Source organism: Mya arenaria, chromosome 16 (genome assembly GCF_026914265.1).
Source record: "Mya arenaria isolate MELC-2E11 chromosome 16, ASM2691426v1".
NCBI lineage: Eukaryota > Metazoa > Mollusca > Bivalvia > Myida > Myidae > Mya > Mya arenaria.
Genome location: NC_069137.1, coordinates 47618393 through 47740950, shown reverse-complemented (window position 1 = coordinate 47740950; position 122558 = coordinate 47618393). Strand labels below are relative to the sequence as shown.

General features: G+C 34.4%; 1 protein-coding gene across 1 annotated transcript; it reads right to left on the bottom strand.

Annotated features, from left to right (window-relative positions):
* Positions 1-15898: 15898 nt before the first annotated feature.
* On the bottom strand, positions 15899-65105 carry LOC128221735 (mucin-5AC-like). The gene is made up of 11 exons (XM_052930336.1): positions 64226-65105; positions 58342-58371; positions 57672-57794; positions 55819-55989; positions 54133-54303; positions 41262-41432; positions 19404-20381; positions 18819-18882; positions 17641-17746; positions 16416-16583; positions 15899-16150 (listed from the first exon to the last, which is right to left on the bottom strand). Exons 1-11 carry the CDS (start codon positions 65103-65105, stop codon positions 15899-15901), a joined length of 3114 nt encoding a protein of 1037 aa, XP_052786296.1.
* Positions 65106-122558: the final 57453 nt, after the last annotated feature.

Genomic DNA, 122558 nt, shown 5'->3' with positions numbered 1-122558 from the left:
AATTTCTGACATTGTAATCCGTCCATATTTACCGAGATTGTATTCGATGTAAAATGGGCGAGGTGTTCCGAATGGCATTATGTTTACATTGCTGCCAGTGATTGCTTACGGGCTTTACAAGAATTATACGCATATACACACTTCTTTCTCATTTGTTTTTAACTCCGGAGTTACATTACTCTTTATATTGATATATATTTTTGGAGCAAGAAGCCGCTTTTTCTTATTACCATGTAGGTAAACATTCTGTTGGTTTTGTTCTTAAAGCGAAGTTCATGCACAGTCAATCATGGATCTATTTAAACTGATAGGATAGGTTGTCCGGTTAGCGCAGTGATTAGCGCACTCGCTTCTCACCTAGGCCGGGTTCGATTCCCGGCTTGGGCGCATGTGAGTTTGGTTTGTGGTCACCAAGCCGGACAAGTGGGTTTTCTCCGGGTTCTCCGGTTTTCCCCACAACACAAGACCACACTCTCGCGTAAAATCGTGCCAAACGAGAGTGATTAATATAATGTTGTAATAACTTGTTTCACAATCGTTGTAAAATAAATATGTTTAAACTAAACTAAAATTTAAACTGATGTTTTTCTTTAGAAACGAGGCGTTTAGATAATAAAGTTACATATTGACGTCATATTATATGAACCGTTGACGTCATAAGTCTGATGAGTGCAGCTTGCGATTTTCAGATCTACGAAAAATTGTCGCAAATAAACATGTTTTGATTTGGATCAATAAAACACATCTTTAGCACTTTAAAAATAGTAAATGACTTACATTCTCCCGCTGAATTGACGTTTGCTCTAACAATGCGTTCGGAATCCATTTCAGCGTCCCTTGTTACACAGTGGGCGGAGAAAGTTATTGAATTTTCTTCACAATGGGGCGACTCGGAGTAAGTTTTTTCATTTTCATTTTTGTTTGACCACTTTCCTCTAGACACACTCGAAGACTACAAGTCGTAGTTAGCATCTTTGCTAATGGGCTTATCCCTGAAGTTTCCATTGTACATTGTACATGACTGTACTATTGATGCCATATTGTATTCGCCTGATGATACATTTTCAACATTCAGTCGAAACCCCGTTGGCTCGAACTTGCTTGGCTCGATTTTTTAAATGGCTCAAACTGGATGTACAGGACCTTTTTTTTATTTGATAAATGTAACCATTTCCGCTTGTCTCGAATTTCCCGTGGCTCGGGAAAATCTTGCCGTTCCCTGGGAGTTCGAGCCAACGTTGTTCGACTTAAATTCAAGGAAGAAAAAGTAGTGTGTAGTTTGTTTCTCATTTAATGTGTGTTAGGTCTCAGAATTCTTACTTTAAACAATGTCTTCTTATGATGCACACTCATAGATTGACCGTTTACACAAAGTTCTTTTCTGTCTTGGAACGAGCCAATTTATGCAAAAATGCATGAACACCAGTCATATAAGACTGCTCATAAAAAAAAGATCGCAGAATTTAATATTTAAGTTCAAAATATGATGTTTTAAGCATTTTTCTTAAACCTTTAGTAACGCTTTAAGCCATTAAACTTTATTTTTCGAACGGAAAATCTGCTATGTGATCTTTTGTCAGCAGTCTTTTATCACTGTTTTGCAGATATTAACGCAAGAATTTGCTCATTTCAAGATAAAATAAGAAAAAGTTGTAAAAACGGTAAATCTGTGAGAGTGCATCTTTAACGTACAGTTTCTGGTGTTTCATTTCATAACCAAATGTTTATCTCTCACCCGCTCTGTACCGTTATGATTTCATAAATCACATAACGTTATGAAGTCATTTTTTTTGTTAAGTTTCGGACTGTGATTTGTCAAATTCGACGTTATAAGTATCGCTATTTCTTTTACACGAACGTTAATATCCGAACAAGCATGTTTTATCAGTTAACCCATAATAATTCTTAACTCAAATTCAAAACAGTTGCAATAAACAGAGAAACAGGATATATTACCATTTCTTACCATTCATACTGCATATATGATGAATAAGGAAGTCGCATGCTCAATTACCAATTGTCGTACGTCTGAATGATTCATAAAAATGCATACAGTTTAAGTTGGCTTAACCTCAGTTGGCTCAAATTCCTCGTTGGCTCAAACTGGATCGATTCCTTTAAACTGAAGGTAAACATTCCCGCTTGGCTCGAATCTTCAGAGGCTCGAGGTATTTTCGCAGGTCCCTGGGAGTTCGCGCCAACGGTATATTGTAGGGCAATATGTTTTCATTATTTTTAAACCCTTTAGTTACGCACTTGTGCGGTCCAGATGAGTATTCGACGTCAACGTAATTCCAGTTGAAAGAATATGTTTTTGGTAAACAAAAAACCCAATTTCACATATGCTTCAACAAAAAGCATGTGTGCAAAATCCACTGTCAAGTTTGAAATAGAATAGCTGAAATGAATATAAATACAGATATTTGGTTACAATTCTTATTTTCAGTTTTTCTGCAACCATGATACTGGGTGAACCAGACGTCTTCCCCTCGTCAACTACCGATTGGTATGCATGGCAACCTTCATCGAGAAACAAGGACGAATTTATTGAGGTTTACATGTATTTTATGTGATTATTACCTGTACCTGTTGTTTATTAAGTTTATACTGGCTTTATTTAGCTCGAAATATGTAGACTGATATTAACACTCTCTAGTCCCTTTGCTTGCCCTTCATAAGAACTGGTGCCCATTTATAAGGTGCACCCTTACAGACTGAACGTTTTGACAACTTTTTTATTGTTTATCTTGAAATGAAAACCAGTCATATAAGACTGCTGACATAACTTTAGAATGCAAATATTTTATATTTCAGCTCAAAAATTTATGTTTTATGCATTTTTCTTTATCCGTTAGTAACGGTTTTGGCCATAAAACATTAATTTTGGAACGGAAATATGCGGTTTGATCTTTTGCCACTGGTTTAAGGATAATCACGCAAGACAAAAAAAACACAATGTATAAGAAGAGATGTAAAAACGGTTAATCTGTGAAAGTGCAGTTTTAAAAGCCCAATAACAGTTTGGGTTAAGAGGCAGCTATTTCATTCATCCATTGTACACTAGTACATTCGAAACTTAGGTACACTGAAATTGGTGTCTTTACGGCCCTTAGGCACATTGGAATTGGTGTCTTTACGCTCCTTAGGCACACGGAAATTGATGTCTTTACGCCCCTTAGGCACACTGAAATTGGTGTCTTTACGCCCCTAAGGCACACTGAAATTGGTGTCTTTACGCCCCTTAGGTACACTGAAATTGGTGTCTTTACGCCCCTTAGGCAGCACATTGATATTGGTGTCTTTACGGCCCTTAGGTACACTGAAATTGGTGTCTTTACGCCCCTTAGGCACATTGAAATTGGTGTCTTTAAGGCCCTTAGGCACACTGAAATTGGTGTCTTTACGGCCATAAGGTACACTGAAATTGGTGTCTTTACGGCCCTTAGGTACACTGAAATTGGTGTCTTTACGGCCATTAGGCACATTGAAATTGGTGTCTTTACGCCCCTTAGGTACACTGAAATTGGTGTCTTTACGGCCCTTAGGTACACTGAAATTGGTGTCTTTGGTGTCTTTACGGCCCGTAGGTACACTGAAATTGGTGCCTTTACGGCCCTTAGGCACATTGAAATAGGTGTCTTTACGGCCCTTAGGTACACTGAAATTGGTGTCTTTACGGCCCTTAGGTACACTGAAATTGGTGTCGTTACGGCCCTTAGGCACATTGGAATTGGTGTCTTTACGGCCCTTAGGTACACTGAAATTGGTGTCTTTACGGCCCTTAGGTACATTGGAATTGGTGTCTTTACGGCCCTTAGGCACATTGAAATTTGTGTCTTTACGGCCCTTAGGCACACTGAAATTGGTGTCTTTACGGCCCTTAGGTACACTGAAATTGGTGTCTTTGGTGTCTTTACGGCCCTTAGGTACACTGAAATTGGTGCCTTTACGGCCCTTAGGCACATTGAAATTGGTGTCTTTACGCCCCTTAGGTACATTGAAATTGGTGTCTTTACGGCCCTTAGGCACACTGAAATTGGTGTCTTTACGGCCCTTAGGTACACTGAAATTGGTGTCTTTGGTGTCTTTACGGCCCTTAGGTACACTGAAATTGGTGCCTTTACGGCCCTTAGGCACATTGAAATTGGTGTCTTTACGCCCCTTAGGTACACTGAAATTTGTGTCTTTACGGCCCTTAGGTACACTGAAATTGGTGTCTTTGGTGTCTTTACGGCCATAAGGTACACTGAAATTGGTGCCTTTACGGCCCTTAGGCACATTGAAATTGGTGTCTTTACGCCCCTTAGGTACATTGAAATTGGTGTCTTTACGGCCCTTAGGCACAATGAAATTGGTGTCTTTACGGCCCTTAGGTACACTGAAATTGGTGTCTTTGGTGTCTTTACGGCCCTTAGGTACACTGAAATTGGTGCCTTTACGGCCCTTAGGCACATTGAAATTGGTGTCTTTACGCCCTTAGGTACACTGAAATTTGTGTCTTTATGGCCCTTAGGTACACTGAAATTGGTGTCTTTACGCTCCTTAGGTACACTGAAATTGGTGTCTTTACGGCCCTTTGGAACACTGAAATTGGTGTCTTTACGGCCCTTAGGTACACTGAAATTGGTGTCTTTACGGCCTTTAGGTACACTGAAATTGGTGTCTTTACGCCCCTTAGGTACACTAAAATTGGTGTCTTTACGCCCCTTAGGTACACTGAAATTGGTGTCTTTACGCCCCTTTGGTACACGGAAATTGGTGTCTTTACGCCCCTTTAGGTACTTTGGACTTGGTGCTTTTACGCCCCTTAGGCACATTGGACTTGGTGCTTCTACGCCCCTTTAGGTACATTGGAATCGGTGCTTTTACGCCCCATTCGGTACATTAAAATTGATGCTTCTTCGCCCTTTAGGCACATTGGACTTGGTGCTTCTACGCCCCTTTAGGTTAATTGGAATCGGTGCTTTTACGCCCCTAAGGCACATTAAAATTGGTGCTTCTACGCCCTTTAGGCACATTGGACTTGGTGCTTCTACGCCCTTTAGGCATATTGGAATTGGTGTCTTTACGGCCCTTAGGCACATTTGAATTAGAACCTTTACGCCCCTTGGGCACATTGGAATTGGAATCTTTACGCCCCTTAGGCACGTTTGAATTGGAATCTTTACCCCCCTAGGGCACGGCACGTTGAATCTGAACCTTTACGCCCCTTAGGTACGTTTGAATTCGAACATTTACGCCCCTTAGGCACGTTGAATTTGAACCTTTGCGCACCTTAGGCGCGTTGAATTCGAACCTTTACGCAACTTAGGCACATTTTAATTCGAACCTTTACGCACCTGAGGCACGTTGAAATTGGTGTCTTTAAGGCCCTTAGGCACACTGAAATTGGTGTCTTTACGGCCATAAGGTACACTGAAATTGGTGTCTTTACGCCCCTTAGGCACATTGAAATTGGTGTCTTTAAGGCCCTTAGGCACACTGAAATTGGTGTCTTTACGGCCATAAGGTACACTGAAATTGGTGTCTTTACGGCCCTTAGGTACACTGAAATTGGTGTCTTTACGGCCATTAGGCACATTGAAATTGGTGTCTTTACGCCCCTTAGGTACACTGAAATTGGTGTCTTTACGGCCCTTAGGTACACTGAAATTGGTGTCTTTGGTGTCTTTACGGCCCGTAGGTACACTGAAATTGGTGCCTTTACGGCCCTTAGGCACATTGAAATAGGTGTCTTTACGGCCCTTAGGTACACTGAAATTGGTGTCTTTACGGCCCTTAGGTACACTGAAATTGGTGTCGTTACGGCCCTTAGGCACATTGGAATTGGTGTCTTTACGGCCCTTAGGTACACTGAAATTGGTGTCTTTACGGCCCTTAGGTACATTGGAATTGGTGTCTTTACGGCCCTTAGGCACATTGAAATTTGTGTCTTTACGGCCCTTAGGCACACTGAAATTGGTGTCTTTACGGCCCTTAGGTACACTGAAATTGGTGTCTTTGGTGTCTTTACGGCCCTTAGGTACACTGAAATTGGTGCCTTTACGGCCCTTAGGCACATTGAAATTGGTGTCTTTACGCCCCTTAGGTACATTGAAATTGGTGTCTTTACGGCCCTTAGGCACACTGAAATTGGTGTCTTTACGGCCCTTAGGTACACTGAAATTGGTGTCTTTGGTGTCTTTACGGCCCTTAGGTACACTGAAATTGGTGCCTTTACGGCCCTTAGGCACATTGAAATTGGTGTCTTTACGCCCCTTAGGTACACTGAAATTTGTGTCTTTACGGCCCTTAGGTACACTGAAATTGGTGTCTTTGGTGTCTTTACGGCCATAAGGTACACTGAAATTGGTGCCTTTACGGCCCTTAGGCACATTGAAATTGGTGTCTTTACGCCCCTTAGGTACATTGAAATTGGTGTCTTTACGGCCCTTAGGCACAATGAAATTGGTGTCTTTACGGCCCTTAGGTACACTGAAATTGGTGTCTTTGGTGTCTTTACGGCCCTTAGGTACACTGAAATTGGTGCCTTTACGGCCCTTAGGCACATTGAAATTGGTGTCTTTACGCCCTTAGGTACACTGAAATTTGTGTCTTTATGGCCCTTAGGTACACTGAAATTGGTGTCTTTACGCTCCTTAGGTACACTGAAATTGGTGTCTTTACGGCCCTTTGGAACACTGAAATTGGTGTCTTTACGGCCCTTAGGTACACTGAAATTGGTGTCTTTACGGCCTTTAGGTACACTGAAATTGGTGTCTTTACGCCCCTTAGGTACACTAAAATTGGTGTCTTTACGCCCCTTAGGTACACTGAAATTGGTGTCTTTACGCCCCTTTGGTACACGGAAATTGGTGTCTTTACGCCCCTTTAGGTACTTTGGACTTGGTGCTTTTACGCCCCTTAGGCACATTGGACTTGGTGCTTCTACGCCCCTTTAGGTACATTGGAATCGGTGCTTTTACGCCCCATTCGGTACATTAAAATTGATGCTTCTTCGCCCTTTAGGCACATTGGACTTGGTGCTTCTACGCCCCTTTAGGTTAATTGGAATCGGTGCTTTTACGCCCCTAAGGCACATTAAAATTGGTGCTTCTACGCCCTTTAGGCACATTGGACTTGGTGCTTCTACGCCCTTTAGGCATATTGGAATTGGTGTCTTTACGGCCCTTAGGCACATTTGAATTAGAACCTTTACGCCCCTTGGGCACATTGGAATTGGAATCTTTACGCCCCTTAGGCACGTTTGAATTGGAATCTTTACCCCCCTAGGGCACGGCACGTTGAATCTGAACCTTTACGCCCCTTAGGTACGTTTGAATTCGAACATTTACGCCCCTTAGGCACGTTGAATTTGAACCTTTGCGCACCTTAGGCGCGTTGAATTCGAACCTTTACGCAACTTAGGCACATTTTAATTCGAACCTTTACGCACCTGAGGCACGTTTGAATTGGATCCTAACGCGCCTTAGGCACGTTGAATTTGAACCTTTACGCAACTTAGACACATTGGAATCGGAACCCTGACGCACCTTAGGCACATTGAAATCGGAACCCTTACGAACCTTAGGCACGTTTAAATCGGAACCCTTACGCACCTTTGGCATATTGGAATCGGAACCCTTACGCACCTTAGGCACATTGGAATCGGAACCTTTACGCAACTTAGGCACATTTTAATTCGAACCTTTACGCACCTGAGGCACGTTTGAATTGGATCCTAACGCGCCTTAGGCACGTTGAATTTGAACCTTTACGCAACTTAGACACATTGGAATCGGAACCCTGACGCACCTTAGGCACATTGAAATCGGAACCCTTACGAACCTTAGGCACGTTTAAATCGGAACCCTTACGCACCTTTGGCATATTGGAATCGGAACCCTTACGCACCTTAGGCACATTGGAATCGGAACCCTTACGCACCTTAGGTACATTGGAATCGGAACCCTTACGCTCCTTAGGCACATTGGAATCGGAACCCTTACGCACCTTAGGCACATTGGAATCGGAACCCTTACGCACCTTAGGCACATTGGAATCGGAACCCTTACGCACCTTAGGCACATTGGAATTGGACCTTTTCGCCACTTTGGCTCATTGGAATGGGAAACGTTACGGACTGATAAGCCTTATTTTGGAATGGCTTAACCATTTTCTCCAGAAATGAGGTCTTCATTATTACAAGTTGGTAGTAGCTCTCGGTGATCCTATGCAATATTTGAGCAGTAGATATTGTTTTTGTAAGTTGACTTGTCATTAAACATTCCCTAACAGGAGCAGAGTTCCTCTAACCCAATATAACGAAAATACTCAAAATCTCAATCTTACTATTTACTCGTTTTACCACATAGCACCAAAACTTATTGAAAATAATGTAACTTTTTACACCTTTTAAAACAGAATTCTGTCATTGGGTATGTTTATTAAAAACCTCTCGTGTAGATTCCAAGAGAAATCTTTTCTGCCATATTTACACCTCCTTCAGACTCCACACACTTTGAACAGCCCAACTGCGTTCATACCCCGATAATGACATCAAAACTCGCAGTTCATTCCTTAACTAAAAATGTTTATGGGCACAATTCATTGTTTTTTTTAGCAATTACTCATCTATACTTTTTACTCTTGAATTAGTTTTCTTTGAATTATTGACAAAACCTTTATATGAACACATTCTTTGAGAATAAAAACGGACACGATTTGTATTATACTTTGTTTTATGTGAAAAAGTGAGGGTGTGGAGGCATTTGGCGAGGATTTTACTTCCAGTTCGTCCCCGCAGGACGGGGATTTTACCCGGGCTTGGCTGGACCGAAAGTCAAAGTCCCCGCTTTTCGACGGACCTGGGGGGGGGGGGCGTGTTTATTGACTGGTGCATTAGCATTGAGATTTGATTTGTTTTTGTGATAGTGGGGTCTGATCATTTCCTTGAAGACATGTTTTAATTGTATTATTGTTCAAATTACAGTTGGAGTTCAGCACGACAGTCCATATAACGGCAGTGTTCATCTATGAAACGGTAAACCCAGGATCTGTCTCAAGTATATCTTGCAGGGATAGTGGGTCATACATCGTCCTATGGGAAGCTGCGTCGTTTTCAACGTCAGAAACGTCTCGGATATTTAGCCCGACATTGGTAATGTAAAACAACACAAATTTATATGGCGGTAATAAAGTCGGTAAACTAAAACAATTGTTTTAATTGTGCTACATCTTATTTTGGAGTTAGAGTGCATATTTTAAAGTGACACTCTTATTCAAAATCAATACCTACACATGTATAACAAACATAAATTTTGACTGATTAACCTTTAACTACTGACTAAATAATGCATTAATGGAGAATATTATTTACTGATAACAAGATTGTAACCGTGTATTTAATAGCAGAAAGCGCAAAAATATTAAATGATTGGTGAATGCTAAAAGATTTACTGTGGTCTACTATGGTCTCATAAGGTAGAAATACAATATTTAATGCTCATTTCTTTCAAAATTAAACTCAGTATCCTTCGTAAGAACCATTGTTTTTGACATTTATTCATCCTTTTTTTTAATATTAAAACAATATTATTAATTGTGGTAAATCTTATCTGGGAGAAGAATGCATCTTTAATAGAGATGTGTTCAATTTGAAAGTTAACTCGATTTTTGGTCATTTTGGAATCTTCGCACCAATAGCCATAACTGCTAATTTCAAAATACTAGTATAAACCACTATATAGACGTACACCAAGAAAAAACATTTCTTTAAAGCGTAATTGTTTATCATTTAGTAGTGTATATACAGTAAGGGTCGAGCATACCTGGTCGATAGATCCATATTGTATGATTGAAAGCTTCAGTTTTTAACAACTCAACTAGTCATTGTTCAAAGCAGTTCCGATTCTTCTAAAACAACCTCGTCGGTTCCATTATTTTTTCAAATAATTTTTGCCTATACCACCATGTTGTCAATATATATTTATCATAACCCTAACCCTAATCCTTACCCTAACGCTGACCCTAACCACAAAAGGATGGATACTAATTTAAAAAATTAATTGTACGATACAATTGTTGATACTATGGTCCTTCTATATCGTCCAAAACAAGTAATATTAATGTTTTGCATTGAAGAAATACGCAAGATCGTTCTGTTGGTTTCAGACGACCAGCTGTGAGTCTAATAGGATCCGTATCGATATTACCGGAAGTACGAATGTGTGGAAGGAATACGATGCTGTAAAACTCCAAGGATACGCCGACTAACCCCAAGTTTACTTCAACGAATCTCTATCTGAAGTCGACGAACCCCCAGTTTACTTCAACGAGTCACTAGCTGAAGTCGACGAACCCCCAGTTTACTTCAACGAGTCACTAGCTTAAGTCGGCGAACCCCCAGTTTACTTCAACAAGTCACTAGCTTAAGTCTACGAACCCCCAGTTTACTTTAACGAGTTACTAGCTTAAGTCGGCGAACCCCCAGTTTACTTCAACGAATCACTAGCTTAAATCTACGAACCCCCAGTTAACTTCAACGAATCACTAGCTTAAGTCGGCGAACCCCCAGTTTACTTCAACGAATCACTAGCTTAAGATGACGAACCCCCAGTTTACTTCAACGAATCACTAGCTTAAGTCGGCGAACCCCCAGTTTACTTCAACGAATCACTAGCTTAAGATGACGAACCCCCAGTTTACTTCAACGAATCACTAGCTTAAGTCGACAAATCCCCAGTTAATTTCAACGAATTACTAACTCAAGACGACGAACCCCAAGATTACTTCAACGAAACACTAGCTTAAGTCAACGAACCCCCAGTCTACTTTAACGAATCACTAGCTTTAGTCAACGAACCCCCATTTAACTTCAACGAATCACTAGCTTAAGACGACGAACCCCTAGTTTACGTCAACGAAACACCATATTTAGCCGACGGACTGCCTGTTTAAGGTGCACCAATTTGTATGATAGCATTAGAAAATACACATATGCTAGTATTTTAAAGTGCTTTATGTTGGTTAATAGAGATTTGCGATATTTTTCTGCTTCAAACATTGAAATAACATTTTGATATTTATCACCGTTTTGAAATTTTAGCCAGCTCTCAATTGCAAATTAAACTTAAGCGCACAAAAGGCTTGGACACAATTTCAACGACTTTATTTCGAAATGACGTTACATTCGCATACAGTTTGGCGCGTTTTCCTGGAAAAAAAACACAATAATTAACTGTCATTAAATATTCATTTTATGCATGTAATATAAAGTATAATTGTTCGTTTCAGTGTAAGATCCCAATATATTTCACCTCGTGAGAACATTTTCACTCGTGGTTAGGCCACTCATAAAATAAAGCTTTTGGAGCTCAGTCGGTGAAATAAATTACAATCTTACACTTAAACGAACAATTATCCCCCATATATCCATACAAATACATTATCCCCCATATATCCATACAAATACATATGGGCACTGAAATGTGCAATGTGAGTGTTTACATTTTAATTACACATTCTAATCAATTAACAAATACATCAGCGTTAAATGTCATGTACATGTTTGTAAGTTGTTGTTTTTTTCACTGTGTTTTTTTTTTTTATTTTGCGTTATAACTTAGGTAATCTTCATCTGGATAATATTCTTTGAGATGTGCTCTTTATATAAAATAGGTGATATCGATCAAAGAGAAACTTCATAAATATTGAGTTTGAATGCAATATCTCGTATGGAAAAAAAATGAGGCAATCCAAATGTTCACATAATGCGTTGAAAGTCGATTTCTTTATACAGCCTAACAATGGTAAGCCTCAAAATACAATGAAAACTACAGGGACAAGCCCGGTAGTCAAACATTCATAATAAACCACGTTTGAAGCCCAACTATAGACCCAATCGAGACTGAACAATACATATATATATTATATATTGCTGAGCGTTCCAAAGCGGTATCCCCAACATTAATTTATCAGGAAAATGTTCTGCATAAATTATCCTATCTGTCATTGCTGCTGTACTGTAACCTTGTACTCGTTGGGGCTAAGTTAGGCCTTCACCCTTGTGTCTCTCCGCAGGGTTATCGTTAACTTGTTGGTTTGGGGCTTGTTTACTAAATTCCATTGTACAAGAATCAAATACGTATTTACATTCTGCTTTGCCTTGATGTTGCGGTGTAACATCACTAATGCATTCACAAATGTTGTAGTTGATGTTTATGTGTTTGTGTATTTCTGTTGTCTGCGCTGTTGTTGTAAGTGATGTCGTTGTAGTATTAGACAATCAAGTGATGTGTTTACAAATAAAACCGACATAAAAGCAAGATATTTATTTCTTAAACTCCTGACCGCCGCTATATCAGAATTTGTTTAACTATTGCATAACGCAGCTTAAGGAGGAAACACATTGCTTGCAGATTCTTACATTAAAAAAAAATATCTAGACCTTTTTTCTACATAATTTCATATCCAAAACAGCTAGTCCACTGGTCAACTTCCCCGATTCACAATATTATCTGATACTATATCATATCATTGTTCAGATGTTGTGCTGAAAGACCTTTCACAAATATCATTTTACCTAAAATATACTTGCCCTAAAACAGTAGGGGTCTTCTTCTGGTCTTAAAGATTAAAGATCAAATTATCCTTGTCCTTAAAAAGTCGATTTATGTTATCTATTCCTGTATAGATATGTATATGTTTTAGGAAAACAATGAAAACAAATACCTAGACGAGCCCTTAAACAATTGATCATTACGTTACTGACGCCAAAAACAATTGATCATTACGTTACTGACGCCAAAAACAATTGATCATTACGTTACTGACGCCAAAAACAATTGATCATTACGTTACTGACGCCAAAAACAATATGGTCATGAACCTACTCTTCCATACGTGAATAATTAAAAGATAGCAAGCAGCTACTTCAGTTCCATAGTCTTAGTTCCAACGTTTTTCAAGTTACTGTGCGGGACAAACTTTTCCAAAACTCGTTGGCGGTTGTGACCTTAAATATGGGTTATCTTCTAGTTAATGGCATCCAACTAAAGACTTTTTTTATAGTCATTATATTTTAAATCTTCTTCGTGTTATTGATCAGAAAATGTTTCCTTTTCACTTTAAAGCTGCACTCTAACAGATTTACCATTATTACAACTTTTTTATCTTTTGTCTTGGAAAGAGCGATTTTTTGCGTAATTATCTGCAAACCATTGATATAAGCTTGCTGACAAAAAATTAGATCGTAGATTTTCATATTTCCGTTCGAAAATTAATGTTTTATGGCTTAAACCGTTACTAACGGTTCAAGAAAAATGCATAAAACATCAATTTTTGAACATAAATATAAAAATCTGCGATCTAATTTTTCCACTGGTTTCCAAGGATTTTCACAAAAAAATGGCTCGTTCCAAGACAAAAAAAATTAAAAAAAGTTGTCAAAACGTTCAATTTGTGAGAGTGCAGCTTTGAGGATAGGATCCAAGCGTTTCGATTGGACTGTAAAAATAACTGGCCAATGGAATGAATGGAATCACTGCTGCGTGTCTAATGACAAGGATAATACGATATCTAATATGGCCCCTTAGTGGCGGATTCGTGGTCTAGTGGTAACACACTTGACTGTTTATCCAGGGATCGCAGGTTCGATTACCCGCCGCACCACTAAACAAATACTAATCTTCTTCCGGCCCGAGTGCGAGTATAAAAAACTTCCAAACACACGCCCCTTGGTCTTGATCATTACCTTCTTACGCTAAAAACAATAGGGTCATGAACCTACCCTTTTATATATGAACAATTACACTTAGGTGGGTGGATCATTAACAGTTACGGCAAAATAATACAAATAGACTCACTCATGTACACTTCTAATCAAGAAAGAGTGTACAACGTGCTAGCGTGCTTGAAGCGATAAACTGTAATAGGAATGTTGATAACATGGTTACCTCCAACCAGATTAGTGTGATAATGTTCACCTCCGCCATTTTCCATATACTCATGCTATTATAAACTTAATTCTTTAAAGCAAACTTGTAAACTCAAGTCCTGACATACCCGTCACGCCCAAGCAGTTAATCAATGAGGACTTGGGTCCATTCTTAACCGTTGTCCCGAGCTGGTGGGGAGGACATCTAAACTATTGCTGATTGGCCGGGAGCAACAATTCTTAATGTCATCAACAATGTTGATTGTTACCCAAACTACTACTAAATAACTGTTTGAACTTGATCAAACGTTTACCTAAACAAATAATAACTTATATAGCGAATATAACCTAATAACAAACAGCAGCAGCAACAAAAACAAAGAACAGATAACATATAAATTCACATATCACAACAGTAAAACTGTGGTCGTTCGAGAACCGGCGGTCTATCGAGGTCGGAGCTTGGTCCTGAACATTTTTCCTTCTATTTTCATATAAAATATACTGACGCTGCATCGAAACCAAAACAAGTCGAGGAGTCGAGCACAATAGCCAGTCCCAGATACACAAATCGTTCTAAAAACCTTATGACTCCCTCGAGGTCACAGTTTCACACTTTTTCTCGAACCCATGTCCCAAAATAAACAAACAATTGATAGGTGTTAAAATATCGCAATTTGTAAAAAATGAAATGACAGTTAAAATGTATTAATAATTGTTGTTGATATCATCTTGGAACATTTAGCGAAACAGAGATTCACTTGAGGGTTGAGGATTTCTATCAATGAACAATTGTGTGAAAAAATAAGAATGTCCACATGAAAATTGTATTGTTTTATATGCTCGTCGACAAACAAAGACATAACGGAATGATTTTGTAAAAGAATATTGATGGAAACATACTTTATTCTTACTTTACTTTCTTGCCAAATGTTGAACGCAAGCGCAGTCTTACCAAATTTGGTGGTGATTGGACAAAGGATTATACAATTATTGATCAGACAAGACCGATTTTAGGTAATTTCTATAAGTAAATGAGTGAGTAGAGTTGTATGGCTGACTAACTCATACGAATATTATGCCAATCAACATTTTGTTAGAATTAGGTGATGATTGGACAAAGGCCTCTTAAATCAATTTAGGTAACATAACATGAGTTTGAAGAGATTTACTATGTCGACGAACACACTATGCAAATGCTACGTAATAAACGTATTAGGTCAAATAAAGGCAGAACTCCTTCAAAACCTTAAGAACGAAAAGTATGATGACAAAATACACCGACAATGTTCTTTTGGGTACATGTATTTGAATATAGTACATGCTATAAATTAAATAATCAGATGAATGTTCGATCGTTTATGTTCCTCTTGTGTTTGTTGTTTGATCTTTGTATAATAATATTTACGAAAAAGATACTAATATATTGATGCCTTAATCAACATGATGCATAAACTATGCGCAAATGTTTCATAATGACAGCTTCGAGTTTTATACTGCCATTGTTGTTAAAGTTGCACTCTTACAGATCGAACGGTATGACAACTGTATTATTATTTGTCTAGGAACTAACCAATTTATGCGAAAATGCATAGAAACCAGTCATATAAGACTGATGTCAAAACATTAGTTAGCATATTTTAAAATGTTCCAAAGTTGATGTTTAATGCATATTATTAAACCGTTAGTAACATTTTTAGCCATAGAACATTAATTTTGGAAATATGAAAATATGCGATCAGATCTTCTGTCAGCAGTCTTTTATCACAGGTTTGCAGATATTTAGGCAAAAATCTGCTCATTCCAAGATAACAAATGTAAACGAAGTCGAAAAACGGTAAATCTGTGAGAGTGCAGCTTTAAGCATATTCTTATGTACCTAAAACTGTCACATGGATATTTTCTAATACAATCATACAACGCCGTGCTATATAAACCCCTCTTAAACTGGTTGATCGACCTAAAGTGGCAGATCATTGTCTTTTAACTGATGGCTCGTCGACCTAAACTGGGGGTTCGTCGACCACAACTGGGAGTTCGTCGACCTAAACTAAGGGTTCGTCGACCAAAACTAGGGATTCGTCGACCAAAACCGTCGACCAAAACTAGGGGTTCGTCGACCAAAACTGGGGGTTCATAGACATATCCTTGTAGTTGTACAGCGTCGTATTCTTTCCACATATTCGTACTTCCGGTAATGTCGATGCGGATCGTATCGGACACACAGCTGGATGTCTGTAACAAATAGCACGCTCTTTAGTATTTCTTCATTGCATACATTCCGGCATATACTAGTAGATTGAGTGTTCGCATAATCGTATAAAAATGGGGTGTTTTATTTCGCATAATCGTATAGAGATTGGGTGGTGTTTAATTTTGCATAACAAGTTTCTGTGAATTTTTGCAAAAATTGCCTAGCTCCAAGAAAAATAAAATAAAAAAGTTGTCAAAACGTTAAATCTGTGAGAGTGCAGCTTTTAACAGTCATTTGTAAATTTACCAATATCGGACTAAATATCCGAGCCGTTGACGACGTTGAAAACGACTCAGCTTGCCATAGGACGGTGTATACTCCATTCTCGTTACAAGTAATTCGTGAGACAGATCCTGGGTTAAAGGTCTCATAGATGCTTACTCCCGTTATCAGAACTGGCGTGTCGAACTTCAACTGTAATTTAAAAAATAATCACATCACCATTACATGTACATTGGAAAAAAATCAGAGATAATCCGCCACCGTTTAAGTGCTTATATAACTCACAACGATACAATCAAACACACAGGTATCAATCGTATTATCTTATACCAGAATATACCAGAATACATAGATGGTAAACAAACATTGTGCCCTTGCACTGCGCTGTGCTGCACTGCCCTGCATTGCACTGCACTGTACTGTATAGTATGCTAATGGAAATACAATAAATAATTTCAAAGAACTATTAATGAACTTAAAAGACAACATTGCCACGAAAAGTGCATTATAAATGAGTACCATATTGATGGTACATGTGTTACGACACACAGAAACACGCCACAGGTGTTATGAAAACCTAATACATATTATTACTAAATTATTTCACTTTAACCTTTACAAATTCAGCCCCAGATGTTGTTGTTTTTTTGCACCAAACGTATTCGCTGTCATTTCAATATTGGTAACAATAATGTTGTTTGACCAGTAAACGGACTTGCCTCGTATGTATGCCGCTAAAAGTAGTTCGTAAAACTAAAATGGCTGCGACGCTTACAAAGCTGGTATCTGCCTGCAAACTTTGTCGAGTGTCAGACAGGCGATCCTTATATGTTTATTATTTTAAGCAAACAACATTCAAACTTAGACTTTTTTAAATTACTACACAATATTTCTGCAGCGCAGTAAAATATTTAAAATTCTGACCTAGATCAAAATATATATGTATCGAAGGAAAGTAGCCGAGGCATTACGCTTGTCTTCAACTGTCTTCATCATTGATAGTAATAGGAAAAACTACAGAAACAAGCACAGTTTTTCAAAAATTAAAACCCCGTTTAATGACACAGTATTAACGCCAGAAACATAAAACACAAATACAATCATCACAAACCAGAAACAATGAACAACAGCACAAATATCCAGTAACAAAATAATCGAGTATAATTGAATAAGAAAACAACTTAAGCTGTAAAAGACAATTCTAATTCCACATTCACATAACCATCACATAACGATCATACATGTATACCTCAATCATCTCGTCATTGCCTCTCGATGAGAGTCGCCATGCATTCCATTCGGAACTCGACAGTGGGTAGACGTCTGGTTCACCCAATATCTTGTTTGCACCATGACTGAAAGTAGGAATTGTACTTAAAACATGTTTATGTGCTTCACAGTGGAAACATATTTCAGACAAACCGCTCATGTCTTTGTTTTACATGTTGTTTTTATAAAACAATAAAAAGGGAGAGGTCGAACCAGAACCAGAGGATTTTAAGGCTGTTCACAACAAAGCAACACTTTTTAATGCTATATTTGATAAACATTTTATCTGTTTATCAAATAATATATATATATATAATATTTCTTTACATCTTTTTATATGCCGAGAGCTTAGGATTTTATTAGGCATTAGTTTATTGTAAACGACGGGGTTTTCGATTCCTATTTTTAACTACTCATTTACATCTCACTGCAAATGACAAATTTTAATTTATTGTTTATCCAGCCATACTGTTTCCATGGTTTCTCGAGATTTTGTTTTTATTTTATCATTTCATCAAAAAAATGTTCTGACAATATGTAAACAAATGTAACGTACACTTTAAACGTTTTTGTAGTCAGTATTTTTAGGATGGCACTTCATGCAATAATATTTTCAAACAGAAAATAAACATATTTCAGATTTTACTGGGCTACCATATCGCCTTATGTCATCATTTCGGACTTTCTTAGATTTTCATTCTGTCATTAAAACCGTTGTAGGAATCCTAACTTTTTTTGTATTTCACGATTTTGTTTGTTACTATGACGAGAACAACCAGTTTAACACTTTCTAAAATATATGCCAAAATATAAATCATGCACGGATGTTTAAATCTAAGGTTTTTAACCACTTTTGAAACTTAATGTAATACGCTGGTTTTCTTGACCTTTTTATAATCAATGTTTCATAAATTATTCGTATATTATATTGTTATTTTTTAATCGATAACACCGCACATTTGTTAAAATAAACTATTGTACTATTTGGTTAATGTCTCATTGCACCCTGGCGTCAGCAATGAGACTTAAGGGACAACCCATGTACATGAAGATGAAACTTTGTAAAACAAAACATTGACATATTAATAATATGGTCTAACCTTTGATGCCGACAAGGATAAACTATATTTTGCTATAAAGAGAAACCGACAGACTTACTTCGGGCTGTCCCATTCAGAAGAAAAATCAATAACGGTTTCCGCCCACTGTGTTACCAAGGGACCTGAAATAGATTCCGAAATGCATAAGTTTCTTTTGGCGCAATTGTGAAGCAAGCTGATAGATTAAAGACTCACTGTGTAGTCCGTTCAATTGATAGATACCAGTACTTGGGTTATTTTTGAGAGTCTATGATAGAGTACTCCAAGTCGGAATCGAACCCACAATCTCATGTGTAAAAGACGGGCTCTTGTTCTACTATACCACTCTTGAACTATTACCTCGAGCATTGTTATTCGATTTACTTTTCTTGTGAAACTTGGATCACTTGTTGATATTTTCAATGATTCAACAACCAATATACTGAACGGCTTCTGTCAAAATGTGTATCAGTGTAAAGAGTAATGTCATTCCGTGGCTAAAAACAATCATTATGATAGTTATCTAAGTAAGTTTGAAAAGGTTTTTTTTATAAACCGGAAACGTTAAACCAGAAAATGAATAGATGTAGCTGGTTTTCGTTGCATTTTAAATCCGTTACGGCTGTAAAAACCCGTTTTTTTTCGCTATGAAAATAACACTGACCTTCACTTGTCGACGATGGTACATTCTGTGCAGCTGTAGTGGGTGCAACTGTAGTGGGTGAAGCTGTAGTGGGTGATGCTGTAGTGGGTGTAGCTGTAGTGGGTGCAGCTGTAGTGGATGCAGCTGTAGTGGGTGCAGCTGTAGTGGGTGAAGCTGTAGTGGGTGCAGCTGTAGTGGGTGCAGCTGTAGTGGGTGCAACTGTACTGGGTGCAGCTGTAGTGGATGCATATGTAGTGTGTGCAGCTGTAGTGGGTGTAGCTGTAGTGGGTGCAGCTGTAGTGGTTGCAGCTGTAGTGGGTGCAGCTGTAGTGGGTGCAGCTGTAGTCGGTTCAACTGTAGTGGGTGCAACTGTAGTGGATGCAGCTGTAGTGGGTGCAGCTGTAGTGGGTGCAGCTGTAGTGGGTGCAGCTGTAGTGGGTGCAGCTGTAGTGTGTGCAAATGTAGTGGGTGCAACTGTAGTGGATGCAGCTGTAGTGGGTGCAACTGTAGTGGATGCAGCTGTAGTGGGTGCAGCTGTAGTGTGTGCAAATGTAGTGGGTGCAACTGTAGTGGGTGCAACTGTAGTGGGTGCAACTGTAGTTGGTGCAGCTGTAGTGGGTGATGCTGTAGTTGGTGCAGCTGTAGTGTGTGCAAATGTAGTGGGTGCAACTGTAGTGGGTGCAACTGTAGTTGGTGCAACTGTAGTGGATGCAGCTGTAGTGGGTGCAACTGTAGTTGGTGCAGCTGTAGTGGATGCAGCTGTAGTGGGTGCAGATGTAGTGTGTGCAAATGTAGTGGGTGCAACTGTAGTGGATGCAGCTGTAGTGGGTGCAGCTGTAGTGTGTGCAAATGTAGTGGGTGCAACTGTAGTGGGTGCAACTGTAGTGGGTGCAGCTGTAGTGGGTGCAGCTGTAGTGTGTGCAACTGTTGGAGTTGCTGCTGTAATATATGCATCCGTAGAAGGTGTAGCTGTAGTCGGATCAATTGTAGTAGGTGCAGCTGAAGCAGGTGCAACAAGGGATGTTAAAGCGATAGATGATTTAAACACAATTCTTATTTCTAAACAATCATAATCATTCATGAACACTTAACAAAGACCGGATCGAGTTAAATAGAATATTACATCGGAAAGGAGCCTTGTCCAAAAATGTTTCAGTTGACGTTGATATAGTTCATAATGATAAAGATCACGCCTCTAGCATTCATGACGCAACCCCTATTGTCCAGGTATGGCCACTCGGCGACACCATATTTTACCATATTGGATTACTAATCCTAATATCTTATTTTTCGAAAAAAGGAAGTAATTCCCAGGAGGCGTTTGGATCAATATAAAGAGGCTGTTGCTCTCATCCGATACAGTTTCCATTGCCCTGTATAGTCAATACTTATCCCGTAACGTTTAATATTTCTCAACCAAAAAACTTATCGTCATGTCAAGTAGAAGTAGTTTAGGCGGCAGATACTCTAGCAGATATAGTTGAATAAAAGTAGTGTTCGATTGAGGACGTTAACATTATAATTCGTTCAGATGACGTAGAAGATACGGATAGGGAAAAGGCGAGATATGGTTGATTTGTTGCGGTCAATAAAATGAATGATTATGCCGGGTAGAAGTGCTGAAGCGGTACGGGAAACAGAGGTTTCTGAGCAAATAGTTGTAGTTAATGAAATTATGGGCCTATGAATAGCAATTGAGTTAAAAAACGGGATCATAGTTTCATTGAAAATAGCCTCAAATATAATAAATAATATTCATATATTAGTAATATAAGTAATATTCAAATATAAGTATTGGTTCTCTCGCAAAAACATAACTGTGTAATGTATAGTCAAAAACCGTTGGAACGAACTTGCTAAAATCCGATTTCTATATACTGAAAGTAAGCATTCCCGCATGGCTCGAATTTCCCGAGGCTCGAGGTATTTTCGCCGGAGTTCGAGCCAACGGGGTTCGACTGTAATTATATATTTTGTAACATTAAAATTCGCGTAAGTTTCCATGATTTTCTTTTAAACACTATCTCCTGAAAAGAACAAAACTTTTACCTGTATTACATCCAGCATTCAGGAAAACTTGAGGAGCGATGTTGTCTACTGGTGAACCGTTGTAGATCAAACTGCAATGTTCCTCAGTTTCATTATAAACAACAACTGTGCACTGAGGAAGTCTGATACATCCATCAACACACTGTAGGAGGGATAGTCCATGAATAGTACGGTCAGCCGCATCGACAGTGTAACACTTTTGGACAGAAATGGTCCACTGGTCATATGTCGCGGTCAATGCATGCGTCATTCCACAATATATAAATAAAGAAATGGTAATCCAAGGTAGACTGACCATAATTAGTTTAAATATGATTGTCATACTTGTAAAGTTGATGATTTGTTTCTTTAAAATAAAATGCACATGGATATTAACATTATCAAACATATAAACACATTATTACTTCATAGTTATTTCAGAATTGTGCTTCCATTTGTGGCTCTCAACTCTTAGTAAAGTATTACACAATGAAGACATGGATAAATGCCTGTAGGAAATTTGACCGTTTCCCATTTACCTCGCTTTTAAATACACACTTAAAGTTAAAAACTGTTAATATTGAGGTCAGGTCTTTAATGTTGCTTCCGTTTGTGGCTTTAAACTATCAGGAAATGGTCATTAAATGCAAACATGAATGTCTGTACGAAGCCAAGCACCTGAACTATTTTGCATTTGGATAATGGAAGTGTATTTGAAAATAAACGACGTACGGAAAATATTAATGGACCAGTAACGTGTGTGTGACCTTAAAACCTTTTTCCCAAGAGTCTGTTGAAATGTTCATATCTTCTTTTATAGTGACATCAATTGTTTCTTTAATCTATCAGTGGAATATCCCTCAAAGCAAACATGGATGAGTGCCGGGAGGAAGTTTGAATGTTTCTCAAATAATGCCATTTTTGAAATATAATGTGAAGTTTTAAGTTGTGATCTATTGACTTTCGGTATATAACCGGAACTTCAGTATGTTTGTCCGATCTTAAAAGGTTTTCTTCAAGCGTCTGGTAAATATTTAAAAAAATGTTTGCTAACATTTAGGTGTCTATTTCAGGCCATACAAAAATGCATTAAAGTATCTGTTTGATTTATCAATAGAACCGTATATCAAAAGTTTTCTGTTTGCTGTTCAAAGCATTTGCAAAATAATCTATACAGTATAGACTGGTTACTCTACTCATCATTATCTATTGAGAGAAAAAGAAAAAGTTGACTATGTTAAAATATAATTTTGTGGCAAACATTTAAAAAAACTTGAACCACCGTCTAGTTGACTTAAACATATTTTATTCAATATATCTATATATATATATATGTGTATATAATACACATTAAATACAATTTAAATATTTGCACTAATATATTGAATCGGATTGAAACGAAAGCATATCTTATAAAGTTTCTCTCCGTGAGATTTAAATTACACGCTATGCAGAATTATGAGAAGGTGAGACGATTTCAATTACATGTATATATGTTGTTAATGAAAACATGCAGAATATTATCTTAAGAGAACGAAAGAATGCGTTTTATGTAGAAAAATGAAGATTTTGACAACAAACACCGTCTAGTTGCAGATCGTATTAAGTTCGCTAGTTCGTGTTTGACTTATAAAATAAAATAATGAGGAAACTAAAATGGTCTGGTTATACAGGACAGAGAAAACGAATGATTTTTGTTAAAAAAATAGATATATTATATTTATAGCTGCTATGCAAATATAATTAAATATACAGTTGAACTACGATCGTTCGATCAGGCGGTCGTTCGAAAACTGGCGATAGGTCGAGGTACAGGCTTAGTCCCGAAAATCATTCCTTGGGTCGTTCGAAGCATCGGATCACTCGAGGGTGTAGCTCGGGTCCGGGCGTCCTGAAACGATCGTAGCTTTACTGCTACGCATTGTTTTTGTACTTGTGGCCTAGTTCATAGCCATAAACGCGTTATCTGCATTCTCAAGCCGCATCTGGGGGTTCACTGACGTAATGTATTCATACGCTGTATTTTGATTGGATTGCCGTTAGCGAATTTGAATAATCAAAGTATTACCAGAACTGATTAGAATGAAAACATCCAATAAAAATAGTTCTCCTAACAATTCAAGCTAACTGTATGTTCTTTTAATGAAGCACAAGAAATTCATACGTAGCGAGTGAGTTAATCGGGTTAACTACATGAATATTCTTGCATACGGTCAGATTATATGCAATAAGAATATGAACATATTGGAAAAGTACGCATCGAAATTTTTCCGTTCAATGCTCTGTATTGATAGACTGGTACCCTCTTTCTCTTTTATCCGAAAAGAAACCAGTATCATCTAACCGCGGTGCCCGTCGCGCATTCGAAATGTCTTGTGAATTCATACGTAAAGCGAATAAAGCGTGCGGTCTAAAACAACCAGGAAAGTATTGTTATCCTTTGCATACAATGTTGGTATTCCGAAGTCGGTCCCTGTTCTTTTTTTCGACATAATTTGCATGTTTCCGTGATATTGTCTTTTCGATACAAAGTTTTTTTAACTTATCATCGCATGCCACTTAGAACATTTTTAAATACAACATGATTTTTGGTATTTATTGTTCAAATACTATTAATGTAAACTAAATACTATATGCCGCGTATCCGTATATATTTTTGAGGAAAAGTAAATCAGGGTACCAGTCTTCTTATTGACCTCAAAATTTACTCTGATCAGAGCGGCAGAATGATTCAGACATACATGTATGTTATCACTACTTCCGGATGCTGATGATGTGAATTTCATAGTGTTTTATTGAGGAAATTTATCAATAAAGCCGCCATTGAATGATTACCACCATCAAACGGATTTATTTTCATCTTACCGTGGGTAGCATTTTTAATTTGACACGTAAATTTTCAAGCAATACCAAGTTCTTTTGAAACAATCATGTGATTTCAATTTTGCAAAATGGAGATAAAAAAATATCAAATATGCGCATACTTATTTATGAAGTTTCATTCTAAATGAAGCCACATGTATGAATATGTGCACAGGATCAGTGAATAAGATGATTGTTTACCTATGTGCATAGAAAAGTCTTGGAGCCACTCTCAGTGTAAGTACATGACATTGTGATAAACCATCGCCATTGATAAAACAATCTTGCATGCTCAATTTTGATTTCCTCTCTTACCACAGACAGGGGCAGGTTGCGTTGTTTTGACACAAAAGTTTTGATAAAGTTATGGCTTCTTAAACAGGGTCATGTCGGCAAATATATGGAAATTCAGGGTCAAGTCGTCACCCTATACAAAGATAATAAATTTTTTTTATTTTTTTATTTTTTTTTGCCAATTATCATAAGTTACAGTTACCACATCATATTCTTACTAAAAATTGATAAAAAACAACAACAACAACAACAACAAAAAACGGACAGAGGCGTGGTGTGTCAAAAGATTACAACCTGCCCCTGTGAAATGCACCAGTCAAAAATATATATCAACATTAAAGTTATGGAAGCCAGAACTAGTGTCCTCGCAATGCTGGGTGATTGGGGTGGTTTTGTCTTCCCTCAAAATATATCAGGGATTTGCTCTTACCTAAGATCCCCGGGGTGTGTGGGGGGGTATTCACGGGATTTTACCACCAGTTCGTTCTCGCAGGGCAGGGATTTTACCGGGATTGGCTGGACCGAAAGTCAAAGTACCTGCTATTCCCTGGGGGGGGGGGGTTACAATTGACTGGTGCATACATTACAAGTTCTTTTTCTGAAGACGCTTTGTGCTCACTTTTTGTTTTCTAGCCAAGAATGAAAATCAAAAATCAGTCAGAGATACTGTATGGTGATGCATTGTTGTTAATAGATCAATATAAATTTGTGAAATATTTGAGGGAAAGGTATTTGATTAAATAATTTACAAGTGTAACTTTTGAGTTTTATTTAACAATGCAGAGCTGAATATTGTGGAGATAGAATTGAATTTGTATTAATTAATCAGTTGACTTGTGGCGTTTAGGGAACAAAATTAAAATCAAAATATTTAATAAAGTTCCCTTATCACCCAATGTTGTGGAATAGTGAAGTAATGATGATTTAACCTCACAACAATCTTTCTCAAATGCTGTCCAGGCTTTTTTATGCTTAAGAATAACTAACCACGCGATGTCAGACCAGAAATCATCTTGGCATGAGATTGGATCACTACATGGATCATCATGCACCAGTCAATTGTAACAACGGCTCCCACATCCGGGGGTATACCGGGGATAGCCGGCGAAATGGGCCATGTTTTTTTTTTTATTTTCAGGTGGCCCCGCAGTGCCAGGTCTTCCCGGAAAATACAGTGTGGATGGGGCTTAACATAATGTCCCTTTGGTGCGGGGCATTTGGTGGGGATTTATTTATATAAATTATACTTTTCAATCTAAATCAAAGATTTGAAAAATGTATCCTTTATCAATAAATGCAAGTATACATAAATGACTGTGCAAATCTTTATGTATCATCCAAATATGAGTACCTTGCAGGGTGAATGTTATTTGTAAAAATTATACTAAGTGAGCTTTCAAGATTACCTTTCCAATCGCATACACAATGCAGTTTGAAACCTGGATAATTAAAACAAATCTTGGTTGTAGACCATTACTATTAAATATTTGATAAGTCACAGACATTATAAGGTACAGTTTAAAGGGGCTGTACTCAGTTAATGATAAAAAAGCAAAACTTTCAAGAAAATTGTAGAAAATTGAAATAAACTTGGTATCGATGTGTACAATTAATGCATTGAAACTTACTAACTGATGATCCCTATAGTTTACAAATGATTTATTAATAGCAGTTATTTCGTGTTTTTCAATTAAAAAAAGATTACTAGGTATGTCTACCGAGTAGAATTCATATCTTATGAGTGATCTGCCGTTGACGTTATTACATGATATTAGCGAGCTAGGTATACATCTGGAAAATTCCACCCAGTAAAAGTAAGTCTTCATAGCATAGTGGATACGACACTTCACTGCAATTATTTATTTTTTTGGTATTTTATTTACAATAACGATATCAAAGAGTAAAATATTTTATTAAATAAGTGTCCTTAGATTCGTTACAGGAAAAAAGCAACTTTTTTGGTGCCAATCTGGTGTACAGTCCCTTTCATAATAAACAAGTGAAGCCAATGCTTTATTAATTTGAGACAAACAAAATGAAGACAGACAAACAATCAGCTCGTAGTTTGTCATATTTCCGTTTGAAAATTAATGTTTTATGGCTTAAACCGTTACTTACAGTTTAAGAATACCGCTTAAAACATCAATTTTTTTACTTTAATATAAAAATCTGCCATCTAAATTTTGGTCAGCAGTCTTATATAACTAGTTTCCATGGATTTTCGCAAAAATTGGCTCGTTCCAAGACAAAAAATAAAAAAGTTGTCAAAATGAGAGTGCAGCTTTAAACTCATAATAAAATTTCAATGCACTACATTTGACATAATTTTAAACAGATGAAAAAATGTTATTTTCAAAAAGCACAATATATCCTTTATGTGACCTTACATTATAATGAATTTATTCAGATCATTAATAAGTGACTTTTCTTGCACTTAAATGTAAACAAGAAAGCTTGGGATTGAACACTAAATGAAACAAGAATGAAATTAAATGAATCATAAAATATCATCAAAATTATACACACAAATGTTCTTTGATATACAAAAAAAAATGAAACTTTTTAGACTTTCAAAAATTTAACATTTACTAAATACGGTTATATAAAATGATGAATACATTTGTAGGATTTGATATCCTACTAGATGTAACTCGGCTGCGTTCATTTTCTAAACTTTCTCTCAGTGATGAGGAATAAATTTTATTCACTGCAGTCGTTGTCTAAGTTTATGCAAATAAGAACAATTGAAACAACTCATTACTTACTGTTGATCAGTGCAGATTGTGGGAGGTCATGGTTGATTTCAATGAACCACCAATAAGCCAATAAAATTGGATACTGATTGGTCAGTCAGGTGCTTTTGGTAGGCATGATTAGCATGAATGTTAATTTTAACCATCATTTATGAATGTTTACAAAATCATTGAATATTAAAATAACAAGCGAAATGTTAGTTTGAATGATGAAAGCCATGACATATGTGAAGTATTTTAAAGAGACCATTTTTTCAGCTTGTGTAAATAATGAGAAAATTGTTAAGTAAAATTATTTATTGTTTATCAGGAAATGTTGAAATCTCATGTTTCGGCCTATAGGCCATATATCATACTTGATTGCTATGTTATTGGCACTTATTGCAATATGTTTTATTCATTGCAATATTTATGTAAAATATTAATTATTATGTTGACTTAAGTTTGTAGATAAGAACTAATGGTATAGGTGATGTGAGAATGATCTCGTAAGTCTAAACCCCTTTTGGTATTGTGAGTTTTTTGCTCCAGTCTTGTTCAGTTTAGCTTTTGAATATTTTCAAAGTAACTGCAAAACAAGTCCAGCACGCTATCTATGTCAAAAACCCTGACCAGATATAATTTCTTGTCTTTTCAAATTACCAACTTGGCAATGGTTTTATCATGACATAGGATATTGGTTTTAAAGAACATGTTAGTGTTTTTGTATGTGGAATGAAATATCATAAGTGGCACTAAATTGAACATAATTTATAGTTCTCATTGATATTACACATAGCCCCAAGTTCATGTTGATCTAAGATTTAAGGCTTGGGTGGAGTCAGGGCAAGTAAAATGCATATTAATACATTGTACTTTCTAACGCAAGAACTGTTTGTTTATTAAAGTAAATAAAGCAATCCCCACACCAAGGAACTGCAGTTTTGCTTAACCAGCTTAATTGACATTATGAGTTGGAGTTCAAATTGCAGCAATTAAAGGCACATCTAGTTTGCAGAATTATTCAAACTCTAATTTAGCAACCTTAATATAGTTATATGAACTACTTTTGCGAAATGAAAGCTTTTTTAGATGTACAAGGACGGGTGAAAAGTATTTGCCAAATGTACTGCAACATCTGATATCTGTTGCCTAGGAATCCAACAAATTCTTGGCACTCCAAATGTTACAGTACTATTAAATTTGGAGTGCCTGAAAAGAAAGCTTCTTGATTCTACATTCAACATAACAATACAAGAATGGCCAACTGCTGCAATTATTGAGTTATCTAATGCATATAAATTAAGATGGAGAAAATAATTCTTAATTTTTCCAAACTACTTCCTTAAGCATCTTGTATGTAGTTGTCTTTTACAATGATTGTTCAAAGCTACGATGGCCCTGTGGGTTAAAGATGCTCTGTCCACGGGGTAACAGGTTTTGTTGTTCCTGCGTTTTGATCCAGGAGGTTGTATTTAACTCAAGTAGATTTTTGCAGATTCGGATTTCACAAGGCACAAGCCGAGTAAAATCAAATCTACAAAACACTACCAGAATCAAATATAACATTCCGCCATATCCGGATCAAAACGCAGTACTAATAACCCTTTTATTATAAACCTTACTGATTAGATCACTTAGAAGCCACATCTTTGCATAATAAATTTCTTTTTTGGATGCACTCATTGGTTTAATGACGTCAATTTAATATTGCGCAACATACTTGTTATGACGTGACGTCACAAGAGTGGTATATGGCCGTATTGCACTGGAGCGGAATATGGGTTTAAGTATTTTGTGATATGTATTGCATGTGGATTGATGATGGGTATATAATAAAGAATAAAATGATGTTTGGTATTCCATTCTCACTAGCAGTGTGATGAACTGCTGACACCATGTTACGAAATTTGATGGTCAAAGTATTTAAAAGACATTTCAATATTTCATACTTTAAAAACGATATTCATCTAATCTTAGTCTACTCAACTTGCTTTGCAATGTACAAACGTGTGCAGCAGTAATATGAATAGCATTAGACAGAAGACAGTGCCTAATATTTATCATCAGCACTAAGTTATCATGGTAACATGTTATATGAATTGAATACCAAGCACAAATTAAGAGGGAGAAAATAATTCTTCTCTTTTTAAATAATAACTACTTCCTAATAGCATTGTGTATGCAGTCTGACATAGGTGTACAATGTAGATGTCTTTTACAAAGATTTTTCAAAGTATGGCCCTGTGGTTTAAAGCTCCCCTGAAAAAGAGGTGACAGGTTTTCTATATAGTATATAATTACATCATTGAAAATCTTCTCTGAAACTGCAAATAAGAGACCTTTGATATAAAAGGATTTGATCAAATTAAAGAAGTATGTGTGCCCCCCCCCCCTACCCGCCTCACTCTACACACACGTAACTAGATTTTTCAAATTTCCTTTGCAGCTTGCAAGCAGTTGTAGTCTAAAGTTTAAGCTAGCCCATTAAACAGTGACCCCTTGTGATGTGAGCCGATTTTTTCAATGCTTAGAATATGGTTGTCAACATTCCCCTGAATGAAGCCCTAGTCCATCAGTGCTTTCAGCACTTTAATTGATAACTGGAGACGTGTTCTTGCTGTAAACACAGCTGAGATAACAGCGCGATCATACCTAGGTGTGTGTCCTTAAATGGACTGTACACCAGATTGGCACCAAAACAAGTTTTTTTTCTGCAACGAATCTCAGGACAATTATCTAATAGAATGTGTTAGGCTTTGATATCATAATTGTAAAAAAGTACCAAAATGTACTAAAAAATGTGTCGGGGACCAGGTTCGAACCCGTGTCGCCAAAATTGCAGACCAGCGTCGTATCCACTGAGCTATTACGGCCTACTTTAAGTGGGTGACATAATTAAGCTATAGACCTACCTCGGTAATATCACGTGATAACACCGACTAGCCAATCACGCATAAGGAATGAATTCTACCTGGTAGACATACCCAGTAATCTTTTTTAATGGAAAAATACGAAATAACTGCTTAACTTAAATTAATTGTAAACTATGTGGTATTTCAGTTAGTAAGTTTCAATGCATTGTACACATCGATGCCAAGTTTATGTCAGTTTTCGACAATTTTCTTTTTTTTTTGCTATTTTATCATACGGAGTACAGCCCCTTGAACAACAAATCTTACCTCGAGAGGTAATATAAAGTTATAAAAGAAAACATATTGATGCATTACATCAAGTCGGCTTGATAAAAAAAGAAAAACATGCATGTAGATCACCAAAACAAATTGTAATTACTTCAATGATAACATGTATACATATGTTCGAAAGATATTATTATTAATAATACAGTAACAACATTCCTTGTTGTTTTGAACACATATTAGTGTTATGAGTTAATTGAACGGGGATAAAAAAGACTATACATTATGAGGGAATAATTTGGAATTAATTCTTTTGAATGATATTTGCAAAACAAGCAATTAAGCTTAATGTTATTTTTCCCCAAAACTTTCCTTGTCACTGCTCGAAAAGGAAGATCTCTGCGTAGGAGATTGAGAAACATATAGGAAAGAGTTTTAGTACCGTGTAACCTTTATCTTTTAAAGCTGCACTCTCACAGACTTACCATTTTTACCACTTTTTTTATTTTTTGTCTTCGAAAGAGCAAATGTTTGCGTAAATATCTGCAAACCAATTATTTAAGATTGCTGACAAAAAAAAAAGTAAATTTCATATTTCTGTCCGAAAATTAATGTTTCATGGCTTAAACAGTTACTAACGGTTTAAGAAAAATGCATCAAACATCAATTTTTGAACTTAAATAAAAAATCTGCAATCTAATTTTTTGTCATCAGTCATATATAACTGGTTTCTATGGATTTTCGCAAAAATTGGCTCGTTCCAAGACAAAAAGTAAAAAAGTTGCTAAAACGTTCAATCTGTGAAAGTGCAGCTTTAAGGGAAGAATTGCTATTAAAATCCATATTCGAAAAAAAGACAAAATTAGTTAGGCCCTTGATAATTTAAGTCGTCTTTAGCAAATAAAGTATTTAAAAAAACAACACTGTTTTTAACATGTTATCGTGCATCGTGGAAAATATCGAAAGCATTATAATATAATCTACAATTTATAAGCTACATTTTGGATAATATTATATATAGTCGGTGCCCTCCTCATTACCATGATCAAATTGAAGTTTGAGAGATGTCCGTAAATCGAGGACGCGTCTCACCCAAATAAATGGCATTTCCATATACACACCTAAAGAAATATATGGTACATTCATTTTTACCCGTTTTTTTTTTCTTTTAGTTCCATCATTTACTTTGATGACGTTTTATCGATAACCTATCTGAATTAATTGAGTTTATTTCATTACTCAGATGAAAACAAACCATTCAATCTTTGTTCGTTCATGTATGACAAATATACATTTAATAAAAGCTAATTATTTCATAAAAGTAAAGATAACGTTCTCGTTACGTTACAATATACTATTGTCTATCTGCATTACGAAGACGGCCAAGGTTACGAATTATATTATTGATAAAATTTGAAAGGCGAGGTTTAAGTAAAACAAACAATGAAAACAAGTCACATGCATATTTCAGACACCATTTATCACAACCTATGACTTACAACGTGTTTATTTCTACATAAGTGTAACAATTGATCCTCCGAAGCTGTTGTATCGAAAAACATCGTCTTGCAATGTTAATTCACTGGCATATATACAGGCTACATAAACAAGATCGTCTTTAAAAAGTTGAATGTATGCCTGCGTGCTGCTACACATTGAGTTAGAACTAGGATGGTTATAAAGTCTTTGGAATACACCGTTGAGATCATTCTTCACAAAAGCTAGAACAACATAAGACGATGATGCCGTGCACGTCTGCAGTACAAAGAGGTACACGCCGTTTAAAGGCGCAGTAAATACTCCTGTAGTAGAATTGTAGGCGTTCCCGATGTTAGTACCGATGGTCTGGTACATTATGGTTTCGCCTGCTTTAGGATGTTTGTTCTTTGGACTGTGGGCTTGAAAAGCAACTGAAGGAAATAAAAATAAAACTGGGAAAAAATCACTATTTGCACCATATTGGAGTATGATGTTTCTGTGTATATGCACTACTGTAGCACCCTCACTATTAAACCGCGTCCTATACACTAAGCCGTACAATCGTATAGTTATAAAGTCAAAACAACCACGTCCGATGATACACGTTTTATTGTTAGCAATTATTTGTTTCTTAGTTCCAATTAATTTGATCTATTAAAGAAAAGCAAAGCTGACTCTGAGATCTTAAGCTGGCAGACTGCCTGATCTCGGTCCGTAGACCTGAAGATTTAAACCCAGTTACATTCTTGACTATCCTAACGAGAGGCAGACTCCAAAACTCTAAAAACTTTCTCTTAAGCTCCGGATAAGTGTTTTTATATTTCGCAATTGACCCAAATTGCAGTTGACCATTTAGAAGTGTTTCCTAATTTTCCTTAATAGTTTAATGAAATCAGGTGATACATTTGACCTCACGTGACAACACTCAAAGTATGTTACTGGCTATCGCCACAAAAAGGAGCTTGTCAATCAATATATCCAGTGACGTCAAAATGGACTAGACCAAACCCCTTTTATAGGATTTTAGTAAACAAGGTAATTAAGCTCATCTCTGGACAGTAATTAAATTAGCCATTAGCGGTTGACCTTGGCCGTTGCTGATTGATCTTCGACGGCACCAAGTAATATATGAGTTTATCAGAAAGCAGATCATTTGATAATTATTATTCAAGTCTTAGGGCCGTTATTAACATATGATAAAGAGATTAACCTTTCCATCTAGGATACCTAATTGACACCTGTCGGTAACGGTAATGAAGCTCAAATGAAAATAACGCTATGGCATTTTGACCACTTAGTAGCTAAAAAACGAGTAAGGACCTTAGCAGATTGGCGAGGTTCATTGTGTTACACTACAATGAGATGTAGTTTTGAGTCATGTGAGTTTTGTTTATTGTCACCAAGCCGGACCAATGGGTTTCCTCCGGGTACTCCGGTTTCCCCCACAGCACAAAACCACACTTTCGCGCAACATCGTGCCAACGAGAGTGATTCATATAAGTTGAAATAACTTGTTTCACAATCGTTGTAGAAATGAATAAGTTTAAGCTAAACTAATTTAACTTATATTACAGTTAAATTTTAACAGCGTTCATTAGTTCGTAAAAGATCGACCATATCATGTTACAAATAACTGCTTAAAATATGTATCTCCCATGATTTATTGCTTTAGGCGCATTGTGAATGTCAATGTTTATACTCTTGAATATGGCCTTCCAGCGTGCAATGTTGGTATTATTTAAGGAATGAATTGCGGGGTTGATGTCAGTATCGGGGTATGAACGCAATTGGGCTTGTCAAAGTGTGAGGAGTCATCAACATCGCAATTCATTACTTATATTTACACCATTAGTTCATTATTTCATTCAATAATTGTTAAAAAAAATTCTTCATTTCATTTAAGAAAACTTTTCAGTAATCATTTTTTTACCCATTCTGTAAATAGAACGACCCAACTGTAACCGGAAATATTTTTTTTAAATGACGTCACAATAACGCGGGAAAAGTTCAACAACTTGAAATCACTTTTAAACGTAAAATTGAAACACTTATGACAACAATACATTTAAAATATAATAAATTAACACTTTCTAAAATGTTGTTTTATATTTTACTGGACCTGCTGACACAGTACAAACAATAACACTATCATTAGTTTTCATGTATTTTGTTATCCGATGAATTGCGATCCGAACATATCCGAAGATGTTGCGTTCATCGATTAATAAACGCAAGTGCCGAAAGGCAGTTCATTTTAGGAATGGAAGTTGAGGTGTTAGTATATGGCGTTTCTTTTTAGATGTAAACGAGCTTCAAACAAAGCTAGTGAACACAAACAAACATTTAACTAATGATAGAATATGAAATCGTACCGTAGAGAAACAATAAACCTAAAGAATGAAAGCGATATGTTTATTAGATGCAAAATGCACTCCCCGTGTGCAGTAAAGTTGTCCTTTAAATGGAAAAGAAAATGAACATGTATGTGAATTATTTTTAAAAAATATTTTTTCACCTGCGCAGTGCATCTCCTGACATATGCGGTAATCAACGCTGTCACCAAAACAGTGGTTCCAGTCCTTTGAGGGCCAGGGATTATCACAGCTTCTATCTCTCCTTTGGAGCCCGGCTCCACAACTAGAACTGCATGTTCCCCACTCCGACCATCCATTCCATCCGCCGTGTACTTTTGAAAAATATATATATATAACTTGATTGTAATTTTGAAACTTTCGACGGTATATATGGATAACGATTAAAGAAATAAGAGTGATAAAATACTTTTCAAATGAAAAGAAATAATACCAGACATAAGACAAAGTGAAAACTAAAACACTTGTCACATTCGTCTGCACTGTAAATTAATGGGAATTTGCATAATGTTGGCACCAGAATTCAGTATCCATTATTCTGCCATTTACTAAATTAATCATTTTATATATCATTGCTTTCCGCCATACTACCATTATTCTTTGTTAGTATTCATGTAAAGATATTCCAGCATTCCAGCAAAAGATCAGAAAAGATCGGAAAATTAGCTAGAGCACCGTCAAAATTGTCACGTGATAATATTGACATAATTGAAGCTCCGTTTTGTTAAATGTTACTATTTTGAACACAATTCAAAGTAAATGACATAAGACAATATTTAAACATGAAAATACATTTTTTGAAAATGTTTAACATTAATTTTCAGTAACATAGTCTTTCTACTCTAAATAATTTGCAATACTCGTGCATTGGTGTTTGACAGTACATGGCAAAGCCCGGGCCTGTCTTACGATGACTGTGTTACCCTCTAGTATGTGTTCACGTTCTTTCATTTTGCGTAAGGCGAATTATACATGTGTTTAAGACACACCATGAACACGAGCGTTACCCATTGACACCGTAGGGATATAAAAATGTAAGGGACGGCGGATAAAAGAGGGGATGGGCGGTAATCAAAATCTTGCAATATATTTATAGTCGCCCAGTTAACCTTGTTTATGTTTGAGCTAGTGTCACAGTGTCAATTTGTTCAGTTATTTTAATGATAATCCAATATAGTTTGTATAAAGATATTACGAAGAGTTATTGTCCATATTGTTAAAGTAATATACACACCGGAACAGCATCCCAAAAACAGCAACGAGCCTGAAATGATTTAAATTAAAATACTAGCTGGTGCAGAATTACCGTAAATGGTTGGCAATAAGTCTCCTTTGGAAGGAAATGATCAACATTGCTCAAGATTATATTCAAATATTGAAATGTTAGCTAGTACTTCTACACTAAATGACAACTATTAATGTATCCACTACTTTAAAATGTGTATATTTGTCGATTGAGTTCCCAACACTTTATAACAAAGATAATTGAAAACAAAAAGCGACATTTTGGTTGTGTATATCATTTTTTTCACCACATGTAGTAGGATGTTTGTCCCTATTACTATAAATATCAATTAACAGTAAAAGTCAATACAAAGCCAACTGTGTACGCATGCGAAGTTGTTTCTGGGTCACTTTCAGTTTATTTGTTTAATTACTGAGAGTTGGTTTAACCAATATTTACTGAGAATTGGTTAATACGATATTGACTGAGAGTTGGTTTAAAAAATATTGACTGAGAGTTCGTTTAAACTATATTTACTGAGAATTGGTTAATACGATATTGACTGAGAGTTGGTTTAAACAATATTGACTGAGAGTTCGTTTAAACTATATTTACTGAGAGTTTGTTTAAACAATATTTACTGAGAGTTGGTTAAACAATATTTACTGAGAGTCGGTTAAAACAATATTTAATGAGAGTTTGTATAAACAATATTTACTGAGAGTTGGTTAAAACAATATTTACTGAGAGTTGGTTAAATCAATATTTACTGAGAGTTTGTTTAAACAATATTTACTGAGAGTTGGTTTAAACAATATTTACTGAGAATTGGTTAATACGATATTGACTGAGAGTTGGTTTAAACAATATTGACTGAGAGTTGGTTTAAACAATATTTACTGAGAATTGGTTAATACGATATTGACTGAGAGTTGGTTTAAACAATATTGACTGAGAGTTCGTTTAAACTATATTTACTGAGAGTTTGTTTAAACAATATTTACTGAGAGTTGGTTAAACAATATTTACTGAGAGTCGGTTAAAACAATATTTAATGAGAGTTTGTATAAACAATATTTACTGAGAGTTGGTTAAAACAATATTTACTGAGAGTTGGTTAAATCAATATTTACTGAGAGTTTGTTTAAACAATATTTTTTTCAAGATAATATTTACAATTAGTTTAGTTTGAGAATAATCAAAATTAACAAAGACCAAATATGTAATGCATTGGAACAAAGAATATGGAAATAATGTACTTAACAATAGTGTAAACAGAATTAAGAAGAACGCCTTGAGGCTTATACTATGTCTCGCTTCTGTAGTACAGAGAGTTGTCAAACTATGTTAGTCAAAGATTTGGGGTATGGTAAAAACATTTTTGTCCAATGTAAGAGCTGAATCATAAAATTGCCTGAAAATATTCTGCATATGGTGTATTGAAAACACCTGATTTACCTAAATTGTCTGAAACTATTTTCTATTTTGAGTTTGTTTGTGCACCGTTTGGGCAGACACTTTGTTGAATAACGGAAACTTTTGGATTTGTAATTTCCCCTCTCTACATGGTTCAAAAATATCATTACGATAATAAAGTTCATATGAAATTGTAAATACATTATATTTACATTTCTTCGTGAAACAAAAAATAAAGATTTCACTCCTAGCTACAACACTCGGGAAATATAGCTTTTAGTGCTAACTTGGTGAAATAAATAACGACTTTACATTGAAACAAACAAGTATAATCTATTAAATATTTAATTTAATCAAAGTACAAAAAAAACAAAACTGCAGGGACATGCTTACAAGGTGACATGGTACTTATTTATTGATATGAAAAACTACATAAACAAGGCTAGTGTTTTTTTGCACAGGGCAAACGTCATGTTATATGGAGAGGCAGAATGATATGTTCTCATAGCTTTTGAAATGTTACATTACATATATTTATATATACAGCCGAAACCCGTTGGCTCGAACTCGCTTGGTTCGAAATCCTCGTTGGCTCGAACTTGATTTAGAGGACCGATTTCTTCATACTGAAGGCTAACAATCCCGCTTGGCTCGAATTTTCCAATGCTCGAAGTATTTTTTGCGGTCCCTGGGAGTTCGAGCCAGCTGGGTTCGACTGTACATAATTCCCTTACTAGTACAAACTCTTCCAGGAGAGATCCTGTAATTACTAATGTTGTCTTGAAAGGCAGAGTAAAATATTTCCATGCTATTGCTAGTATGTTGTGAGCTTATGAAATGTTCCTTTACATACATATAAAAACAAATATATACTAATGAATATTTCTTTCTAGGCAAATGTGCAAGTGGCGAGGGATTATTTGTTTAAATTCCCACACGATCTTTGAAAAAATTAACACTTAGACGTACCGTCCCTAAAATGGTAAAACGAATGTATCTACGGTCAATGTATCAGAATTAACGAACTATTTATAATTTCAAAATAAGAACAAAATATTCTTAAGTCTTACCAACAAAAAGTAGAACCTTATCCATATCTGCACATCCAGTCTTGTCTCCCAAAGAGTGTTTCTTTCAATGGTGCTATCACTTTATTCCTCCTTATACGCAGTATTAAAACTAACCTCTGACCAGCGATCTATCTGGTGAAGACAAAAGCTTTAAAACAATCTTAACATTCATTTAAATATACCAATAACTTAGATAAAATGCATCATTTATTTAATACCTGGCACTTTCAATGGAAAAATCAAAGCCTTGTCATCTAAAACATTAAAGCGGGATATATTTCTTTAATAAGAATAAGCTTACAGTCGATCCAGTATTGAATTGTATGCCCAAATTAACAGCAATAATGATATTTTTCACACATTTCTCAAGGAGACGTGTTTTAATGATAGTTACAAGGTTATTTGTGTGGTATCATAGATAAAACCCTTTTCAAATCCGCGTGATAAATGGCGCAAAAAATGTTTTCAATTTCATAGCATTCCTCCAGGCCTTATCATTTCAAATGAAGACAAACAATGTAGGTTACAATGTAAAATGACAGTGTTAACAATGATTCATTCAAATATAAGTTAGAAGAAGAACATAAAAATACTTAAATATATTTTAAATAATCATTATCACATGTTTCAGCTACATAAGGAGCAGTAGTTGTTTTCGTTACAGTTCAAAACCAAGCATTTTGGTGCGTGACTGTTCTTTATGCGCTAGTGTTCCCTCTTCTCAAATATCGATGTGAATTTTGTGAACGATATAGAAAAATATAACAATTTCCTAACAAACTTTCAATATAATTAGTTCATATATTTGGCAAATTTTATTGTGGTCATATGAAGTATTAAAACATCATTTCTGGTTAGGGTTGCAACTCTTCTGCGCCAATTTAACGATTACTTGAAAGGATGTTTATTATTCTTATCCTTAGATATGCCTCAGTGATTCATTTCAGTCATATTACAGTCCAAACAAAATTCTCAGATTCTACTCTTAAACATGATTTCAGAAATTGGTTATTTAGTCCAGTACAACACAGTTCTTTTTCAAGTTGTCCAATGGAGCAGGTAGAAAAATATGAATTAGATTTAAGCATTTTTTTAAAACACAAACAACACCGATATTAAAACAGTTTCAAAACCACCTTAGAGGTTTGTTTGGTATGGTCTTGCTACTGTGTAAAAACAGTGAACGTAAGGTCAATTGATAACAACCAAACAAAAACTACTGCATTAAATTTCATTACCTAAGATCAATCCGTAAGTGGGTATTTTCCAAAATTCGACTTTCGTTTTAAAACGCCGATTGAAATAAAGAAAAAGGCTTTGATAACAATCATCATGAAGGGTAAACTCCACATGGCGTGAATTAAGATGACCAAATTTAAACTTGCCCACCTGTGTTTTCGAGAAACTTTCATGGTAGTCGATACCCTTCATTATTGTGTCAAACACAGAAAATATCCGTCTTGTAGGTTAAAGGCTTTGTTATTGATTTTGTTTGGATCATACGAATTTAGAGGAAATCGGTTAATCATAACTCTTAGTAGTGTATTTAGTATCAATATAACACGTACATTAAGACGTAAATAAGTCAAATAATATTTCATGATCATGAATGATATTGGACGAAAAGCGATAAATAGGTTATGGCCAAGTCAAGATATTACAAGAAAATATAGTTTGCAGTCTGGATTGCTAAGTCCAAGCACCATATTCAAATTGTTTAAACCAATAATGTCCGTTTGCATGGAATTTAAAGTACACTGGATTCCGTTAATACTATAATTTTAACATTGTCTATTTCAAAATATGTATTAATATGATATTCCAAATTTTAATATTTGATTGTTGGAAGTCAACAACTATGTAAATTTCTTTGCATGCTAATATTACAAAAAGAAAATGAGGTTATAGGTCTGAAAGTTCTTAGGCAAATCAGCCATGTAAGCAAGTCCAAAATTACAAATTCACAAATCAGGCAATTTTTGCGATCATATGATCATGTATATTATAAGCTATACGTATATATCAGATAATATTTACACTCTACATTTAATTTTCTGAACTATAGAATTTGCGTTTAAGTTGTAAATGTCGACATTTTATGGTCCCTGTTTGTGGAATAAGCAAGACCCGGATCATGCATATATAAAACACGAATGTTCTTGTTTATTTTCTTGGTGAACTCTAAAATTACCACATCATTATTACCTCAAAACAAAAAAATCCAAGATGCGTTAGCGCGCTGCAAACATTAGCATAACTGCGACCAATAGTTCATAAAGTATGCACACACAAAAAAAGTATATATAAATGGAGATTAATGGACATTTTATATAGGCAAATCCATGTTGTATTGAAATGCCAGAGTGAGTTTCTACACTAGTGTTATGATAGATCCTCCAAAGCTGTTGTAAGTGTATGAATTATCTTGCAAAACTAAACTCCTTGAGTACTGACAGACCACGTGAACATGATCGTATTTAACTAGTTGAATGTATGCCTGTGAACTACTACAAGCGTAATCACCATGATTACTAGCATCATAATTAAAATGTCTTTGAAACCCGCCGGTAAGTCCATTCTTCACAAGAGCTAGCTCAGCATACCCTCCTATGATGCACAACTGAATAACAAAGAGGTACACCCCGTTGAACGGCGCCGTAAAATCTCCTGTAGTAGAACTGTAGGCGTTCCCCACATTTACATCAATGGTCTCGTATATTATTGTTTCGCCTGTAGTAGGAAGAACGTTTTTTGGACCGTGGGCTTGAAATGCAACTGAAGGAAATAAAAATGAAATTGAAATATATCATTAAGCTTGAACCATATTGGAGATGTATTTTTTATCCTCTGTTTTCGTCTATATGCTATATCTGGCGACTACTGGTGGATTGTTTACAATTGTATATATATATAGAGAGAGAGAGAGAGAAAAAAAAGATAAATACATTGCAATAATTAATTGATATTGCAATTTAATTTAATGAACAACGTCCATTTGTTCGTAATGGATCAATCATATCATGTTACAAGTACATGCTTAAAATATGCATCTTTCATAATTGAATGATATAGGCGAATGTGTATGCCGTTTCTTTGACAATTTCGATGCAAGCGGGCTTCAAACAATGCTCGTGAACACAAATAAACATGTAACTGTTGTTAGGAATTGAAATCCCCGAAGCATGTTTGAAGACAAGACATCTCTTTAACTGAAAGCAAATTAAAAGCATGTGCCTAATTTTACAAATCCTATGTTTTTACCTGCGCAGCTATTCTCCTGACATATGCGGTTATCCACGCTGTCACCAAAACAATGGTTCCCGTCATTAGAGGGCCAGGGATTATCACAGCTTCTATCTCTCCTTTGGAGCCCGGCACCACAACTAGAACTGCATATTCCCCACCCCGACCATCCACTCCAACCGCCGTGTACTTTGGAAAAAAGATATAGAAGCAATAGTATTGTAATTTTGAAACAATCGACAGTATATATGGGTTACGATAAAAGAAATAAGAGTTATAAGAATACCAATTCAAAGGCCAACAGGTACTTCCTGACTCAAGCCAAATTTCATATTCGTTTGCTCAGTTATTAAAAACGTTTTATATAATATTGGCATTTGAATGATATATCCATTATACTAACATTAACTCACTTAACCATAATGTTAAGCATTGCTTTCCGCCATAGTACCATTGGTATTTTTGTAACTATACATATAATATTATTCCAGCAAAACATATATGCCGAGATCGGTAGATTAGCTTCAAAATCGACAAAATTGTCAGGTGATAGTTTTAATAATATTTCAATAAATAACGCTGCGCATGTACGGTCTTCCTTTTTTAAAACGAGTTACTATTTTGAAAACAATTTAAAGTCAATGACATTAAAGACAATATTTAAACCATTATAGACTTTTTTGCAAATGTTTAACTCAGTCTTGCTACTATTTTCGATTTTGTGACCGGGACTCATTTCCCCAAAATGTTCCTGTATGGATATGGGATTTAAGGCTCGTGTGGCAAATATGCTATTTACCTGGACAGGTTTCAAGAGAACACACATCTGTTTCTGCTGTACTTCCAACACAATCAAAACCGCCACCTGCGGGTGGGGGATTGTTACATGTTCTGGAACGAGACTTTATTCCTTTGCCACACGTGACGTCACATCCGCCCCAGATTTCCCAGATAGACCAATGTCCGTCAACTTATAAGAATATAAATGGTTGGCTAAAATAAACCCTCATCTATATAGCTGCTAGTTTATAAAGTAAGTTTAAATGATCGTAATAAGACGACAGTTTAGCCAATTATTTTCGTTTAGTTGATTTATCTGTAAATAAAAGTATTCCGTCATTAACAGTTTGCTTACATGTCAATCTTTGACATGTTTCTAGTATCAGCATTTATCTTTTGCTTTCCGGTAGTTGATTTAGATTTATCAGTAAAATAAAAATGATTATTTTCACTGTTTTGAAATTTAAGCCCGCTGTGGGTAACAAATCCAACGTCAGCGCACACAAGGCTGGAACACAATTTCCGAAATGACATTACGTGCGCATACAAACAGGCGCGTTTTATATAAAACCATGCTTTTAAATTACTTTTAATTCATATTCGAGGCATAAAAGTTGTTTGTTTCGTTGTAAGATAGTATGTTTTCACGTACGCCACTCGTTAAACATAAATGTCGGTATTCACTCGATGAAATTTATAACGATCTTACACTGAAACAAACAGTCATCCCTGTTCAATCTCTGATACATGACGCATTGAGTATAACTTATATTGGACACAAAGGTACCATTCAAATCTAATGAAAGAAAGTTTTATAAATTTTCGAAAACGGTACAAAAGGTACATCATACCTATGCTGCAAAGACCGCAGTACTTCTTGCATATGTCGCGTGCCTTGTCTACGTCATCACATATTTGAATGGTGTCGTTTAGAAACTGACAATTGTTTGTTTGATCCGTGCACCCAAAATCTGGTAAAACAATTAGTTATTTTGTAGTGTATATGTAATTAATATAAACTTCAAGCAATAAACCTGGAATCTATACTCAATCATATCAATGCACGTATCGTACAATCACATTTTATTTTGGATAGTTCAGAATAGTTCTTATGTATGCTTTTCACATAATATATTTATTTGTAACTGTTATTAAGATCAAGATGGTTCGATTTTGCATATGCAATACTCTACTTAATTTGTGACATCTATTCAATTTTTACGCAGGATATAAGATGGTCTAAGCTTCCTAGCATAAACATGTATACCGCTTAGATTGTTATTATATCTGTTCGTGTCTGTACATGTCTCTCGATCAAATAAATTATACATTTGAAAAACTGACGCTTTTTTACATTAGATAACCACATCCTTCCTTAACAATCCGTATTTATATTTTGTAATTTCCGATTGTAGTGTATAGCAATATCCTTACTTGTTGTTCCGTTTGTGTTAAGAATGAAACCTGCAATAATAATAAAACGAAAATGGAAATTGTAAAATTGAATAGAAAAAAACATAGTCAAGAGAAAGTGAAGCCATAATTTAGGATGACGTATATTTGTTGAAAATATTATTTCTGTTGAAAAAGAATTATTCGAAAAATAAAAAATAAAGGATAAGTACATCGTATTCCCTTGACAGAGTCAACACAAAAATTTCATGAATAGATAAAATACGATCACATTACCACTTCATTAACTAGTAACTGTTGTGTTTGTTTTGCGCTACAACAAGAGACGGACAAATTAGAAAAAAGGGTATCTCATTAGGCAAACATGAATTAATTACAAGATTTTCATTCAAATAATTTTTAATGGCGGTGGGGGTTGACATTTTATCTATACTTATTTTTTTCAAATGACCGTTTCACCGTGTCATATGTGTTCATGCTCTTTCTTATTACATAAGCAACTTAATACATTTGTTTTAGACGAATTATGAACACGATCGTAACACATCGACACCGTAAGTATGAATAAACGCCGTTCTCGGCGATACCGGACCGATACGCAAACACATAAACTAGTTCATTCTTTTATTTGAGTCAATATAATTTAAGGGGCGGCGGAAAAAGAGGGTGGCGGGCGTTGATGCATTTCTTGAAATTGATTTATAGTCGCCTTGGTAGCATTGCTTTTGTTTAAGCTAGTGTCACTAAGTCAACTCCTAAGGTTCTTTTTATGATAATCAAATACAGTTTGTTAATAAAGATTTTACAAGAGTAATTATCGATATTGTTAAAGTAATATACACACCGTAACAGCATTGCAAAAACAGCAACGAGCCTGAAATGATTTGAATTAAAATAAGAGCTGGTGTCGAATTACAATAAATTGTTTAAAAAGTTTCCTTTGAAATGCAATGATCAATATTGCTGTAAATCACATATAACTCTCGAAATGTCAGTTAGTAATCCTACACCAAGATAGCCTGTTAATTTATCCTCTACGTTAAAGTATGTGTTCCTGTCGATTATGATGCCAACAGTATAGCTGTAACAAATCGCTACATCTTGTCAGAGACGTTTAAACAAAAAAGCGACATTTTGTTAGTTTATAAAAATGTTTTTGTCAAATGCGATATGGTTTATGTCCATATTACCATAAATATGTAATTACCGTGAATGTCAAAACTGTGTACCCAAACCTAGTTGTTTCTGGGTCACTTGCAGTTCATTTGTTTATTTACTGTGAGTTGTTAAACAAGGTAAGTCAAAGTCTTTGGAGATTGTGATGCTTTTTTTCTGTCCAATGTGTGAGCAGATTCATAAAATTGCCCCTAATATTCTGCATATAGTGTGTTTAAAAATCCTTATGTCTATTTTAATTCATTTATTTCCCTATAAATGGTAAGTACATTTCAAGAATATATTAAGTGGAGATTTAACTCGGATATAACAGAGTTATCACCTTAACCTAATTTTCAAAATGCGAGAATTCATCAACGGTTAGTGTATAAGAAAGAACGAAGCATTTATTTAGAAAATGCAAATATAAAAGACTTACCAATAAAAAGCGGAACCTTATCCATATCTGCAGAACATCAAGTCTTGTCTCGCCAATATTGTTTTCTTCTCTGGACCTATCTCTTGTTCTTCTTTATACACAGTGTTGAAACTAACCTCTGACTGGCGACTTATTTCTTTAATCAAAATAAGCTTACATTCGATTCAATTTGATCCTTTATGCCCTATTTTATCAGCATTAATTATAATGTCCGCTTATTTATCAAGGAGTGTTTAAACATCTACAGTCGAAGGGCTTAAAAAAGTTAAAGGATAAAGTACTAGAAGTATTTAAATGATAGTTAGGTGGTAATTTAGTTGGTGTCATAGATAAAAAGCTTTCAAAATCCGAGTGATAAATGGCAATTTTCTTAGTCTTGTGATAACACTCCTCGCTCTCTAATCTATTCAAAAAAGACCAACATGTATGTAGATTATTTCCAAAGTGGCAGTGTTAATCATGAGTCATTATAAAATGCGTTTGACAAAAATACTGAAGAATAATTACTATAATCATTATCATTTGTTTTATCTACACAAGGAACGGTAGTTGTGTTTGTTTCAGTTTAGACACAGCAATATGACCAAATAGACTTTTGCGTATGTGTAAGTGTTTCTTCTCAAGAATGAATAATAATTTTTGCATATTATAAAATTTAACTAAAGTTACTTGTAATTTGTGCATTATCATTTTGACTTTGCATTTATCATCATTCAAGTTTATTTTCAAAATCTGTAGCAAATATTAAAAACTTTTTTTCCATAATTTATGTTTTATTTTGCACGTTTTTAGAACTTTCATCTGTTTGTTCCACGACGATAGCTTATGAAAGAATCAGGCTCGTATTGGAAGCCATCACCTTCTAGATTGACAGGAGGAATCTGCCAATGCCGTTGTCCAGCTCTGTTTGGTGGTATAACTCAGATGTCGCGTACCTCAAATTTTGTTTGTTGTAATAACCAGCGTTGAAAATGTCTGCAGCAAGACCCTGTTTTCAATTTTTTGGCAGGATTTTTTTTAATTCATCAGTTTATGTCCAAAACACGGGGTGTTGTTTTCTTGTTTCGTTCTGGAGTAGCTACTTGAGCTTGACCATTTCCATTTTCAAAAAAGATCCTTGTTAATATTTCCATTTACGTCATTTTCCAAATAAAAATTGAAAAAAAATCATTTAGAATGTTATCATTTAGAGCTGATAGAAAATCTTCTTCTTTCAAATCAAACTCTTCTTATGCCCAATCATTCATTTTGTGTCAAAACACAGCCATTGTAGTGGGCTTAACCTACATGAACGTGGTAGTAAACACTGAGGTTGCCGACTAAAACATGTCACATGATGAACAACTTACGCTCAACAACGTATACTGTAATAGTTTTATTAATCTTTATCCGTTATTAAATACATTTCATGTTTTTCTTCTTTATCATTTGGGCTTCGATTAAAATACGATATTCACATTTGATGTAAAGTTTACAAAAAAACTAGTTTATGTTCTGTGCTTAAATTTAGACAGGTTTTTTTCCAATTCACTATTTTTATGGACGCGAAAGTAGTTCTTATCGACTACACACCGTACTAGCATGATACGGATCCAAAAAACGACAGTACGGTAAACCATTGTTTTAATACGGCGTACTGTATTTTCACTGTTGGATTTTGAATAGAAAATGGATACTAAAGACAAATATAACAATATCCTACCACACACTTTCATTATAGTAAGTTGCGAGTCTGGTTAATCTTATTTGGGTCAGGGGAAAGTATTATTTGTATCCTTAGATATGCCTAAGTGCATTCAGTCGACCAGTCCTTTTACAGTCCGAAAAAAACGCTCATATTTTACTCAGATAACATAAGTTCAATTTAAATTGTTATCAAATACAGAACAACATTGTTCTTTTTCTTATTGTCTAAACGAAAACTCCCCAGGAAGAAAAATCGGTATTGAATATAAGCAAATATATATTCCAAAAGAGAAAGGTTATTCAAATTGTTCAAAAACAACGTCAGACGTTTAAACATTGTTTTTTTCAGGAAACTTTCACCGGTGTTTAGAACCCTTCATCAAGGTGTCAAAGACGGGAAAAATATTGTAGGTTATGGGCTTTATTATTGATTTTGGTGGGATTTTGAGAAAAATGAAGGAAAAAAATATTTGAAATAGCATAACTCACTTAATTGTATTTCGTTTATATATAACACGTACATTTGTCAAATTATAATTTCATGATCATATAAGACATTGGACGACAAAGACTAATAGGTTATCATCCAATCACGACTTTCAAAGATCAAATTGTTTGCCTTCTGGATTGCTAAATCCAAGCACCAAATTGTAATATTTAACCCAATAGGGTACGTTTGTTTAAAATACAAGTTACAATTAATTCCGTTAATTATATAATATTAACATTGTCAATTCACTAGTTTTTACTGTTAATATATATAACTTCACAGTTGGAACTTAACATCTAAGTAAATTTGAATGAACGTCAATGAGTACAAAAAAAAAGAGTTTAAGAGTTTAGAGTTCGTTTCAAATGCATTAACGCCTTAGCAAATAACCATTTATCAACGATAAACACAAGTTTTTTAATACTACCATCAATACAGTAGTAAATACATTGAACTATTATGTACACCTTTTGAAATTCATCATTATATAACCTAGACTATGTTGTTAATACATTGGGATAGGGAGTACATAAGGGAAGACTTCCTAACTTTTTGTTTTAATAATAATTATTCAAATGCCTACAAAGTTTAATTATTGTGATTTTAGATTCCAGGCCGAAACTTAATGATAGGTAATGTACATGGCATTAGCTAGAACGGACTGGAGACTTACGACCCAGGCAAAACGTTATTCAAGAGTCTATAGATGCGTCCTCCATTATAATACCTACCAAACGTATCGAGACATTGGCCTACGTGCCGATTTGAAGATAAAGGACTCTATGTCATTTTATAGTTGACTTTTTCTTTCAGTGATACGTCATACATTTACGAGGTAAGTTATTACCTAATTATCTAGTTATAAAATGCGAGAGCGAAGCTCGAGCGTGGTATGAAACCACTGGGGGTGTATATCACATATCCCCCCCCCTCCCCAGCTACTAACAGTGTAACTCATAATACATGTATATGAATACTGTTTAACCTGAATACATACCTGGATGCATGATAATATGATCTTATACCACTGGGGGTGTATATCACATACCCCCCAGCTACTAACAGTGTAACGAATATATCTCACCGAGTACTTTTAATAATAAGATTATATTAAGATATAATGTATTTGTTATGAAAATATTCAGTGGCGTTTAAATGTTGTCTCAAAATTATATTTTAAGAAATACAAAAAGTTTATGTAATCAAGTTTCAAGTTATTTGGAATAAATACAATAACAAGGTAAATATAGTAATAACATTGTTTGACAGCATATATATTTTCTCAGTAAGGTTACATTAACCTATAACTGTACAAGAAAGATGTATCACAGTCAATAAATATAATAATAAGAAAAATAACAACAGTTAACTGTTTTTAACAATTATTTTTTAACAATTTCTTGAAGGTAACTCCTCAGCAAATTTGTAGATTTCTTGTTTCATCGAAGCGTCTCTTTTGAATTAAATTTTAACCTTTTTTGAGAGATTCGTCACTCGTTGTGCTTGTAAACCGTTTTTTAGTCGCCATGTTGTAACCATTGACTCAAGTAAACAGTCGGTTACACACAACAGATTGCTTGAATAAAATGGATATTCAATAACGTGCATGAGTTAGCTCCCCTACAGTGAAAATATAAGCCAAGAGAGAAGTTACAATTTTTTCGGCCGCCATTTTTTATGTCTTTTGCGGAGTATGAAAGTTACAGGGGTGGTATGAAACATACTCGAAATTACATGGGGGGGGGGGGGGGTATGCATTATACACGTCGTGCACGTGACCGCTCTAGGCCAATCGGATAGCGTCATTCATGTAGGAGGTGAGATATATATTTATACATATATATCTGAGATATGTGTTTCATATATAAATAGAAAGCTATATCAATTGTTTCTAGCGTATTTTTAAAGCGTTTGCAAAACACTCTTGACAGATCATTACAATATATGTAGAAAAGGATAAGGCTGACTTCGAGACTGAACTTATGAAATAGCCTAAGGTATTCCATTCACCATAAGGGTCACTGACAGTCCATGTGCTATTGGTATCACGGACCGCGAGAAGTGATATAGAGTGAATCTACCAAATCTTTCAGTTGTGTATGAGAAAGTTCCAACCGAGGTTTATCACGCATCTGTAAAAAAAACATTGCCGCAAATGAAATTCCATATTCAGAAGTGAAAGAATACTTAGTCTTTGAATTATCTTCAATTGAGACTTAAATTCATTTTTTTACATTTCATTACATTTCTTACTTGGCGAACAGTGTATATAACCGATTACTTTCCGGTTTTTACTTTACCATTTTTATTGGTATTAAGTGAAATCACACAACAGCACATCGGTATTCCCGGAAAATTTCGAACATCGAAACGTGCTAGAAAAGGGACGTAATTGTTTACTGGAGATAAGCAGTGAGAAATGGAGAGACAACCACACTCTAATATTATGAGTAAGGGGTAAAAAATGAAGTTCTTTTACTTGATTATAAGAAAAATGCAACTTTCGTCTCTGCAATGTTATTCAATCATTTTAAATATATTCAATAAAACTTTTTGATCACATAATGCGACGAAAAAAGGCTCACACCCAAGGAAGCCAGAACGCATTATCAATCAATCATATTAATCGTTATACTTATCTCGACGCGAAAAGAGCTTCGCCTTTACATGAATATTATGACAATTGGTGTATTTAAGCAAAATCCTTAAATACATATTTGTGAAGCCTGCACCATGTTATACAAAATAACTTTCGATGGACTTGCGCATAATTTGGTAAAAGAGAGGTATTCAAGAAGGTTTTTTATAGATGACCGCCAAGAGGTCCAAATGTAAAGTACTTGAACAAATATGTGCATGAACCTATTATCTAATGTTCTTTGTCGGATGTTGTCAAATCAATACATTGGATTATACAAGTATGTGCTATTATTCATTTAAAGTTTCCTTTTGTTGGTAAATTGATTCGTTGAATTACATCTAATCTTCATTTAATTGTGACGCTGACTTGGCTTCAAATTGCAGGTCCTTAAAATCGTGAGGTTATATTAACTCATAATGTGCGTTTTCACACTAAAATATAGAAACCTATTATTTATTCAGAGACGATATAAAGTTTAAACACCAATAATTTCAGAAAAAAATAACTGAACCACTAACGGTTCAAGCAATAACAGCATTAAAAATGCTGAGAATAATGCTAATGCTGTCACATTGCTGTGCATTATGCATATTAACCCTATATTTTCAATAAGGCGCATGAGGTCTTTCCTATAATAATAAAGCCATTCAACCGGTAAGTTATCCGTGATTGTCAAACACTCTTATAAGAATTTGTTTTTAAAAAGTGCAAATTTATGAGATGAATATATTCATTCTGAATGTTTTCTGTCGGTGTCATGCAGTCGGGACAAGGCAAATCACTCGTACGATCATAAAAATTGCATTTATTTCTTCAAGGCTGAGGATTTGCCTTGTATTCCATTGTATCATTTGACTGATATATTTACATAAACATATTTCACTCAAGAACATATAAATATATTTAACAAACGCTTGTGTAATTTCTGTTAAAAGTTAAATATTATTTTTTATAAATCAATGTAAAGTAAAAAAAATCTAGTGTAATGTTTATTTTTACAAAGTTCTTTTAGAAGACGATATATCTGTTAAACATAATATTGTGCGTGTTTACCTTAGATTGCATTGTCCCATCATTGCCAATACCAAAACTTTATTGTAGCGTTTTTTCCGACATTTGTAAGTAAACTTGTGAAATATAATTTAGATCATTGTATAATCGTCCAACTTCAGTCTTTTCATGGAATGTTCATGGAAAGGTGAATGCAGGATTTTCGGTATATGTGAATGTATTTAAACAACATTTTCATTATTCATTGGATGTTAAAATATTTTCATACAGCTTTAGGCTGACAAAAAAAGACAATCTGTCAATTTTATTTTTATGATATCAGTGATTAAATAAAAATAAAACTGATGCCTAATAATTGATGAATACTCAAGAGAAACTTATTCTTTTGATTTATGAACTGAGCTTTCTAAATTTAGTTGCAATATTTGCATTAGATAGTTTATGAGCACTACATCGCAAGACTTTATATTAGTATATAAATCACCCTGTAGAGACATCATGAAAACGGTATATCATCGTAATTTGCATATCGTTTTGTTTTATAATGATTTAGGGTTATCACTTCGCTTTTATGTCTCTGCTTTCATACTTTAAAAGCAATCTGACTTGAACGACGGCAAAACAATACGTTTTTCCATTGTTTTGTTAGTGTTTTGTAATTGCAAGTAAAGAGACTTTCGTCCTAAAACAAAGATCATTGAAATTATTTTACTGTATTTATTTATAAGCAAAACATAGCATTAATCGTATACGAATCCCATGTTGTTAACAAGTTTGGAAAGCAATCATTATGGGATCTAAGTATCCGAATAACTCTTGAACATAGTTATCAGTGTAATCAATCACTAGTGGTAAAATAAGCGTTTTTAATACTAATAAGTCGCTCAACTTAAACGTTAATATCACTTATAATTATTATTCGCTTCGAACACATGTTGTTTTATAACACACGCAAGCGATATTTGATTGCGGTGTTTATCACAAACATAGGTTTAGGTACACAAATAAGGAAAGAAAACCTTCAATAGTGAAAAATGAAAAGTCGTTGTCCACGTACTAAAACGATGTTTCAAGTTTTAAGCTTCAAGTTCCCCAACTTGACGAAAACAGTTTTGAAATACACATTATAAAATATATAATACGAGGGTTTAATAATTCTGTTAAATTTTACGATAATGAAATAAACAAATCAATTGAAAGCATGGCTTTTTTAACAATACATGTGCTCATCATATCAAAATTGAAAATTCACATTTGCAACAATATGAAAACTTTAAAACATGTTTGTGCATACAATGTGTATAAATCTATGGACAATGTTTATCTATAACGGGTATCTTTCCAAATGAAATAAATATTCTTTATTAATGCAAAGCTATACTGCTGTGGTGCAGTAAAGTCGCATATAATGTACTTGTGTACCGTTTTAGCGTTTTTACCGCAATAGATCAAAATGTTTTATTTTTCTCAGATATTGTCTGTTGAAACATATTGTACACATATATCTCAACTATTTGCTTAAGGAATCGATGTTTATTACTTGTGTTATTTGTATTCTAGAACATTACTGTTTTCATTGATACTAGATTGGTGTAAGTCTGAAATATTGACGACACATTCTTTCTGGTATTGTCTTACACTGATATCGTTATATGACTTTTGCAGTAAATGGTATTTATATCATTTAGAAACAGTAAATGTACTTTTAAATAGACACGTGAAAGTCTTATTGAATATATTTATTGTCAATGACAATAATCAGGCTTTTGAATCTTTGCACTTTGGGCACAGTATACCTTAGGAAAAGTCACAATATAGCAATATATTTCATGACTACATTTGTGTAATGATTGATCCACCGAAACTGTTGTATCTATAATTATCCTCAGTCAAACTTAAAGATACCGCATAGGCGCAGGCAACATACACACGATCACCCTTCACAAGACGGACAAAGGCCTGAGTGCTACTACAAGAAGTCTCTATGTTGCTAGCATCGTAGTTGAAATGCCTTTGAAATACACCATTGGGTTCGTTCTTAATAAGAACAAATTCAACACGTGACAGTCGTTGAAAGCACACTTGTACAACAAATAGATACACTCCGTTGAAGGGCGCAGTAAATTCGCTTGTCGAAGTGTTAAATGCATTCCCAACATTTTCTTGAATTGTTTGGTATATTATTTTCTCATTAAACCCAGGGCTGCTGTTCTTTATATTGTGGACTTGAAATGCAACTGAAAAAAGAAAACATTTCAATGGTACAGTTTAATAAAAACATACAATAATATCATACTGACACATCCGCTTCATTTTCAGCGAACTTTAACATGCACGTAATGCAGATTTCAAATAATAAAGCTTTTTATCAGAGTTATGCGACAAAATAACAGCAATTTTCTTCTTGATATGTGCGCACGTAGAAAATTATATTAACCTTTTACAATCTTTGTTTAAGATAGTATAAATTGATTAAGTATTTTGTTATTTAATGTCATGAATCCTGTAGAATGTTTATCATTGTAAGATTTATACTTTATACTTTAAATTCACTATATATAATTTGTTTCATTATTTATCAATTTCAATGCTTATGATATATAATTATTACTATCTAAAATACATACTGGTTTAACCAAATCTCATCAAAAGGGCTAACATCTCAAAAGACTTAGAGGTGTTTGATTATGTATATCTATGGCGTTTAATAAACATTTAAAAATCCTTGAGATCCTTTAGTGTAATCTTTTACAAGTTACAAATGTTAGGATAATTGGGATTTCTAAATTGAGCAAGGACCAAACAGTGATGTTATGTAAGAGTCATAGTCATGTGACACAAGTGAGCAATATGTTTTCTGCCATTTACGCATGTGTAAATGAATATCCATCTCGTTTCAAATTGTAATTTAAATATATTCTTATTTAGGCAAGGGGAATAACCTCTCAATTAGATGATTAAGAATGGTGTGACAGCATGTGTGCAATACTTTATCTGTCATTTACTTATGTTTGAAGATTCATAGACGTTCAACAAATCTTCAAGATTTTCAATAGTTATTCAATGTGCGGCAGGGGAGGACAGGATATGATAAGGCGAGAGACGACGTGATGAGACAAGACGTATGCAACTCCTACATATGCATTCGATTTCCATTTACAAATATGAGGGTGTAACAAATGTGCCCAAGAATGAGTCTTTGGCAAATGGTCGAAAGAAGATAATCATAAACTCCAGAATCAAAACAACAACCGTTAAATTGCAATGCATTCACCTGCGCATGATTGCTGCTGACAAATGCGGTTATCCACGCTGTCACCAAAGCAGTGGTTCCCGTCCTTAGAAGGCCAAGGGTTGTCACATATTCTGTCTCTTCGCTGGAGCCCGGCCCCACAACTAGTGCTGCAGGAACCCCAGTCCGACCATGCGCTCCATCCACCGTTAACTATATTTAATTGTATGATACATGCAATATAGCATTATATTGAACAACAACTCTTTAACCTGCTACAATTTACAAATGTTGGTAAACATTGTATGACTTGCAATAACAAACACCCATTTAACAGATATTACGTCCTCGCTACCCTGAACTACCCTGAACTGCTATAAACACACACCACATGTTTATAGATCTTGCCTATTAACTATTTATACATTCATTGCATGTTACTATTATATCGTTGCAAATTGAATATACTTTTCACGGTTATTACTTTGCGTTTCGGGGCCCGTGCTAATTATGATTGCCTTTTTATTGAACGTTCGCAGGCGAATTAAATGTTATCAATTAAAAACTACATTCAAGCTGAACAGTTTCAATATTCATCACTTGATTACTGTTCATTGAATTGTTTAATTACCTTTAAACAGTTAACATAGAGACAAACATAATTCAGGAATTATACTAAAATGTTGAAATACATAACGTCAATGACAAATCGGGTGCGTTCTTCTATAGTTCGCAGAATACACCAAATCGGCGCATGTGATCAAATAGTTCCTTAAAGTTGATACTTTGTACTGTGTCTTCGGATATCTACATTACGAGGTATTCGATAACATAAGAACAGGGAGTAAGAACCTCAGCTCTGCGTATGTCGAGTTATATTCATTCATTAAAACTGCGAAAAGTGTAGTGCATGGAAAAGTACTTGTACCGAAGAAAATTTGATTCAAATTGAGTGTTCATTTTAACGGGACTCATCATATAAAAAACTATTTTATCAGAAACGTTTTTTTCTCAAAAACTATCAGAGGGTTAATATGATAGCAATACAACAGGCGGTACTCTTTCAAATTAACTAAACCAAATTCAACCAAGAGTAAGAGCATATTTATTAATGCATTACAATAAAGGACTATTAGGTTAGGGGGCGTTAATGCAGTTGCATTCTTTCAGTAAGATTTATACCGTAATCGGAATTTGTGCGAAAGGATGACTCATCCTTATTAATGAATTAAATAAATGTTAGCCCGCAGCTCATCCAGTATCTCCTGTGTTATTTTTAAATGCGTGAAAACTGCTTTGAAGACACTTAGTAAAATTCAAGGTACAGTCTCATTTTGCAACATTTATATTATCTTATATCCGATACTCCTCAGAAACCGGCAGCACTTACATTCATTGTTTCCTATTGCATGCAAACGCCCCGAACAAAGAACACACTAGTTTAAAAGAAAACCCAAAAGTGGTCAGTGTATACGTAGTACGTGACTTCGTTACGTTTGTTTTTGCGGGAGTTTGGCCATTAGCTTTATTTATTTTTCATGTAGCAATATGCATAGAGTATGTAGTCTGTCTAAACAATGATGCACAAAATGTAATTTCAAAGCTCGCTTAAGGCTTGGTTGCTCGTTCGAATGCCTTTGGTCAAAAAAACACTTAGGTTGTATATGTTTTGTATTTTGATAGAAGAAAAGCTTGAGTCCATGTTCGTTACCTCCAATGAAACCATACCTGGACATGTTTCCAACGAGCAAACTGACGTTTCGGTTGAGTTTCCAAAACATTCAAAACCGCCATTGGCAGGTGGTGGGTTGTCGCATAATCTGGAGCGAGACTTCAGTCCATTGCCACAAGTGACGTCACATGCGGACCAGGATTTCCAATCGGACCAACGTCCGTCGACTTAATGATATATGAAAGATATGGCATTTCAAATAGAAACTGAAAAGGTTAAACACAAAAGATATGTCTAATCTGAATAAGGAACAATTCTTGGAACATAAACCAAGGATTACAGAAGTTTGATAACTGTCTGGTTTGGACTGGACTGTGGTAGACGAAACAGAATAGTTTAATTCGTAAAAAGGGTAATTGCAAAAAAAAAAAACTGTTTGGAAATGTTTCTAGTTTGGCATTTGGTGATTTTGCTGGACACATGTATGCACACCGAAACTTAAGGTGAAACAAGACAAAAGAAAAGCAATTTGTCATGAAAATCAAATGCTAACACGAATTTTAAACGGATTAGGTAAAAACTTTTGCAGAATTATTCTCGATAAATATTGCACGCTAAGCACACAGTGACGGATCTCTGGATAAATGGTCTAAAGTAATTTAAGTTTGCTATCACAAATGGTTGAAAAGGGAAGTTCCCCCAAAATGTTTTGTGTTTTACCACGTATTGTGATAACAGAAAAACAATAAAAAATATTATAAAAATATATTATATTTTGATTGTTATAAACAATATTCAGAATGCGGCATGCCGGACATTACTTTATTGATTGTTAAGATTTGTTTTTTAATATGATAATTGTGTCGGACAGAAATGAGCTCTTGGTGATAAAAAATTATGCTTACTAACATGAACCATTAATTTCTTATCGATATAATATTTCATCTACAATAACATAAACATCATTTAACGCTGTTTTATAATGTATTCCACTAATTTAATTGATAACTCTTGAGTTTACTTAAAACTGCACATAGAAATTCAATATAAGTGTAAGAATTTATTTGTGTACGAATTTTTCATATTTGGATTGCACGCAATCAGGGAGACAATTTTATCATATATAATGAAAAATTCTCATATTAAAAACACAGCACTTATGTATCAATATCAAACCTAATACTACTCATTATGTACGCATGAACCCAGCTGATAATAATTGTCAACGTAAGTTGGTCTATATTAGTCAATAAAGGAAGTAATTAAGTATCACAATGATTGGTATCAAAAGTTATGTTAAAGTAAATAAATGTATAACCAAAAAAAGTCAGATCTATTTATATGGTTCGAACTGAAAAGTTTTCATCGTAGGTACGTCGGTATTGATATTGCAGTTATGACCATAACACAATATAGCCATGCTTATATTAAAAAAATTCTAGATAAAACTTGCAATCAAGTATGTTTTTCTGTATATAAAAATAATAAATATGAAACCCGTCAGTATAAACATGTTTAAAACGTGTGGTCGTTTATTCCTAATTTTGGATAAGACTGACGCAATAGAACATGCAATAGATATTCCCATTTTTAATACTATAAGTTCGGTTAAGGAAAAGTTGAGCAACCGGACAAAAGTGTTAGTGTTTTAAATAGTATGCAATATGTGTGTTATAACGTCGGAACGTTTGAGGATGAGCGGCTTTGATTGTAAGGGTAATGTATAACATGTTTGTTAATTGGCTTAAATCATAATATCATTTATGGCCGGTTGCTCTTTACCAAGTTCATAGGATTAAAAAGGATTGTACCTATTGTTACTTTTATCGTTAGCTATTGCAGAATAATCATGAATTGGATAAGTTACAGCTGAGCAACTGGCCATTAGAAACAAGGTACAACGTCATACCTATGCTGCAAAGGCCACAGTACTGTTTGCATATTTCACGGGCCTTGACGACGTCAGCACACACTTGAAAAGTGTCGTTATGAAACTGACATGAGTCTCTGCTGTCCACGCATTCACCACCACCTGTTGATGCAAGTGAAATATTGTTAGTCAATGAGCTAAATGCTACATAACACCTGACATTTTTCCCGCGCCTTGACTGTGACTACACATGGGCGCTACGTATTTCCGAATAATTAAAATACCGTGCAATTCGGTGACGACATTAATGTTCTTAGCACTTATACGTTTTCAGTGTAAATATTCTTATTTTTTACCTCATTGTTTCTTAAATGATTATTATCAACGTTGGTTTTTATTGGTTAGTATAAAGCTAGATTTTGTATGACCTAGATCACAATTTTTCGATGTTTTCTTATGAACGACTATAAGCTTAAAAACACGAAGTATACATATCTGGATAACGTACACTTAAAACGAAGATTACACGTACGCGATCACGTATAAGTAGTATGTTGTAACATTTCTTCTTATACAAATAGAATAGTATGTCAAAGTCTTACAAAGCTGTGGACAAACAAAACACGTGGACTTACGCGACATCACTGTTTAAAAAAACTATAAAATATTGATGGCGTTATATCAACATAATTTTTTATGTGAAACTTACTTTGTGTTCCATTTGCGTTGAGGAGAAAGCCTGAAACAAACAACGTAAGATATTCGAAGAGTAATTATTCACTTCTCAAATTCTACTGAGTTTTAAGAATTCTTAAACGGTTTGCATGGGAACTGTTTTTGTAGTCTTCAGTGAGATTTGTTTATGTAATTAATGTTTAAAGACAAATGTTTAGGGACGAATGGAAGAATAGTTCAAGTGTTTCCTGTGATTAGGGCAATTATTCCGTGAGCGAAAGCCGACATCGAGGCTTGCCAAGATACATGCAATGCAGAAAGCCCGAGGGAACTTCAGCTTGCATCTGTTCAACTTTCAAATTGTACCAAATGTTGAAGTAAACAAGTAAAAAGTTGTATGCTATAAATTAACTATATACCACTGACTAATTTGGAATTGCATGCGTTGTCGAGATGACCATAGTTTATAGGTAATAAAACTGAAATGAATATTAATACTGTACCTCGATTGCATTTGTCAGTGAAAAACATTGATAGCTATCTTGGCAATGAAAGCAAGAACAGATATCCTTATTAAGTTAGCTATATATTATGTCCTAGAAAAAATAACTAAAACGCAAACACTTTGAGGATTTGCAGGATTTCATACCCTTGTATTAAATGTAAAACCGTTTGACTCGGTCTTTAGTTGAAGTACTCAAGAAGTACTCAGCATCTTGATGCAACAACTATGTAATAGTTATGGCACCCAAAGCTCAGGTTTTAGAAATTATTCACGATCGCTATAGCGTGGGTGTATAATTTCAATCACTGACGTTGCATGTGACCTATCTATCACATAGTAACTGACAATGAACACATTCAACAAACAACGTGCGGTTTAATGAATAGCGTTGTTATTTATTGGAATAATAGGAATTAAACGATGCAGCCCCGCCTTCTTCGTATCGTTCCTATTAAATAGTTAAGTGCTTACAAACATAATTATTATATTTACACCTCAACTTCCATTCCTTAAATGAACTGCCTTTCGGCAATTGCGTTTATCAATCAAGAACGCAACATCTTCGGATATGTTCGGATCGCAATTTATCGCATAACAATATACATGAAAACTATTGATCTTTTTATTGTTTGCAGGTCCCGTAAAATATAAATCAACATTTTAGAAGGTGTTTATTTATTATATTTTAAATGTATTGTTGTCATAAGTGTTTCAATATTACGTTTAAAAGTGATTTCGATTGGTTGATCTTTTCCCGCGATATTGTGATGTCATTTGAAAAAAAATGTTTCCGGTTTCAGTCGGGTCTTTCTATTTACAAAATGGGTAAGAAAGGATTACTGAAAGGTTTTCTTTAATGAAAGGAAGTATTTTAACAATTATTGAATGAAATAATGAACAATTGGTGTAAATATAAGTAATGAGTTGCGGGGTTGATGTCATTATCGGGGATATGAACGCAATTGTGCTGGTCAAAGTACGCGTGGAGTCCTTCGGACTCCACACACTTTGACCAGCCAAATTGCGTTCATACCCCGATAATGACATCAACCACGCAATTCATTCCTTAAAAAAACTCTCATTTGTGGTGTTATCATCAATTAACTACAGGGTTAAGCCTTTAAAAAAGGTGATTAATGTATTAACAAAAAAATAATATTCAAAATATATAAATAGTCCGTGATAAAGAAACAAAACAAGTATTCTTATGCTTGGTATTGCTATTCTAAGAATTTGAAAGCGTTATTAGGTTCACCTCGGTCCAATGCTAGGTAGTAATAATCTATTTTAAGTAGATTGTGAAGACATCTGAACGTTTATATAAATCACTCTCGAGTCCGTTCCTTGGTAGAAACCAGTAAGAGTCCGCAATATCTTGGATTATTGGCGGACACGTATAACACAAGAGAAAATTCTCAAAACTTCTCTGACTTTACCGTCTTGATAAAGCAACTTTTATCTTAGAACGTAAGAACTCACCAGAGCTATATTGCAACCACAGCAAAGCGCCTGAAACATTCAATTATCGCAGAAAATAAGCTGCAAATGAATACTTTATTGTATGTATAAACATAAAAATAAAAACACTTATTAACGTTAGCACGTTCATAAAGCATGCATTGGGCCTTATTTCGAATTTGTCACTTATGAAGAAAGTAGTTTGAATATTTTCGAATAAAATGTGTGTTTCAGATACAAGCAAAGTAATATTTTGATATTATCTATTATCTCCACATTTGAATCGTGACATACATTAGTATTAACATATTAGTATCGTAAACCAGTATCATCATTTGCCCTGATCAAACCAAATATATATAAATATGTAAAATGTGTTGAAATGTTTCTTTTAAGATTACAACTGTAGCAGATGTAATACATTTAAATGATTACGTTAAATCATACTTTAAATGATAATCCAAAACAAGTAACAATGTATAATAATTATATCAAATACGGTCGTGTAACGCTTTCGTAAGCGCAATTCGAGGGGTGAAAGCTAACGGGTTCTATCTTCTTCTTTATAAATGTCACTTAGAACCTTTTCGCATTCACCCCTTGACTTGTTTCTCACCAAATCGTGTCTCGTGTTTGATTCCCGAGATAGGTGGTTGGTAACCGACCCGTACAAGTGGGTTTTATCATATAACTCCTGCTATACCTCCAATGCATGACTAACAACATCGTACCGACGAGAATGGCATAAGTTAATATCTCTTTCTTCACAATCGAAAAATAAATAAAGTTTAAACTAAGTTCATCTAATAGAAATGAAATCAAAAAGTTAATACTTACCAGCTATTGCAATTACTCTAGTCATTAAAGAATACCGAATGCAATACACACCAGACTGTAAACTACTTTGGGCCAACACTTTATATGTAGTGGACCATCCAATTATCAGTTGAATAGTATTCAAAACCTGGCGACATAGATTTGATCAAAAATGCTTTTAACGAATAAGTGCTTCACCAATTACATTTTGTTTCCATTGTTATATCAAAGGCATCTTATGTCACGATTTTAAAGAGTTTTGTAGCATATAGATTTGAATAATGAGGATAGCGACTAAAATATTTAACCATCCACTTTTGATACGATCTTTAAGATTTATTTTTGTTCAATTTAAACACAACTTTTGTTTAACATTCCTTGTATTTAATGAATTAAGGCGTTCCAAATTATTTAGTTAAAGTTTACTAATTACATCAAGTCAGACATACCAGAAGTGAAGGGAAACGTTGGTCCCATAATAAAACAATTTGGAAGTTGAGCCAAATTAGCACTATTTAATATAAAGTGTACATTCATATTGCGTAATGCATATTACGTTTAAAAGCTGTGAGAAACTATTCTAATGAACAATATAGATGCACATAAAGCAAGCGCAAAATTCGTATAACTATGTTTTGATGTAAAACCATCAATATAAATGAAAGCAAAATAATTCGATGATTACAATGATTAGATCATAATACAGATGAGGCTGACTAATTATGTACATTTGATAATAAGATGGCTTACACCAATGTTCTTTGCCATCATTGATTTGCTTGTTATTCCCTAAACAATTCAAATGAATGGAAAAAGGGTAGTCCACAAATTGTCTCCTTTCGTGATATCTTAATAGTTCACATTCTCTCAGATATTATTTCTATGACTTGCCATAGACGTCAATTAATTTTTCTATGTGCTTCATATCGACACATATCTAGTTTTAACTTAGAAACAGTCCCGATTGATAAACAAGTAACAAGCAGTTTTAGAACAATCCAAGACAAGACATTTAATGATAAGAAAGTATCATATTGACCACTGACCAGGCTGTCAAAAAGGAGTAGAATTACGTAACCATAACATCACGTCGTTATTCGGCTACAAACAACAAACTTACAGACTTCCACAGGCAACGATTTTTCGATATTTAAAACTTACACTGGAAACCATCAATTATTTCTATACTGTGTTAAATTAGTTTAAGTCCTATGCAAAAAGAGCATCTGTTTCTTCTCTTTCATTAATTTCAAGAAAAAAATGATAATTGAAGACATGCACACTTTTTTGTAATATTAACAGCTGGTCAACGAGGGGTGGATAACTTGAACGTATATGAGAATTATTTTGCCGAAACAGATACAAAACATGGCTAAGGTCAATTTCAGGCTAAATGAAACACATACTGAAAGTTTGACAAGAATTCATTCAGTACTGAAAGATTGAGAAAAGTATAAGGGCATGTGGTATTTTCATTAAAAATAGAAATTGCCATTTATGTCGATGCCGCAAACCTTTGAGCAGCAATTGATTCCTATTACATTGGATAATGGTAAGATTTTGATCAGGTTACGATTCCCAAGTAGCTTTCAATTTAGTCTATAATAAAAAATGATCAAACTGGCTTGCCTATTTTTGAGGCAAAATAAGATTATTCATCTTTATTAATCAGCTTAGTTTTTTAACTTTTTTAAAATTGTCAAATTTTTTATTTTTCTGGTCGATTTATCTAAATTTTAACAGAACGGGTCAGTTTCTGAATATACAAAGATTTCTCTGCTGAAAGACAGTCAAAACACTATTTTGTTTTTATGGATTAAGGCTTTTTGAGTGTATTAAGGTGTATTTAGGATTTATCGAAGTAAAAATGCTCCAATCTCAATGTAGCCCGTACACGTTTTATCCACTTTGCCTTGATAATTTTAAGTAATTTGATGTAAAAAAATGAATGAATGATTAGATATGTATGAATAATTGAAATGTAGCAATATTTCTTTGTTGTTGTTTTTTTGCTGTAATTGTTGAAGTAGATGTTGTTTCTTGTTCGGAAACTAAAATTGAACACTTAATAAGAGCATCATTTTGTTTTAATGCTTGTGACTTTTGCATTAAATGTAATGTTTGCTTAAAGGTGCAAACACAATGTGTGAATAGATTCACAGCACATACCAAAAACAAACACTAAGAGGTTGTCTCCATCAGTTTCCTTAAACAAATGATACTATCTTAACGCCGCGGCCACAAACGATCGACATACGGCACGAAACAGAGTAATTTTAGAATGAAACAAATGGAGCGAGGTATCTTAAAAGACAAACTTGCTCACATAATGATACTTTTCCATAACGTGATCTTGATATAATACTAAAATGTTACACAAAATAAAGCTCGGGTGGGCTTGATCGTCATCATGTCTCAACGGGTCTATTTATAGTTAAGGCTAATAAATAGAAGCAAAACACTTACCACAATATACACTGATTAAAGCACTAATGGCCAATGCCACAGACCTAAAGGAACTAGTCATAGTTTTACCATAAGTATATTTAAAAACGCAAGGATTAAGGCCTAAGTGACATTCGAATATAAACTAAAGGTCACAAGATATAGTTTACATTCACGAGTAACATTAATCATATGCTAAACACAGTTTAACCAGAACATACAAATCTATTTGTGATTTACATGACGAAAAAAATGTATCAATAATTCTAAGACATCAATTCTTAGGCGACTAAATCTTTTGTGTAAGTGATATCAGTTGTTCATATTTAGTATGCGAAACTACTCAGTCGATAAACTAAATGGCTTCTAGCAACAAGTACAAAGAGTTATCTTATCCCGGGGTTAAAACAATGACATTTCTTAAAAATGTACAGGTGTAACGCGGAAGTGTTCTTCAGAAGTATGCATACATGAAGCCGCCAGTGATTTTGTCTTAAAATCTGTGACGGCCGTTAAGCCATTTAGTTAAAAGTTTAGTTCCGAGTACTGACCTACACTTGTCCATGTAGGAAGCATTATGCAGCTGTAATAGCTGAAGTCGTTGATGCTGTTGTATTTGTATCTGAAAAAGGTGCAGCTGTAGTAGGTACATCTGTGCGAGATGATGTTGAATGAGGAGCAGCTGTATGTGCACCTGTACTCAGACCTCCAAAAGCAGGTACACTTGTAATAGGTACAATTGTGCGAGATGCAGTTGTATTAGGAGCAGCTGTAGGTGCAGTTGTACTCATTCCTCTAATCGTTGGTACACTTGTAGTAGGTATAATTGTGCGAGATGCAGTTGTATTAGGAGCAGCTGTAGGTGCAGCTGTACTCATTCCTCTAATAGTTGGTACACTTATAGTAGGTACAATTGTGCGAGATGCCGTTGTATTAGGAGCAGCTGTAGGTGCAGCTGTACTCAGACCTCCAATAGTAGGTGCACTTGTAATAGGTACAATTGTGCGAGATGCAGTTGTATTAGGAGCAGCTGTAGGTGCAGCTGTACTCATTCCTCTAATAGTTGGTACACTTATAGTAGGTACAATTGTGCGAGATGCCGTTGTATTAGGAGCAGCTGTAGGTGCACCTGTACTCAGACCTCCAATAGTAGGTGCACTTGTAATAGGTACAATTGTGCGAGATGCAGTTGTATTAGGAGCAGCTGTAGGTGCAGCTGTACTCATTCCTCTAATAGTTGGTACACTTATAGTAGGTACAATTGTGCGAGATGCAGTTGTATTAGGAGCAGCTGTAGGTGCAGCTGTACTCAGACCTCCAATAGTAGGTGCACTTGTAATAGGTACAATTGTGCGAGATGCAGTTGTATTAGGAGCAGCTGTAGGTGCAGCTGTACTCATTCCTCTAATAGTTGGTACACTTATAGTAGGTACAATTGTGCGAGATGCCGTTGTATTAGGAGCAGCTGTAGGTGCAGCTGTACCCAGACCTCCAATAGTAGGTGCACTTGTAATAGGTACAATTGTGCGAGATGCAGTTGTATTAGGAGCAGCTGTAGGTGCAGCTGTACTCATTCCTCTAATAGTTGGTACACTTATAGTAGGTACAATTGTGCGAGATGCCGTTGTATTAGGAGCAGCTGTAAGTGCAGCTGTACTCAGACCTCCAAAAGCAGGTACACTTGAAGTAGGTAAAATTGTGCGATATGCAGTTGTATTAGGAGCAGCTCTAGGTCAAACTGTACTCAGACTTCCAATAGAAGGTACACTTGTAGTAGGTACAATTGTGCGAGATGCAGTTGTTTTAGGAGAAGCTCTAGGTCAAACTGTACTCAGACTTCCAATAGAATGTACACTTGTAGTAGGTACAATTGTGCGAGATGCAACTGTATTAGGAGCAGCTGTAAGTGCAGCTGTAATCGGTACAGCTAGTACAGTAGTAAATGAAGCTGTAGTTGGTGAATCCGTAAGAGTTGGATCTTCTGTAAGGTGAAACAAAGGAAGTCGAAGCGATAGTTGATTAAATACTTTTAATGGACAATCGTATACACTTATTTGCACTTAACAACTTAACAAACGGTTTTAGTTCACCCTGATATTGTTCATTTTGAGACATAATTCTCAAATTAAAACTAATCATTACGTTTAGTAAAAGTCTTTAAGATACCTCAGCAGATATTTCTGAATTGACGTACAGTGTGGCTGATACTTTAGCAGATAAAACTGATGTTGAATATTTTGCGGTTTAGAAGTGTAACATGATGATTTGTGCAAGTATAAGGAGCCGTTAATGATTTTGAAGAGTTTAGGGGAATAGAGGGTCAGGTTCTATTGTTGTGGTTAAAGGTAGGGTTGGTTCTGCCGGGTAGGATATTGAAGATGAACGGCAAGCAGTTTGTTCTGGACGATTTGTTGTGATCGATGAAGTGAAGGGCTCTGCTGTAGAGATGGTTTGAACTTTTTGCGTTTTATTGAATATAGCCTGCATGTTTCACTATCTTTGAAATTGCTAACACTCATATACCACAAATGGTGGCAAATAAATACATACCTGTGTAATAAAGTAATAACGTTTGTACATATTATTTCGCATTGGTAAGCATTATTATGTTGAATAACTAACATTAACTCGAGATAAAGCTATTGTAGATTGACTTTTGTTCTTTATTTCAACTGAAGTCGTAAGTTGACCTTTTTGCAAAATTTAAAGAGTTTAATAGCGTCGTTTTATCTTTGGAATGTATTTTACACATTTATTTGTACATATAAAATTTCGTCGGCACAAACTTGTAAAGGTAGTTAGTGGACCGGTGCCAAAGTATTATTTTGCAGGAATCTACTTTTGTTTAAGTCTCCGTTCCATATATCCATTCACTACGCAAGGAAAAAATATTAAGTATCTGAAATACAATCTGATATAATTCATGCTGATATTACAGAACAAAGAGGTAACAGATCAGACATGCACCGGCAAAAATATAGTGCATTTGTTTTGTCAGTGAGATGTTATCATTCAACACAGAAACGGAACCAACTGTCGTTGAATGCTGCACTTTTTCAGCATTTGCGGGTTGGGTAAGTGTGCATGTATATTTTCTGGCCGGTTGTCTTTGTCACTTACCCCACTCCTTTTATTCCGTTTGCAATATGTTTTAAACTTCAGCGCGCAACAATATTCAATGTTACCCTACAATGTTATCGCTAGTGCACTGTTATTCGCAGACGTCATTGTACGTTGTGATACGGGGTTTACATTCGACTGCTCCATGTGTGCCGGTTAAGCGCTTCCTTTATATTTCGGTGTCAGACGACAACGTTGAAGCTCGCAATAATTTTAAGAAAGAAATTCAGTTAGTTTTGTCGGGTACAATAAAACGAATATTGTTCCCCTTGAATGGTACATAAAATATAAATCCTCGGCCGAAAGTGTTGCCTCGGGATGAAAATTCGGCATTGTTCCCCCCCTCAAGGGAGGGGTTGGGGCAATATTTATATATGGCTATCATCAATATGATATTAGAACATTAAAGTTATGCCGATAATCCTACATTGAAAATGAAGTATTAAATCGCTTTAAGTTGTTTGCAAGCTCATTCAAGATCAGGTGACACATATAACAATTCGTTTCGATATAAATGATTTTACGACTTTGATTTACCAGCATGGGGGGCATTGCAGTAATATTTTTTTTACGTTTAACCTAAATAATATTAAATCTGTCTGAACGTTAAACAAATTGCAACATTGCTTTCTTCATTTCCTCAACTGTGTGCTCATTTTTTAATACTTGTTTAAGTTCAATCTTTTTCAAATATATTGCAAGTTTATAAAATATGACACTAAGATCGTTTCAGTTACGACGTAAATGGACTAAAATCATTATGAAAAATAAGAGAGTGATCGCATGGAACGATAGAAAGGTCCCGGTAGCGTCATTATGTTTTTATCTTTGTCTTTGTCTCCACTGCCTTTCAACAAACATTTGCTTCCGGTAGACCGATGTTATCAATTTCGTATGAAGCAAGGGTATATACAAGTGTTTAAATGTATACATGCTTTAAGTGCATTTGTAACAAAGAGGTGACTTTCCTTTCCGGTATTCATTGGTTATCTTTGTTCAACCTTCCTTTACAAAACCATTTACTTGTTTGTTAAGAGCACTGCAAATAACCAACCAAAAACGGAATATATCAACGGTCTGTATGTGTTGCCAATATTGAAACAAGCAAATATATTAACATATTTAAAAGCTTAAACTTTTAATACAGGGGCAGTGAAGCTTTATGCCATCAGTTAAAACAACTGTTTAGCATAGCACAAAATGGCGACATATGTCTTAATTTTAATGGTTCTGATACTCGTGCAAAGAGCAGAAGCCCTTTCAATTGACGGTCAAATCCTGAATGTCAAAAAGGGCGCCAATGTCTCAACCTATGATTCCATGCTGTCTGGAATATCAATGATAAGATGTGCAGGAACATGTCTTCGAAAAGGAGAGGAAGGAAAATGCAATCTGGCAGGTTATCACAAAGGATCAAGGACGTGTTTACTGAGTCTGGACACTGCAGCTGATGTCATCAATGTTCCTGATAGGGATTATATCGTTATTGGCGTTGACACAACTGAGTCTTCAAGCCCATCAGTTAATGGTAAGGCTATTTGGATGCGTGTGAGATCTGTTCGTATTTGTTTGTGGTATATGTTTGTTTCTCTTGTTAATTGTTGTTTTGATTCTTCCCTTATACCGCTAACCAGGGTTTTGTTTTGTTTTATCGACCACTAGGCGTTTCCTCGTAGTTAGTATTATTTTTAACGTTTACATGCACTACTTAATGTGTAAACACTTTTAGTTTTAAAAAGTAGTATACTAGCAATAATATAACAGTTTGAATGTCTTTCTACGTTTAGATCATTCGGAAAACCTCGGCCTTTTTCATCGAAAACAACTTCGGATGTATATTGCCGGTTTACAATGTCAGACCTTTTAACATTCAACTACGCTGCAAGTAGATTGTGTAGTAATTTCAATACAGCAGTTAAACCTAAGGACTTTACTCTTTGAAATCTTAATTTGTTAATACATTAATACACTTCACTTGCAATTAATTTGAACTTAGTAATACTAACAACATCTTGAAACACTACAATTAATTGAAACTATTATTAAATATTGTACGAACTATTTCTACTAATGAACCGACATACATGAAAGGTTGTGTTCCGATGCAAAATGGCCGAGGTTTTCCGATTGACGTTTAGATCTGTTATTTTGTAGGCTTATATCTTTTCTACAAGAATTATCATACCATTAATTTTTTATTATGTTCGTATTATACATCTGCAAACATTACATATCATAAAATACAATTCTTCGCTATCTATCTACGAGTATTAAAATACGGCCGTTTTCCAATATTCCGCTGAGGTCATGTCAAAACCAGTATCATTGCGCGATACCTAAATAACTTCATGCAACAAAATAAGGCGCAATGAAAGGGAATTTATCGAAGAATTCCGCGTCCTTAGAGTGTTTATAAACAGTCATGTAGATAATAAAGGTTGTTGGTTTTTTGACTAAATTTCGTTCTTTGTATTACTCGACGAAATTGATCTGATCCTCATGACTCTCATGACATCTTATGTCATAATTTTCACAGCTAAATTTATTTTCTAAATTTATGTTTGAAAGTCATTAAACACATATGGTTAAGGGTAAGTATTTCATATCAAGTTATATATAGGTATGTCATTAATCCAAACGCAAAACAAATCGCAAGAAAACAGTAGTCTATATGCCACTCTGCTGACGTCATTCATTTATTACGAGTATTTTCAAAATGATGTTATTGAAAGGTGCATGATTAAAATGACATTAATTATGATATAATGTGTCATTTAGTGTTTTAAGTCAGTATTGTATATAATCAAAGGGATATTTGCAGTTGTTTTTTTTAATTCCCTTGGCTAATACGAATCTGAAAAGATCCACTTAAGTCGAATACAACATCCCAGAACAAATCTCAGGAGTAGTAACCATAGTGTGTTTTTATTTATGTGGCTAACATGGACATGCGTATTTTCTAGCACACCGGTGACATCAGCCGTGCTGGAAAACTCCATCTGGCAGCCCATGCCAGATGAGTCACGCGCTGTGACGTAATACTTTTCATTTCTTTTATGTTATACTTGATGTAACCATAATTATGAGATTTCAATAGATGAGTTCCATAAACATTAACTTTGCAAAGGTATATCTTCATAACAAAACAAAATAATCCTTTAAAGACGTGATACTAAAGGCAAGCCTCGTAACCTGGCAACGCAGATGCCCTCGGGTCGGATTTTTCTATCCGGAATGGGAACACATGACAGTTATTATTTATCTGCTTTTACAAACAAAGAAAAATATTTTTTTGCTTTACGTTGTTTTTTACTTAAACCAACACCACATATATGCAATACCGGACGAGCAGTTTAACTCTGGAAAACTGTTCTCAATTTCTATATATGATGGACCTTAATTTTTGTCTAGTTTCAAATTCATTATTCACAAACAATATTATATGAAATATACCCTATAAGATACAAGTTAACGATATATACAGTGTGATGTGTATTGGTAAAATGACCATATGACATTATATACCTACGTATATAACCTATATGATACCCTGGGCAAATCAGCTGTTATAATCTCGTACTCATGAATAATTAATAAAGTGAAATCCAGCCACTTGATTGGTCGCATGAGACACACCTCATGCGGTGCGGAAATGGCCGAGATGTTACGGATGTAATCTCGGTTCGAAATAATCCAATGAGATCACGGCTTACAAATCGTTTCAGGCAGGATATTGTTAAATATGCCGGTGGCTCTTCACAAAGGAGATTCTTTCCTTTTTGTTATCGGCTATTTCATTGGTCGGAAAATGCTTATGAATATTCAAGATTTGCGAAGTTTTCCTAGCCAATTTGCCCAGGGTATCATATAGGTTATGATACGCTTGGGTGCCGAGGATGGACATATCGATGCCTTACTGTAAAGCTCCATCGTTTAGCGACAGACAAATAGATCAGTCAATATTAAGAAAAAAAGAAAAGAGTCGGTGTGATACGGAATCGAATTGAGATAGAAATGTACTCTCACCAATTAACTACAGGTGAATAGTCAATTATATTTGCTTTTGAAGTGATTGTGAATTGATTAGAAAGAGTATTACAAGGAATGTTGTTTACGAAAGTGACCAATATTATACTAATCGCTCAACGAAACTGATATCGTCGCCGAAATCACCGTACAATATATCCATGCACAAAGGTATGGGTCCGTTTCCATTCATGTCTTCAGTCTGTGTTTTGTATACAGGCGCAGAAACTTATTGTTTAAATGTTTTGAAATATTCTTAAATATCTTGTGTAACAAAAGATGTTTACCTAATTGTAGGACATATTATTTGTAACATATTCGTACATTTAAACAGTATTTGCTCCTATAATATCATTTTTACAACAAAATGTTACTCTCTTGAGAGTTTGACTCCCAGACTCACTGGCCATCATAATTCGGAATTCAGACTCCAGCGGCTAAACTACAAATCTTCTTTTCATTGAATCTTTCCTTCTAGTTAAGTATAGATAATGAAATTTGCTGTGTATTGATACTTGTTGAAATTGTACAGATATTTCAATTTATGTTTATTAAATAAAGGTAATAAATAGAGGATATTTGTTTACTTCAGTGATTATCAGAGTAATTGCTCGTGATCATAGAAAAGCTTCGCCACTCGTGAAAATATGTTTTTTCTATGATACTCGTGAAATAAAATACGATCTGACATTGAAACAAACACATTTTCTGTTTATTTTAATATGCTTATTTACGCCGCTACCCGTGGGACGCCCCTCACGCAAAACTATAGCTGATTACGTAGCTGTCAATTTTCTATTTCCGGTTTGTTTTGAAAAAGTTATCTGATTTTATTTTTTTACAGTTTATTATACGCTCGTTTTTCAGTGCAAAGAGTTCATGAACATTAATCAATGAAGTTTTATTTGTGCATTTATCTTTAAAAACAACAACAATGAAAGCAATTTAATATTAAACAGGGCATAAATACATAACCAAATTACTACGCCGCCTTATTGAATGAAGATTTGAAAGGTCGAACGTGTTAGAAAATCATTGGATATATAGCATTTTTCTAAGGTTAAGAGTGTGTTTTATGATACATGGGTATTCAGTCACCTCACTATCAGAGAACAGTTAACAGCTTGGGTTAATAGGAAAAAGGATGATTTGTTAGCGAATTTAGATGGCCAGAAGATCAACGATATCAACATTTTGTTAGATAACAATAAGATACTAGACGATAAGCCTATAATAAACGAGAGTGTTTCAATTCTTGGCGATGTTCTGGTCAAGTCAGCTAAGAATACGTTTGTTTTTTACGTTAAAAACCATGTAACAAATAATAATAAGAAAATAATCATGCATGAAAAATTGTTTGACCACAATTCTAGAGCAGCTAGAGCTGATTTTCATAGTAAAAACAGATACTCCGTATCTAAGACAAATACTCAAAAAATATAAATGTTAAATGCTAGCAGAATATATAAAAAGGCTATTCGTAACGCAGTTATAAATTTCTGACGGTCATTTAAAACGACAATAAGAGAAATGAGAATGGAATCGCCCAGGGAATATTGGAAATACATTAATAGTTTTAATACTAAAACCAAAAATGTTGAAGTTGATGAAAATGAATTCTATAACTTTTTTAAAGACCTGAACTCTTCGGATAATATTAATAAAGAGGAGCTTCAGGTAAATTATCAAAACATTGACTATATTAATCATCTCGATAAGGTCATCACTGCTGAAGAAATTATGAAGTTTATCAAGAATTTAAAGAATAGAAAAGCTAGTGGCATAGATAAAATTTCAAACGACTTTATTAAGTCAACTATAAATCGCTTTATAGATATATATGTAAAATCATTTAATAAAATACTTAACACTGGTGTAATACAAGGCTAGTTGGTGTTAGTACCGATATATAAGAATAAAGGTGATGCAAACTTACCCGACAACTATAGACCTATTACATTACTGAGCTGTCTATGCAAATTGTTCACGGCTATTTTAAATCAAAGACTAATTAGTTATGTCGTAGAGAATAAACTCCTTAATAAAAACCATGCAGGTTTTAGAAAAAAAATAGTATTGTTGATAGTGAATTTGTATTACATATGATAGCAGAATACTGTAAAAATAAGAAAGATAAATTTTTCAGTGCTTTTATAGATTTTAAGAAAGCATTTGATTCGGTCTGGCGTGCTGGCCTCTAGGCAAAACTTATTAAATAAAATGTTAATGGAAAACTATGTTTAGTTATTAAGCATATGTACCAAGGTATTAAATCTTGCCTATTGTTGAACAAATAATACTTCCGATTTTTTTAACTGTAGAAGAGGCTTAAGCCAATGAGAAAATTTATCGCCTGTTTTGTTTTCCCTCTTTCTGAATAATTTAGAGCATTATATGTTAAGTAAAAAAGCTCAAAGTGTGATTATTGATGATAATAACCTAGACGTGTATCTTTAACTTATTGTGCTTTTATATGCTGATGATACAGTTATCTTTGCAAAGAATGAACACGATTTAATATTGTCAATGGAACACTTTGTTAACTATAACAAAATGTGGAAGTTGGATATAAATGTAGATTAAACGAAGATATTAGTATTTGGTCATATGGCTAGAAGGGATAGAAATACTACAGTGTTAGGTGAAAGGTCTAAAGTTGTACAAACTTTTAAATACCTTGGTGTTAGATTTTCAAATAATAGGACATTTGCAAATGCCAAAAAACATGTTGTTGATCAAGCGAGAAAAGCTAAATTAAGTTTGTTTGTTAAAATAAGAAATTTAAATTTACCAATTGATTGCCAAATGAAATTGTTTGATAATACTGTTGCACAAATGTACTTATATGGTAGTGAAGTGTGGGGATTTAGAGACTTTTTAGCACAATTAAAAAAAATACAAACTGATTGTATGAAGCAGTGTTTAAAAGTAAAAAAGGCACGCCTCATGTTATGCTGTATGGCGACTTAGGTATATTCACACTTTGTATTGTTATTAAGAATCGGATTATAGGATTCTGGAATAAACTTACTGACAATAACTCCAATTTATCGTCGATATTTTATAAACTACTTTATAATGAGTCAATTAGAAATAATAGGAATTATCTGTGGTTAGACAATGTAAAGAATATTTTTTTATGAATGTGGACCTAGTTTTATATGGCAAAACCAGTACTTTGACGGTACAAAAGAATATTTGTTAAATCTTGTTGAAAATTCGCTTAATGATCAATATAAGCAGTCTTGAAATAGTACTGTAAATGAGTCTCCAAAGTGTAACAATTATAGGATTTACAAAACGGATCATTAGTTTGAAGATTTTGATGGTTCAATTCCAGAAATGTTTATCCAGCCGCTCATAAATTTCTGACTTTGCCATAATTATTTGCCCGTTGAGACGGGTCGCTGGCATGGTATTCAAAGAAATGACCGAAAATGTACTTTATGTAACTTAAATGACATTGGCGATGAATATCTTTACATTCTTGGTGGCACACACTTTGCAAATGAAGGAAGGAAATATTTACCAGCTATTTATAGAAATGATGTCAATATAATATATTTCCAAAGGATAATGTGTGGTAATAATTGTGAAAAATTAATACTCACAAGCAAATTCATATCTTTTGTATTTAAAACATTGCGAAACCCACCTGGCAATATAACCTAGTATTTTAAAGATGAGTCGCTCGTCGGCTATAATAGTTATGGTAAAATGTATCTTATGTTTTTTCAAATTCAAATATATTATAATTTAACATCTGAACCCAAAAAACCTCGTTCATTAGTTGTTGTTTTTATATTATAATTATATTATATTCTACCTCTATTCACATGTATAATTTGTTAAGCATAATAAAAGAAAGAAAGAACAGTCTGTTTCGCTTGAAGACAGATCGTTTTCCAGGAAAAGAGTGAATACCACGTTAGGTTGTTGACAAATTTTGAAGCGTGGGTGGGATAAAAAAAACCATCAATTAATCTGTATTTTTTTGTTTCAGTTGTCCGGGAGGTTCGTCACGTATGACAACGACAATCAGTTCAGAATACATTTGAACGATGATAAAACATTCTATATATGTTCGAACATTTGTTTTCGTCGGTAATTTGTTTGGTATGAAAGCAAATGTTCGAACATTCAGCTTCAAAGATCAAGAAAACGTTTGGAAAACGGGATTTAAAATAAAAAAAAGCCAAAATGTTCTGGTTCAAAGTAAAGTGTTTTGTTTTGATCAAGTGGAAGTTACTACAATGGATTTTAAAATAGTTCTAAAAGTTGGTATTTTCAATCCTTATTTTGCGGTGACATTATCAAAATGATATTTTTACGTTGTTATTTCACTGATAAAACTTCATATTCCAACGAAAAGCATGCAAGAAAGATGATTCTTTATGATTTAATAAAAAAGTTATTTCAGAGACTGAGTCTAGACTCGAACCTGAAACTGTTCTTAATCGCGCGCGTGTACAAACTGAAATAGTTATATATATTCATATTTTGGTTGATTTGCAAGTGCAAGCATTTTAATCGGTCAACAGTCATTATTGGATAACAATTGACCAATCAAAAAATAAGTTATTTTACCAAACCAAAAAATGAACCGGTTAAAAACAATTAGACTTCGGATCAATTACTGTACTGAATAGGTAACAAGAAGATCTTTGAGTACTCGCTATTTCCTTTTAAGAAAAAACTTAACAAATGTGGTTTGGCCGAGTTCACGAAAATCTTATTGGTTTATTTTCAGAAACCACACTGTCGCAATGGGCTATTGCGGTCGTTAACGTTTCATCCGCGAAATCCGGGTTAGTGTTTTTATATTGTATTACATTGCACTAATGTTCAATTTATTGCATTTATATTAATTCCAACTCAGTTCTAAAAATACCTTATCTTTGTAGCAATGTTGGTTAATGGCAGCATCGTGTTTCATATCGGCGTTGTCGCTATGTATATCTGAGTCTGCTTCTTCTGTAAATGCATGTGTATGTTCTGATTTTTCGTTTAAAATTAATGTATGATACAAACATTAAAAATGCTACTTACATAGTTTTGGATGTCGATGCGGAGCAATTTAAATCACGGAAAATAAAAGCCTAAACTATTTATCACTAGAGAAATTGAAACGATATACGGTAGATCTATTCACTGGAATAGTGCGTAAAACAAAGTTTACATTTATTTTGTTACGGCAGTACACTATTTATTAGAGTGATAGAAGAACTCTTATAAGAATGAAATATTTAAATAACCTAATTGTTCTAGTTGTTTTTAAGCTTTTGAGCTGAGACCAGTGATTGTTATTTGACCAAATAATAAAAATTACAGTAATCAAGCAAAGGAATCGGTACAAAGGTAATTTTAGACATTTAATCTTTGGTCGGCAACTATTTTTTCCGTCAGGTTAATTATTTGAAAATTAAAAATGCCTTTTAATTAATAAATACACTAACCGGTCTTGTTCACCCGACGGCATACAATTAGTGATACATGGTGCTAACTAATATGTACTAGAAGCTGTAACGCAGAAACCTCATCATATTAACATACTTTGTTCATAAGACGTCAAAGCAGTAATGTTGTATGCCGTTACCAAATGTGTGCTTGTAGCTTTTACTCATATTCAACATATTAACAAATCTTATTCACCAGACGACAAACAGTAATACATGATGTGACCTAATGTGTACTTGAAGCTGTATATTACATTCATAAACATTGAAACTGATCTTGTGTACCAGGCGGCATAGCAGTAATGGTGCAAGATTTTTCCAAATGTGTACCACCGGAAGCTGTATCTCATATCCCTTCTACCTTTATACAAAGCTTGTTCACCTGGTGGAATCTCAGTAATGGTGCATGGTGATTTCTATTAGTACATACAGCCGGAACACATATTCCTTCAACCTGTTAAAAAAAGCTTGTGAACCTGATGGAATCTCAGTAATGGTACATGGTGATTGCTTATTTGTACATACAGCTGGACCACATATTCCTTTTACATATAAACAATCTTGTTCACCTGGTGGGAATTTAGTAATTGTGCATGGTGATTCCTTAATAATTGTGTACAAAAATGTAGCTCAAAACCATTCTACCTTTTTAACAAATATTGTTCATCAGACGGCATCTCTGTTATGGTATGATGATTTCTTATTTGTATATAAAGCTGTATCTCGTTATACTTTTACATTTTAACAAATATGTTTCACCAGGATCTGCTTGAATTTAAATAATGCAATTCTTGGTCAAACTTTCAGCGTTGCATCTTTCGACAAAAGTCCGTCAAGCTGAAAGTTTTGCCAATGATTGCATCATCAAAGTACAAAACAAATCTAAAATAATTAATCCGTGAAGACGCAAAAAATAGTATCGGCTAAGAAATATTTTCATAACTTTTCTGTAAAAAATATTATTAAATTAATGCCACTTGTTTGTTTACATCGGTAGTGACCCCTATTCACGAGCCCTCACGCATAGCCATCTGACGGAAGCAACGTTTGTTTGAACGATCGATTGTGTTACTAGATGTGTTTCTGGTCGTTTTTTTGCGATAATACCATCAATTTAGGGCGTTTTTGTTGGTAATAAACTAGTTTTCGTTTTAAATTGCATTCGCGAACTATTTATTTGTTGTGTCATTTTTAAATGAAATGAAAACCAGTTTTTCATTTGCTTTACGAAAACTGCAACTGGTTTTTGAAACTTTCGATACCCATCCGGAGGCAGTTTCGTCTGGTGTGGTGTGTGTCTCGTTCGTTTGGGTTCTACCATGTGAATCTAAACAACGTTGATTCGTTTTACTCCGTGCTTGACACTATAATATACATTGTACAATTCACAACGGAATATGATATCCATCATATAACAGACACTGACCAGATGTATTCTAACTCATGTCCATGTTATGATACAATAGAAATATGGTAAACTATTGTTGTAGTCGATTGTATATAACTTGGATAATTTAGCCACAGGTTATCTTGTGGTCATTTTTGCACAATAGAGTTATTTTAATGGTTAATAGTTATTTTTAGCTAACCTTAACCAAACCAAAAAATGATGCCGTTTTTTTTTTAACAATTGGCTGCAGAGCCATTATTTTATTGTTTTAGTGTGAATCGTTTAAGACTGATACAAAATTTAGCATCCGGTCTTGAAATGAATTATTGTTTTCCAGTTTTGATGGAAGCGAAATCCTTGGCCCAAACGATGTTTATCCTGAATACGGTGGGTATGGATCATGGTGCGGTGCAAACCAGAACCAACAAGAATTTATTGAGGTATTATATTACTATTTGTTTTGTTATAGTTTGAAAAGATAAAATAGAAGAAATAATACTGATAATACTAATAAAAGTATTAATACTAGAAACGATTATAAACTATTAATAATACCAATAATAACGATACTTTTTATACATACTATAAATGATTATAATATTTAATAAAAATATCGACTTCGATAACATATAGGTCATACAAATACAGTAATATATTCTATACCTTATTTATTCATGTACGTCCAATCATAGTCTCTCATTTTCAACCCGTGACTGTAAGATATATTTCCGAATCGGGACATATGCGGATACAAAAGCACTTAATTTTGTACGTGTTGAACGATTCACAGGTCCTATGCTAAAGGCCTAGTTTAAGCCTATTATAAGTGACCCCACCCACCCCAAAAAAATAATAATAAAAACATGTGTATAGTACACAACCTCTGTTTATTGATCTTAATCTACTTGCCTTGATCCCTCTTATCAGATCTCCGAGCTGAGTATCCTGCTGTGCAGTTTTAGAAGTTTTATTATAGAAATGGGCCCTAAATGGCCCTGGGCCAATAAACAATTACACAGGAAATTGGCCCCTACTGTGACATCAGTGCAATTAGCAGGAGATGCACAGCAGGGGATTATCATGCCAAATTTTTTAATCTAGGCCTTTAAACCTATGATAGACCCATTTGGAACACCTTGGTAAATTCCATCGAAAACAACCTCGGATGTATATAAATTATGCAATACATCACTTCACTGGTTTCAGTATAAACTAAGTAATACAGAATACAAGTTAATACACTACAAATAATTAATTTTATTTTTTTAATTCTTAAGTACTGCTTCTTCTTGTGAATCGGCATGCATTTTTTTCAATTTATAATTTTATATAATTATTGTCCGAGTGAATAACAACTTGAATGCGTGAAAAGTTCTCTTATGAAAATCTTGATCGATGGATGCTCTATGATTATATAGGCATAAACCCTCTTAAAAACTATGATCGACTCTCGTTTGTTTATAAACAAAACGCCAAAACGTCGTCAAAATCTGATAGCAACGCCTTTGTAATAAATGCAATATTTGGAATAATGGATGTTAAGATAAATAAGTTATTAAACATCGTTTTTGTACAATTGGACGGAAATCATATTGAACCCGCATTACGGCTAGTCCGTTATGATTTTCACAGCTGTGTACTTGTCCAAATATATCTTCGTATCGTACAGTACGATGTTGAATAACGCATTATTAAAATTACAATCTTATTCAAAATCAATACATACACATGTATAATAAATATAAATTTTGAGAGATAAACCTTTAACTACTTACTAAATAATGCATTTCTGGGAAATATTAATAACTTATAACAATATTGTAACCTTGAATTAAATAGCTGAAAACACAAAAATATTAAATGATGGTGAGTGCTAAAAGATTTACAGCGATCTACTATCGCTTCATAAGGTATAAATACCGTGTTTTCTGTATCTTTCTTTCAAATATAATTGGCTTTCTTCATTAGAACTATTGCTTTCAACATTTATTTATTCTTTTTGACATATTAATAATTGTCTTATTTGTTGTAAATCTTTTTTGGGAGTAATAGTGCATCTTTAACATTTATATCAGAATAAATAATCAATCATTACACATATAAGCAATATCGGGGTGGCTGGAACTCAATCACGTAAAGATCGGGAGCTATAAATTATCGAATTCGACCATAGAAACGTCTTCAGCTTAAGAAATCTTTCTGTGTTAATTCTACACGAAATTAGATTTAATTATGATGCAGCCACCAAATGCATGAAATGCAAGAATCACCGTTTTGCATATTCATGGACAGGATACATTTATCGATAAGGGATATTTGCACATTTTGACATTTATAACAATATAACAATATAATCTATTATACAGAGTAAATTTAAGCTCCTTACAAACACCTCTTTATATGTAATAATGCTATATATAACATAACTTTCGGCAAAGTTGTGATTTAACCCTATGTAATATTTTTATATATAACTAGTTTATTGCAATTTAAAAGGAAACAAACAAATTTACTGGAGCTAATAATTGAATTTAGTTGCAATTTATTAGGTATTGGAATTTATACAGTGTTGGCTAATGGCAGAAGTATGGCTTAAAGACCTCACATCTTGGTTCCTTAAATTTTTAGCATAAGTGGAACTCAGATTCTACCTGATTCATGTTGCAGGAGACATATTTATAATTGCACTAGTATATCTGCCCGTCTCAATCGCTAGACTATTAGCAGAAATTCGAAATTGTAAGAGAGAAATAAAAAAAAAAATTCATGGATAATATATTATTAGAATATTTTTCTTTTGAAAGTGTGTTTGAATAAGGCGTATGCTCTTAATTTTGATAAATTATTGATGCCTGCGTTCAACCTTTGATATAAGGTATGTATGTATGTATAGGAATGTAATATACTCTTTTGTATAATCTCAAACGTGTAATTATCAATAGCGTCTGTTTACCAAATATCCGAAAAACCATGATAATTTAAAAAAGTATTGACTCGAGTGGCACAATTGTTATTTCCTTATTTGAATCATCTGCTCTTAATATTTGATCATTCATTTTCAACAGATTGTTGTCTTTTGAAGTAATTATATTTTTGCAACCCTTAGTTAAATTGATTTTCCTTTGTGTTGACATTGGTTCTTTCCCAAGTTCACCTATAGAGCATTTAGGTCTGTTGATTTACTACGTTATTTAAATAGTGCCAAAATTTAACATGAATCCTTTCTATGTCAGGGAATCGATGCAAACCCCATATTTCTGCACAGAAATTTAGAACTCAGTCCTCTAAGATGCCAAAATATTTCATTTTCTGATGAATAGGAAGGTTAGTGTTGTTCAATATTTAGTATAAATTATTTAACGAAAATGATGAATGTTGAGCAATCAGTTATTTTAAAGAAAGAGTCAGTTCGTATGTATTAACTTAACATTTACTTAATCCAATTTGGTATTAATATATAAGTCGTTACGTTTAGAAAACTAGGCTAAAAAGAAGCGCAAATTGTTTAAACAGGTCAGTTAAAATATATTTAAGTCGCTAACAGAAATTATTCGAAAGCTCACGAAAGGTATGAGTAAATAGTGTCTTTACACGATAGATGTTAATTGTACTGACAGTGGTACACAGCGTATCGTAAATATCCATCGGTATTAAAGAGAAACTTAAGGAACTCAATGTTAGTAAGACTGCGATGCATTTTAAATGGCTAATCTAATTTATAAAAGGGACTGTACACCCGATTGGCACCAAAAAAAGTTTTTTTCTGTAACGAATCTCAGGACAATTATTTCATAAAATGTATTACTCTTTGATATCATAATTGTAAAGAAAAAACAAATAAAAAATAAATCGAGTCGGAGACCGGGTTCGAACCGGTGTCGCCAAAATTTGCAATCAAGTGTTGTATCCACTGTGTTACTGGGGTTACCCTAAACGGTTGGAATATTTAAGCTATATACTTAACTTGGTAATATCACGTGATAACATCGACTAGCCAATCACGCATAAGGAATGAATTCTACTAGGTAGACATACCTAGTAATATTTGTAATGGAAAAATACGCAAAAACTGCTAATAATAAATTAATTGTATACTAGGTGGTACATCAGTTATAAAATTTCAACGTATAAATATTGTTTTAACCGATTTGTTGTTGTTGTTTTTTCTAAATGCGACTGTGGCATTAAAAAATCTGTAAAGTAGAAATTTATGCAAATAATTAGTATTTATTATCTTAATTCAGCACAATTTTGCCACAATTAATCGTAATTGACTCGATTACAGTTGCAATTGCATACTAATCACACATTATTAGCCAGTCTGTGTTAAATTTTTGAGGTCAGTCATCATTTGTGAGGTCAATCATCATCTGTGAGGTCAGTCTTCATACGTGAGGTCAGTCATCATATGTGAGGTCAGTCATCATCTACGACGTCGGTCTTCATCTGTGAGGTCAGTCAACATATGTGAGGCCAGTCATTATCTGTGAGGTCAGTCATCATATTTGAGGTCAGTCATCATCTGTGAGGTCAGTCATCATATGTGAGGTCAGTCATCATCTGCGAGGTCGGTCTTCATATGTGAGATCAGTCATCATATGCGAGGTCCGTCATCATTTGTGAGGTCAGTTATCATCTGTGAGGTCAGTCATCAAATGTGAGGTCAGTCATCATCTGTGAGGTCAGTCTTCATCTGTGAGGTCGGTCTTCATCTGTGAGGTCAGTCTGCATATGTGAGGTCAGTCTTCATATGTGAGATCAGTCTTCATCTTTGAGGTCAGCCATCATTTGCGATATACTCACAAGTCTGTTTTGTCTCTATAGATTCAATTTGCTACACCCGTCAATGTGACTTCCATTGACATCTACGAGACTTGGAGAGGAGGGAGTCTCCAGGCAATCAAGTGCTATCAATTAGGCGTGTACGTGAACCTTTGGACAACTAGTACGACTGTGCGGATAGTTACGTCCAGGATCTTCTCCCCAACGCTGGTACGTGAAAGAAGTATTCACTACTTAAGAGTATACTACGCTATATAATCTCTATAATGGCAACAGTTTAGGATTATCTTACATGTATACTAATAATTCGTCAGTCTGTATTTAATACTATGCTAATTTAGCGTGCGCGATCATGAATTTACCAACCATCTGCTTTAGTCAAAATCATGCTGGTACGTTAACTTATTAAGTGTACATTACATTAGTTTAGCTCAATAGCGGCAACAGCTTTAAAGGCCACGTTTAAGCCTTCTATAAGTGACCCCCCCCCCAATAAAAAAGGTGTTCAATACACAACCTCTGTTTATTGATCTTAATCTACTTGCCTTGATCCCTCTTATCAGATCTCCGATCTGAGTATCCTGCTGTGCATTTTTGGAAGTTTTATTATAGAAATGGGCCCTAAATGGCCCTGCGCCAATAAACAAATACACAGGAAATTGGCCCCTACTGTGACACCAGTGCAATAAGCAGGAGATGCACAGCAAGGGATTATCATGCCAAACATTCCTTAAACTAGGCCTTAAAGAAAATAGCAATAATTCACGATTCATTTTCCTATGTAGAAAACAAGTTTAATTTTGTTGCTATAACTACGCTATATTACTTGCGCATGATTCGACCAGCTATCAGCTTTGTATGTGTCACAATCGAGCTAAAGACATCAGTATACATTAACATAGACATTTGTACTAACAAAAGTCTTGCGAAAACAAACCTGTGCTTTAACAGCAATACAATTATATGTTATTTTCACAACATATATTGACCTATATATTTCTACATATTGCATATCAATGTATCCCTGTAAATCATTTAAATTACACTCAACGTCCTCTTTACTTTACTAAGTAATGTTTTAAGGAATGTGTTAATACGTTTTCGTTCTAGAATGGAAGGTGCTTCTCCGATCAGATACTCTTAGAGACGTTTGGAGGGGGCGGCTGGGCGGACTATGACGCAGTTCAGTTGCATGGCATCCCATAACTGAAGACTGGAAAATTGGACTCGTTGTAACATATATCTGCCTGATTTAGAGGCAGTTATTTGTCATGAGAACTCTAAGAAGAACACTTTAAAATAAAGCCCCCTGCAACATGTAACTGTTCAGTACCAATGGATGAATAATGTTTGGCAACACTTAAATATAGATCGCAGTACCTGCGATATATCTGTGGACAAGTGTTGCGTCTCAATAATGAACAAAAAAATAATATACGTTTAGGCTGTTATTTTTAAAGTGTTTTGTTTTTGTTTTGCTTATTAACTCTGTAGACTAAGGGTCAATGACCTTGCTAAAGCCGTTTGCCTTAATTTGAAAATAAATCAATGCATTCGTGGTATGTATGAACCGTTTGTTTTGTATGTGGTATGTCTGTATTGGTTTTTCGTGTGTGGTATTTCTGTATTGTTTCGTGTGTGATATGTTTGCGCTTGTTGTTTCATTCTGTGTCTCTTGTTAAGTTCCTATTGGGGCTTTGAGTTTTTGCCTTTAACGGGGACATTGTAAATTGTTTGACTACTAGGCTGGTCCCTGTAATTTTAATTAAATTATGGAAATATAAATAACATTGTGAAAGTTGCCACGACCATTCAAAATTTCGAGTAAAGTGGGTTGTTATGTTATAATATATGTAATTGGGTCCTCCTTGCGTGCGAAAGTCTTTTTTTACAAAGGATTTTGTCCATGTAAATGTATCTTCATGAATTAGCATGTACCATAGTACTCTGTACCTTTTCTAGCATATTTTGCATTGGTAGTAGATGTGTTTTTTTTCATTTATCAGAGGTTTGACAATGACAATTCCAACCTTTTAATCAAACGCAGTATATTGAGTGCAAAATTTTATATAAATGATTTTTCTGATATCATCCTCGACCAATCAAAACGCTCGTTACATTTAGTACGGCAAGATTTCGGCAACGCCGCCATATTGAAATTCAAATGTGAAAACGCTTTTTATTGCTATTTTCTGATATATTCAAAGAGATCACATATTCTATTTTCGTCGCTAACGTCTATTTGTTATGTTGACAGGATAAAGCCCGAAAAGGTCTTTACATTCTTGAAATTGAGTTTTTAAAACTAATTCCTATTGGCTATAGGCAATCGGCATCGTTTTTTCGACTTCCAGCGGCTCTGGAAATAGAAAAGGGCAAAACAATGCGCTGTGTCTGCACCCAGAATCAGGCCGTTAAAAAGAAATGTTGAACGCATAGCATCTTCGCTCTGGTGTACGAAAATGATAATAATTTTGAAGAAAACTTGTATGGTATTAAAAATGACAATGTTAGTGTTTGTTGTGTGATTTTTTTTTTTAAGTAACTGCAACGTGTTCTGTAGAAAGGACCAATTCATTTTTGTTTGATTTTAAATAAATGTGAGGGTTTTATTGTTACTGTGTTATCGTTGAATATAAGCTGAATTTTGGTTGCCTTTGAACCATAAGAAACACTTTAACCTTCCCTCTTATAGTCTGGCCACTCGTTTCTGTTTTATTTTGTTCAACACATTTCTTTTAATGTAAATCGTTCTTCAATCTCATGGTCAGGCGAATTTTCCGCCACTTACATATTACATATAAATATGTAATTCATAGTTAACTAGCAATTCAATCATTTTTAACGTAACAGATCCTCGAAGCGGAATCCCTTGTATATCGATTGCTCGTGAATCAACGCCAACTGCCCATTATTTCAGAATAAACAAGTGCATGTAATGATGTAACTATGTAGAAGAAGTGCTGCTAAGACGATGAATGTATTTCTTTAGACCCTGCAGTCAAGGATAACCAGTGAAAGTGCAAGCACTTATTTACTTTCAGTGTTAAACTTCTTAGTAACAATTTTCAACTTAGTGAAAACTTGCCTTTTTCTAATTTGAATCTTTAGAAAACGAACAGTATTTGTACACCAGAATATGAAAATAAGCAAGAAAATGGTCTTAACAATATATGCATATGAATAAATCTGATGAAAAGTAGCAGGTATTCAAAAAAATCGTTGTCAAAAATAACAAAACTCTCAATAAGTTGAAAATATTTACTAAGATGCTTATTGAATAAGGCCCCAGGGCCGGTTTTCAGGAAATATCGTAATTCATGTCATACCATATCCATAGTTAGGTGTCACACTAATGATATGATACAAATTACTAAGTAGTATCTTAAGTACTTTAAGTCATTGATTTGAATGGAAATACATACTTTTATGTTAGAAGTAATTACACTATTCTTTATATTTGACAATGGAAAGTTTAGGAAAATAACTTAAGTTAAGAATTATTTTAAGATGTTTTAAAAATTCCGGCCCAGGAGTCCTCTAGGCGTACATTTTACGCCATACAATTCGCATGTCTGTCTTAAATTACGTAGTACTGAGTTTTTTCGAATAATTGCCATTTATATACACAATTCTACATGACATCATTGCCGGGTGCAGTTCAAGCCATTATGACACCATGTGTTTCCGTGGTTTACTGAAATTGTCAAAAACAGTAAATGTGTATATTCATAAGTAAGAACGCTGTTTTAATGTACAAATCTATTTACATGTATAGAAGTGGAAAATGTAAAAATAATCAAACAATAATCTATCAGTCTTAAATGTACGAATTTAGAGTGCGACCTCTTGTCCGTTTATTCAAATGAACTAAATAAATATGGAACTATTTACATGGACTATATATTTACCGTGAGCTATGCTATACCAGGAGAAACACAGGAAGAACAATAATTTATTGAGGTAAATAATCAAGAAACAAGAACTCCTTATGTATGTTTGTCATTCAGCAGAGTGTGATAGATGAAAACCTTCACTGGGCGGTTACAGTGCAAAACCGTTTTGCGACTCTCGCAAATCAATTCAGTATATTCAATTGCGTCAGATACCTATATACGTACCTCTTCAGGAAGGGATGTGACAATCGAAACCATTATCTGTTCTCGTTGTATTTGTATTTGCTTCGTTGAAATCTAGACCCACATCCCGTGGGTTAATGGTATTGATGATATGTCGCGCTGGGTTTTACAGGATTTTTTTTAAAGTGTTTGTCACATTAAAAAGGTGTGAAGAAGTACTTAGCATTTCCGGCAGCTATAGTTTCTTTATTTTCCAGACATTAACATAGGTTTTCACTTGTGTCGAATGCGCTTAATATAACCAGCAGTGTTTGAACACTATTTGACATTTGTTTCCTTTTTAATGTTAATTTTAAGTAGTTAATGACGTCAAATAAATAGCAAAGCTTAAAACATTTAAATCAAGCAGTTATGCCGTATATTCAATCTGCATCAAACACAATGGAAACATATTACTTATTTCTGAGTGTTCTGACTTTCATACATAGAGCAGGTGCGCTATTAATAGACGGCCACCTAATGACTGTCGAAAAGGGTGCCAATGTCTCAACCTATGATTCATTGATGTCTGGGGTATCAATGATAAAATGTGCAGAGGCCTGTTATCGAAAAGGAAAGGATGGAAAATGAATTCTGGCAGGGTACCACAAAGGGTCAAGGACGTGTTTTCTGAGCTTGGACGGCAGAGCTGACGTCGTCATTGTTTCTGATAGGGATAATTTTGTTATCGACATTGGCAAAAGTGAGTATTTTATAATGCTTACATCTATCACTATTTATTTGTAAAGTTTTGTAGTAAACTTTACGTTCTTATTATCAAATGGAAATTAAAAAATCTAAATATCTTCATATTTAAGAAATTCTTATTTTAACGCATAAAGCAAATGAACAGTAATACAATACCTACAGGACTTAAAGTGTTTAGCGGCACAAGCCAAGAGCCCAAAAACAATGAACTTGAGACACAGACCTATTTATACTAAAAACAAAACACAAACACTTCAAACAAAAACATACAATCATGAAAATAGCTTAACCGATAAGTTATGGGAATATCGCTGAAACACGAGTTTACCCAGATGTCTACTTGGGGCTTAAAAATGTAAATATGGTCATAAACTTACACTTGTTTTAACGATGATGTGTAGTACGTATCTTAATGTGGGATGATATTCTGTAATTTGTAAGTACGATTCGTCGATAAGCCCAACATATTCTGAACCTGAGGCCGTTTAAAACATGCATCAATTTTTGTTACCCGATAGAGTTGCTGACTTTATATAAGTTCTAGAGTGTAGCTCTCTCAATATCAAATTGAAAGCGTAAATCTCTTTTAATTAGCACGAGGGGGTAGGTGGCGCAAAGTTAGCACGAGAGCGTAGCACGCTCTTTATCAACTCGAAAGCGTAGATCTCTCTTTATAAGCCCGAATGTGTTGCTCGCTTTATGTCAACTTCAAAAGTATAGTTCTCTCGCTATTAAACCAGAGCGTAGCTCGCTCTAATTAAAATCGAAAGCGTAGCTCACTTTATTTCCACTCGAAAGCGTAGCTCTCTAGAACGAGAACATATCTCGATTTATTTTACCTCGAAAGCTTAGATATCTCTAAATTTGCCGGAGAGCTTAGCTCGCTTTATATAAACCAGAGAATGTAGGTGGTCTGTTGTAGGTCATGGTGATAATACGGATGACATACATGTTTTAAGCTCCGCCAACGAGCCAATATGTTATTTTGATTTACGAATTATGCAACCTATCAAATTCAGTTACGATGAAGGGCCGAAAATCAAATCTGCTACACTCTGGAATAAGTGTGTGATAACATTTTTCACCATTTAATTGATATATAAAATCAGACAATTTTTTTGTCATTTTTCAGACACCACAATATTTGTGTCATTTTTCAGACACCACAATATTTGTGTCATTTTCAGACACCACAATATTTGTGCCATTTTCAGACACCACAATATCTCTGTCATTTTTCAGACACCACAATATTTGTGCCATTTTCTAGAAAAAATATCTACCATGCGTGTCCGTTACGGATAGAAATATTCGACCCTCGGGCACGCTGCGTAGCCGATAACTCCGTTACCTGGCAAAGCAGGTGCCCTCGGGTAGGATTGTTCTATCCGGAAAGGAAACACATGACATATATTATTAGTACGACACATCTAACAACGAGCAGATTTTTGGCGCTAATTTTGACAGAGGCAACCATTAGTGTTCATTATATGGAATAATAATAATATGCAGGACGAGCGCACTTTTTATTGCTGCACACAATTTAACATTGTTGAATATAATTACACACTTCTGTATACAACTAAAGATTGTTGCATACAATTGAACAGTGTTCTTAACAATTGAACAATGTTGTTTTCAAATGAACAGTATTGTTTCCAATTAAAGATGTTATCATGCACTGACATGTGTACATACATTTCTTTAATTATTTTCACAAATGAACATTTGCAGTGTATATGAGACGTAGTGTAGTCTGTGAACATTCTTAATATTTTTACTTTGAAGAAACTTTTAAAATTTGCGTAATGTTTTATTGCACTTTTCCGGATTCAGTTCTCTCTGTCCATTTATGGTCACATCTACGAAATATTTAAGGGACCATACCTACGCTTACATGTTGTCAGCCGGTACACCAGCTATTGATAATAACACAGCTACATATTCCTGTTCGTAGGTTCTATTCGCTGCACCAGTTCATGTGACTTCCATTGATATCTACGAAACATGGGGCGGCGGAAGTGTCCAGGCAATCAAGTGTTATCTATCAGAGGGAGTGTACGCGGACCTATGGACAACTCTTACGACTGAGAGGATTGATGAGTTCAGGATCTTCTCCCCACTGTTGGTACGTGTAAAAAATATTCACTTAAGCATATACAACGTTTGTTTAGCGGACTAGTGCATGATTTCATCAGCTATCAGTTTAAGCCACCATTGAATATTGAAAAAGGAACATTATAAAACCACAAAATGTGTAAATGATATTGTAAATCTAAAAGCATTTATAATTGTTTTCACAACAGTTGTTGCTGACTTTAATACTTCTGCATACTGCATTGCATCAATCACCTCTGTATTGTAAAGCAAATGTATGAAGTAAATCTAAGAATGACACAATTTCGTTTTATTTGATTTGTGTTTTTAATGATATATTTCTGTTTGTTACAGACTGGTAGTTGCTTCTCCAATCAAATTCGCATTGAGACGCTTGGAAACGTCAACTGGTCGGACTTTGACGCAGTTATGTTGCATGGCAATGCCTAATAAAATACTGTAAAATAGAAACATTCGCATCATTACTGGTCTGATGTGGTTATGTTGCATAGCAACGCTTAGTAAAAGACCTTTGCATAAAGGCCTTGGTTAGATTTGGATGAGTAATGGTGCATGGAAAAGCTAAAATATAGATTGTAGTATGGAAACACATCAGCCAGGTAGACCACTACGTAATAGTCTCGGTCATATTGTGTCTCGATATTAAAGACAATAATGTATAGAGGTTTAAGTGTTATGTTAAAGTGAAATAATATCAATTCTAAAGCCAATTGCTTTATGGTATGTTTATTTACATTTTATAGATTAAGTTTCAACGAACGTTCTAATGCGATTAATCTTTCATTTGCTAATAAATAGACTTCGATCCATGTGTTGTATGTATGCTGTGTTTTGTATGTGGTATGTCTGGGTATTTTGTTTCTTTGTGTGTGTGTCTCTCGTTTAGTTCCTCTTTGGCTGTGACACTGAACCTGCAAACAGGATTGTCGTCAAGTGTCTGCTTCTTTGCATGACCCTGCAATTTGCATTGTGTTATTAGGAATATAAATAACATTGCAAATGTTACCAGAATAAACAGTCTTGCAAAACATGACTGTATTGCTATAGTATATGTATCGAGAACATACCCTCGTGCAAAAGTATTTATTAAAGTATTAACATTTGTGTATTTAAACATTTGTTCAAGTTCAAGCGATGTAGTGTAGCACGATGTACCTATTTTAACTGCAGTTGCGTTTCAAGTTGAAGCGATGTAGTGTACCTATTTTTACTGCAGCTGCGTTGCTGAATTTTGTTTGAAATTATATTGAATAAATTTGAGGGTATTTGTATTGATAATGCTAGTGTTTGTTGTCTGTATTTATTGTTCCAAGTGAAAGAGTGAAAGCAAAGTTTTGAGTTTAGTTATCGTCCAATATTGTACGGAAATGTAAATGTTCCTAAGTTGCGATGGTAAGCGCCTTCTTTGTCCTGAAATGGAGGTCTCTCTGGAATGTCTGGAGAAATACTGAATATAATTGAAGAAAATGTAACAGAGATCATGTTAGGCCCCTGATCAAAAAAGCAGTATGATAATAATTACATTGAATGGTTATTTCATTAATTATTTACGTGCCATCCTACTTAATAAATTCCACTTGATATAATGTGTTCTGTACCAATTGATCGGCCACTGTGAAAATAAAAGCATTTCAAAAAATCTCAAAAATAGCCCTGATTGACAACAGCACAAATTTAACATGCCACTCTGTTTAAACCGATATTTTGGGGACATTTTTCCTATTTTGATAATTGGTAAAAATCGATGATTACCCGCTAGAAATAAAGTTGTTGATAAATAGCTCATTTTTAGAGAAAATATAAGTGTTCCTATTTTAAATCTTCATTAAAAAAGGGATTATTTGTATGAACAGCGATTTAACAGAGTGGCCGAATAATTGGTACGTATGAAACAGTTGTCCCAAACCTGTAGTTGTTGTATCTCGTTGGATATTGTATTGAATAAATGAAAGATTAGTTATACTTACTGTGTTATTTTGTGTTTATTGTTGCCGCTTCGGTAAAAGGTACGTGTTCAGTAGAGATGTCACAAAAAGAACGGAAATTTATATTTACCAACAAACATGTAGTTGTTTGAGAAGATATGAATGATTAAAAGCCTTGCTGGCTTTCCTCCAATAAGCGTAAAATCCTTCTTCCACAATACCCTGTCAAAGAAATTAAGTAATTGGTTTACACTGTAGTTTCAGTTACTTTTGCGTTGAAATAAACAAGATGTTATATTACACATTCAATCCGAATATATACCCGCTTTTATAATTCAAGGGGCCCATTAATATTTTATATGTATGATTACCCTGTGTACTATTTTTGCGGAAGGGGCAGGTAATTGAAAGTATATTTTCTGTTTTAAAGCGAAATATAATTTCAACTATAATTTCTCATCGTTAATATTTAGGTGTGGTGAAAATCATACGTTACATAATCTTAATCGATTTTATAGACAGTGATGTGCCCAATAATACAGTTGATCAATAATGTAATTTGCCCATAAATCAGTTGTTAATCACTTCTTAGAAATATTGATGGCGATGATAATGAGTTGTTTTACGATAACACTGCCAATGATGTAGCTGCCATAAAAATAATATGAAAATAATAAAATAAATATATAAAATTCTAATATAGAACGACAATTTATTTATAATGAGTGCTCGGGCTGATTAGAACTCTGTCTTTGTTTGTCAGACCAAACATACCAGTCGAATTATAGGTTTTATTGGTTAATTAATTGAATTTCAAAGAGGTTGTCAGCGTGATATAAACGTTACCTAGGTGACTCGATATGAATACACAAGGCACGGGAAACCATATCTGTGTTATGGTTCCATAAGCCCCGTATTTCCGGTAAATCCCGTAAATCCCGTATATCCCGTATTTCCCGTATATCCCGTAGTTTCCGTAGTTCACGTATTTCCCGTATTTTCCGTTTATCCCATAATATATGCTAACCCCTTAGCTTATATAGTCCATTGGTAGACAATTTCAATTATATTACTGAATTTCTGTGTAGCATTTTTTCGCTGACTTCCATTTATGGCTGACATTTGATTCATTCATATCATCAGTACCTCAATACAACTTTACAGAGCCTATGAAATACTATTCCCAATGTTCCGGCCTGAATGTGCTTGTTAGGGTAAGAGATATTCCAGAAAGTCATCCGGTATTTATTTTTTATATAGTGTTGCTTGCTTTCTCGTCGTCGAATTATTAACGTTATTAGGTCTCTTGTTTAAATATGTGGATTCAAGAGTGAACTAACGATTGTCTACCTGTATTTTAGAGTTCCCATGTATTATTTTTAGTGTATTCTGTTATAACGTTTTTAATCGGCGTTCCCGAAAAATACTGCAATATCCTATTAATAGTATTAATTTAATACAGTACCGAAAATGTGTCGGATAAGATTGCTACATCTGTAAAAAAATCGATGATGCAACAAAGGCTTGAATGCAGAAAAAGTATCCATTGTATCTTTATGAATAAATAAGAAACATAGCTGAGACAATGTAACAATGTGTCAATTGTGATTAAGTTATAGCAATGCACTTTAAAGGAGATCGTTCCAAGTGACCATTTCAAGTGACGGATCCGTGGTCTAGTGGTAACACACTTGACTATCAATCTAGGGGTCGCAGGTTCGATTCCCCGTCGCATCACTAAAAAATACTAATCGTCTTCCTGGAGGGACGTTAAAATGGGGTCCCGTGTGACGGTGCTATACACTGGTGCACGTTAAAGAACCAGGGTAGCTCTAACCAGGGTTCAATTCTGTTTGTTCACTATGCTCCAACAACCTAAAATGACTAACACTCTTAACTGAGCACTCGCCGAATGGGCAAGGCCCGAGTGCGATTATAAATAACCTTACACCCCCACAAAGATACCATTTCAAAGCTCCGCCGGCCCCCTGCTGACCGTGACACGCTGTTTGTTGTACGTACATACAACAAGTCGTTTGCACTGACTATCAGAAAACAAAACATTATTTTTTCGAAATGTTTAGATCAGAGCAGTTCATTAGTCTTAAATGTTACTGTAAAATTAAACTAAACTGACACGCTGTTTGTTGTACGTACATACAACAAGTCGTTTGCACTGACTATCAGAAAACAAAACATTATTTTTTCGAAATGTTTAGATCAGAGCAGTTCATTAGTCTTAAATGTTACTGTAAAATTAAACTAAACTATACTCTCTGTACTCCAATACGAAGAAGTAAGAGTATCTTATCTCCCACCTCAGATAAGTAGATCCAATAATTTAACCATGCTAGAAATTCTTATCTTGCCCACGGGCGAAAATGAATGCCCGTATTGAACTCATATTGAATGGTCGCCGCATTGTAATTACCTCCCTTGTTGAAGACTGTCGTCTGTAGCATCATGGAAACCTTGCCTTGTGGCAATATTTAGAACGCTAATTAATTATTTCTCGCTTCAAATGTTACCATAAAACAGTTTTCACGCACCTTTCAAGAAATAATGCTTCACTCTTCTTAGAACTATTTAAAGACCGATTTGACTATTAACATAATCTGAATCACTGCGCGCATATCCATGACAACCACGAATTATCGCATATCTATACGCAATAATTTTCACTAAGCACAAAAGAGTTCCAGCAAAGAAAAATACATTTTTACTTAATTTTGTTTAACAGAGGTGGGAGAAAAAGCATCTACCATAGCCGCTCGTGTAAGATAGGTTCATCCCGAATGAACCTATCTTACACTCTCGGCCATGAAAGACACTTATAATCTTAAATTACGCATCAAGATTTGCGAAGTATGGCCAAGCAACATGTACTGACATTGATGTCAACTGGTAAACTATGCTTGCCTATGTATGGACCAAGCGTACCTGTGCAATTTACTGAATTGAAATATATATCAAATAGCCTCTAATGTTTAAACTAATCATCAGGCTGGAATAAAATGCAAACCCAAAATAGAATCAAGCATGAACGAGCTTGTTTTCACCACGCCGATTTGCACTTTTATTCAGTCTTTTCGGAATATTAAAACAATATCATTAATTGTGGTAAATCTTATTTGGGAGTAAGAGTGCATCTTTAAGAATGCATCTATTGATATGATGAATAATATCTTATGAATAACTTAATAATATCTGAAATATTTAATGTCATTGATATGATTGCAAAATGCATATTTTTGTGTCAAAGGTACTGATTCTTTCCTTTGAATTTGAATATGGCTAAGGAAAATGACTAAAGTTAAAAATTGACTTAAGATGTTTTATTAATACCGGCTAGGAGTCCTTTAGATGCATATTTTACACCATACAATTTTGCATGTCTGTCTTAAATTACCTATAGCTGAATTTTTAATTTTTCAATATTTGATGTTTGAATATACAATTTTACATTACATCATACTTGGATGCAGTTTGAGCGGTCAAGACCCTATATGTGTCCATGGTTTAACGAAAAATGTCAATTGGTTAAAGTTTATTTGCATGAGTTAAAACGCTGTTGTTATGTACAGATATATCTACGGATGTACAAAATTGTATCATTTCGAAATGTTCATCTTCATAAACCACGCGTTTACGATTTTTTTTTGTTTAACCTCTTTTCCGTTTTAAGCGTTTTGCAGATTAGCGTCAAATATGAATACCATTAATATTGATTTTTTTCTTTCTTTATAACTCCGCAATATTTATTTTTCTGAATCATCATGTTGAAATTTATCTTTAATTATGTCGAGTATTTATCTTTAAAATCACTGTAAAACAACATAAAATATTGAATCCAAACGTACTCCGAAAGAATCTATGGCGTCAGGCCTATCGTCCAAAGGTCATCAATCCTTTGGAATAAACAGGGAATATTTATTTTTGAATCATCTAAATGAACCCATATTTTGACAGTTAGACAGGAAGGAATGTACATTTCTATCCTTTGTATGATTACATTGAGTTTTAAATTGGAGTTTATTTTCTACTTGTAGCATAATTTAATAACATTGGATGCGTTGGGTATGCGTTTTCATGGCGATTTAAACGTTTACCTCATAGTTTATGTTTATCATTGTATCCTAATAAACTGGTCAATGTTTTCTATAAAATTTCAGATTTACAATGTTGTATTTTACCATACATGAGTTATTAATGTGTGGATTTTGTCTTCTTTTTGTTATATCATCCCGTGTTAAAATATAGTGAAGTAATTCAAGAGAAATATGTAAACAAAATATTTATTTATGCTGTGTAAGACTGTGACAAGCAAATCCCATGAATGTGCAAATACCAATTGATGTAATAAATCGAGAAACAGGTAAACCTAATGTATTTTTGGTAGATTTTAAAAGATAAAACCTCTCACTAGGAAACTGCGTTCCAAAACTATCTAGCTATATGCTCTATACAATATTTGAAGTAAACTGCGTCAAAGGCCAGCCCGTCTACCTTTTCACCACGATATTAGAAAATCGAAGCCATAATCTATTCTCGTTGTGTTTGTATTTGCTTTGTTAAAATCTAGACTCATTTCAAGAAGGTTAATGGAATTGATGATATGTCGCGCTGGGACATACAACAGCTTTTTTAAATATACCAAAGTTTAGTTGTCTCTTTGAAGTGTTTACGCAAGGAGTGTTTGTGTTTGTGTTTGGTATATCCGGTAGCTATCGTTTTTCGGTTTTATATTATGTTACAAAAGCTTTGACTTGTGTTGAGTGCACTAAATTTAACCAGCAGCTTTTGAAAACTTTTTAACATTTGTTTCCGTTTAAATGTTTGATAGTTTCGAAGTATTTAATAACGTAAAACATAACAGTGCTTAAACATATAAAGCAAGCAGTAAGGCCGTATATACAACTATTTCTTCTTTTTCTGCATCAAACACAATGCCAACATACTACTTAATTCTAATTGTACTGGCAACCATTCAAAGAACAGAAGCTCTTTAGACGGTCAATTCCTGAATGTCGAAAAGGGTGAAAATGTCTCAACTTACGATTCAACATTATCTGGGATATCAATGATTAGATACGTAGAAGCCAGTATTTAAAAAAGAAAGGAAGGAAAATGTATGTCCAGCGGCCTGAACCTTCCTTAAGAGGGTTGACACTATAACAAAAACCTTATCCAATACCATTGGTATGCACTATACACTACTTTCACAAGGTATTAAACTTATAAAACAATTAATTACCCACAACTATTATACATAACAAACTCAATTCATTGACGAAAGTCAACGAAAATAGATCTATTCCTTCCAATGTTTTGAATATAATTATTTTTCCCATTTTCCAATAAAATAAACTGACATTTTTGTTTACGTAAGCCTTTAAAGGAGTTTTATTTTTTAATCGCCCTTTAAGCCTACAATATTTACCTTATGGTTAGTATGCATTTCATAAGTATATATCTCTGATTTAGCCAGCAGTAAAATCATTGTTTTTTTCATCACTCTTGGTTCAGTGTCTTCTATCGGAAGTCTATCTATACAATATTTGAAGTAATCGGAAGTCCATGACTATTTCACATCATTTGGCCAGCTTTCCTTTTCCCACCATGCATAGGCATTTTATCTGCCTATACTACAGTCGAACCCCTTTGGCTAAAACTCGCTTGGTTCGAATTCCTCGTTAGCTCGAACTAGATGTAAAAGACTGAATTTTTATACAAAAGGTAAAGTTTCCGCTTGGCTCGAACTTTGGAATAATCGAGTTATTTTCCCGGTCCCTGGGGAGTTTGAGCAAAAGGAGTTCGACTGTATTTTAACTATTATATTGTATTTTAAACCATGTTTTTAAACAAAGCATGTACATTGAAAAGTCACATCCAATTCTGATTAATTTCATTTTAATAGATAGAACATACACATTTAGCAATAAATGCTCTTGAAATTTGTATCATTTCAAAAGGCTCTCTTTATAAACCCTGATTTTACGTTTTAAGCGCTATTCAGATTAGCAAAAAAAAGAGGTACGAACTATGAATATTTTAATATTGAGTTGGTTTTTGTTAATAACTCAGGCACATCGAATCTCAAATCTTCTAAATCATCTTTTGTTTTACTCATTCTGAAATTAACCAAAAATCCTCCTTATGATACACTCAATTTGAAATTATCCTTTGTTTGTGTCGTGTATTAATCTTTGAAACCACTGTAAACTACTATAAAATAGTGAACCAAAAATACTTCTTAAGTATCAATGAGGTCGATACTAGTGTTAAACATTCAAAGGGTTTAGTGAAGTTATTGAATAGGAAAAATGTCCACGGGCTATTTATTAAGTGTGTGTAAGACTGACAGGAAAAACTCAAGACATTTTCCATTAAAAAAGTTTAATTGGTATGTCTACCTATTAGAATTCATTCCTTATGCGTGATTGGCTAGTCGATGTTATCACGTGATATTACCAAGTTAGGTATATAGCTTAAATATACCAGGCGTTTAGAGTAAGCATTTGAGCTCAGTGGATACGACGCTGGACTGCAATTTTGGCGACACGGGTTCGAACCCGGTCTCCGACACAATCATTTTTTTACATTTTGGTATTTTTTTACAATTATGATATCAAAGCGTAACACATTCTATTAAAGAATTGTCCTGAGATTCATTACAGAAAAAAACTTTTTTGGTGCCAATCTGGTGTACAGTCCTTTTAACATTTGGAAGAGTGAAGAGTGTTATCAGAATCTTGCATTCACCCAGTACTGATAGGCCTTCTTCTTCAGGTATTCCAAGACCGTTAGACTAGTGAGGATTCGTATATGTGTTATTAGAAGTTGCGTCTATATAATTAGAATGTGATAGTTGAAACTCATCTCATGAAATGTGCAGTTCGAAAACGTTTTGCGATACGCACTACGTAATACTTGAAGTTCCTTTATTATGTTTCAGTGCGCCAAGGATCTATATACGTACCGCTTCATTTGTATTTGAGTCCTTTCAATCTAGTCCCACTTCCCGTAGGACATACAGCAGTCTTTACATTCGCTGTTTTGTCACTGTAAAGAGTGCAGCTATTGTTTCATTGTCTCACTTACATTAAAAAGTTGTTTTACTTGTTTCGAGTACACTAGATATAAACGGCAGTGTATGCAGATTACAAGGGCTTTCATTAAGTATTTGAAACTGGAAGTAAGAAGTTTCTGTCCATCAATTTTGGAAGTTTTTCACTCAAATGTGGAAGTTTAAGTCTCACAAATAAAAGATCTTTTTCCACCCTTTTTCTAATAGTATGTTACAAATCAAGTATTTTTCAACTTTAACTTGCCAAATTCAAAGACTTACTGATATAAATTGTGACCATAAAAGTAATATTGACAAAAGGTTTTGATATTTGAACTTCCATTCTTTCTAGGTTAGAAGTTTTCTTTAAAATCATGGAAGTGTTTGTACTTCCAAGTAATCAATTTTGGAAGTTTTAACTCATTTCTAGGGAGTAATACACTTCCAAACTTCCTTTAATGGAAGCCCTGGATTACTGGACCTTTTTCCGTTTAAATGTTTGAAAACATTGCAGTATTCAATGCTGTCTAAACATTGAAAAGCTTAAAACATTTAAAGCAGCGAATCCGCACATGCGATCAGATTCTCTCTTGTTCCGTATCAAACACAATGGCAACACATTTCTTAATGTTTTTTCGGGGCTTGCTGATACAATACAAACAATGGATAACAATATAAACGATGTTCAGTTTACATGTATATTGTTTTGCGCATATTCCGAAATTCTTTCGCTTCAACATTAACGAAAAGAAGTAAAATACAAGCATTATTAATTCAGTGACTATATTTCATGTAAAAAGATAATAGAGAAAAAATATTAAAAATAGACGGACAGTTGTAAAGACACAGTGAAATCACAAGATATGTCATGTCAATTTACACAATACAACACTGCAAAGCAATGCATTATGATTAGCGCTCAAAAGAAAATAGTTGGCAAAGACGCAAAATGTGACAAAGAACAACACGCCAAACAAACATTAGTCGAAACACGCCATGTCAAACTCTGTTATTTTTTTCTTGTTATGCCGAATGTTTTTAACTGTCCCGAATGTATTCCTTCTGTTTCTATGTGAACAAATCCGCTCATAGCTATGATTTATTTTATCAGAAATGGTCATTTTGTGGATACGTTGGTTGCAAGTGTTCAAAGCATTTTTTTTTGTTTTATGAAATCGTAACGGAATGAATAAATGAAGAGTTTATCAATCAATGTCATTTGTCCATGTTTGCAGCTAATCTGTTCGTCAATATTATTTTCATAAGTTTAAAAGTGGACTTTTACTTGAGGCAATTTACTAAGCTGAAGCTATCATTATAAGGAGTTAAACGCTCTACTTCTTCTTTAACCTGTAACCTCAGAATGTCTAAATGTGAACATGTTTTAGTGTTGCCATGCAACATGTCAGCGTCAATATCCGGCAAAACGTCGTCGCCAAGCGTCTTTGTCGACATTGTTCCTTTAAGCGTTACCATGCAACATGACTGCGTCGATGTTCGACCAGTCTCCGATGCCATGCGTCTCCAGCCGAATTTGGTTTGAGAAACAAGTTCCAGTCTGGAATTAACATAATTTTATTGAAATGTTATCAGAGCCCTATTGTATTATAGAGTTATATCCTCGTAGTAAAGTTCTGTCCTCCGAGATTAATTGGTGCACCATGTATACCCATTTTAACGAAATACCGTTGGTTTGAATTGACGGTGTTTTAGTTGTCATCACTGTCAATGAATTAGAAGGAGGGAAATGTCGGTGTTTTACTCAGTTAAATATAGACTGTATCAAAATAATCGATTTTCAATAATTCGATACAGATTGACAGTAAATTGATAAAAATCTTAAGTCATCTCCAAGTGAGTTTTGACTTTTGTTTTCTTGCAATATTTAGCCTTTGCGACGCGATGATTATAGTATGAAGTACACACCATTGAGGGTCATAAGGACCGGCCAGTCAGCCACCGAAAGTGTTTATGGACCGAGGCGTTATCCTATGTCCATTCACCTTCGGGGGCTGACTGACCGGTCCTTATAATGCCATATGGCCCGAAGTAGTGTGTAAATATTTCTTATATTATTCCGAACATTTTATATTACCATTCAATGTTTTTAAAGCGCTTTATATATATATATTTATTATTGAAAAAATCTAATAATGTTTATTTGCGACAAATTTTCGGCGTTGTGAAAAAGCAAGTCGCACTTATCCGTTATATGACGTCAGAGGTCCATATTACATTTTTGGCGAGATCCGGACCGGCCAAAAATATGATATGGACCACTGACGTCATAAGTTTTGATTTTCTTAAAGAAATACAGTGGTTTACGGACCGATCGACTTTATATATACAAAGAAGGGACACATTTATGTAAGGTATAATATTTAATACACAATATGGCTCTTGATGATACTACACAGTTGTAAAAGAACTTTGGATTATCGTCGTGATGAAATCTAGAATTGAAATGGGTTATGCAAAAGACTAGTAAGGAGATGTTCCATGCAAACTAACAAGTTTGGAGATTTATGAATTATGATTATGGTTTGTGTGGATATTTGTGTTGCAACATGGCTAGTATCGATATATGTAATGGAACATGGCTAGAATGGGGATTTATCGTGTATGGAGAGTTGTAATGCAAAATGGCTGGTATGTAGTATCATACAAAATGACTGGTATTGAGTGTCCTGCGAATTTGGCTGGTATGAAGAATTGTCATGCAAATTGGAAAGCATGGCGATTTGTCGTGCGAAATGACTAGTATGGACGTTTGTCATGCAAAATGGCTAGTATAGATGTTTGTCTTGTTAAATAGCTGGTATGGATATTTGTTTTGTTAAATAGCAGGTATGGAATTTGTCATGCAAAACGATAAGTATGGAATTTGTCATGCAAAATGTCTAGTATTGAGAATCGTCATGAACAATTGCTGGTATGGGGATTTTTCATGCACAATGGCGAGTATGAAATTTGTCATTTAACATGTCTAGTATGAGATTTGTTATGTAAAATGGTTAGTAATGAAGTTTGTCCTGCAAAAAGCTAGTAATGAGAATTGTCATGAAAAATTGCAAGTATGGCGACTTGTCATGCAAATGGCCTTTATGAATATTTGTCATTCAAAAGTCCAGTAAGGTTGTCTGTTTGCGCAGTGGTTTGCGCACGCGCTTCTCACCAAGGCCTGGAGGAATTAAAGTTTGGTTAGTGGTCACTAAGCCGGACAAGTGGGTTTTCTCCGGGAACTTCAGAATCCCCCACAACACAAGACCACACTCTCGCGCAACATCGTGCCAACGAGCGTTACCAAGTATAAGCAGTCATTGCTTTCTTCACAATCGTTGTAAAATATATAACGTTTAAAATGGTGATTTGTCATGCAAATGGCTAATATGGAGATTTGGCTAAGTCGATGAGCGTAGTCAAGAGGTAAAAGTGTCAGCCTCACGATCATAAATCGCGGGTTTCCTCTTCAAAAGGGACTTAAAACAACTAGCTTTAAACTAAAGAGTGTAATGATTTCAAAACGTACCAACGGCGGAGAAAAGATTCTTGCATATGAAATCAGCTCCGTTGTTTCAGACGTCCACATGTCCATGTACAGTACACTCTCTGTTTGATAGCACTTGACCTTAAGGACTGTTCCACCCCTACATGTCTCGTATATGTCTATGGATGTGACATGAACGGCCTGAGCAAACTGGATCTACAGAGAAAATAAATAGCTTTTTTGGGTGATACTTACTTTTTTCATAAATTTAGCACCACAATGTTTCGTAGATGCCTACAGACAGAATGAGGAAATTAAAAGTATTTGATTCTTTACGAAATTTAAGTCCATTTAGATGTTTTGTCGTTTATCCATGAAGCTAGAATATTTAATAGTGTTAATAAATTAAGCATTCCATTGTGTGTCCGCGTTTAAAATGTACCGGCAACGTATACTCGAATACGATCGCTGAACTCGAATACGATCGCTGAAGACGTTAAAACTCGACTTGTCTTTAATTAAACGCAATTTTTCGAATAAAACAACAAAATGCCAAGTCTACATCAGCGTAAGTATTTTTATTAAAATAATTCAAAATGTTTGTACTTTGTATTTGTTGTCTTTCATCAATCTTTGTGTGTTTACTAGTCCTTGATTATAACGTCACCTGGTCCCAATTTCTCGAAAATTCTTAAGCTAAACAGGCTTAAGTAGCTTATTTCAATAAGCCAAAATACATACTGAAATTGAATTTTGATAATTGAAAAATGGTTTATTGTGATTATCATAAAGATAATTCCTATCTTAAATATAAAAAAAGTCTTAACAAAGTAAATATTACGCAAATTATTGAAAAGCAAAAATAGTGAGCTTAGCTTAATCCTGTTATAAGGGACTTAAGAAGTTTCGAGAAATCGGGGCCGGAACGTATTTGGTGTTTCAAATGCATCAAAGTCACGTTATGTTTATGAAAATAATTACATGTACCTCAATAAATTCCGGAGTGCCTGTGTTTGAAGGACACCATGCAAGGATAATTTGACCGTATTCAGGATAAACGTCCGGTTCGCCAAGAATCTGGTTAGCACTCCAACTGCAATTTACATATTCATCGTTAGCTATGCCTATAATTTTAAAAGTTCTTCAACTCTATAAGCTTAAGTACACTATTTCATTACTTATTTGTATCATTAACATTAGTTAGATGATTTCGGTATGAAGTGTAAAACCTCTAAAGGATATATAATATACACATTACAAAAAAGATGCAAACAAAACTAGTCAAGTTAGCCTCGCTTCATCCTGCGTTAAGAGAAATACATTGCAACTGTAGCGAACGAAATCGCACTTAAGAGTATGACTCACCGCACCGGATCGTATTGAGATGAATAGTCAATGACTGTCTGTGCCCATTGTGAGACTGAAGTAACTAAAAATAGCCAAATAACGAGATTAGCTTTAGTCCGTCCTCTAATATAGTGTTAACTCTAGAGTTAAATTCCAAAGTTTATTCTTAATTTAAGCGTTATTTATTTTACAAATAGTAAGAAAGTTACATTAACTTAAGCTAACTCCCTTTCGTGGCATACTGTTGTGTGAGTGTGTAGTCTTGTGTTGTAAATCAATAGTACCCTATAGATACTAAAGTCTTGTCCGGTTGCATGGCCACACAACTCACATACAACTTAAGTCCCTCTCGTTTACATACTTTTGTGTGAGTGTGTTGTTTTGTGTTGTTAAATAATAGTACCCTTTAGATACCCAGTAAAGTCTTGTCCGGCTTCATGGCCACATAACTCACATACGCCAAGATGCGTTCATCAAAGTTCTCATAAACTTTCTAAATGAAGACCAGTATTTTGGCCTTGATTACGAAGAGTCGCATGTCCAGTTCGGACTCAAAACTCGAAATAGTAACATTTGAGTGATAAAACTTTATTTTTTTACTAAATAATGCGTTTATGTAAAATATTTAGTATTGATAACAAGATTGTAACCGTGTATTTAATAGCTGAAAAGGCATAAATATTAAATGATTGATGAGTGTTCAAAGATTTAGTGCGATCTACTGTAGTCTAATAAGTTAGAAATACCGTGTTTTCTGCACCTTTCTTTCGAATAAAACTCGATATCTTTCATAATAACCATTGTTTTCGACATTTATTCATCGTTTTTTGTTATTTTAAAACAATTGTATAAATTGTGTTTAATCTTATTTGGGAGTAAGAGTGCATCTTTAAAAAAGGTCACGCAGTTTCTTGGTTATACCAAGTTTTATTTCATGTTTAAAATTCACGAAAATAGGCCTAGTAGACAATATTAAAATTGGCTCATAAATCAATTAAAATTATAGCCTAATACTTATGTGAAAAAATACTGAAACAAGCTCAGTAGCAAAAAATTTAAACATAAACCTGGTTTAATGTCACTGGGTAAACGCCAAAGACATAGAACATAAACTCACAGACATGGAAGAACAGCACAAATCTCCACTAGCAGCACAGTGCATACATATAAAGGATTTAAAACTAAATGTCCTAATATATGCATTTTAAAAAAAGATCCTCACAGGATGAGAATACAGAATTTGATTATTGTTGACATGTTTTCCTTTCTTTTGAAATGGAAATATTGTACGTAGTTTTCAAGCCTTCGGCGGTGTGTGTTTGGGCCATACTTAATGTCACTTGGTAAACGCCAAATACATAGAACACAAAAAACGATCTAAGCCCAAAATGTTAAAATTACCGTGATAAATGAAGCATATATTTTATTAAATTATCGGTTTGAAAATGTTCGAAAAAACTGATTAAAGAATATTTTTTGTAATCAGTATTGCTAGATTTGAAATCAGTATTTGTTACTTTTCTCACATTTTCTTAGATTTAATGATAGTTGCAAAGGTAATCTAACAGGCTCCAATATCAAACTATATACACATAAGAGCGATACGATAACACATTATGTATGTTTCTTTTTCTCTTTTGAAAAGCGTATTTTTTCTAAGATTATGTTGATAAAGCCTGTTTGTTAATTTTCAAAAGTAAATAAATTCGAGCGCACAATGTAATTGCTCAAAATCAATGAGCTGTACCTAATTTTCTTAGGGGTTTAGACGATAACTTTTAATCAAAATATTTTATGAAATAATGCGCTTATAAAAATGGTATACACTAGAAGATTTTCACTTTCTTTTGCTCTAATGTGGTGAAATGAGTTGAGACTGAGATTGAGATAAAATTATTTTTGTGATATTAGGGCCCGACTTTTGAATTTACAAACCTTTTGCATTTCAGGTTTATAATTGTACTTTACATAGTGAATATTCGCGGTTTTTAATGTAAGAAGTACGTGGATCATTCGAAAGATACGTGGACACTGTACATTAAGTATTTAACAGAGGTAATAATTATATATGATAATGTTAATAATTAGGTGATTTCATATTGACCCAGTTATTTGTCTGAGGTTAGTGGTATTTGCCTAAGCTCGATGGGCTAAGGCCAATACTGCTGACCGAATATATTGCGCTCCGATTGGATAAGCGTGACATAATTTAACTGTTACGAAAAACAGCTGTCATTTTATACAAACGTTTGTCGTCGATTATATATCTTTTAGAACAAATACTCAAATGCAGAAGACACTGCTAATTTCTAATCGTAATGAACATTTTCTTAAATGTAAATATAAGTATTAGTCGCATTTTTTCTTGCGTTTATGCTGTATGGCCGGAGTAGGGCAGGCGAGCAAAAAACCAAGAAGCGCTAGCATGCTTAATAGAAATTTGCTCGCGTGCTCTACTGCGTTCATATAGCATGCACGCAAAATGCACTACTGCGTTCATACAGCATAAACGCAAGAACAAATGCGATCAATCCTTAAATGTTCATGATAAACCACTTACCTGTCCAAACGTTAATTACCACGTTATCCGAATCAGCTGCATTTGTACCATCGGCTCTGTCGTCTGAACTCAGGAAACATGACCTTGACCTTTTGTTATAACTCGCCAAGTTGCATTGTCCATCTCGTCCGTTTCTCAGACACGCTTCGGCACATTTGATTATTGAAATACCGTAAACGACGGAATTAAAAGTTTTAACAGCTGCGCCTCTTTCAATCTGCATCAGTTTGCCGTCTATCAAAAGCGCATATGCATGCTGTACCATTGACAATGCAGTTAGAAACAAATAGTAGATCTCCATTTCATTTACATTCATTTGGTGTATATTCTATTTGAGAATGATTCTATATACTGCTCTCAGTGCAATTTAAGCTTTTTCAGTGTTTTACAGTTTTGATTGCTTGGATTAGCTCGATAATTGCAACAATTACAACTGAGAAAGGAATTCTTTTCATTTCCTGCCTGTTATTTCATACCAGACGACAAAAAGAATTCTTATTTACATACACATTCAACTAAGTGGCACAGTGAATGTCAGAAACACGAACCATCGTTTTAATTCGTTGGAAATTTAAAGTGACAGGTCCGATAAGTGTGAAAAAACACAATGCAAATAATTCTTTAGTGCAACTCTTTGTTGATTCTTATTTGGTAATATAATTAATATAAATGTAATACAAAATATTTTATTTCGAATTGGGGCGGTTAATTGTTTAAAGCTGCCTTACGTGTATTTCAGGAAATCAGCAGTCATTCGTTATTAAGTGAATCAGTAGATTTGAACGAAGGCTTGACACAAAGTCGAAAATTTATTCTGAACACTCGCCTGGTTCATGTTTGTTCTTTTGGATTTATCAAATTAAAGTGCGTGCCAGGCTTGCCCATGTTTATTTTGACAAATGCAAACTAACAATCATTGAAGTTAGACATATTAAGATAAAACATATAAGCATTGCATACAAAATAGCCCATAATAATGCCCGCAGTTCGGTAACACCGGCTACTAACAAATACCGGTAATACCGGTAGTGATAGTTAACAAAACGGAATCATAACGTTTTAGTAAGGTGGTTACTTAAGTTACAATTAGTAACAAATGTATTTCCAAGATTTTTAGAGAAAGCTGTGTTTCTGTTTAAAAAGTCTGGTTACGCGTGTTCATTGATTTCATCGGTTTAAATACTCCAATTGCAGAGTGCAACCTTGTAACATAATCAACAAGCGTGAAAAGTTTTTTACATTAGGTGCTCTGAATTGTATCCCTCCGTCTGCAGATAGAGTTTGGTTCTCTTATCATAGAAGTACTTGGGGTTTACCTATACGTTTATTATTATTTGTTCAACTGATAAGTTTCCTCATGTTAATGCATGCTTTGATAAGATTTACCTTTTGCGTTTTATCTTTATTAAGGATTGTAAGAATAAGAGTTAAGTTTGTGCACATAAACTGGTTTAAACCCTCAGTAAATTAACATTTTACTGACCGTTCCAAGGCGGTACCTAACAATTCTTGATAAACGTACCTATTTTTTATATACAGTATGTATTTGTGGTTTTATGTTCTATGTATTTGGCGTTTACCCTGTCACGGCCTCTAAACGCCAGCTCCACCACTTTACGGTGGTGCAAAGAAAAAGATCTGTCGACACTTCCGTGATGGAGCTGTGCCCTATGTTTACATGAACAAACGTGAGTATGTTTTATATTTTATTTGATAATTTCATTTAACGGACATATTTCGAAAATCGGAGAATGTGGTACCGTGTAAGAACACTTTTACTGTAGGCTGGTTACTATTTCGTTTCAATATTGTGCAAACTGTGGTGTCAGGAGCTTTTCTCCCGAATCAGACTTGTGCATATTTTGAGATCTGATTGCATAGCAAGTACATTTCGGTGCTTACACACCCCGTAAGAACATTCTCACGCATGCAAACATAACTGGCATGTATAGGATCTATGCCGGATCACAACTAAACTGATAAGCACTTCTTAAAAAGGAAAAAATGCACATATTTATAAAAGTAGTGGCGCTGTTGCCCTAGTGGTGGCGCTATCGAGTATGTTTTGCGCTTGAAGTAATATAAAAAGTAAACGCTTTTGGAATGAATACAAAAGTTGCTATGTTTATCATTCAATGCACATTATGCTGGTTATGCATACTTCTTGCTGAAACAAAACGCGAACTACCTTAACCTTACTGAAAACTATTTCGAAAACAAATGGCTAGGTGCTGTTAATTTTACCATATAACTAAGGTTAAGGTAGTTCACGTAGAGTTTTGTTTCAGCAAGAAGTATGCATAACCAGCATTATATATAAAGTATTTTCTATTTGAGTGTTCGGTTTGGTCAGATCTGATAAAAAAAGTTGTGCCTACTTAATAACCCTTATGTTTTGGGGATATTGTTAAAATAACGAACTTCTTTTGGCCTAATTCAGCATAAAAACCTTTTACCGATGCATGAGAAATATTGTATAAAATTCGTTTTTCAATGAATTAATCATATGATGATAATAACCATACATTCGTGTTCCATTTTATACAACATAATATGAGACTCGTTACAGAAAACTTAAGAAGCTCCCAAATGGCTCGGACTATAACTTTTCATAAACTTGCTTTATAGCTGTTGGTATTAAAATGCAACTTTATTTTTGAACCCCCAGTACAACAATAACAATTTACTTACCCAAGGCGTCTGCACTAATAACGGCGTAATCCTGATTGGCGACATGGATGACGTCAGTTACGTCGACCAAACTCAGTAAGCACGTCCTTGACCCTTTGACGTACCCTGCCAGATTGCATTTCCCATTTCTTCCTTTTCGAATGCATGCTTCCGCACACTTTATCATTGACACCTCAGACATGCTTGAATCATAGGTCGTGACATTGACACCCTTATGAACTTGCATCGATTCACCGTTAATGATCAGTCCATGCGTTGTGGTTAACGTTGACAACAAAGGTAGCAACCATTTTAAAATAGAGATTGTTATTTGAGCAAGTTGGCACTTAGCAAAAGACGTCTGGTCAACAAACCGTTCGCAGCGAAATGAAATTACTACGAGTAAAACTGATCGAAACAGTTTACAAATACATAACATGTGACCAAGGCTTGAAACTTCAGTAACGCTAAAATATTCTCGGGAGTATTCTGTTTATTCGGAAGTACTCCTTTAAATATATTGATTTGAAACATTTCAAAAACTTACTAACGGGAAGATATAAAACATTTTACTACTTGAATAAATATCTATTTCTGTTTATATTTACCAGGGTGTCAATATTAACAATAAACTTCAAACATGGTTGAATTAGCGGTTGTGACATTGACACCCTTATGGACTTCCAGTAGTTGTCCGTTAATTCATAGTCCGTGTATTCATAAGTATCATTTATATTCTGAACAACAAAAGCATTGATGGGATACATTCAAATATATAGTAATTTACAGTACCAAGTATGTGCCGGAAGTAATAGAACATAGTACCACTTAAATAAGTATTTATATCGGAATCTGCATTCATTTTTATTTACCAGAGTGTCATTATGAACATTAAACCAATTTTAACGGCCCAGAGTGTTTGGACTACAAAAATCAATTCCATTAGAGTAGTAAGTAATAAAAGCTGGAAATAGGTGCGTCAGTCATTCACATCAGGTAATCGTATTGCTTTTTCTTTCAAATGAGTATGGCTTCAGTATTTGCCAACTAGGTCCGGATTTTTTTGTGGGCGCCATGTCAAATAAAACATATTGTCGTTCTTCGTCATTGCATAATAAAGGGCAATATTACGCTGTCGTTTTGGTCAGAATAATGGATTTCAGTGGTTCATTTTCAAATCTGGTGATTATTCTTGTGCTGTATATAACATAAATACAATCTGCAATTACTGTATCTTTACTGTATTCTGTGTCATGTACTCTACGTATTTCTATCAGCAAGCAATACTCATAATATTATCAATTATACCAATGGTAGCAATAACTACGATGGCAAGTTTATTTTACTTAAATGATACAATAATAATAATATACGGGTGAGCGAGACCGCTGATTGCTTATTATCCGGGTATCGATGAAGTTAACCCAGTATAAAGACAATTGCCCCTTTACCTCGATACTTGCCGAGGACTTCATCTTAATAATCTAAATACCGCACTAAGGACTTATTAGATTTTATTCCTGATGATAATTTAAATTATAGTTTTGGTAATACACAAAATACATTGGACACATTTGATTTGCCAATAAATAATAAGGATAGTATGCATAATAATTATGGCATTTTTTTAGGCGAGCTGTATTGTATGTTTTGGGTACACATCTTTAATGGCAGACTTTTTGACGATGTATTGGGGAATATAACATGTACAGCCGGGGAAGGGGCATCTGGTTGATTATAATATTGCATCAATAGAGCTTTTCAAATATGTATCATATTTTACTATTGTTGAAAGGGACGAATCTGATCACTTTCCGGTTCATTGTACATTTTCTTTCCCATGTGTTCATAACCTACATAATATTGTTGATTTGAATGCAAATGGGTCATCAAACAATATCTTGGTGCCCGATAAGTTCACGTTGGAAAGTATTAAAGCGGACAGATATGTTGCAAATTTTACATTTAAATTAATACCATGTATGACACATTGATAGCGTCATTACAGTCTAACATTGATATTGTTGATAATTTGTTGACAAACATATTTCGATTAAGCGCAATGGATACTGGGCTTTTAAAACGAAATAAAGGGCATGTTCCTATAACACAGCCGCCTTGGTGGAAGAGGCAATGTTAATTTAAAAAGAATAATTAAGATCAGAGATTTTAGAAGATATCGTCTAACTAACGAGAATTTTAGGAGTGAATAAATCTGTTAATATTCAATAATGATGTTGCTCTTGGAGAATGTGGTCGTTTACCTCTTTTTGGGACTATACATGCAGTTTTATAAAGGATTTGTGCAAATTACTTATTATGCCTAATTATCGTTATCCCAAAAACTGTTATTGTATATTAAAACGGCTCGATGACATAGGTAGGCGAACATGGGCTTCTGAGGTTAGGGAAACCTTGCGGAAAAATATGGAAGTATTTTATAGCAAACTTTCATGCAAAAATTATAACAATTTGTTAAAGACATGCCAATTCATTCATGCAATTATGAAAAACAACTGTTGATAGGTGTCTATAATATTGTTTATATTGTTAAATAGTCATGGAAATGACAATGGTATTTTTGAATGACATTGATGTAAATATGTTTTGTATTATGGGCCGGTGGCCGTAAATTACTTAATAAACTTGACTTGACTTGACTTGACTTGACTATCAATCAGCGCACCCACTGAACAATATATTGTTGGCATATGTGCTACATTTTATGTGGCAAATTGGTCCAAACTACGGTTTGTTATTAGTAATAATAATACTTATAACAAACCGTGGTCTGAACCAATTTGTCAAAATGCGAGGAAAATATATAACCAAGCAAAAAAGAAATACCAATTTAATAAAACTGAACTAAATAAGCATAACTTAATACAGACAAGTAAACATGATGAAATGTTAATGAATAAATTTATCCGTAATCAAAAGCACAAGAATTAAATTAGCTCAGACCAATTAATTCAAAGAACTCAAAAAACTATTGGAAAGAATTAAATAGTTTAATATAAAAGACCATATAAAATACCTGGAGCTCAATCAAATGTGAAGTCCACCATTTTAGAGAAGCTAAACCTTGTGACCTACAGGCCAAACTGTCATTCGCTACACTAAATTTAAACAAACATCCGATGCCCGTATCAAAACATTGTACCCTTTTCCGTTCAGAATTCCATTTATGCAAAAGGGGTATGTAACGGGATTATACGTATCTTCCATGGCTGACAGTGTAAGATAGGTTCATCCCAACCCGAGCGCAGGGTGTTTTGCCGAAACGAGATTTACCGAGTTCCCGCTATGGTAGATGCTTTTTCTCCCGCTTCAGTTAAACAAAATAAAGTAAAAATGTATTTTTTGCTGGAAATATTTAGTGCGTTGTGAAAATAATGTGCATATAGATATGTGATTATTCGTGGTTGTCATGGATATGCGCGCAGTGATTCATATTATGTAAAAGTCAAATCGGTCTTGAAATAGTTCTGAGGAGAGTGCATTATTATTTCTTGAATGGAGCGTAAAACCGTTTATGGTGTCATTTGAAGCGATAAATAATTAATTAGTGTTTAAATATTGCCAGATGATGCTACAGACGACGGTCTTTAACAGGGGAGGTAATTGTGTGATGACAATTAAAATGAGTTTCATACGGGTCTTTGTTTTATCTTTGGCCGTGGGCAAGATAATAATTTCCAGAAATAACACCAGCTAAAACGTCTTTTTATTGTCAAAAACATCGAATATACTAATTGGTACTTCTAACAGATCTATAGAGAAAATAACAAAATATTCATCGATAAGGTCATATCAAATATGACATCGTAGAATATTGATAGCTTAAACAGTTTGCCATGTTAACGATAACGTCAATGGTATAATGATACTGGAATCATTGGTATCCATGCAACAATACTGCGTCTATTTCAGACCAGTCTTCTCCGTTACCATGGGATTCTAGGAGTATCTGATTGGAGAAACAGGAACCAGTCTGAAAATCAAATATTATGAAAATATTATCAAAAGGTCTCATATTTCTATCAAAAGTTAGTTCGATCAATGTGAAGATCAATACCAGGAAATGGATGCCCTTGAGGACAGAGGCCTTATTGGTTCAGGTCGTATTTTTCATTTTTCAAAGTATGCCAGATTAACGTCGTTTTTACCCTAGTCCTGTTATTCTTGGTTTATCATTTTACACCGATTCGGAGAGGGCTCTACGTGGTGCAGGTCGTAGGCTGCTGGTTCAGATTTACTTACATGCTGTGAGTTGCCGTAAGGACAAGTATAAGAATGCGTTCTCGAAAACTGGGCCTAATTGGTTCAGGTCGTATTTTTCATTTATCAAAGTATTCCAGAAAGCGACTCGACCATTTTCGTCATTTTGACCCTAGTCCTGTGTTACTTGGTTGCTAAAGGTAAATTAGGTTGCATCGTTTCGGAAATGCTCTACGTGGAACGTGTTTTGTGTTGAAGTAGGAATAAGCGTTAGGATTCGTACTCAAAAACTGGTTGACAAACTCAAGTTACTGAATCCCTATTTCGCTGTCATCTCAATTACAGTACCTTCAACGCAATTAATTGTATTTGGTTGTACATGTTTATACGCAATCTGTCTCGGGTGCATAATAATGTCGGTGTGTCTTGTTAAAGGCCTAATTTAATCCTGCTATTAGTGACCCCCCCACCCACACACACACACAAAAAAAAAGTGTGTTGTACACAGCCTCTGTGTATTGATCATAATCTAATAGCATATTTGTCTGAATATCTTGCTGTGCAGTTTTGGAGGTTTCATTATAGAAATGGACCCTAAATGGCCCTGAGCCGATAAACAAATGAACAGGAAATTGGCCCCTTCTGTGACATCAGTGCAATTGGCAGGAGATGCACAGCAGGGCATTGTCATGCCAAACATTCCTAAAACTAGGCCTTTAAGAAAATGTGCCTTTTTGACAGTCTTTGCTACTGGTCTTCTCCCTGTAGTTTTGATTGTATTACTCATTTATATAATATGCATGTCTATATCCCTTAAAAAGCATATACTCAGAAAAGGGCACCCGTTTATGAAAAATATATATCAAGCTATGATCGTTTTCCTATTCCATAGAACATAGAACCTTGCGTTAAATAATGCATCTTACTGTGTTGTATTTAGGTTTGATGTATTAACTTACGTTATAATCAATAATATATTATTTCAAGCACTAAATGCATTTCCTTCAGAAAGCGTTCCTAATTAATGCAACTGATGTCATGATGAATACGTGTGGATCCGTGTTTACACAATAACCTCAACCTAGACGTCATAAGATTATTCTATCATGATATCCTCCATACGTCATTAAAGCTGGTTCAGGGTACTAACCAATTCTGGACTAAAGATCCTGGCTGAGGTCAATATCTCCGTCTGATTGGTCGACCACAACTCGGTGTATTGGCCAGATGAGGACTCAAAACACGTGATCCGTAGTACGGAACCGCCCCCATACGTCTCGTAGACATTCACTGCGGTCACGTGGACTGATAGGGCGAATTGCAGCTGGAACATAAAGGTTGTTCTCCGTTAGATTGTTTTTTTTTTAGATATTTGCTATTATCTCTGTAGGTTTATTTTTCATTTTTTTTAAATCATTTAATTGATGACATAATGTTTGAAACACCCTCACTCCAATTCGCGTCCTATAGGCTATACACTAAGCCTACAATCCTACATATATAAAGTCAAAACAACCACGTCCGTTTTATTGTTAGAAATTAGTTATTTCTTAGTTGTCTATTGCTTTATCTATTAAACGAGAACAAAGCTGACTCTCAGATCTTAACCAGCCTTAACTCGGTTCGTAGACCTCAAGATTTCAACCCAATTACATTATTTCAGATTTCAACCACTTTGCAGAATATTATTCAGATTTTAGATTGACTGACTGACTGAAACTTTCTAACTCACTAGATAACTATCAAGCTCCGGATACGTGTTTTATAGTTTTAATTTGACCTCAATAACAGCTGTCCATTAGGAAAGTGTTTCCTAATTCCCCTTAATATTTGAATGACTTCATGTGATAACTTGAATCTCACGTGGCAATACTCACTTTTGCCACAAGAAGGAGCTTGTCACTCAATAATTTCAGTGACGTAAATTTTAGCTAGACCAAATCTTTATGACAGACGTTTAGTTAACAAGGTAATTAAACTATTTTCTAAGAAAATACTTAAATAAGCCATTAGCGGTTGACCTAAGCCGAGGTCGATTGATCTAAGACGGTAAGATATGAGTTTAGCAAAAGGCAGGACCTTTGATTATTATTGTACAGGTCTATGTCTTTGGCGTTTACTCAGTGCCATTAAACGGGTTGATGATTAAACTTTTGGCTATTGTGCGTGTTTCTGTAAATTTTCATATGAATATTTAGGTCCACCTAAACATATGTTAAAGCGAATGGCAGTTTCATCTATTCTCAGAATATCTAATCGACACTTGCCGGTAACGGTAAAGAAGCTCCAATGAAAATTAACGCTTTGGCATTTTGGCTAAAGATTGGAATGATGACATAAACAGGAATGTACTAATATTGGCGAGAGCCATTGTGTTACAAGTTCGACTATTTGTTGTTCAAGGATATTCTGCAAAGCCTCCATTTTATGTACACTTACGAAATAAAAGGTCAGTGAAAAATATCAACGTCCGTTTAACTTTTGACGAAAACATTTCAGTCTTATGTGATAATTATTCTTACACTGTTGTTGGATAGGGTCCAAATAGTGAGTTCAATATTTCCTTTGGATTTAATTATGTAGAAATAAAAATACTGGGATCAGTGATCCCTGATTTTAGTATATATACATATTATTTATATATTGTGAAAGTATTCTTAATGCTTGGCATTTTATAATTATTTAGCTCTACTTATTTGAAACTTTTTGTAAACGGTTTTTAAATAAATGTTGTGGTTTTAAGGTTGTGCAATGGTTCCCTTCCTCTTTTGCGTTTGGTGGTAATACGTTTTTGGAAGATTGATTTCAAGTGAGTTTTGTTTCTATGTTTTTCTGGGTGGGTTTTAAGTATGGTGATTGAATGTTAAATACTGTGGAAGATATGAGCTCTCCAGTTGACATGGACTGACAGAGGTGATGCATTTCATACTGTTCCTGATTTTAGTAAATCTATATCTCTTGTTCGACCATCTCTTCAGTGACTTGTTTCTCTGTATGTCCATGTTCAGCTTTAGATAATGTATGTCATTTAAATACTCAGAAGGATTCCTTCTAAATTGAAGGAATAGTTGATATTATAAAATAAAGGCAATTTTCATTTGTGTTTTGCAGATACCAGACCAGGAACAATGACATCTTCTAAAAAGTTAGAAGTTTAACCTTTTTTCACAACAACGATAATTGTGTATATATCTTATACTTATTGATTAACGGTTCGTCCAAGGTCTGTCTGCACATCTAACAAAATCCAAAATGGCGGATAGTTATTTGTCAAATCGTCACGTGTTAGTGTGTTTGTGAAGAATAAATGGTACCTTGGTACTAGATACTATTTATTATTATGATTTAATACTATCATATTCGAGCTTTAGTGTCTGGTATCGAAAAGGGTAATTTTCAAAAACGTTTTAGGAAACAAAAATAACCATTTTACACTTGTTTGACAATACAGTACGAAATCTGTCTTTTAAATCGGATTTTAAGGTTTTAAATTATATTGTAGAAGGAATTGATAAATACCTTGTACGCAAAGTTCAACATTCTTGCAAGCCAAAGTTTCTGATTGATATCGTATATTGAATAGATAATCCACTCACTTACCTCAATGAATTCCGGATAAATCCAGTCTGACGGACACCACGCACTGCTGTTTTCTCCATAGGAAGGGTAAACATTTGCTTCACCGAGTAACTGATTCGCACTCCAACTAATCAAACAGAAGAAACAACAGGGACAAGCGCATTAGACTTATATGTCATCAATGTAAAATTCACTAAGAATTCTAAAAATTTTACACATTCCAATTTCGTAAAATATAGGGTTTGTAATCCCTGTAGAAATGTATAAATACAACAAATCCTATAAAATTAAAAACCTGTCCGTTATTTGAACTGCGATCTTCGGTGTATATTTAAGTCAAATTTGGTTGAGTTACAAATACCAATAAATATATTAACAAATAGACTGACACACAAGAGTTCGTTTTCTTTATTTAAACAAACTGCATTTTTGTTTGCAACGGTAATTCATATGATATTTTTAGATGTATTTCAACCAATACAAATACCTGCCGTCGGATTTTGACTGTTGAGATGAAAACTGGATAACGCTCTGTGCCCATTGGGTAATGATACTATCTGAGAAAACACAAAAAAGGAGTTTTGCTTAAGTCAGGCCTTTTGGGACTTATCTAATGATGAGCATGATTTACTATTTATCATATTAAAAATCAATTATAATTATTTTGGCAAAATGAAATAAGACACTTAGGCGTAAAAAGATAAACTTTCGTATGTTGAGACAAATTGCGTTTTTATCTTTATGTTATAAACCAATGCATAGTTAATCATGATCATTATTAAAATATGAAGCTCCTTTAAAAGTCTAAACTGTCTTGAAAAAAGGTAAAATAACAGCACGTATACAGAACGAAACAGTGATATTACCTTTGTCCTGTTATAAAGGACTTAAAAGTGTGTTTGAAGAAATATCTTACGAGTAAATGGTTTAAGAATCTTACTTAATTGAGCCAAATTACTTTCAGAAACTTCGTTTGAGGAAACCGAATAGTTGTTTATCACGATTGTCCGCAAAATATAACGCTAGAAGTCTCTAAACTCAAAAAGTTACACACGTTTTATCAAAAGGAATATAGTGTGCTTAGCTTGGAATAATTTCTAAAAAAATAAAGTATACAAGTTTTAACACTTTTAAACTATTTAGCTTAAACCCCAAATTCAAACCTGAATCACTAAAAAAGAGTATAGTTTTTGGTTGTTTTTTTTTTCTTTTCGGTTATTTTGCACAGAAAGGACATTAACACAAAAAAACGAAGAGGTTATTAATCAGATTAATAGGCTGTGTGTTGTTGTTTTTTTTGCTTTTTTATATATATTCTTTTCCCTGAAATTCTAAGTTGTGGATTATTCATCCATCAAAAATATTACTGCTGGTAAAGTTTCATTTTAAAATTACAAAATGTAAAGTTTAAATATCTTTAAGTTTTCAGTGCAAAGTTTTTACATCGGCATAATGTTATTTAAGAAATGAATTAGTAACATTTCTACATAATCATAGTAAAACCTTGTTTTATTGACTCCCTTTAATTCATCATTCTATATTTACACCTCAACTTCCATTCCTTAAATGAACTGCCTTTCGGCAATTGCGTTCATCAATCGATGAAAGCAACATCTTCGGATATGTTCGGATCGTAATTCATTGCATAACAATATACATGAAAGCTAATGATCTTGTTATTGGTTGTATTGTGTCTGCAGGTCCCGTAAAATATAGATCAACATTTTTAAAAGTGTTAATTTATTATATTTTAAATATATTGGTACCAGAAGTGTTTTAATTTTACGTTTTAAAGTGATTTCAAGTGGTTGATCTTTTCCCGCGTTATTGTGACGTCATTTGAAAAAAATGTTTCCGGTTATAGTCGGGTCGTTCTATTTACAGAATGGGTAAAAACGGATTACTGAAAGGTTTTCTTAAATGAAATGAAGTATTTTTTAACAATTCTTGAATGAAATAATGAACTATTGGTGTAAATATAAGTAATGAATTGCGGGGTTGATGTCATTATCGGGGATATGAACGCAATTGTGTGTCAAAGTACGCGTGGAGTCCTTCGGACTCCACACACATTGACCAACCCAATTGCGTTCATACCCCGATAATGACATCAACCCCGCAATTCATTCCTTAAATAATAGGAGCGTCATTGTGGTGTTATTCAAAAATGGTATACATGCTAAAATAATATATATTTTATCTAAAATACACTAACACATATTAGCATTCTTTTGATGCAGGGCTTTCCTTTAACTTTTTTATTTATATAGTGTGATGAAAATAATATAAACTAATCCTAAGTCATTCTCGTTGGAACAATGCTGTGTGAGAGTGTGGTTTTCCGTTGTTTTTTGGAAAACCGCGTGACACATTGAGACCTTGTCCGGCTTGATGGCCACAAACTAATCTCACATACGCCGGAATTTCATTGGCAGTACACGTAGGAATTTGTGGTTTCGACCCTCGCCATTACCTCTCAAAATTGACTCCAGGGTTCGTATTACAGAAACATCTTAAGATTTATTTAACATATGTTACTTAAGTGTAAAATAAAAACAGTTAAGGAAATTGTTGAATGTAAGCATAAGGTAATATTTTAACTAAAGATGCTTCTGTAATATGGCACCAGTACAGGCATTTACCCCTGTAACGGACTCGACTATGCAAAGAAAAAATCGTCGCAATTAAAGGCCTAGTTAAGGCCTTCTATAAGTGACCCCCTCCCCAAACAGTACAGTACACAGCCTCTGTGTATTGATCTTTATCTACTTGCCTTGATCCCTCTTATCAGATCTCCGATCTGAGTATCCTGCTGTGCAGTTCTGGAGGTTTTCTTATAGAAATGGTGCCTAAATGGCCCTGAGCCAATAAATGAATACATAAGTAATTGGCACCTACTCTGACACCAGTGCAATTAGCAGGAAATGCACAGCAGGGGATTATCATGCCAAACATTCCTTAAACTAGGCCTCTAAGCGCTGTAGCGATGTTGCAATATACTGCTCGTTTGTATCCGTTTGTATGTATACTGAAATACGTTTATCGCTGTCAATAACAGATAGATAGACAGGTCGGCGTAAATGATCGTAAATATAGTCAATTGTTTAATGTTAAACTTTAAAATGTCATAAAACTTACAGTTATCAATTTGCGGTTTTTATAACCGTGGCAAGAATATTTCGATTGGAATGGAAATCCTTAACGTTTCAAAAACCCATGAAATCGCTTCTCAAGTTCTGAAGCTTTTAATGTCGACATAATATAGCGGCAAATAGCATTTCTAATATAAAATCATTACATTCATATCGACAACTGGTTGAGCATTGTGAAAATGATATTTCATAACACTGTGTTGACCCAAACCAAAAAGGATAAAAAATATGGTGTTAGATGTCAAGATTCAGATTGTTTTCAATATGAAACTTTTAACAGAACAGAAGCTCAAAAGAGCGAAGTAAATAACAGTTTTGAATATACAAAGAAAAACACCATGGCGAGCAAGTTTTGTAAATGTTAAGTAATACTCAATTAAATATAAGAAAATTAATATGCATGCAAATATTAATTATATATTCGAAACCCGACCGTGTCAGACGAGTATTAAGGTTGACCTATTAAAAGATAACAACATCCAAACCAAATTTCATAGGTTAAACAATTAGCATTTAAATGAAGCATTTTGTTATTAATCGGTTTTTAAAATTGTCTATCTCATCTGAATTTTGTTCTTAAACACCAATTTTGTTAATTAGTATTACTAGATTGTTTTTCCATATGTTCGGACATCATTTCGACTGGAAACTTTATCGATCATTTATCATAGACTCTACAGATCTTTTGCAGTATATAATATAATATGTACATAACATCGTATCGTATATATCTGCGTTTTTAAATGAACAGAATGCATAAAGCTTTTTTCTTGCACTATTTCCAATGTTCTTTATAAACCACTTACTAGTCCCAGTGTCGATAACGAGAAAATCTGTATCAGGTACATTAATTACACCACTTCTGTCGTCTAAACTAAGGAAACACGTTCTTGACACTTTGTCATAGCCCGCCAGGTTGCATTTTCCATCTCTTCCCTTTCTCAGACACGCTTCTGCACATTTTATCTTTGAAATACCGTAAACGACGGAATCATAAGTTTTAACTGTAGCGCCTTTTACAACATCCAATGTTTGACCACCTATTAAGAGCGCATTTGCGTAATTAACCATTAACAATACAATTATAATTAAGTAATATTTCGCCATTTCATTTACTGGCAACCATATAAGTTTTAAGAATGATTGTCTTGACAGCTTCTCTGTTCAGTTAAAGTGGTTTGAATGGTTTAATATTTTAGCGGGTTGGAATATTTTATTCTTACAGCAATTTAAATCGATAAATAAATTCTTTGCATTACATGCTATTTATTTTTAGTGCAGTCGACAAAAGAACAGTGGATGCCGGAAACTTGTCACTGTTATTTGACACTCAAGCAATTTAAAGTTCACTTCAACAAGTAGTGAATATAATTTATAATGCATCTCTTCATAAAACATTGTTGCACTCTATTATTAGTCGTAAAACCATTTAATATTGAATATTGACTTAGACCTGAGCATTATAGAATCCACCACTCCGATTTGTGTTTATTCCCTATATCCATTTAGCTAAAGATTAATTGATTGCAAATAAAACATTACAATACTAAGCATTTTTGTAATGTCAGTAGCTTATGAAATAGATTTTGATACAAAGGAACCGTAAATTACCTTAAAATTACCACTCGCCTTTAAAACAATCTAACCATGGATGTCGTAATTTAATATAGCCACAGAAAACTATGACGTCATGCTGTCTGCTTCTTTCATGTTAACTGAAAGGCCCTGTTCCACTAATCGTGTGTTTTTATTATTATTCATCTTCATCTCTGATCATATAGTTGAACCTATTTACCTACCCTGCGTTCACTTAAAGATGAACTTAGCAGATAAGCAGAACCGCAATTAATACAATTGTTTTAATTTTTCCGAAAAGGATGAATAAATATCGAAAACAATGGTTCTAAAGAAAGATACTGTGTTTAATATGAAAGAAAGGTGCAGCTAACAAGTGTTGTTTTTTTTTTTAAATGCATGTTTGCTATTTTGATTATAAATACGATTATCATGATAAGGTGTTTGCTGCTAGCAGTTTGGTACCCCGCTTGCAGTGTATGCGCTGCGACCCAACGGGGATACAAAACAAGACAGTTTACTAACAAAGTTCGGTACCGCGAACAACAGTTAACTGAACTCAGCAGTTTTTCGTTTATATTCAGAATAAGAATGTAGTCATTACAACATGAAAACTGCTACAATAAAAATTTATTAAACAACAATTGTTTAACGTATACAAACAAATGTAGTCATAAGTTCCGTTGTAAGTATTGAAGTTTTAAAATTTCTTATTATGACTTCATTTGAAACCGACTAAGGTGTAAGGGCGGGCGTGTTCATTAACGTCTAATGCAATTTAAGGCTAAAGTTCTGAAAAACTATCGCCAACCCGTTTTAGATGTTCACTTCAAACAATAAACATTACAGACATTGCCATACTTCTATAAACAATATCCAGAACTTTACGGACATACCTCGTTTATATATCATGCTGAGGACATATTTTTGCATTTATTCCAACTAGTAAAATATATCGAACAATCAAAAAAGACATACACGTGTTTATTTTAAACGTTTATAATTTTTAACAGTATGAAACTATCAGGTAAACTCTGTGATGTCCCATTTCTCTTAATTGACTTCAAGTGTGGTCCTTGTGGAAGCAGAGACCACCGTGGAAAAAGACTGAACAGCAAAACAAGAATAGTTCGGAATCATTCGTATCTTGCATATGATCAATAAATTTCATCATACTAGGCCTAACGATATATTTTCTTATATTTTCAAATACATTCAACGTCATATAAATCATATACATCACAAACACAAACGTGCAATAACGTTCATGGTGATCAATTCTGTTATTTCTATAATGCCCAGTTTCAATACGTAACTGGTGAGAGGAGAATTTCAATTTAGTAAGAGGAATTCGATACTATGAAGAACACTTATCCAGACACATAGAGCGTTCGAAAGAAGTTTCAAAATGTTTGTAAGTACACAAGACTGGGCTTTTATGTATAGAATTATACCAAGATTGTTTAAATTGACCAATAAGGCGTTCTTTAAAAACTACATAGAACGTGTTCACATCGACACAGCTACAAAACTAAATAGAACGTGTTCACATAGACACAGCTACAAAACTACATAGAACGTGTTCACATCGACACAGCTACAAAACTAAATAGAACGTGTTCAAATCGACACAGCTACAAAACTAAATAGAACGTGTTCACATCGACACAGCTACAAAACTAAATAGAACGTGTTCACATCGACACAGCTACAAAACTACATAGAAC

Bases quoted from the DNA above. Each gene is read 5' to 3' on its own strand.
- LOC128221735 (XM_052930336.1), bottom strand. From the start codon at position 65,105: ATGAGTACAGCTGCACCTACAGCTGCTCCTAATACAACTGCATCTCGC. The intron at 18,883-19,403 runs GTCAGTGTTATT...AATCTATTTCAG, and splicing joins ACCATCGTCGACAAGTGAAG to GTCCCTTGGTAACACAGTGG. The intron at 16,584-17,640 runs GTATACATGTAT...TTTAAATTACAG, and splicing joins GCAATGACGAGATGATTGAG to TTGAAGTTCGACACGCCAGT.